The 104335-nt window shown below is 33.4% G+C and overlaps 10 protein-coding genes across 18 annotated transcripts; 6 read left to right on the top strand and 4 right to left on the bottom strand.

Moving 5' to 3' along the window:
• Window positions 1-4698: 4698 nt before the first annotated feature.
• LOC117913616 (sulfite exporter TauE/SafE family protein 3-like) lies at window positions 4699-9767 on the top strand. The gene is made up of 12 exons (XM_034828634.1): window positions 4699-5510; window positions 6536-6695; window positions 7224-7424; window positions 7507-7571; window positions 7799-7826; window positions 7937-8028; window positions 8098-8184; window positions 8292-8342; window positions 8542-8763; window positions 8946-9039; window positions 9196-9336; window positions 9443-9767. The coding sequence occupies exons 1-12, from the start codon at window positions 5301-5303 to the stop codon at window positions 9526-9528; spliced, it is 1437 nt and encodes a 478-aa protein (XP_034684525.1). The 5' UTR covers window positions 4699-5300; the 3' UTR covers window positions 9529-9767.
• Window positions 9768-12477: 2710 nt separating this feature from the next.
• Window positions 12478-20492, top strand: LOC117913516 (coiled-coil domain-containing protein 25). The gene is made up of 6 exons (XM_034828510.1): window positions 12478-12711; window positions 14521-14648; window positions 15018-15121; window positions 15229-15316; window positions 17555-17616; window positions 20036-20492. Exons 1-6 carry the CDS (start codon window positions 12599-12601, stop codon window positions 20186-20188), a joined length of 648 nt encoding a protein of 215 aa, XP_034684401.1. The 5' UTR covers window positions 12478-12598; the 3' UTR covers window positions 20189-20492.
• Window positions 20493-26745: 6253 nt separating this feature from the next.
• On the top strand, window positions 26746-32608 carry LOC117913419 (la protein 1). Its single transcript, XM_034828393.1, has 10 exons — window positions 26746-26892; window positions 27009-27087; window positions 27695-27837; window positions 28152-28301; window positions 28994-29142; window positions 29722-29823; window positions 29923-30349; window positions 31098-31245; window positions 32065-32143; window positions 32313-32608. The coding sequence occupies exons 1-10, from the start codon at window positions 26842-26844 to the stop codon at window positions 32410-32412; spliced, it is 1428 nt and encodes a 475-aa protein (XP_034684284.1). The 5' UTR covers window positions 26746-26841; the 3' UTR covers window positions 32413-32608.
• Window positions 32609-35162: 2554 nt separating this feature from the next.
• On the top strand, window positions 35163-62503 carry LOC117913096 (transcription factor MYB3R-1-like). 5 transcript variants are annotated; one of them, XM_034828011.1, is made up of 15 exons: window positions 35163-35308; window positions 40135-40284; window positions 40381-40475; window positions 42621-42833; window positions 43846-43900; window positions 44779-44836; window positions 47141-47283; window positions 47381-47484; window positions 50478-50606; window positions 50866-52735; window positions 53619-53923; window positions 54257-54371; window positions 54477-54623; window positions 60209-60352; window positions 62217-62503. In XM_034828011.1, exons 4-13 carry the CDS (start codon window positions 42757-42759, stop codon window positions 54579-54581), a joined length of 2961 nt encoding a protein of 986 aa, XP_034683902.1. In that variant the 5' UTR covers window positions 35163-35308; window positions 40135-40284; window positions 40381-40475; window positions 42621-42756; the 3' UTR covers window positions 54582-54623; window positions 60209-60352; window positions 62217-62503. The 5 variants fall into 5 exon arrangements, with proteins under 5 accessions (XP_034683902.1, XP_034683901.1, XP_034683903.1 ...); XM_034828010.1 differs by lacking the exon at window positions 35163-35308 and adding an exon at window positions 39009-39084; XM_034828012.1 differs by lacking the exons at window positions 35163-35308; window positions 40135-40284 and adding an exon at window positions 40586-40638 and having other exon boundaries at window positions 40294-40475.
• A 2339-nt stretch (window positions 62504-64842) lies between these two features.
• Window positions 64843-73649, top strand: LOC117912995 (transcription factor MYB3R-1-like). Its single transcript, XM_034827827.1, is given in 13 exon segments — window positions 64843-64973; window positions 65922-66136; window positions 66410-66464; window positions 67029-67086; window positions 67739-67833; window positions 67994-68097; window positions 68988-69116; window positions 69326-71015; window positions 71018-71167; window positions 71665-72005; window positions 72302-72416; window positions 72528-72746; window positions 73271-73649. Coding segments are annotated over 12 exon segments (3156 nt in total). The 5' UTR covers window positions 64843-64973; window positions 65922-66059; the 3' UTR covers window positions 73394-73649.
• A 1028-nt stretch (window positions 73650-74677) lies between these two features.
• On the bottom strand, window positions 74678-79721 carry LOC117913190 (aspartate aminotransferase, cytoplasmic). The gene is made up of 12 exons (XM_034828150.1): window positions 79504-79721; window positions 79042-79113; window positions 78874-78935; window positions 78709-78792; window positions 78135-78234; window positions 77936-78056; window positions 77424-77587; window positions 77174-77311; window positions 76736-76857; window positions 76063-76157; window positions 75667-75787; window positions 74678-75028 (listed from the first exon to the last, which is right to left on the bottom strand). Exons 1-12 carry the CDS (start codon window positions 79690-79692, stop codon window positions 74944-74946), a joined length of 1353 nt encoding a protein of 450 aa, XP_034684041.1. The 5' UTR covers window positions 79693-79721; the 3' UTR covers window positions 74678-74943.
• A 2423-nt stretch (window positions 79722-82144) lies between these two features.
• On the bottom strand, window positions 82145-85732 carry LOC117912008 (tetraspanin-19-like). Of its 5 annotated transcripts, none has more exons than XR_004650960.1 (6): window positions 85302-85732; window positions 84548-84647; window positions 84248-84328; window positions 83879-84072; window positions 83716-83778; window positions 82145-82919 (listed from the first exon to the last, which is right to left on the bottom strand). XR_004650960.1 is itself a non-coding variant. In XM_034826412.1 (6 exons), the coding sequence occupies exons 1-6, from the start codon at window positions 85463-85465 to the stop codon at window positions 82476-82478; spliced, it is 621 nt and encodes a 206-aa protein (XP_034682303.1). In that variant the 5' UTR covers window positions 85466-85692; the 3' UTR covers window positions 82145-82475. The 5 variants fall into 5 exon arrangements, 4 of the variants coding, with proteins under 4 accessions (XP_034682303.1, XP_034682304.1, XP_034682302.1 ...); XM_034826412.1 differs by lacking the exon at window positions 83879-84072 and having other exon boundaries at window positions 82145-82486; window positions 82760-82919; window positions 83716-83820; window positions 85302-85692; XM_034826413.1 differs by lacking the exon at window positions 83879-84072 and having other exon boundaries at window positions 83716-83820; window positions 84548-84661; window positions 85302-85691.
• Window positions 85733-86853: 1121 nt separating this feature from the next.
• LOC117912863 (eukaryotic translation initiation factor 3 subunit L) lies at window positions 86854-93782 on the bottom strand. Its single transcript, XM_034827626.1, has 7 exons — window positions 93114-93782; window positions 91379-91710; window positions 90093-90432; window positions 88306-88454; window positions 88108-88201; window positions 87413-87484; window positions 86854-87295 (listed from the first exon to the last, which is right to left on the bottom strand). The coding sequence occupies exons 1-7, from the start codon at window positions 93633-93635 to the stop codon at window positions 87251-87253; spliced, it is 1554 nt and encodes a 517-aa protein (XP_034683517.1). The 5' UTR covers window positions 93636-93782; the 3' UTR covers window positions 86854-87250.
• A 2199-nt stretch (window positions 93783-95981) lies between these two features.
• On the bottom strand, window positions 95982-98830 carry LOC117913658. The gene is made up of 4 exons (XM_034828696.1): window positions 98260-98830; window positions 97054-97134; window positions 96351-96724; window positions 95982-96268 (listed from the first exon to the last, which is right to left on the bottom strand). The coding sequence occupies exons 1-4, from the start codon at window positions 98636-98638 to the stop codon at window positions 96197-96199; spliced, it is 906 nt and encodes a 301-aa protein (XP_034684587.1). The 5' UTR covers window positions 98639-98830; the 3' UTR covers window positions 95982-96196.
• Window positions 98831-100037: 1207 nt separating this feature from the next.
• LOC117912140 (D-amino-acid transaminase, chloroplastic) lies at window positions 100038-102974 on the top strand. The gene is made up of 5 exons (XM_034826626.1): window positions 100038-100410; window positions 100876-100919; window positions 101190-101368; window positions 101768-102441; window positions 102626-102974. The coding sequence occupies exons 1-5, from the start codon at window positions 100236-100238 to the stop codon at window positions 102718-102720; spliced, it is 1167 nt and encodes a 388-aa protein (XP_034682517.1). The 5' UTR covers window positions 100038-100235; the 3' UTR covers window positions 102721-102974.
• The last annotated feature ends 1361 nt before the right edge of the window (window positions 102975-104335 follow it).

Here is a 104335-nt window from a genome sequence, read left to right as displayed (position 1 = left end):
CTTATCGTGAGAAGTCGCCTTGCTGCATTTGGGGAAGTAACATCTCACGTTTACAAGCAATTTAAAGGCTGCTTGAGAGTGTTTTTAAAAATAGCTAAAAACATTTCCAAAAGGTTTATTATCAAACGCATTTTGAATCACTTTTAAGTGATTTCTAAATAGACAATTGATGGAAGATAAAAATCAAATTTTTTATTATATAATACATTATCAAAGACACTATCAAAGCAATTTTTTTTTCACTTTATATCAAAACACTATTTGTTTTTTTAATTCACCGTTCAATGTAATTTGTTTTTAAACTTTAGTTTTTTTTTATAAAAAATTTGCTTAAATGTAAAAAATTAAAATATTTAACATTTTACTGAAATGTTAAAAACATTTTGTTTTTAAGTAACGAAAACACTAAACACAATTCCCAGCTTATTGATATTTAAAACACAAATAAAATAATAAAAAATAGAACAACTAAATACTTAATATTATTAAATTGTGTTTCGAGTTAAGTTAAATTAAGTAATATTCATGTTTAAGTAAAAAAAAAGTATCACCTTAAATTATGTTTGGTTAAAAAAAAAATACTAAAAAAATGTTAAATTGTTTTTTTATATTTGATTTCATTATAAATTATTTGAAAGAAAATGAAATATAATTAAAATTAATTAAAAAAATTATATATTTTGTACTTTAAATTATGTTTGGTTCCAAAAAATAATAAAAAATAATAATAATTTTTTCATATTTGATTTCATTATGTGTAAATTGAAAAAAAAAATCAAATATAATTAATTAATTATAAATTTATATATTTTAAAATTGTTTCACCCTCGGATAAAAGTGGAATTATTAACTTTAAAGTTATTTTTTATTTTTCTTAGCTTTCTATTTCCTTTTTTTTTCTTTTTTTTTAAACTTAGGTAAAAGTTAAAATTTTCTTCTTCTTTTTTTTCTTGTATTTAGGAAAGTAAAACTTAACTTAAAATAAATGCACTAGAATTTAAAAAGTCTTAAATCTATTAAGATTTTTAGATTTTATTAGATTCTTATTTTTTTTAATGAACTTTATACCTTGAAAAAACAAATTTATTTTATAGCAAAATATTACAATATTAGTAAGTAGTACAAGTGCCCTAATGGATTAGGCATGAATGATGAAATAAACGTGAGAAAGGAATGGGAAAAGGAAAAAACTGCACTCATCCAGATGAGCAGCCACAATCATTTACTTCAAAAGAATCAAAGCATCTTCCTTTTGCAGTGAAAGACGTGTGAAATTCATTGAGTTTGAATTTGAATAAATTTGAATTGAATTTGAATTTACCAATTCAAGGCAATGGGGGCAGTCGTCAAAAGTGGATTTTAAGACAACAAGTATACCCATTTTTGTTATTTGTGAGTGACAAATTTGATAGGGAATAGTAGCAAATCCGCCAAGTTGTGCGACCGGAAGGATGACGTGGCGCGATAAGTTCTCCACATGTATCTGACCTGTACTGTCACGTAGGGGCATGACCGTCTTTTTTTGAATGATTTGACGATGTTGCCTGTCTTCACTTTCAAAAACATAATTTTTTTTTTATATATACTTTTAAAAACATTCATGTCACCCTCCATCCATTTTAAAAACCATTAAACCTACCGATTCCGATCCTTCCCGAAACCTCAACCGTGTTCATCCTTACCTTTCTTATCCACTGAACAGATCTTATTTTTAGCCACGTGGCTACATCTTGGTCAACCATCATTTAAAAGAGACACTTTAATTAAAAAATAAAAATAGTGTCAAACTCATTCTCATAAAATAATCGATTTTTAAAAGAAAATTTTGTTTCCTTTCAAAAGTTTATTTTTAAATTTTTAAAATTTATTTTCTATTTAAAAAATAATTTTTAAGAATAATTATTAAATAAGGTCTAATCTTTTAAGTTAATTTTTAAATAATAAATAAATAATTCCAATTTATTCAAATCACGCATCCAAGTTGGCTGCTATTAATTTTAAGATCGGCCCACTATATTCCTCAATTACTCCATTTTATATTTTTCTATTTTTGAAAGAATCTTTACGGATCTTCAATAATTAATGAGAAGTCTCTTACTTGAAGTTTCATTCAAGAAAAGGCCGAGATTGACATTTCCGAGCTGGATATCACTGACCAGTGGGAGTAAGGATGATGGCAAAAGATAGGTTGGAGTTTTCAAAATGACTTGTAACTTCCTTATAAAAATCAAACATTCTTCCTACAGTAAATGATTGGGTTCGGATTTTGGAACTCCAGCCTTTAGTTATTTTGTCGACATCTTCATCAATACAATCTGGTGATAGTGGGGTGGAATCACAAATTGTGATAGAGTCGGCATCCCATTCCTCCCCCTCTCACTCTCTTCACGTCCTTAAAGTATGATATAAGTGGTAGGGTTGGCTTTTTTGAGTTAGAGTTGATACAATAAAAAGGGAAATGGAATTATTGCCTTTTAATGACTCTTTTTTACAAAGGAAATCATCAAATAATACTACATTTTCATGCTCTAACCTTTTCCTCTTCCCTTGCTTTTTGTTGGTCCTCACCGCGTGATTCCACTAACCCATCATAATCACCTTTTGAAGAAGTTTATGTTTGGGTATCAAAAAATTAAACCAAAAATGGAAGGAAAAGAAAATGGAGGGAAAGAAAAGTAAAAAATAAATTTAAAATTCATAAATTATTTTTATATATTTTTTAAAAATTTATTTTACTTGTTTTCTCTTATTACATAAAAATACAAAATATTTTAAAAATACATAAATTTTTAATTAGTAAAATGATGTCTACAATTGCAAAATAGCATTGATTGTATTTTTACAAATTTTGCATTCAAAATAAAATTAGATGTCATTCGTGGGTTTGGTAGTGGTTTAAATTTTTGTTTTATATATATATTTATAACATATGAATATTTTTATTTTTAAATATTAAAAAAGTTATAAATATTTCCTAAAATTATTGTCAAATGAAAGTGCGTTTGATAGTGGTTGTGAAAAGCGTTTTTACCTTTTGTAATATTTAAAAGATAAAATTTTTGAAATGTTAAAAATATTAAAAGTATTTCGTAAAATCACTATTAAACGAGTTATTAGAATGTGTTTAAGAGCTTATTTGATAGTAATTTTATGAAGCCCTTTTAACAATTTTAATACTTGAAATTTTTTATCATTTAAGTGTTATAAATACCATAAATATTTTATAAAATTACTATAAAATACATTATGAGAATGATTATTAAAAACATTTTTGGTTTTTCTAATACTTGAAAGATAAAAATTTTGAAATATTAAAAGCACTCCTTAAAATCACTACCAAATGGGACTTTAGAGTCTATTAAACAATTATTTTAAAAAATACTTTTAACCTTAAAAATGATTTAAAACAAAATTAAGTGTTTGAAAAATTTTATCAAATATTTTTAAAAATCACTTATAATATGAAAAAATTAGATTTTTTTTTTAAAAAAACCTTTATTATTAATTTCCCTAAAAACACTTTTAAAGAAAATGCTTATATTAAAAACATTTTAAGACAGAAAATCATTTTTAATCTTTTAATATTTATAAAATTTTATTATTTAAATATTAAAAATATTAAAAACGCTTTTTAAAATCACTTTTAAATACACTCTAAATTTATATATATAATAGAGTTTCAGGATTCAACAATCATGAATATTATTTTTTGGAGGGATGAAAGAAAATTTTGATTTAACATAATACTACAATTATTACTAAATGCAATTGTTGGCTTCAAAATCCATCTATTAAATGCAACTACCACTAATTATTATAGGCACTAAAATGGAAATGCTTTTGCTGTTTTCTCATCCATTTTTTTTGTTTTTGTTTTTGACAAGAAATCATTTCTAAGTATGGGGATTCCCACACATTTTCACAATATTTGAATAAGGGATTGGCAGTTAGCGTGGGTCCTGTAGTTTCTGTTTGGGACCATAGAAACGTGAATCCACTTTCCACGCCCTTCGAATCCAACATGCGTGACGACAATGATGATACGCCAGGCTCCACCACTTCAAAGGAATATATTTTTACCTTTATACTAAATTCATTCAATCATATTAATTATTTTTTTTATCCACGTGTTCTAGCAAATCGAGCGAGTAGATGAGTTTCGAACTACACGCACGAGTTTATAAGTTTACTATGAATTTTGAATTAAAAGCAGCCAAATTGGGCGGACAAAAAAAAAGTAGGGAGACCATTATGGTAATTTGGCAGGTGAGTCCACTTTGATAACGATGACGCCGGTCATATATTTACGGACCTGTACATCCATTTATAATATAGGTAGCCCTACGTATCTAATACTTCTATAATCTAATCCTAAATTCAACGCATATGTCGTACTGCCTCTCATTTTATTTCCCTCCTTATTTGTCGCTTTTTTCTTGTGATTTGGTAGCGCTCTTAGCCTTGCATCCAAACAGTACTTTACCCCTGGATGTCCAATCAGGGAATAATATCTCCACGAGTGTGTATCGTATTATCCATGTCAATATATGGTTAATTTATTTCGCTTGCTTAAAATTGACTAATTCTACCGCGCGTGGACCCTCATCTGATAAAAGCGCCCAATCGATCACGTGGGTGGATTTTGTTTGACTGTTCTCCTATAGGAATAACCCACCTAACACCATACGTAGAAAGGAAGCAAAGGTCCGACGTTGCTCATCGTGATACAGGTCAGACGGAGAGTGAAAGTACCCCGCAGTCACTACAATTAGCCAATAAATAAGCACCGTTATTAGCTTAATTTTCTCGGGAGGGGACGAACCAGCTTTCTGTGATCACGATTTCCTTCTCTTCGGCTCTTTTCCCCATATTTTCTCCTATTTTCTCTCGGTTTCCCTAGAAATTTTTGTCCGTCTTCTCCGCTTCCGCATTTTCGAAGTCGAAGACTCGCAAATCTTTTCATTGGATTCTGTTGTATTCGAGAAACGGATAAAAAGGCGGAGGGATTTGAGATTTTATTTCTTGTCCTCTTCTCAGCTTTCTTGGCAACCAAACAGAGCCGTGGTTCTGATTTTTGGATTATATGAAGGTAAGCCGTCGCTGACGGCTGAGCTAACTCTGGAGAGAGAAGGCTTACTTCAAGTTTCGATACAGAATTTGCTCCAGTTTTAGAAAGAAAGGAAGAGGTTTAGAGAGAGAGGTGGAGCGTGTTTGTTGTAGTTTTAGAGAGAGAAAGGCATTTGCAGTTTAGGAGAGAGGGATTCGTTGTTGAAAAGAGAGGGAGGAAATTTTGAATTCTGATGGCTGGATTTGGAACAAAATGGTTGATGTTGATGATCTTTTGCAGCTTTATGCTAGCTTCCGCGTTTGTTTCAGGCGAAAGAAGCTTTAAACACGAAGCTTCAACATTGAACGTAACCAAAGAGGCAGGATTCAACTCAAATTACCTTTCCAAAGTTGTAAATTTCTTATGGCAATCAGACCGATCTGGTTATCATCACGTTTGGCCGGTAAATTGAATATTCACTTCGATTCCTACTTTGCGAACTGTTTGATTGGATTCTTATAAATCTTGCTTGTTTATATACCCAAAAACATGATTGTCGCTAGTCCTATATTACCGTAAGTGAGATGCATGGAATCGATACTGGTGAGGCTCATCCCAAAATCCCCAATCTAGGAATATGATATTGTTGGCTATATCTATCATAATTTTTTTTAATTTATTATACTAGGATTTATATTGCAACTTGCATGAAATTGTCAATAAAAGCGTGTCCTCATCTTCTGCGATTTGGTCGTCTTCTTCAATTTGATACTAATTAATAACTGAGATTGTCTAAATTATTTTTCTTAATAATTGTTTAAGGTTGTAGTGGGTGGGAGATCTTGGCTTTCTTTGTTGGATGCTTTGGTCATTGTGAGGATGGAATTCAATTAAGTTTGACTTATCTTAATCAGTTAAAGTACTAAAAAATGTCACAATTTAGAGCCCGTTTCATGAGATTCTTTCTTATTTACTTGCTGTAGTATTTTTTTTAATTTCTATGCATGCGTTCAGATTGTAAGACCATGTTAATCTAAATATTTGTTTAGTTGGTAGTAGGTGGATTATTGGAGTTATCTGCTTCGCCGTTATATAGAATGGGACAAAATTGCTTTCTTATTCCCCTGATTGTTTGCTAAATTGAGGAAAAGAAAAGGAAAAAGATTGGAGCTATGCAGCATACTATTTTGTTGTGGCAAGTGTGCTTCACCAGATGACCTTGACAAAACTCAGTGGAATTTATTATCTCTTTGCTTGGGACCAAACCTATGGACATATAAAGTTTCAGTTTTCCCCTTACCTTTCTATTGTTCCTCTGTTCTCCCTGCCACAGATGAATATGAATTCCAGTTTTAAACTTCTAGTTTTATCTGCCTGTATAGAGTAGCTTGTTGGATTTTGTGATTTACATTGGTAAATAATTTTGTTCTAAATTCTAAAGCTGTTTTGGGAAACTTAAATGTGGTCATTGGAAATTTGACTTGACAGGAAATGGAATTTGGCTGGCAAATTGTTGTTGGTAGCATAATTGGATTCTTTGGAGCAGCATTTGGGAGTGTGGGTGGTGTTGGTGGTGGTGGCATTTTTGTTCCTATGCTTAGCCTAGTTATTGGGTTCGATCCAAAATCTGCAACAGCTTTATCAAAATGTAAGAAACAGACACATCCATGTGGTAGGAGTGCTGTAGAAGATCTAATTCATTCTAACCAAATTCAGAACATTGGGTCAGGGATAAGGGAGTGGTAAAAGGAAAGGATAAAAAGGAATATTTTTAAAATATCACCAATCCAGCCTGCTGTTTGAGTTGACTCAGTACTTGATTTCACATATTCCAAGCAGCGGGTTTGAGACCATTTTCACAAATTTTCTAGAGTATCTACTGACTCTTTTTGCAGAAAAAGAGAGAACTGATTTACTACCCTTACATGCCACCAGCTTTGTCAGCTGAGTTCGTGGCTTTTCAAGGATCTCAATTCTTTGAACCTTGCGCATGGAGCTTAGCAACCATCATTTCCCTGAGACCATTGTCCTTGATTTAGCTCTGAGAACTGTTTTATCTAATTAACAAATAGCTAGTGGAAGACAAGGGATATCCCTTTGCAAATCTCATTTATGTGGTTACTTGAAACTGCTCTATCATAATTGAGGAAGTCATACGTTTTGTTTGTTTGGGCAGGTATGATTATGGGTGCAGCAGGCTCAACTGTTTACTATAATCTTAAGTTAAGGCATCCTACACTTGATATGCCTATCATTGACTATGATTTGGCTCTGCTCTTCCAACCAATGCTCATGATGGGCATCAGCATTGGGGTTGCTTTTAATGTTTTATTTGCTGACTGGATGGTTACAGTTCTGCTAATTGTTCTCTTCTTAGGTAACTAGTTGAATTTCAATTCTGCTATATATATATATCTTAGACTCCAAGAGTGCCCTTGACTCATTATGACAGTTTGCAGGTACATCAACAAAGGCATTCTTAAAGGGTGTTGAAACATGGAAGAAAGAAACCATAATGAAAAGGGTAATTATAAAATTTACATGTTGTATGAATAGAATTGAGAGTTTGTTTGTGCACCACATGGAAATCAAATCATTCTTTTATTTTGGTTTTATTTGTATTTTTAGAATGAGTACCAAAAACCAGAACAAAGGAGCTCAATTTCCCATGCTTTTCAAGTGCTTTAAAATATTCTAACATGATTAAAATTTAATAATTTCCATCTGAATCTTACTTGTTTCTGGTTACAGGAGGCTGCTAAGCGTTTGGGAACAAATGGTGAGTTGGCCTACATTCCTCTATATTATTAGACATCAAAAGACCAGAGGATTCTTTTTACATTATTTTATCTCTCCAAAAGCATTGCTGAATCTTTTTCGTCCTATCAGGTAATGGTACAGAGGAAGTAGAGTACAAGCCTCTTCCTAGTGGCCCAAGTAATGGCACTCAAAATGCTACCAATAAATCTAAAGAACTTGAGGTGAGTATACTATGAAAAGCTCGTTTTAATTTCAGAGTTTCCAAAAACTGATTGATGTAACCATCCCAGGTCAATATTATTGAAAATGTTTACTGGAAGGAACTTGGGCTTCTTGTTTTCGTTTGGGTTGCTTTCCTCGCACTACAGATTGCCAAGGTTTCCCCACTCCTGAACATATTTTATTAAGAGAAGCTTATACTGTGAAATTTCTCCTTACATAAAGTTATTGATCCTGATTGAAAATCTTAACATGTTGGAAACAGAATAATACAGCTACTTGTTCGATGGCATATTGGGTATTGAACTTCATGCAGGTACCTTCTGTTGATTTGATCAAACACAAGTGGCTTCCACAATTTTTTTCCATGTGTGCATATATAAGAGTAGGACATGACGCTGCACATGGTTAAGACTTAAAATCAGAACACTGTCAAAATGAATTTTAAGCTCCACTAGAGCAATTTATTGAAATCTGAGTTTAAGCACCTTTGAGAGTTTATCCTTGTTTTGCAGATCCCTGTTTCTGTTGGAGTATCCCTGTATGAGGCAGTTAGCCTGTACAAGGGACGGAGAATAATTGCATCCAAAGGAGATGCTGGCACCAACTTTCGAGTACACCAACTGATTCTCTATTGCTTCTGTGGGGTACTTGCGGGCATAGTAGGAGGGCTGCTTGGTCTGGGTGGGGGATTTATTCTGGGTCCACTATTCTTGGAGCTGGGAGTCCCTCCTCAGGTGAGTTTATGCATTTCCTTAAAATAAAATAAAATGATTAATATCAGTTTTCATCTTTTGGACTTTGAAAATTTCTGTGGATATTAATTTACTGATTTGAAGAGGTGCAGAAATGGCATATTGTTGTGACCACCACTTATCTTCCAATTCAGTCTGTATTTAACTCAATAACTTTGGAACAGGTCTCAAGCGCCACTGCTACCTTTGCAATGACCTTCTCATCATCCATGTCTGTTGTAGAATATTACCTTCTGAAGCGTTTTCCAGTTCCTTATGGTATGTTACCCCACCACAATATTCCATAAACTATGTTTTTTTTTCTTTCTTACTTTCGATAAATTATCTAAACACCCTATCATAAAAAAGAGGAATAGGAATATAGTTCGTCTAAAATTCTTTATACTTACATATCTTTTGTAATTGATTTGGCAGCTGTATACTTGGTCTTGGTTGCAACTATTGCCGCCTTTATAGGACAACATGTTGTAAGAAGACTGATCAGTATATTGGGAAGGGCATCTCTAATCATCTTCATTCTAGCCTTCACAATCTTTATCAGTGCAATCTCACTAGGTAAGCATCTACACATCCATTGTTCGGTCCAACCCTTTACAACATTGTCTGTGCTGTTAGTGAATGTTTTTGTGTTCTTCAAATGGTTCTGCTTCTTTTTTCATAGGTGGAGTTGGCATATCAAATATGATAGGGAAAATTGAGCGGCATGAATACATGGGATTTGAGAACCTGTGTAGGTATGAAGTTTAGCATATAACCACTTTTTCTTTTCCACTTTCAAGATTCCTCGGTCAGCTGCAAGATCGACCTTATGCTTTCTACCAATTCTTGGGGTTGGGGGGTTGAATTGTAGGTAATTGTCTGTTTCAGTTCCTCGAAATCTCATTTATGCTTTCGAATTGTGAGAATCAAACTTGCCTTTTCTTTTCTGCTTTCTATCATTCTGTGTTAATTGGACTAGGTCGGTGACTCTCCATGATCCCATCCCATGACATTAGTGAAGAAGATGACCCTTTAGCTTCAATTAGGTCACTTTCTAGTTTGTGATTGGTTTTGAGAACTTGGGTCTCGTGGGGCAAAAGGTTCAGATCTGTGGACAGCCTCCAGATCTGATGTATAGGTTCCTTTCCAGCCATTATTTCACATGAAAACGAAGAGTTTGTAATCAGAACTGTTCAGGTACGGTCTCGTCGTCGGCCCCCATTCGCAGTCAACGACAAGAAACTAGTTAGAGGTTATAAGGGCCCATAAAGAAGTGTTTAGGTACGGTTGTTTACTGTAAGTGTTGACTGATCGATGAGAACCTAGCGAATATGAACAGAGACGAGAAGGTCCACACTTGGCATGAAAAAATAATGGCCTCGACCCGCCAAGTCTAAAAAATAAGGAAAAGAATTATCCTTTTAGGATAGAAAAACTCTTATATCCTGAAATTTATGGGGTTAAAGTTGATTTTGAAACATAAGACCACGGTAATATTCCATGACATGAAGAGTCTTGAAAATGCATAAAGATAAAAAAAATATTATCTTCACACGTTTTCCGTTACTTATATATATATTTTTAAAGTAAATAAATAATAATTCAAATAAAAATGAACAAAATAAATAAGTAAAATCTAAATTTAAAAGAACAAAAAAAAAAAGGAAAAAATAAAGAGGTGATTTCATAGAAGGTGGGATCGAGAAGAGGAGTTTTGAAGACTAACTTAAATTGATATACAAAACAAAGGTTGATGGTGAATGTGACAAGGTGAATTCCATTAACAGTACATTTTTGTTTGAAAATATTATTTTTTAATGTTAAACTATTTTTTTGAAAAATTCAATTTTATAAATGTTATAATTTTTTAAAAATAATTACATATTTTTCCTTTTTAAGTGCATGTCTCGTCTCATAAGTCAACTTAAATTAATCTAATATCTTAATTTAAATCATTAACTAAATTAAGTATATTTGATAAAATAATTTAATGGTGTGACTTAAAGTAAAAAAAAAAACAATTTTAAGAAATAAAAAAAAACAATTAATATATTCTTAAATTCACATTTTCATTTGTCTTAATTGTCTTTATTATTATTTTTTGTTACTTCACAACCTCCACTATTACTCAACCTCATTTATCCTAATTATAATTTGTAAAAATAAATATGTCAATTTGATGATTTAAAATAAATTTTAAGTTAATTTTGTAAATAATACCAAAATTAATAATTAGATAATAAGGTTTAAGATAATAACTTAAATATAATTTAACTTAAAATCAATTTAAGTCATAAAGTAATAAATATAAAGTTTTACTAAATAACCTGAATTTCAACTTTTTATACTTTATTTTATTTCTAATTTTAGTTATATGCATTAAGAAACCCTCAAATATGAATAAAAACATAAAAACCATTCCACATTATGCTTCATTACATTTCATAATGGCATCACAACTTGAGTTTGCTTTCGAGCATGCTTGATTCAAGCATTTGAAAATGTTAGTTACACAATCTTTTCAAAAGAAAAACTCTACCTCGTAATTAATTACTTCTTTTAAAAATCATAATCATATAACGAAACAAAAAAATTCAAGTCAAAATATTACATAAATAAAAGTATTTGACTTCTCTTAACAAAAAAAAAAAAAATGTTACACCATTGTCACCCTCCATTCCCTAATATTTTGACTTTGCCTCTAAATTCAAAATGACATGTACAAAGCTTGTTATCATCATTGTTTTGATTGATATATGACTTGAATTCAAATCCTTAATCATAAGGTACAAAATGAAATTATGAAGCATCATTATGCCAATCATGTGCATTACATAAAAAAAAGGCATATTAATATATTATGCAAGATTATCGAACATTGTTTTCCAAACCCAAAATTTATTCTCAATAATATCCTCTAAATAAAAAATGTGCAAGATTTCTTCTCATCATTGCTTGTCCATATTTAAGATAAGCAAAATTAATAAATTGTTTTCGATGATATATTTTAAAATTCATTACTTTTCTAGGTATAAAATAATATAGTAAAAGAGATAACCTCTCTATTTAGAAGATATGTGATAAAACTTAACACGTATTACTTAATGACTTAAATTAACTTTTAAGTTAAATTATTAATTTAAAATTTATTACTTAATTATTATCTTAGGTATTAAGATTGTTTGATAAAATCAATTTTAAATATATTTTAAATTATTATATTAATATATTTATCATCATAAATTAAAATTAGAGTAAAGGAGGTTGAGTAATAATAAAGGTCGTGAAATAATAAAAAAAGATTGTGAATGTAATTATAACAAATGAGAATACAAAGGTAAAATGAAGATATAATATAAGAATAAATTAATTATTTTTACTTATTATTTAAAAATTGATTTTGACTTTAAGTTATACAATTAAATCATTTTACTAAATATAATTTATTTAATGACTTAAATTAATTTGTTAAGTCACTTTAATAATATTTTAAATTATTAAGTTGAATTGCCAAACACCTAAAGTAAAAAAAAAAAAAAAAGTGAACTAAAAGCAAGTTGCTATTAACAAAATGTAAAGTTGGGGGGCTTTTACAAATATGAAAAACCTTCGGGAGCTAATCTAAAATACGCAAAAAAAAAAAAAAAAAAAAAAAACGCGTTTTGGCGAAAAAACGAGTAACCAAACAGGATAAATTCCCAGAAAAGGGATGAAGGCTTCGTTAACTTATCTACGAATCTCCAAACCCTAAAAGCGCTCTCTCTCTCATCCACAAACGCTAAAACTCAAACCTTTTGGGCAGTTTGGCGTTGAGGAGAGCCTAAGAAGCGAATCAACGATGGTTTTCTACTTCAAAGCCCGACCAGAGGCTGGTGATTACACCATTTTCATGGGTCTCGATAAGCACGAGAACGAAGAGTTGATCAAATATGGTTTCCCCGAAGACATCTGGTACGCTTTGCTGTTTCCTTTTCTTTTGGTGCTTCACTTTTGATTTTTTTTTTTAAATTTATAATTGAGGTTGGTTTCTGTTTGGTTGCGGAGATAATCGAGGAAAAGGCAAGTAAATTTGCATGTTCTGAGCTACGGAAGGGGGAATATGCGTGCGGTTAAGTGTTTTGATTGGTTTGTTTATTATCAATTTTGTGTGCGGATTTGTTTTCATTAAAAAAAAAAAATGAATGTAGCGTTTGTTTGATTTCCTAATCGAAGGAGAATCAATCCTCGAGGGGATTAGCTAGGGATGATTTTTACTTCAAATGCGTGATTATTAAATTTGGGTTCTTTAGGGTTTTGGTCGAAGGGATGATTCTAGAGCGTTATTTGATTGATGCATGCCTATCAAATTGAGGATATATTTTTTTATCTTATGAGAATAAGTGCCAATCAAGATCAATATGTTGATGAAACAAGTGAAATTGAAATGGGGATGTTGAGGTGGAACAGTGCCATGGCGAGGCTTAGGGTCCAGCTATAAGGATAGGCTTAGATGGCTTGGTGACATGTGTAGAGAATGATTGGATCAACAAGGACTTGATTTGGATCAAGATGAAGATGAACAGGAACAAGGCAAAGGCCAAAAGGATATTGGTTTAGTGATAAAATAAATGAGATTAATCTGTTTGTTAGGAAAGAAAAACTACTTGACCCAAGTTAAAGCAGATTGGGAAATGGTTTTCAATTCAAAATTCCATTAGAGGAGATTGCTCAGATGCATATGAGAGGGGCAGTGGTCATTCTTTTTACTCATGAAGTTTCGGATGAATGTTTTGAAAACCAGACTAGACCAGCTATCTGATCTGTCTGACTGTTGACTAGCATCAATGTGGTTTGGACCACTAATTGGATTGTTTGTGGAGTTAAACTGGTACTAGACTGGATGACTCAGCGGTCAAACCGCTGAATTGGCCATCCTGACTGGTTTTAAGAGAACTGGTTTGTTCATTTTTGTTAGATAAGGTGGTGGGATGATTTGAACCCAAGTTGGTTCATAACCACTAGGTTGGCTTGCGCCCTTTGATGATGGTATGACTTATATTATTAAAATAAAATTTTAAAATCCTTAAAAGAAATACACACACTTATCTATAAGATGATAAACACTGTTATATTTTCTTAGCTGTTAAATATACTATGTAATGAAATTAGAAATATTAATATATTCATAAAATTAAAATTATTAATGTATTTACATTTTATGTTTATCATAATTTGAAGATAAAAAATCAGATATCTTTTTAGTTTTTTAGTTGTTTATACATATATATATATATATAGATTTATCTATTTATATAATTTATGATATTATGTTGATGTCATGGTTTGATTGGTGAACCGTAACTTTTTTGATTCAGTGATTGGTAAGATTCTGAAAACATTGGTTGCTTGAGAGCATAAATTTTTCTTATATGCTTACTAGATCAGTGGGTTTTGAGTTTCTCGTTAGGAATACATGTAAGCAGGGAGCTTTTAGTTCAGGTGTCATATTGCTGATACATCTTACATTCTGTTATTGTGTGCCATTTGGCATGTTTAACCCATTTCCAAGTATGAGCACATGCTTAATTATTTCTTTATAATACTACTTTTTTTTTTAATTTAAATCTAAAGGTCTTTTTTCATAGGGTTCATTTACTATAGACCATGCTAATATTTGACTTTCTCTTAAGTTTGAATCATGCATGCTTAGTTTTTTTTTTTTTTTCAGTTCCATGTTTTCTTTCAGTCAAAGAGTGTTATGGAAGGGCTTATTTATTGCAGGTTTCATGTGGATAAGATGTCCTCAGCCCATGTTTATGTAAGATTGCACAAGGGTCAGACAATTGATGATATAAGTGAAGGTTTACTGGAGGATTGTGCTCAGCTTGTCAAAGCAAACTCCATCCAAGGCAAAATATGCTCAGACTTTTTTTTATTTTTTTTTATTACATTTTGTTTTCACGTATTTGTCTATTTAATCTATGTGGTCTAGCAAGTATTCTACCTCATCAGTATAAAATATGCCATTTTACTATATAATACGTCTTGTGGCTGTCTAGTAAAACTTAAATGCCAAGACTTCAGATAATAGAAATCATACCTTTTATGGCTCAACAGTTATTAAATCTATAAATAAATAGATCTGTGCTGAGTTGTACATATAGCTGTGACCCAGTCCTTTCATCCAAGGGTCCCACTTTTTTCTGCTAATTTTGAGTAAGATAATGATTCATCCAAATAGTTACTTATTTGGATGACATTATTTGCTTACATGGCAGGCAACAAGGTGAACAATGTTGACGTCGTATACACTCCATGGCACAATCTAAAGAAAAGTGCTTCTATGGATGTTGGCCAAGTTGGTTTTTACAATTCAAAAATGGTGAGCTTCTTTATTTTCTTCTGCTCTGTGCTTTGCAACTTTTATTTCTTTTTGGTAAGCATTCATATGAAAGATAGATGCTGATGTAGTTTTTGTGCTTAATTTAGGTACGCACTGTGAGAGTGGAGAAGCGAATAAATGAGATAGTTAATAGATTGAACAGGACAAAAGTAGAAAGGAAACCAGATTTAAAAGGTAATCTTGCAACCTCAGCTTTCTTTATAACATGTTAATTGAATTTCTCTTGAATCTTTAATTTGGTTTAGACTTCATATCAAACTCAGCCCTTTTCAACCTAGTGTCTATGGGTGTAATCAATGTTTTTAGAACTGGACCAATGATTGAACCATGGTCAAATTGGTGACATCATAAATATATAATTTATATATTGTTAAAATTAAAAATAATTATAAAAAATTAAAATATGTATAAATAATTAAAATATGTATAAATAATTAAAATATGTATCATTTAATCATTTTTATCGTCATTAATATTAATAGTTTAAATTATGATAAGAATACCACAAAAATTTATTAAATTATTAGTAATTTTAATTTTATTAAAAATGTAACTTTTAACCATTAAGATAAAACAATATTTTATTATTTAAATTTGTTTGGAGATAGCTATATATTTTACTTTCTTCAAAATTATTTGTTTTTTTATTTATATTATTTTTTATATTCATTATAGATAAATATATTTATTTTAAATTTTGCAATATGCATGTATACATTTTTTAAATGCATTTTTGTCAAAAAAATGTAGGCTTAGCATGGTGGCCCACTTGTCCATTTTCCTTAGCAAGGAACCAGGTTCAAATCTCATTGTCCCACTTCATTGCATTTTACCTTGAAAAAGCCAAAAGTCACTTCCCACATTGAAAATGTAGGAAGCCAACAGCACCCATAAATTACTCATTCATTACTGGCAGCACAGGCATAGGCTTGATGAAAAGGCTTGGGCCTGGGTGAATAGATGAGAAGATATTGGGTTTGGGCCATAAGCTGTTTTTCGTAAAAGAGGGAAGCCCATGAACCAGCTGGGCAGGCTCACCAATTCAGTGGTTGGACTGCTGGTTGAATTGGTTCAATGTTGGTTCAACTTATTTCCGGGCTACCATAGTGAACCAAACCAGACCAAGCTCTGGTCGATGCTTCAACTGGTCAAACCAGCTGGTCCAGCCTGGTTTTTAAAACATTGGGTGTAATACAAATATATACAACAACCAGTTCTCCAAAAAATTTGGAAAAAGAAATCATAAAAATTAACTAGGGCATAGTTATCATATAAAACAAGCTACCGCAACATCCATTACAGATAAGGTGGTCCAAAGTATGTTTGTTATTGCTTTTCAGGATTTTGCTAGTTTATTTAGAGTCAGAACTCTTTGGGATTGTGCATTCTTGCCATTATTTGGGTGTTCTGATTTGAGAGGAATGCTGGGATTTTGAATAATGGACAAGGATCTACTAGGGAGTCATTTGACCAAATCCTCTTCCTGACGTCTCTTGGGTATCCATGATGGGGCGTTTTAGGAATACTGTTTAGTTTGAGTTTATTTGAATGAGAGCTGTTTTCTCCACCCACCCAAGGAGTTAGCTCCTCATGTGTCCTCAGCTTTTGTTTCTACATGGAATGTAATTGGGGCTTGGATAATGCTGGTTTTATTCAAAAGATGTCTCATTATTCTTTTTATCCAATTTTCCTTTATTTTTTAATATATTTTCCAGCTTGATATAAAAAATGCCATTTGGTGGGAGGAATATCTCTCCCTCTCTTTTTTTCTATATACCTAGCTGCATCTAAGTTTTAAGTGTCCAATACAAACAAAACATTTTATAAGCAAGAGTACTGTTCAATGTTTCTGTAGTGGCAGCTGGTTCACTTACATTACTATTTTCAGCTTGTGTAGGATCATGTGTTTATAGGTGGTTATATATGAGAGCCTAGCAAGGAATTTATATGATTTGGCTATCAAATTTTCATCCACTGTCTTCAGCCATTTTAGCATTTTGTCAACTTCTGCTTCCCAAATTAACAACAAACAACAATTGAGAGACATGCAGTGTTTGAACCATAAATTGATTTTTTCCCCTTGGTGTATCAAGAATGTGTATTGTGCTGCCTGGGGAGCAATACGTTTTGGTATCATGTGGCTACTTTGAACCATGCATCTAAGTTTGAAGGGCATAGTTCCTTTGTTTTCAGATAGAATAAATTTCAAAAAACTATTGGGTTTCTTACAGAATTTAGTGTTTTGATTTTGTATTATCTTTCTTCCTTTTTTATCTATTGTACTTCTTTTTGTGCAGTTTTTCTTCTGATAGGCAAGCAAAGTATATTATTTCTGATGGTTTTCAATATTAATCTTCTCTAATTCTGCCTTGATGGTGTTACAAGTCACTGATGCATAATATTTAACTGCAGCTGAGCGAGAAGCAGTTAATGCAGCAGAAAGAGCTGAGAGAAAACTTCAGCTGAGAGATAAAGTAAGTCCCATATTTCCCTTTTGGCAGATTTGAGATTAGCAGGTTCAAGATGTAAATTCATATGCCTTATCCTTTGGCAGAAGTGTAAAACATGTTGGTTACATGTGATGTGCCTGTGGATTTATGTTAAATTTGGAGAAAGGCATTGCTATTGGCCCCAGTTGAGGTTTATAAAACTAAATTCTACCTGGTTAAACGAACTAATTTTGAACCATGTATTGGTAATCAACTGAAGAAAAGCTGTTTGTCAGTGATTTAGCATTGACTACTTGAGTGATGAACTTTGTTCCAGCATTCTCTTTTTTGCCTTTGGCCATATTTTTTGTTAAATCCTACTGTGTTGGTTTTTTTCTTTGATGTTTCAATCCTTGTTCTCTCTCTTTTTTTTCACCTGCCCCTATAGAGCCTTCAATTTCTCCATGCTGCTCATTCTCATTATAGCAAATATACCAAATTGTTAGCCAAACTTATAGATTTATCCTTGCATGGTGTGCTGGTGATGATGCCATAGTTAGATAAACCAGCCATTTTTTTTGTCCAGAAACAAACATATTTGTTGTTCTGAATTTGGAAGTATAAATGAAGATGATGATTCTTCCAAAATATACAAAATTTGATCAAAAGAAGAGATGAAGAGAACTTCTTCAAAAGAGTAAGGAGAACTATACATCACTAGAATACCACATGAAACCATACAAGGAGAAGCGGCTTGACAATCCTCTGGGGGTTAAGAAATCTCTTAGAAATTAATGTCGAAGCATTGCTCGTCTCTTTGCTAAACTATCAGCAACAATATTTTAGTTGAACAATGAGACTAAGAGAAAGAACAGTACAGGATGCTTGCAGCATTTAATATTTGACAAAGCCACACATCGTGCCTCAAAGGACCTTTTTTCTAATTTAGCCACCTAAGATAACGATATGACAAAAGTCCCCTTCCGCCTGTAGGTTAGAAAGGCCGAGAGCCCTGGCTTGTAGCAAATCTTCTGAAGGGGCTTAAATCTTTGCCTCAATGGCTAATCCTTTTCTTGCCTATTTTGAAAAAGCTTTAAACCACAATATATGGTCTTTGATCACCCCACCAGTCCCTAGTTGACTAAGGTTTCCCAAAGCACAACCATCAAAATTTAACTTGAATGAGCCTGTTAAAGGCAAAACCCAAATGGGGAGCAGCTTCCTTTTTAACCTCTTGATCTGCATACCAAATTCCAATCAAGTTAAATAACATTGAGAGGAGTACTCTCAAAAACTGTAGTAGTGGAGGCCCAGAAGGAGTAGAAATAGATTAGGTCTCATAGTCCCTGAAGTCCTCCGCTTGTCCTTAAAAATCCTTAAATTTCTTTCTTGTCACACTATCTAAAATTCCAAATCAGTGTAAGAAAAGCAATTTGCTAGAATGCTTTGCGTTGATAGTACTCCACAAACCAGCCCTTTTTACTCTATGATTTTGTCTGCTCTTTTGGGACTAGGAGAACTTCTGTAGCATAGTGGTTATAAGTTTCTACCCTTTTCCTATGGAATAATACTGGATATTTTATCCCAAACAAGTGTCATCGTGATATGTTCCCACTCAGTGCAAGATTCTATTCACCAAATTTAGTTTTTTTTTCTTGTTATGTCAACTTTGTTGGACCTAGCTCTATAATTCTTCAATCTGTAGAGTGTAAAACACAATTTATTGTTCCAGGATCTTGGCTGCTGTTGAAGTAGTTTTCCTGGTTCCTCCGCAATGATATCTCAAGCAAATTACCATGATTGGAACTAAAAAAAAAAGATCCATACCTTCTGAAATAGGGCAAAACTCTTATGATTTTGAGTAGATGCTCTGACGGGACCAGAACTGTGCCAACACAATTTGAGCGCTACCATGCAGCTTCTACTCAAATCCTGAATGGCTGAAAAAGGTTCAGGTTTTCTCAATATTAGTTACAACCCACCAAGCATTTAGAGTTTTCTTTTCCAGAGTTTAGTCTGAGATATCCCTAACTTTTTCAGTTACCTTTTCAGAATCCTCCCTCTTCTAGAATGCTTAAGGCACATGTATCAGTCTGTAGAATCTCTCTTATCTTATCCTCCATCCTTATTATATGTTTAGAGCAATGGTCCTCACTCTCAAAATGGGGAAGGCCGGAAGGGCATCCTAACTGCGAAGTTTTGGTGGATTCAACCCAGATTTCTGTGTCACCAATTTAATCTGTCGAAAAATGATCTTTAAGTTGACACAGGTTTATTCAGCAAGAATCATATACATATTTAATGCTGATTTCATTTTTCACCTTTCCTCCTTATATCTTTCTGAAACTCAAAACAGGATATCTTCACATGGTTTCTGATAATTCAAATATTATACTTATAATGAATTATGACTGCTTACTCATTCCTTCATTCTGATTTAAATGTGCTTAATTAATTGATGCAGAAACGTAGGGAAGAAATGGAAAGGCTTGAAAAAGAGAGACAAGCAGAGATAAGGAGCTACAAGGGTTTGATGGTCTCTGAAAAGATGACTTCTAACAAACAGATTGCATCAGCAAACAAGTCGTTGCAAGAACTGGAAGACGACTTCATGTAAACGCATGGTATGGTGTTGTTCCATTGGTTGCAAAAACTTTGCTGCCCAAACCAAAGTTGGAAATTTGGAATTTCTTCTCTTTATGATTCTTAATTGCTCCCCTTCAAATGAATCGCCTCAGTCCTAAAACTAGTTATTAATATCAAATGAGAAAAGATAAAAAAGAAAAAGGGATTTGCAACTAGTAACTATATGTACTGTAAGATAATAAATCTAAATTTTCATTGATGGCCTATTAATACTTTTTGTATTCTGATCTATAAAACAAAATGTGTTTGTTATTTTGGTTTGGTGATTGGTTTTAGCTTTTCAATTTGTTTGATTCTTTTTCTTTTTAGTGAGGCAGTTCCTATTGAGTTTGATTTGGTGTATGTAATTTCAAAGTGCCATTATCAATTTGATTAAATATGTTTATTTTACAAAGTTTTTTTGCTGTGAGAATGATATACAGTGTGCATGTCTGTTTCTTACTTTCTGCTACTTGAGAACAGTTTTTTTTTAGAATTCTGGTTTTGCTATTTGCAGAGAACAAATATATTGATATTGCTTTTGCTTTCAAATAATATATTCCAATTTAGAAAATGTAATAGATGTTTTTTGAATTTTTTGGTTGTGTTGCCTTGTTCTCAAATAAAAGATGTAGGGAAAATGATAATGGCCATAACTCACAATTTTGATATGAAGGTTACGAATAGCTGGAATAGTGTTTTTTGGTGGGGATTTTTGAAAACACAAGGAAACTAGGAATCACTAAAAATAATTAGTTTAATGCACTTTAGGAGTTAAATGAGTATTCAATTATTATTTATCTCATTAATGTTTATTTATATCATTTGCATAAAATATTTAATATCCACAAACGGCCTCCTATACTTGGCCACTGTTGATGCCTCCCCACAGCTTGATGTAAAAGCCACTTACAAGTTTGGAAAGGTGAAGACTTCTCGTGGATAATTCAAGTTGAGTTTCTTAAAATTGGGTTGAAGAATGTGAAAAGATTAAAAGAGTGTTCTGAAAAAGTTTTAAGTTGGGTTTCTCAACTATGGCCCCTTTATATATATAAAGTAAGAAGGAAAATGAAGATTCGGACCTTTTTTATTTTGAAAGAGATGAGAGGAAATGTGAGTGAATGACAAATGAGAACCTATTTTGAATGAAAATAATAAATGAAAATATGAGAAGAGGAATTCAAAATAAATGGACATGATGTATTTGGCCAAAACTTGAGTGGAGGTGAGTGAAATCCATCTTATGGCAATGTTTGGTTCTCATAAAAATTGTGAGAGGAAAAGTAAAAGCAAAAGAAAATAGTGAAGGAAAAATAAAAAATAAATTTGAAATTAATAAATTATTTAGTATTATTTTAGTTTTATTTTACTTATTTTAACTCTTTAATATAAATATTAAATAATTTGAAAAGATATGGATTTATAATTAATTTTAATTATATTTGATTTTTTTTTTTTTTACTACTTTTTATAAAATAATCAATCATGATAAAATTATTTTTATTACCATTTTTTTTTCTTCAATACTTTTGAAACCAAACATAACCTAATAACCTAAATATTTTGGGATTATATGAAATGGTTCCAAATTTACACTCAATAACATATTTTTCTCAAATCACTATTTTCTTTGTTAAAAGGGAAAACTAAAAGTTGATAAAAGGAGATAGCAAATATAAAAATTCAAACGTTTATGAAAAAAAAAATTAAAAGTTTGTTGTCCTTTGAAGCATTTTCAAACTAATACCAATTGAATAAATTGTGACCAATTCACAATATGGGATCATAATGAAATTGAAATTGAAATTGATTGTATAAATTGGGAAATAACGAAATTAACCACATTAAAATAACCTTCTAAAAAATGTTGCTTTGCTATCCAAAAAACGACCTAAATTCCAACTCAATCTTGTTATATTTGTCCAAGGAGTGTATTAAATTATATTATTTTACATTTCAATAGAACAATAATTTACTCTGTAATTAATATTTTAATATACTCCAATACCTCAATTATATTAAATTTTAAATTATGTAAAATAAAATATTTAAAATCTTTTGCATGAACTTATATAAACGACAAAATCATTAAATCATTGGAGGTCTCAATTTCTTTGCCTACCACAACTTCACACTAACTTTATTTCTAAGGGAATGAACAAACAACACATGAATGGTTTGTTCAAGAGTTCCAGTTTTTCTATCACAAATATTAAAATAATTATACTTAGATGTTTTCCTACCATCTTTTGAGGTTAAGTTTTTAGAATATTTTGTAATTATTTGAATGATTTATTTACAGAAATTAAGGAGATGTTTATGGTTTTTAAAATAATTTTCAATTATGTTTGGGAACAAAATTTTACTAAGGAACTAAAATATGAAAAAACATTTTTTAAACTTAATTTTCATATAATATACATGTTTATAATGCAAAAGTTGTCAAAATATTATCTATTTTTACTTTAAAAAAAACAATTAAAACATTTTAAAAAACAACATATTTTTAGAATAATTTTTTTTTTGGAAAATATGTTATGTAAGAAGCTTACCAAATGTGGTTAAACAATTTCACACATTCTAATCATCAAACAAAACTTTTAAGTATAATCTATGAAAATATTTTTTCAAAAAGAAAAAGAAAAAGAAAATAAAAGAAAATGCAAAACAAAAAAAGGGAGTAAAGTTTGTTTAGTAACTATTGTTGAAAAATAGTTTTTAAGAACAATTTTGGAAAATTGTTCTTTGATGTTTTGTAAAATAAAAGTCTATTTAAGAATATGAAATACTATTATATATATATATATATATATATATATATATATATATATATATTTGTATAATTATATTTTACAACAATTCTAAGTGAAAATAATTAAAATATATTATCTAAAAATACTTTGTTTTTTTTTTTTTTATGAAAAACAAAAAATTATTCTTAAAAATAGTAGTGAAACACCCTTAATTGATTATTTAATCATATTTCCAAAAAAAATAATGAAATAACTTTCAAGTTCACCCTTCAACCCCCATGATAAAACTAATAATATATTAGTAGTAATTGTTGTGATGTACGGCTAAAATAATGTTTTGGAAAACATATTGGAAAGTAATGTAAGAGTGCAGAACTTTCAAAATATCTGAGAAATTTCTCATCTGCTGTTTGTAAAAAAATAGTATTTCTTTCTTTTAACCCATGTTGAGGTTTATATTAAAATACTTTTAAAATTTATATTTAACTTTAAATACCTAAAAAAACTCTCCCAAAACTTGCTCACATCCTTTTGGTATAATTTAGACTCTTTGCTTTCTTTGAAATAGTAATTCTAATTATTTACTTCTGCTTTTTTTATTATTGAAACGAAAAGTTTAAATGCTATTCCAAACACGCCCTTAATACCAAGGAGAATTAATTACAATTGAAAATTACTTAACAATGAGATTAGAGAAAGAAAACTAAGGAATTCATCAAATTCCTTTCAAAATAATGGAACACTGCTTCTTTACGTTTACCATGGAAGCATTCAAGCTGGTTTTCCTTTTCCATGAAAACAAACATACCCACATGTCAAAAACCTGAATTTTCTGGCTTCCAAACAGGCCCATGCTGTGTACTTACAATGGCCATCATCTCAGTATCTGCCAAATCTTTCACATGATCGGTGGTTATATTGTAGTGTCCATCGATGAACGAGGGAGATGGGAGACAAGTAAAATTAGGAGTGTTTATGTCATGTTGGAAACATTTTTAAAATTTTCTCTAAAAAAAAATGGTTTTAAAAACAACTTTTAATGATTTTGAAAACAAAATTTTATTCATAAATTATATATGAAAAATAAATTTCTCATTTTATTCTTATTATACACATATATAATATAAAAATCTCTAAACTATCCTCCATGATTTTAGTTATTATTCTATGATATTTCATATTGAATAAGAAAAAAAGTTTCGGACGCAATATAAGTATGAATAATCATATAAATGCATTTTAAAACCGTCATAATCATTTTGGAATAAAAAGAAATAAGTTTTTACAAATGATTTTAAAACCTTATGTGAAAATTTTTGTTTGAAGTGAATATTTTTTTTTTAAATAAAAACTTTTACCACGATCTTTCTCATGATTGATTTTTCATAAAAACACCAGATTTTAGACAATTATATAAGAATGTATGTCAGGTTATAGTATTTAAAACTTTTCTATTAAATAAAAATGTTATATGGTTTATCAAAAATATTTCATTAAAATATATAATAGTATGAAAGAGTTTTAATATGATCATGTAATACCCTTTTTTTCGAATTATAAATTATAATTGTATTTCCATTATGATTTATTAAAATTTGTATTGTTTTCATTCTAGCAAAATTCCAAATCCTATGACTAAATTATATGATAAGCAAATCATTAAAATATATAATGGTGTGAAAGAGTTTTAATATTATAGTAATGTACCATTTCTTTTCTAATTCATGGGTAAATTATGTAATACCAAAAGAACATCATTTCATTAATACATATAATAGTGTCAAAGAGTTTTAATATTATAATAATATACTATTTTTTTGGAATTGCAAATTATAATTCTTTTTCCATTATGATTTATTAAAATTTGTATTGTTGTACAATCAAATAAACTTCAAGTTTTATGATAACAGAAATTATCAGGAGTCTCGATATAAGTGCGACAAAAAAATGAAACAAAATTAACATGAAATTGTACTGATAACAAAACAAAACTGACATGAAAATGATTGATCAATTAAGATTCAATTTAAAATTGTAACAAAACTAAAATAAAAATTACCAAATTACCAAATGAGTATTATGCAATAAATATGTGAGTAAACTCAAATATAATAGAGGGAATTCACCATGTTCAAATTCCATTGGTTGAGATGGGGCATATTAAAATTAAAATTGTCTTTTAGAAAATTTGGTTTAATATTAAAAAATTGCTTAAATTCCAACCTAATTTTGTTATATTTGCTTATAGAGTATTAAATTAGATTATTTTCCTTTAAGACATGCAAAAATTAGTATTTTAATATACTCCAATATCCCGAATATTATTTTTTAAAAATAAAATTGTATAAAAGAAAGTATTTAATTAAAAACATAAAAAATATTTAATTTAAAACATAATACTAAAAATCTTTTGATGTAAAAGTATCTTCAAATTAAAATCTTTTGCTTGAACTTATATAATAGCCCAAATCATTAAATCATGCGAATTTTCAATTTGTTTGCTTCATGGAAACTTTATTTATAGAAGAATGAACAATCCATGCATGGTCTGTTAAAGAGTTTCATTTTTTTCATGAGGAAATTAAGTTAAAATAATTAATTAATTATATTGAAATAGAATATATTTTTGACATTAATCAAGAATATTTAATTAATCATAAATGATTAATTACTTCTACCTTTTTGTTATTGAAATCAAAAGGTTAAAATACTACTCCAAACATGTCCTTAATATAAAAAAGAACTAATTACAATAAAAAACAACCTAACAACAAGATTAGAGAAAGAAAACTAAGGAATTCAACAAATTCCTTTCAAAATAATAGAACACTTATTATTTACTATGGAAGCATTTAAGTTTGGTTTTTCTTTTCCATGGAAACAAACATACCCATATGTTGAAATCCGATTTCTTGGCTCCAAATAATGGAGATGGAGTATTTTTTTAGAATAATTTTTAATTTTTTTTTAATTTAAAAATATTTTTTAATTAATTTAAAAAAAAATACATTTAGAAACTGGTTATGAAAAATATTTTTTTTTATATTTTTTCTTATTTGACGGTCATACATAAAATAACATTTTTAAACTATTCTTCCTATTTTTAACTATTACTCAATACTCTAAAAAATAAAAATTAATTGAAAATAGCATAAATTTATTTTTAAAAATAATCCTTCTCTATAATAAAATTTTGCTTTATACTTATGAAAATATTTTTTTGCATTTGCTATTTTTTTTTTTAAGAATTTATGTATTTAGACTTTTTGTGTGAAAGAGTTTCAGATTACAATAATATAAATTTTTTTGGTCTAATTATAAATTATAATTATATTCACATGATTTATTAAAATTCTTATAAATTTTTATTTTAAGAATTTTTTTAAAAATGAATTAATTATAAAGAATAAAATAATCAATAAATTTAATCATTCCCTTATTTTTATTTTAAAACAATATATTTTTTTAATATAAATATCGTTGAAGTACTTACATGTAATTTAGAAAAAAAGGATTATTTTTTAAAAATACAAGTAAGGATATTGTTATCAAAAGCAAAAAAAAGATAAATGATTAAATTTTTAAATTTGGTTTTTTAATTAGGTTATTTGATTAAAACTATTATTAAAAATTTAATTTTGAAAATTTAACTATTTATTTATTTAGCTTATTTTGATAAAAATATCTTATTATTTTATGGTAAAATAATTCAATTTTTTTTAAAAATTATATTAAAAATATTTAAAAATATTTATGTCAAAATAGGTTATTCTACGAATAAAAACATGGGCGAAAAGAAATCCACCCTTAAACCCTAGACTCAACCCTCGTTATCTCTGCCTTCCTTTCCGAATCTGCAGCTAGTCGATTTCAGTACAGTGGTCCTGATACAATGGGAACGGCGTCTTTTGATGAAGAAACAGTGAAGAAAGTCATTCGTCAGGTTCACGGCAGATGTGTTTTTTGCTTTTTTGATGATGTTGTGTCGAATCGTGTTAAAAATCTTTGCTTTGCATTTTTTTTTTGGTTGTAAATTTTAATTTTAATTTTCTGTAACAGGTGGAGTTCTACTTTAGCGATAGTAATCTTCCAAGAGACAATTTTCTCAAGAAAACCATAAGTGAGAGTGAAGATGGATGTATCCTTCCTTCAATATGAGCATTGCGTTTTAACTTACTATGTGTTTGGTTGCTGAGAAAACCGATGAAAAGGGAACGAAAATTGTTTTATGTTTTTTGTGATGCCTCTGATAAAACATGAAAGGTTTATCAACTTTATCTAACCTAAGCCAAAATGGGTTTGGTAAGATTGTTTGAAGGGAGGTTTCTATTTTTTGTGTGTATATATAATGAAAACTCTATGATTAAACAATTTGAAATTCTTTTTCTTTTCAACCAAACTGTATTCTGCTTTTGGATTTTTGGGTATTTAGTTAATTATCTTTGTGTAAAGCGTTTAGCAGTGGGAGAGAAGGATGTTCTGAAAAATCCCCGTTTAGCGTCATGGTTTGATTGATCCTAATCACCGGAGGTTTTAGTTTTTCAAGGTTCTACATTTTTTTTTTTTTTAATTTCGTTTCCTGCAAAATCTCAGAAGCCAAACTGAGCTTTACTGGACATTCAATCAACTATCTTTTCCATCTCCCTGTACACCCAAGCTCTCTATTGGTTTTGAACTGTGTATTTGATTATATTTCTGGTATGTTTAGTTTCTCTTGTCCTTTTTGTCCTTGACTGTGAATACAGTGGTTAGTTTGGCTTTGATTTGTTCATTTTCTCGGATGAGAAGTCATCTTAATTTGGGGGACGTTAAGCCCGAAGATGTTTCAGAAGACACCTTGAAGGCTGTGGCTGAAATTCTGAGAAATTCTACCACCCTTAAGGTTTCTGAAGACGGTGAGCTCTATGTTTTCCACTCATAGGTTCCTTTTTTTTAATCCAAAATAGAATTAATGGACGAATTTTCTGCTTGTCCAGTGGATATTTTTCCTTGAAGTTTTGAAGATTTATCAGCACTCTTAGTTGCTTTTATGCTTGTTCTTTTCATTTCCCCAAAATTTTTTCTATGTTCTCATCGATAAAATCTATGTATTATAAGGAACATAAACAATGATGTAAAAGAGAATGTGCCCCTATTTCTTATTCTGTTATGTTGGTGCTCGATATGTTTACACTTATTTTGATGTTTGTTTTTGGTGTTTCAGAAGACGGGAAAAAGATTGGCAGGGCTACTGAACTTTTAAAGCCAGAAGAGGTGGTAGAGCAAGTGAACATAAGGACAATTGCAGCATCACCCCTAGAATATGATGCAAAGCTTGAAGATGTGGAGGCTTACTTTGGTCAATTTGCCAAGGTTTGCTGCATGCATTGTTCTTTTTTAATAATAAACTAATTTTTCTGGGCATTATTTGTTTCTTACTTTTAGAATCTATATTTCGGCATCCATTAGTTTATTTTATTGGCTTGGGATCTCCCTTGAGATTTTGTATCGCTAGGTGACAGTATGGAGTTACTTTTTTTGATGGATAAATTAATTTGAGATGAAAATTGTAGCCTTCCTTGAATGATTGTCTATTGTAAAATCTCCACTAATGCAATCCTTAAATGAACGACTATGAACAGGGCTAGATCCCTTTTTTGCTTTATGTGCACTTGAATATTTGAAGGGGAAAAGACAAACATTTTCTATTCAACAAACTGAACAGTCTTTCCCCTGAGTTTCTCAATGTGAATCAGATATTTAACTGGTGTGTGAACCTGAGCAGAAGTGTTGAAATATTCTTATTATTTGGAGCATTTGTATTCATGGTTTCAGAAAGTTGGGATTTTAATGACTCACCCCAAAAGACAGTTGGAATTTTTTGTTTTCAAACTTGCATTTGAACCATCGGGATGAATAAATGTAATTGTAAAACCCAGCCTAATCTGTCTCCCGTATAAAAGAGAATAGGTGAAGATTGTGTGAACATTATTGCCAACTTTTATACTGACTTATTTTCTCTGAAATTCTATTTATGATACTCTGTGAATTTATCCATATTTCAGGTTAATAGTGTTAGGCTGCCCCGTCATGTTGCAGAGAAAAGGGTATTTTGTGGTACGGCCCTAATTGAATACTCAACTGAGGAAGATGCTGCGAAGGTTTTGCAGCAAAGCTTGGTTTATGCTGGTGTTGAATTGGAACTAAAACCAAAGTAAGTAGTACTTGTGGCTGCAGGTTGAAATAAATGTGATTCCAATGCAATATGGATGAAGAAAGCATACAGTTTGAATGGGGATGGCCAATTAGTTAGTATATTTGATTTATCCTTTTTCTTTTTTCTAATATCTATGAAGTTCTACATAGAGTGAATGAAAGGCTTATAACAAAAATAATGAGATTTTTCTGGTCATTTTATAATTCAAAATTATGTACGTGTATCAATAATTACTGTTTTTAATATTACATGCTAGGAAATATTCATAATTTTTTAATTTAAATATAAAACTAGTGCCATTTACCTTCAACTTGGACAGTGAAATTCAAACACATTTCTTGTCTAGATCATGAAATATATTATTTGATGGGAAGTTTGAGTTTTTTTGCCCCCCCCACAAAAGTGTCTTGAACTCAAGTTTGAGGTTGCGTGTTCTATAAAATTTTATTGACTTTCTTTTTTAATCTTTTATACCTATGTTATATAGTTGCTACAAAATTGGGTGACTTTTGTGAATGTGTGCATCTGAGGCTATTTGTTATATTTATGTGGCTTCTAATATGTATCCTAAATCAGGAAAGATTTTGATGCTGAAAGAGCACAACAAACTGAGGAATTTGAGAATTCTCGTGCCCTCTTGGGTTCAAATCGTAAAAACAATTCAAATGCTGAATCAACGTAAGTAGTTACCAGCACTACACAACTTCCTGTGGTTTTTTCATCTTCCAACTTCCAAGTTTTTATTAATGTGATTATCTTTACTCTTGATGAATTCAGCTATCCCAAAGGCTTAATCGTTTCCTTTACATTAAAGAGAGCTGGGGTTTCTACAGAACACAATGGCACTCATGAGCCAGCGAATGATAATGCGGATGTTGGCAAAACAAATAAAGATATAGATTCAAAAGAAAACGTCACTGGAGAAACTGAGGACAAGGCTTCAGAGAATGTTAATAATGATGAAGAAAACTCTGGGGAGGATATTGAGAAGGAAAGTGAAGAAAAAGTTGAGGAGAAAACTAGTTTGGAAAGTGAAGGAAAGGAAACCGAAGATGGACAGAAATCTTCTGAAGGTTGTGATTTGAAAGGTGAAGAAAAAGCAACAGGGGAACAAAAACCCACTGCTGCTACCTATAAAGACAACATGGATGTTGTCATGCGTGAGGATTTGAAGAGTGTCTTTCAAAAATTTGGCACCGTTAAGGTACCATGTTATAATTGCTCTTTATTTTGTTTGTTTGTTTGAGACTCTTATGACTTTGTTGCTTATTTTGGATGATTTTCATTAAATATAATGTTGGATATCTGCATTGTTTTTTTTTTGATCCATGAATATGTTTTTATCTCTTTCATTTTCTTTTTCAGTCCTTCTCATGGTTCAACCATGGTTTTCTTTCCTATATGTTTCCATGTGACTGGACCTTTGGCGAACACTTCTATTTCCTTATTGTATGCTGGATATTCTGTGTGGTTTGGACATGCAATAATGAATTGTATTGCTATCTCCTCCTAAAAAGCCTTTGTTCTTGTGATTTACCTTTTTCAATGAGTTTTCTGCTGTGGTCACTTGTGCATTATGTTTATTTGAGTAATCTTATTTTTTAGCATGACATCACAATGTTCAACACGCCTGCCTACTGCATCTTGTTTTTGCCATCTTCATTGTTTTTTTTGAAAAAAAAAAAAATCTTTTGTTAGGCCTTTTGGTAATAAACTTCTCTATTTCAACTGTAGACACTTTTCTCAACAAAAGTGCCTGATTGGAAGGAAGAATGGTTCCTTAGTAATGACATAAGGTTAACAGTGACTGATTGTGATAGTGTGCATGTGTATTTGTGTGTTTGAGCATTTCCCAAACTGAGGTTTGGTTTGAATTTTGAGTACTGTAAGTTGACACTGGGTTGAGGGAATCTTTCCAACATTTCTACTTTGTGTGTATTTCATATTTGCAGTTTGTTGATTTCAAGATAGGAGAAGAATCAGGATACATTCGATATGATGAACCTGAAGCAGCTCAGAAAGCACGTGCTGCTGCAGTGCTCTCTGAAGAAGGGGGTCTAACAGTAAAGAATTACATTGCTAATTTAGAACCCGTAACAGGTAAGCAGCAACCTCTTTTCCCCCGCCCCTAGCCCTTTTTTTTTCCAAATTTTTTGTTGCACTAGTTTTTGTTCAAACTCTTGCCTATGTTGCATGGTGAGTATTTTCCACCTTGCATTTTTCTAAGGTAAAGAGAAGATCAGTACTTTCCATTCTTAGTGGCAGGATTTGCTTATTCATTGGTTATGGAAAATACTCATCACAGAATAGAGGGTTCATGAATGCGACTGATTGACGTTTTATACAATGCAATTCTAAACACTACTATGTTGAGATAGGGATTTGGATAAAAGAGGATCATTTGTCCTTATGTTCATGTTGTAATTTGAAGGATGTGTCTTAAGTTGAGAATGGATTAAGAGTATATGGTTCTGGGAGTAACAAAACATTGACTGTCTGATTAGTGACTTATATAACGTTTAGAGAACACATCTAGTGCCATCAGGGAAGGCCTTGTCATTCCAGGGGAAGACTAGTGTCATTGTGTGAGTGCATCTGGTCGGTTCTGTATTCATGTTTTGACATATGTTGTCTATTCATTAATTTAATAGGCAAGTTTTCTTGATATTTAGCAAGTGAGGACAATGCTGATTGAAACCTTATTGGGTTTAGATGATACAAAAAACTTTTTGGTCGATGTTCAAACAGTGGGAAATCTTTATCTCAGTTTGGTGCTTGATAATGCCAATATTGAACAATGCATGTTGGCTTGTTAAAGAACTTAAAACCATGCAATACAAACTGTGTTGTTTTTCCCCTCGATAACTTCTTATGACCAGCAATCTTGAGTTTTATTGTTTTTTTGTCTTGTGCTATTAGGTGAGGCCGAAAGGGAGTATTGGAGCCTGCTCCGTGGTAATCAAGAAAAACATAGAGGATTTAAGGGCAATCGAGGAAGGTGGGTTTTTAGTACACTAGTTGTTGAATCCTTGCATCATTAGAATGTTAATTCATTGGAATTTCTCCTCTGCAAATTATGTTCTCAAAAATTCAGTGTCATATAGTTTTTACTTTGCTCAGCATTATTCACTTCTGATCTGAAATTTTTTCTTCCTTGTATTTCCCAGGGGAGGAAAACAGAATAGAGGCGGGAAATTTGGTCGCCCCAGAGACAACGATTATGCAACCGGCCGTCCAAATAAAACTCAGAAAGTTGGAGCAGCATGAGAGTGAGTAGCAAATCATCAAGAAGCAGTTTTGAGATCTCCTCTGTTGCAGCTATAAGTTAGTTGGTGTTTTTCAAACACAATAATTAATATGTTTGTTTCAATATTCTAAATATAACTTATTTAACTTTATTGCACTTTTTTTCTCTTCCATTTTTTATTTTCTAATTCCAGCCCGCTTTCAGTATTTAAGTTCATGAAACTTTCCGGTTGGTGGTTTCCCCATGTTTGTGATTAACAAACATGTCTTAATTTTTCTTGATGTGCAATTAGCTAATATGTAGAATGCGGTGCATCTTAAAAATCGCTTCAGCACTGATTTTTTCAATGGCTTAATGTCATAACATGCTCAAATGACCTCCCTTGAGCTTATATACGACAGTAGGAAGCTTATGAAACCTCTTGGAGTCATCTACATTGAGTGAGAGATTTTAGAGAAGGTTAGAAATGTCTGCACATCTCTTAAAAGTAAAGTGCAGTACAAGGGAAGAGTGTGGAGCCATGTAGAGTGGAACCTTTGTGCGTTTCAAATAGAGCTTCATAGATGCCTATAAATAGGAGGTGATCTCATTTGGCCAAGGCATCAAGTAGAGAGTTTCTTGGCATTGTAAAGTTGTCTTGTGCAATATAAAGTTATCTTTCTTTAAGCGTTCTCTTAGGTTTCATCCTATCTTCCATGTCGTGCGCTTTACTTAGCTTAGCAAGTTAAGTATAAGGGAAATGTTGACTCAGCATTGTCTCTTGAGGTGTTTTGAGTTGTCTAAGTGTTGTATGTGCGTTCCTTGATGGAGAGGTTCGTTTTATATTGAAAAATATTTTTTTTTAAAAATTGGAGTCACTACCTATTTTATTTTATTTTTTAAAAGAGAAAACAAAATAATAAAAAAAATCTTAAAAAATGATTTCTTATTTTGGAAAAGCATGTCTTTGAAAATCGAGTCCGGATCATTTTACTATTTGGGAAAGTACCATAGGGAAGCATCATTCTAAGTCCTAGAATAGAGACGATTGATTTACAAATCAATGGATACCAAAGATAATAAAAGTGATTGTCTAAAACTTGATAGAATGCTATTAAATTAATCAAACATACCGAAGAAAATCAATGGTATAGGAAAGAATGTGTGTACCATATGTGACATTAAGCCCAAATTATTATACTTTGGATTTCTGTTATTCATCATGAAAAGTTATTTTTTGAAGAGTGCTAAAAAAAGGGTTTAATATAAAATTTTTAAAAATATTGTTTTTTTTTATATTTAATTAAAATTTTACTATATCAATTTTTTTTTAAAAAAAAAATTGTAATTTTGGTGGTCAAATTTGGGGAGTTACTCAATAAATCTTTTGGTATAAAAGTTTATAAAATTAGGAAGTTACTTCAAAAGAGACCTTATTACTCTTAATTATTCCTTATTATTTAATAGCATAAAAGTCTAAGATTAAATAATAATTTAATGTTCAGATTTTCCTCATTTTAGTTTCCTTTTTATCCAAGATGAGAATACATTGTTGGGGTATGTGAAACAATATTTTTAAAATAGTTCTTAAAAACATTTTTTCGTTTTTTTTTAAACAATATTCTCAATAAAATTCTATTTAAAAATTTAAATAGAAAAAATAGATTTTTGCAAAGGTCTTTTTATATAGATTTTTAATTATTGCAGAACACTAAAAAAAATAATTGTAAACATCTCGAATTTATTCTAAAAAATTGTCTTGTTTAAAATAAATTATAAAAAAAATATATTTTTTGTTAAAAGTTTGTTTCTTGATTAGAAAATAGTCCAACAGTATCCAAACACATTCTTTATTCCTGGTATAGTTTTCACCTTCTTTTGTCTCAACCTCTCCTTTACCAAAAGTTCGAAAAAAACAAAAAGAGAAAGAAAGAAAAGAAAACAGTTTTCACATTTGCTTTTAAAATCACTTCAAAATATTTGGACCCAAAAAAAGGAAAATAATGTTTAATTGAAAAAGATTTACATATAGGATAGTCACATAGTTTTTTAAATTTATAAAAGTATTAAAGTAAGAATATTTTAATCATTATTTTTTTAAAAACCTAATTATTCTCTCTATTTTATTTTTTATTTTTTGTTTTTTGAAATAGAAAGTATGATAATTACATATTTTATATATTTGAAAATATTTTTAAAAATTGAAGGAAATAAAAAAATTTACTTTTAAAAGTTTTAAATTTTTGAAAAGACTTTTAAAGAATACGTGATAAATTTTTGTTTTTTTTTTATTTTATAAGATTTCTTATATTTTATATATAGAAGTTTATATTTTTAAAGATAAAAGTAGGAAATATATCTGAATGCTATCTAAATCACATTTAAAAAAAATATTTTTATTATATTACACTGTAGACCCCCATTAGGGGCACGGTTTTTTTTTCTCTCATTTTGTGCAGCTCATTTGCCAGCTGGAGGGCTCCTTGAAAGCCAAGTGCTGCCTCCTGGTTGGTGGCTATGGAATCAGCTTAGTGGAATTGATGGACCAATCAGAGATTGACACCTGGAGGGGAGCTGCAGAAGAGGTACATTTCTGTTATGAGGAGCGTATGAGAGAGAGAGGGAGGGGGCTGGCAGCGAAAAAGATCCGTGGTTGCCATTAGAGAGGTTCAGGGAGAGCTTTTGGGGAAGGGACCTTTTGTTGGGTTGTTTTAGGGGGAGGTTGCTTTTCAGAGGGGGGTTTTTAGGGGACGTTTTTTTTTTGCAGAGAGAGGTTCGGGGGGGAGTTTGAGAGAGAGGAGAGCTTGCTGGGGAGGATTCGTGGAGGTCTTTGAGCTTCAGGAAGGGTATTCATTTAGCTGGAGAGGGAGGTCAGCTGAAGAGGAGAGATGGCTTGCTGATTTCTGGACAACCTAGCTGGAGACAATTATTTTCCAGGTATGTTTATTGTGGATTTCTCATTCTCTTCAACCGGTAAGTTTTTCTTCTCTTGTTTTTGTTGATTCTTGGATGATTTTTGGTTGTTTGGGAGTAAGCATGCACATATCTCTCTGTTTAATGTTTTTTTGTTGAAGACCCGTTTAGCTCTGTTTCAGCTTCCCCATGAGATATCTATAACCATGTTTTGATTTTTGTTTGGTACTCATTTGATTTCACCCACTCTCATGTGAGCTCATTGCAATATATATGAAATGAGACTTGTATGAGTTGATTTTTATTCCCATTATTTGTACTATGTTCTTGTTGTCTACCCTGTTTCTGATACCGTACCTGGAGTGCATTTATCTTCTCATCTCTGCCTATGGAAGCAAAGAATTACAGAGGACAGATGCTCAGTTGGGAGAGAGTATGCCTGACCTTGCTTCAGCCAAGGTTTTAGATGTCTTGAATGGTCAGCAGTGAGAATTTTCTGTATTTGAGAATATCTTAGGTGCTTATGTTTCAGCCCAGATATACCTAAACAGGAGTGTCCTGTTGGACCCCAGTATATTGAAGATCAAGGCTTCCACATGAGATCCGGTGCCATAGATGCCCGACATTGATCCCGTATAGAAAGGCAAGAGTGCAGAGTCATGGTGGGGTGCCGTAACCTCAGATAGGCAAGTTAATCAAAGGAATCAGTCTGTTGGGGGAATTGGGTCTCATGATGGCTGAAGCACTCGTGCACAGGAACCTGAAAGAACATCATCTGCGGATGGCAGTGCACATGCAATGGTGCGGCACACCCCAAATCCTCCGATTGGATTCAGCATCTTGAAAGCTGGTTTGTACAAATCAGTTCTATTGTCAATTTACAGCCCTTCAACTACCAGAGACTGCCATGATAATCGCTCTCATGATCCATCCTAGTGCTTTAAAATATGGACGAATTCCTTTGGTTCTAGATGGAGTTTGATCTCATTTCCAAAAGCATTGATAAGGCAAAGAGCTTGTCTGAAGGGGGAGCGACAGCATTAGTAGATGGAGATTGTGTCTTGCAGAGAAGTTCACCTCTTTCTGTTAAGTCCAAACATCCTGGGATGCAGGGTAGAATTGTTACTGTTGGCAGTCAAAATACAATTCCTAGCCTAGGTATTACTGGTAAAGAGGTTATAGCTACAGACAAGCAGCCACTACTTGCAAATGTTAGCTCAGCTGATGCTCGGGTGTACATGACTGAAGTTGTCTTACTTGCTGAAGTTTATGGATTTGGTTTGTCTAGGACGTCAGAATCCTATGGTCTAAAGTTTCCAAGAAAAGCTGAGGTGATGGATGACTATAAACTGGATGCTGCAGAATCTTTGGATGGTTCTCAAAGCTTTCAGCAACCTCACTCATCATTATCAGAAACATATGAAAACAGTCTTGCATTGGATAGCTTGCAGTTGGCTGGTGGATTACCATTTCCTTATAAAGTTCTTGTTACAAGTACCATTGTCTTGGAAGGTACGTCAGTGGGAATGTGTCTGTGGTTTCTGCTCCTGAGAATGCATTGAGTGATCAGCCTGAGTCGCTGCAGCAACTTGGAATGGACCTTTCTTTTTGTTCCAATGCTGATCTACGACCCATTGATTGAAATCCTTGCCAAACTCACTGGAATTCACCTGGGCAGCTGCAAAGCAAGCAAAGCTATCCTCGAATGACGCCGGCGGCTTGCCGCCGGCGGCGAAACGCCTCCGCCATCACCGGAATCTTGAGGAACTTGCTTCTCAAAACTCTCTAGTGCTATTTGAGTATGTTGCTTTTAAGAGAGAGGACTACTCAGGCTATAATAATAAGGGAGGAGCTGGTTCAAGCTGTGATGAGCCCTTCCATTTGGGGGCTTGCAGTACTCCCAAATCCAGATTCCTTCACTGCTATGAAAATGTCCAGAATCATGTGCTGATCAAGACTCAATAACATCCTTAATTTGCAGCAATTCTGATCTCAACCTGTTAAAATGTTGAAGCTCTGCAATCTGGCCGTGATGGATATGTATCTGCTGACCTTTGAAACAAGGCTCAAATGCTTAATGCCCGTCAAGAAGCTGAGGTTGTTTTCCACTTGACTGTTTCTTCCTCAATCTTGATCCTGAAGACACCGAGAATCGTAGCAATCGTGCGTTATGGAGCAGCCACTTGATCGCTTACTTAAAGTGGTTAAATCAATATCGCCAAAAACATTGAGTGCTTCTGTCCAGGAAATTGGCTCAATCAACAGCATGATTGACCGGATAGCCAGAACAGCAAACTTTAATGAATCTAAAGCTGCTATTTCTTTGGACTTAGTGGCTAATACTAGATATCATTTGCAAGTACAGAATCTTCGTGGGAGCCCTCCATCAGAAAAGATAAAACAGCCTCAGAAAAACATGACCAGATTCTAGCCAGCAGGTAAGGACACGTATAGGAAATTGATTTCTGAAGCGTTTGAAGATGGAGGGGTCATCTCAAGCATCTTGTCAATGTATTTGCTGCACCACATGTCCTGCTGTAGAGATGCTTCAGTCAAATGATCAGAATTCCATCATCATTGCTAGGGGATGTCAATATGTCTCTTTAGGCTTGAGACTCTTTTTGATGAGGGAAAAAGGAGTTGTCAGAGACGTTTAGCTGGCCATAATAAAAGAAGGAGGAAGACGCAGCCACACCACTGACCACTTATTGCTCACCCGGTCACAGGATCTCACCACGAAAATGCAGGCCAAGTTTCTCCACGCATGTCTGCCACTGCTGCCACAACTAGTCCCAATAGCAATCTCTCTATATCAGCCGCTGTACCTTCATTTTCTGCAGCACCCATTTTTACATTTGGCACCTCTGTGGCTCCATTAACTTCAGTTTCTCCAGTTCTGACGACTTCAGGTGTAGAATCTACAGACAAAGAAGCCAACACCAAGCAGGAAACAACCTTTGGCAATCCAACCAATGTTCCTTTTGGTGGCACATCTCCTGAAACTGCGAACATAGGAAGTGGCATTTTTGGGTTTAGCGATTCATCCTCCTCTTCAACTGCTAATAACCAGTCTCTTGGTCCTACTCCTTTTGGTGCTGGCAGTGGATCTTTGCTTTCCTGCCCAGACATCATCATCTCCTGCTGGGACAGGGATTGCATCCTCTACTCAGAGCATGCCCATTCAGTTTGGTTTGTCCACCTCATCTCCATTTGTGATGACTGATGCTGCACCTCTCAACTCTCTATTTGGTTCTTCAACTCCTGCCAAACTGTTTGGATTGAGCAGTAGCGGACTGAGCTCTTCAGTTTCCTTGTCTGAGGCCAGCACTTCTCTTAGCTCCACTAGTGGCATTACCTCCAGTGTGTTTAGTTCCAATTGGCCAACCACTAAATCTCCCATATTTGGTTCAACATCAACTGGGTTTCCTTTTAGAGGACCCTCAGCTTCAGTTGCTGGTAGCAACAGTGCACCTATGGTTTTTGGTTCCTCTACCAGTGCCTCATCAGTTAATATGTTCTCATTCAATCCATCTGCTGGCACTGCCTCCTTGTCATCATTCCCCTCACCACAGCCAAGTTTCCTTCCGTCAGGATGTCGCAAGTGATCCTCTACATGGACAGCGTGGATACTCTGAAGCTAGCTCCAAGAGCCCGTCCACCTCCTATTTTTCTAGAAGGTCATGAAACAGGTTGGGATAGAGACATTTTTTTCTGGTATCCGAGACTCAAATCATCCCCATCTTGCACAAAGAATCCAGAGGAGGCGTAGAGGTTCCCATGCATGGCCACCTTTGACCCAGGTGCCACTTCCCATTGTACCATCTTTAACTTTTCAAAATATTTTTCTAAACCTCATTTCTTCAAATAATTCCTAGGATTCTAGTTTGTTTAAAAATAATTTTAACTCTTTCATTGTACATCCTTAGCATTTTTTTAGGTTCCCGAAAATCCGTTTTCCAATGAAATTCATTGCCATTTTCTTCGGCATACACTTTTCACGACTTCCATGATTTTGAAACGTTTTAAAACAAGCAAGACTTTAATTTTGTAATTCCAATGAATGGAATTTATGAAATTAATTCATGCTAAAATAGATCGGGCTTTGGTGGGGGCCCAACATCAAATAAAATTTCTTTAAAATAAAAATGAATTTTGAGTGGAGTGTCATGCGTGCCTTTGATGATTTTGTACTCGATTTAGTGACATGTGAGCTATGTTCATGCTCTTTATTTTGCACTAACCCTCTTTCTTGAAAGCACATAGTGGTTCGCTGCTCAGGTACACACTCATCCTCGCTCTGGTTAGTCTATGTGCATTTTCTGATACTCATATGTGCATGTTTGATTCGAGTATTCATTGATTTATTCATCCATTGCCATGTAAGCTTCATTTTATTAGTAGAGACCCGTCTTTAGGGACTTAGAGGGGTGCTACGGTCTTTACCGTACCTTCCCGATAAGTAACCTGACCCCCGAACCCGACCCGGTTTTTCACAGACCGCCTTTTCCAAAATAAGGAGTCACACTTAGGGTTTTTCTTTCTTATTTTGTTTACCCTTTAAAAATAAAACAAAAATAAGTGGCGACTCCAAGTCATTTTTGAATAATCAATAAAAAATCAATTTTTTAAATAAAAATCGAGCTCGCCATCGAGTGGGAAACGCATTGAGCACGAAATGCGGGGTCCACATACACCTTATTTAAATTTTTCCTATTTTTTAATTTCGTTTCATTAATTTAATTACAAATTTACATGTCATCCATTTCAAGTAAGTTCATAAAACCTTTGAAGAAAAAAAAATTAAAATATTTACTAAAATAAAGTTACAAATGCCCTTTCACTGGCTACAGGCATAGCCGGTGGTGGTCTACTCTCTACACGTTCAACTTGAGAAGAGAGGTGTAAATAGATGGCAAGTTTCAATTAACGATATCCAGGTGGGCGTGCATACGCCGTTGATAAACACCCAAGATGCTCGACATTTAAACTCAAGGCGACACGTATAAACTCCCTAGCGTTTGAAAGAATCCGACCGTTTCATTTCCCTATCTCAAATTCTGATCTTCAATTGAGGATTTTCCTTTTTCTTGTTGCAGTCTACAAATTCTACTGATTCTGTTTGTTCACCGTCGACCTCTTCTTTGGTTCTCTCTCTCAATTGATTCTGTTAGTTTTTTCATTTCAAGCTTGGGTAAGGATTTATTCTTTCTTTTTTTTTTTGTAATTTTTATTTTATTTTTTATTTTTATGTTTAATTTGATTGAAATTTGTGGCTTTGATGTTCATGTTTGATTTAATTAGGTATGAATTTGATAATGAATTTTGGAATGCTATTCATCATTTATGTGTTTCTGGTATGTAACCTTTCCCCAAATGATCAACTTTTGATCTTTTTGTAGTCGAATTTACAGAAATTAGGGTTCTTGAATTTTAGGTTTCGGATTTTTTGCAACCTAAAATTTTTTAAATTTTCCTATGCTTGCTCAATGAGAAAATGTGGGAAAAGGAAAGAATTTAGGGTTTTTATTTTATATTTCGATAGTTTGCAACCTGAAAAAACCAAAATTTTTGAGCATTTATGACTGCTTTGTCTCAGTTGAGTGATAATTTTTTTTTCTAAGGAGAAAACATGGAAGAATAAAATTTTCACAGGTTCTTTTTCTTCGATTTTCTTGGCGACTGAGATTAATGGTTGCTTTAAATTGGTAACAATTTATTAAGAATTTAATCATTCAATCTCAACAATTGCTTTAAATTGCTTCAAATTTTGACTGCTGCTTAATTAGAAAAATGTGATATTTTTGTGAACCAGTAACTGGATGCTGATATTGTTTGGTTGGGGTGTTCTTGTGTGGGTACTCAGAAAGGATGAGGAACAGGAGGGGAAAGGAGAGGAAATTGCTTAAAAATCTAATATTTCAGATTAACCAAATGCAAAATCAGCTTCTGTTTGAACACTGACAGAGAAATTGGAAAAGGAAAGAAATTAGTCTTTTAAATTTTGTATTTTCGTATTCCGGGGCCTAAAATATAAACTTTGAGGCTATTCAATTATTTCGGTGATGTTTGGATACACTTCCTAGGCCTATTCAACTATCTAGGTGATGTTTGGATACACTTCCAATTTTTTATTTTTAAAAATAGAAACTCTTTTATCAAATATAATAATTCTTATAAAAAAAGCAGAAATTTATTTTATGTTCTTAAACACAACTTTCAAAATTAAAAAAATTTTTGAAAATGAAATTTTTTTACTTCAATTTAAAAAATTTTAAATAGTGTTTTTACATATACAAGCTGTGTACCTAATTTTTATATGAATTCATACATTTTGTATCTGACTTCCTATTTTTAAAAACAAAGATAGGAAATGTATCCAGAGATTCCAAACATGCACTTAATTAGCTGATTTATATATATATATATATATATTTGGGAAAAAGATTACAAACTTTGAAATAGAATTGAATTTTTATTTTGTTCTGTTTTTTTTTCCTGCCTTTTCTCAGTAACCAAATGGAAGTTAGTTTAAATTTGTAAGACAGTGTGCTCATGAATTTACCATTGAATCCCATTTCTACAAGCTTTGGGTCTCAAATCCCACTGTATTTAATTCTAAATATTTGAAACTGCATCTTTTTATTCTTGTGAAATTTCTAGCAAACTAGTTTTAATATTTTAGTTCTCTACAGATAATTGGATTTGGTTGAATATCAGTATCCATTTGGTTGAATAGAACTGGATTTGATTTGTAATTCTAGGTCCAGGAATTCAGGAATCTCGTTTGCTGCATATTGTATTTGGCTGGATACTGAGATTCATTTGTTTGAATAGAACTGTAAACTGGGATTCATTTGTTTGAATTGAAGTGGATTTGAGTTGAAATTCTAAATCCGGGAATTCAAGACTCTAGGTTTTGTTAGTTATGTTTGTGAATTTGGGGGTCTGGAATTTAAGTTCAATTCCAGAGTTAGTGGGAAGCAAACGACCAAATAATGGAATTGGATTTGGAACCTCCAATTTTAATTCCAAGGCCCCAATTTCACACAACCAAATGCAGCTTTAGCCACTTATAGAAGCATTAAATTGATCATTTCGTTTAGTCTGAGCCTATTCTTTGATTCATGTGCTCACCAGTAATAGGCTTCAATTGAACTGGTGTACCTTGTTTTTCCCCTAAACCAAATCAGATGATATGTAATTCAGAAAAATCCATTTATCTTTATGGTTTTTGAATTTCTTTTTTGTCTTTGAGCTGTTTCATCTTTTCCTACTAATTTTCTGTATCATTCTTTTAAGATTCTGATTTTGTTCATCTCTGTTTGTTCTCTTTTAGCTAGTGACGACTTCATCCTGAAAAAGGAAGCTCCTCCTACTTTTAGGAGGTTATAACAGTTTAGGGAACATATTCTGGAGAGGATTTTTCATGTGTGGCAGTTGGAGCCCACAGCTTCATCATTCTGTCAAAAACTATGGAATGTGCTGAGGAAACAAATTCTTCATTCGTTGGGGTCAGTGATGGTTTTCAGAAAATGCAACCTCTTTCTGGGTAATTGTCCAGAACCACCCAAAGTCTAGCTCTTGTTATGTCCTCTCATCATTTTCATGTTCCTTTCTATGCTGCTATTCCTTTGAATGTTTTTTTTTATTACTGCTAAGATTTTTTTTCTTTCTAACTTTACATTTCCCTTTTTGCTAGACAAGTTTGTTTTGATCTTGAAACATGGGATTAATTATTCTAGTTTTTCACATCTCTCGGTAGACGATTTTGTACATGGCACTTGTTTGTAAAAACCTGTATGGTGGCTATGAATCTTGATGTAGTTGTGTAGGCGTTTGGTGCTTGCACTACCAACCTGCATTTCTTTACCAGTTCTTTTAGCTCTTTCAAAGTTAAAACACATATTCTTAATCACACTTGGCACCTTCTGCTAAAGTTCACATTTTTACATTGGGACTGCTGTATTGATCTCCTGCAATATAGGGTCTACGAGGTTCCATTTTGTGTACTTTCCATACGGTGTATAGGTTTACTTAGAATTTTGGAGGTTCCATTTGTTTAGTTCTTTGTTTTTAGGAGGATTTCTCATCCTTCTTTTGTACTTTTTAAATCCTTATTTAATATATATAGGGTCTATGAGGGCATTGAATGAATTTTCCAATTATTCACCGAGAGACAGCTTCTTCTAATGATTTTTTTTCTATTAATCTAGAACTAAACTGAAAAATTTCACCTCAAGTTGAAAGTATTCTACTTAATTTGTGCAGGTCATGTACCTCAAATTGAGTATGTGGCCCTTAATTTAGAAAAAAAATGATTTTTCCAAATGTAAAATTTCCTGAGTGAAGAATATCTAACATATCAGTTGTAAACACATGAGATTCTAGATTTTTTTATTGTTGAAAAATTAGGATTGTATGTTCAACTATATTCGTTTTGTCAGCCCCCACCCCCTTTCTCTCTCCTCCTCTGTCTCACTCCACACTTACATGCACAAATATCAGTAATTATTCATTCAATATTTGTAATCTGACTATAATGTTATGCTGCTCTTTCTCAGGAGGACCAGGGGTCCGATGAGACGTTCCACAACAGGAAAATGGACGGTTGAAGAGGTAAATGCTTACTCATCAAAATTAGGTATCTTTCCAATTTAGCGGTGTTACTCTCTTGTCCTAGAAATATGTACCATTATATTTATATGGAGTGCTGTCATGAGTTAACTTCATGATATGGTGTGTTGGAGAAGTTTATCGCATTAATTTTTCTTTTGATTTTCGACATGTCTCTAGGATCTATTCCTATTTTGTCTACTATTTGATCTAGTTTAAGGAAAGAGCATGGCAATCATGGCCACATAAAATTATCTACTTTATGAGATTCATGTCAACTCCAGTTGCATAGAGAATCTTGGTTTTATTCTATCTTCATATATTACATGAGGTTGCCCATGGCACAGTTTGGATTTTCCAGTGTCTTTTTCTTTTTCTTTTTTGGTGGGGTGGGGAGGTTGTTAAGAACTATATTCCACTCAAATTACTTTCTATATGAGTATTTCTTGTAGTTATAGAATGCCCTTTAAGGTATGATTTTATCTGAACACAGCATATATCTCTGTCAATTGATACTGAGTTTGCCTTCTCTATGTATGTCCTAATTTTTTTGTGGGTTGATATAATCAATAATTACATTCGTTCTCCTGCTTCGTTTTTTAATTTTTCAAGTTTTAAGCCCATCTGGACAAAGCAGGTTTTCTTGCTTTCAGGACTTGCTCCTTTGCTTCAGTAACTGGATTCAAAATGACTCTGTGTTTAAACATTTTTGCTACTGGATTTGTTAGTGATCTTGTATCTTAAAATTGTTGGTCCATTGTGTTTGGTGATGTTTACTTTGATTAGCATATAAATGCATGCTTGGATCAGTACCTAAACGTATACTTGTCGTATTTCTTTGGTTTGTATTTTTGTGGTTTCTTTTTCATTTTTGAATTCAGGATGACATGCTGCGTGAGGCTGTTCAGTGTTATAAAGGAAAGAATTGGAAAAAAATAGGTATGTCTGTGTTCTGATATTGCCTGTAGCATTCAACAAATCTTGCACCTTAACTATCACTCATTAGTCATGCTTCAGTCCATGTAGTGTTCTAGAATGGTATAATTACAAAATAGATATTAAGAAGTAAATAATTTCATTAACATTTATATTCTAATCAATGCTACCCATGTGTCTAATTGTACACCTGATTTTGATCAATACTTTGATTCATTCCAACATGCTTTGATACCTATTTTCCAATCAACCAACATTGAATCTATATCATTTTGCTTGTGATTTCTAACTAAAAGGAGGATATTTCTAAATCATTCAGCAGTTGCGTAGAGCTTCCAGATCACTGTATTATTTCCACATGAATTCTGTTTGATTGACAGTTCACAAGAGTTTGGCTAGTAGATTCTCAATAAAATGTTTTCGTTATTGCTTTGAGGTAATGCTGCTCCTCAAATAATTTTATGTTTGAGAAATTATCCCAATCCCCTTTGGCATATAAGTTATTTAAAAAATGTTTCAAATATTTGTTTGCCCATTTGTATGCTACTCACTTTCTATTATTCATGCGGGTCCTTTTCTGTTTCCTTGGCATGATTCTACTAGGTATATTTGGTAGATCATTGAGACACGCTTAAGGGTTTTTTTCCCCCATTCGGACATCTTTGTTGTTGGACCTTCTTAGGGGTGGATTAGCCTAAATAAAGTAGACTTGCCCCCTATACCCCCCACCCTGACTATTTGGGGTGGCAACATGAATCTTTCCCTCCCTTATGGTTTTGTCCTAGGATATTTTTGTTTAGTGTAGGCTGTTATTTCTTAATCTCATTGCATTAGCCCAAGTTGAATTTTTTGTTTTTTGATAGACAACAGAATCATGTATTAAGAACTGCCAAAAAAAGGGGGTTCACCCCACATATGCAGGAAGTATGCCCAGAACAGCCTAAAGAAAGCAACAAACAAAGACTAAGTTAGCCTACAAAAACTGAGCATAGCTAACCATAATAAAGAGCATCTAAGACATTCAAAATAGAGGGGTTCTCCATACTCCGTTGTCCCAATGTTTCAACCATCTTTTTGTCCTTGCTGCGCATAGAGATGCCACGATTGAGGAAATGTGGGATCAAGATTCGGGCCAAGGAGAGTGGAATCTTGTTTTTGAAAGGGACTTTAATGACTGGGAGTTGGACATGGTTGGTGATTTGCTCCATACTTTGAGGGGTCATAGGCCTTCACTGGGGGATGACTCTGTTAACTGGAGGCAAGGAAGAAATGGCTTTTTCAGGGTTAAAGATGCTTATAGGCTGTTGGATAAACCTAATGACATAGTGTTTCCCGCAAAGAAAATATGGGTGGATAGGGTGCCAACTAAAGTCTGTTTTTTTGCTTGGGAGGCCACTTGGGAGAAGGTGCTCACTCTGGATAGGCTTCAGATTAGAGGGGTGCAACTTCCAAATTGTTGTTTTTTGTGTGGCTGTGAAGAAGAGAATGTAAATCATATTCTTTTACACTGTATAGTGACTAGAGTCCTTTGGGATATTATTTTTGGGTTGATAGATATCAAGTGGGTCCTCCCAGAAACTGTAAAGGAGACTCTTATCTCCTGGAGGGGCTCATTTGTAGGGAAGAAAAGGAAAAAGATTTGGAAATCCATTCCGTTGTGTATTTTTTGGACGGTTTGGAAGGAGAGGAATAGATTAGCTTTTAGGGGGGGTGAGTTGAATATTCAGAGATTAAAGATTTCTTTTGTTTGTAACCTATGGAATTGGGCCAAAGTGTATTTAGATGAGGAGTCTTTCTCCCTTATAGGTTTTTTGGAGTGGATAGCTTCCACTTGAGGGGAGGTAGTTCTTTCTGGTCCTTTTCTTTTTTGGGCTGTAGCCAGCTTGTATACTCCCTATATGCTTTGTGGCGTTTAACCTTTTTAATGAAAATCTTGCTTACTTATCAAAAAAAATAGAGGGGTTCTCCAACTCCAGAGAATCCTGAGACCACTCTAAAAGCGGCCGTATGAAAAGATCCTTTAATCTTTGATCTGAAAGCTCTTCATCGAAAGTCCTTAGGTGGCATTTTTTCCGAATACACCAAAATAAGCAAACTGGAGCCAAGTGCCAAACTGTTCTTTTCTTCTTATCTGGCTCCTTCAAGTTGAATTTTATCACTTATTGATGCAGTCATTCATCTTCCTTGCACAACACCAAACAACTTAATCCAATTCTCTGCCATCTCATACTCAATATAGGTGCTCTGACTTGTCGTGCATTATACATAACACACATCATTTTACCTGTAAAGTTGTGTTGCTTGCAGTGGAATGTTTAAAGGATCGAACTGTGATACAGTGCCAACATAGGTGGCAGAAGGTTTTGAATCCAGAAATTGTCAAAGGTTCTTGGACAAAAGAGGTGAAGCATTATGGGTGTTTCTGGTTCCCATGTCAATTCCTTACATCAGTAATTGTTTGCCAACATTTCCTTTGACTTGAAGTATTTGAATATTCTTCTTGTGATTTATAACTTTACCTAACTTCTTCATGTAACATATGGACAGGAGGATGAAAAAATGATGAAATTGGTGAAAATATATGGACCAAAGAAATGGTCCAACATTGCCAAGCATTTACCTGGACGCATTGGAAAACAATGCCGGGAAAGGTATCATTAGAGAACTTATCTTTGGTTTTGGGTGGCTTCTGTTTATTTTATAGCTTCTTCAATTCAAAATTACTTTCTGAAAGGATTAAATGTGAAGTTAACAAATTTTAAGTTGGTTACATGTTTACTTGCCAGTAATAACATGGGAAGCTTCATTCTATACTTCATATAGTGTGTTAATTAAGGAACTTGTCTGACAACTGTAGCAAGTAATCCTGAGATAGTTTCTTCTTTGAGCTGTGGAAATGATTTGGTCTTCAAAACCAGGATGTTCAGTTCATGCACTTCAAATTCCAACAAGCACAGACTAGTCCTTGAGAAAGAAGCAACGGAGTATTAACTATCCTATAAATTGGAGGAAAACATACCATAGTTGTTGAAGTAGTGTCTGGGGAAGGAAGGATGCACTGCAAATGCATCATGGTAACCAACATAAATTCACAAGTTTTTATGTTGAAGAGATAGGAATAGGAACTTTATTGGAATTGAAATGTCAAAGACTTGGAATTCTGAAATGTCCCTATTCATAATTTTCTCATCTCATTCATGGACTGACAGTCTTGTACAATTTTAGTTTGAGATCACAGTTGGAGCCGGCAGCCAGGTTCGCTACAATCAGGTGAAGTAAGATGGTATAATAGCCAATTTGAACTTGGGAAGAGATGGGTTGGTTTCCCATTTTGTCTTTATGGTTCTATAGCTTAGAGTTTCTTTGAAGAAAGAGGAAGGAGGAGGAATGAGTGGAGAAGGAAAAACATGTGTGGCGAGAAGGTTCCTCTTACCTTATATACTTTTTCTAAGTAAAGAAACATGAGAGAGAAGGGTTACTTTCACACTTTGGAGGCTAAACATGTTCTAAGTTAAAGTAGTACTTATCTGATATATAAAATGACAAATCAACACCCCATCATAAGCTAGTGCAATGATACATAAATGCCTAGCTTGCTCAAAATAATTTGAAAATTAACACATGCTAATCCTTTAGTCAAATTGTTCATCAATATTCAACTTCTCCTATATAATGCTTCTACATGACAATATGCTTTGACTTGTCATGTTAAATGGGGTCGTGAGTAACATTGATAGCAGCCTTGTCAAAGTTAAGCCTTGTAGGTTCATTAGAGATAAACCAATACCACAAGTCATAAATCTAAATATGCATTAGCACTTGATTTGGGAACTATTAATATTTCCTTTTCAAGTTACAAGATTGCCTTGTACAAATGTCCAGTGTAAAGAAGTGAATCTCCCAAATGTGACAGCCCCTGCACAATCTGAATGTGAATAAGATTTTATCCTTGCAAATAAGAAATTGTTCCTTAGCACAAGTTTAAAATATCAAAGAATCCTGTAATTTGCCTTTAAGCAAGATTTTCTTTAGTCATGCATAAATTGATTAGTTTAGGACCTGGAGAGTGTAACAAATATCAGGTTGTGTGTGTGGGAGATAGATTATTTATCCCCCTGGACTTAATAACACAACATCGTCTTCTTTTATGACCTTTGAGTTTGTACATTTGTTGTATACACAGGTCCATGGCCTAACATTCTGCTCATCTCTAAAAGGTCAATGATATAATGCTTTTTTGTTTTGTTTTTGTTTCTGTTATTTTTTTGGGCTGTTGATGAAAATGGAGATACCTTTCATAGATTTAGCCATCTTGACCTTAAGTTAAGCAAATTTAGGTGGTGTTTAGATTTTTTATTTAATTCTAAATGGAACTTGAAACATTTTTTTGATAAATAAATAGAACTTAAAAACTAAATAGTGCTTAATAGTGTTAAGTATTAAGTTGTTTGTTTTTTTTAATATTTTCTTTCTATTAAGTATTAAGAAGTAAAGAAAAACAAACAGGTTATTTTTAGCATTTAGAAAAAGTCAAATATTTTGACTTTTTCTATTCAGTCAAAAATTTAAGAAATAAGTAATAAGTTAGTAAAAAAACAAATTATCTAAAATTTGAAAGCAAGTTGCTTTCAACAAAAAGTTAAAAAAACAAATAACACCTTAATCTCTCAATCCTTTTCTCAAATTCTCTAGCCACATTTACCTTTTACTTCTGCATCTTATATTAGCGTCATTCATTAGGAAATCATTTTTAATATATTCTCTTTTTTGCCTATTGAAAAAAAAAATCATTCATTAGGAAATCATCAAAAGGTAAAAATAAAAAAAAAAAATGGCAGAGGCCTCTGCTGCTGAGGTCTTGATGAACAAGCTATTGTCATATGGTTCCACTTGTGGCCACATTTTAGATCAGTTTATTAAACCTTTTGAACCATAATCTTCAAAGAGACTGCTTTAACCATTACAAGGCTTTGTTTAAGTTGCACTTCTTCATTTCTCTAAGGGGAAATGTGAAATCTGGAGAAAGCTCATGCAGACTTAATCCAAATTTCTATGTCGAAACATATTCTCCTTACTTTTTTTTTTATCAGAAATACAAGGCCACCTATTCCTGCCATTAATTTGTTTCTTTTTTTTTTTTTCCAATGGTAACCCCACAGTAAAATATAATTTTTTTATAAATGATTTCTAATGATATTGTGTTGAAAAATTATTAAAATAATAAAGATATACCAAATCGCACAACTGCCATCATGCAGTCACCAACATTACCTCATCACGTCCACAACATTGCATGTTGCCCAGTCCTAATTTTAACACAAACGTGCACATGTCCCTCAACACTACCATCTGGTGTTGCAACCCAACATATATATTGGGCATTGGAAAGAAAATTATAATTCTCTTCAGAGTTTAAAGATATCAGTACCTTTTGTTTATAAATCCAAATTGTCAGAGAATTGATTTTTTGTCTCTATTCTGTTATTAATTCTCCAACTATGCAAACGACCATTTTTTGTCTAGAGGGTGCAGCACTATTTATATGTTTGTATATTATTGTTTTATATTTCTTCTTCCTTTCATCGTATAGGGAAAAAATATCTGCTGCCTTTTCACCCATATTTAAATACACTTGTTTGCTTAGGTGGCATAACCATCTGAATCCGGCCATCAACAAGGAGGCATGGACTGAGGAAGAGGACTTGGCTTTAATGCATGCTCATCAGATACATGGGAACAAGTGGGCAGAATTAACAAAGTTTTTGCCTGGAAGGTACTATACATTTTTTTAAGGAAAGGCCATGATATCCCATCATTTCTCTTGGAATCAGAGTTTGCACAAATATTTTCTCCTTCCATACACATTTATTTTCAACTGTTTTGCGAATGTGTTCCTTCCTTCTCTTTTTGGCAGGTGTTTGTGCTTTCTTATACAAATTTTATCGAGAATTCTATGTGTACTTATTTTTACACTAAAACTTGTCGTTTACCCTTGTGAGTTTTTGAAATATTTGTGCTTGTGTCCCCATCAGGACAGATAATGCAATTAAAAATCATTGGAATTGCTCAGTGAAAAAGAAAATGGACAAATACATGGCATCAGGTCTACTTGCACAGTTCAAAAGCCTGCCTGATGTCAATCATCAAAACCACTCACTGCATTCATTGTCTTTGGGAGTGCAAGATAGCAATGGAAATGACAGTGGTGTAGAACATGGAAAAGAAACAGAGGAAATTACTGACTATGCTAAAACTTCAACTGCTATCGACTACTCTCAATCTGCAAATAGGACAGCTAATGCAGTTCCATCTACAAGAGAAGAATTCCAAATGAATGAGGAGTCAATCCAAGGGAAGGGGCAGCATATTAGTCTAGTATCAGATTCCAACCGATGTCACAACTCTGCTGAAGGTGTCAGTTTTTCCCTTCCAGAAATGCCTGACCAACCCAGATTCTCCAAGGTCCCTGGGAAAAATTTATCATATGATGCTGGAACATTTGAAAGTAGGGATTGGCAGTTTGTTTTGCAAGAATTAACTAATATTTCTTCACTTGATCTGGGCCAGGACTTGATCAAGGTATCAAAACATTGTATATGTGCTAGTGGAAACCATGAAATGCTACCTGTTTCAGTACTAAACGCTGTGGGGTTAACTTCTAGTGTAATGCAAAATGTGGAGGCTTGTTCTGATCAGCCTGTAAACATGCTGATTTCTAAATGTGATTGCTGCCCAGTCATTTTCCCTGAGGCAGAGAATCATGAATGTCTTTCCTTCAGAGATCATTTAGACTGCTCAGCTATCTGTAATTTGGATGGGTGTACAGATTCATTACATTATCAATCCTCTAACTCTCAAAGCTCTGAAATTTCAGAAACCTTAGCTTCACAATCAATTCATCCTCTGAGATCTGAACTGTTGGGAACTTCAAGCTGTCAAACTTCTCTGCCTGTTTCACTTCCTGATGATGATAGTACACCAATATTTGGTAGTGAACCCAATCATTTAAATGATGCTTCACTTGGAACTACAGAACAGGAGCCTGTTACATGTTCACAGGCTGGTTTTATCCATACCAATGACTCTGCTAGTTCCCCTTGTGATAATGGTACAGATAGCTTTGGTCCGCATATCCAATCAGACAACAAGGAATCTTCAAGATCAGTTCATTTGGATGCTTTTGTCTCAGGGCCATCAGATATCATGAAAAATTTTCTTTCCACAGATGAAAAACCAATCATGCATACTGAACAAATAGATTCAGGAGACATATTTAATGAGACTTGTTGTTTTCCAAGCTTGGATGTTCCTTTCTTCAGCTGCGACCTTATAGAATCTGATAGCAGTCACCAGCAAGAATATAGTCCTCTTGGTGTCCGGAAACTGATGATGTCTCCTATGGACTGCTTTTCTCCACTTGGGTTATGGGATTCACCATCTCAGGATGTCAGTCATGAAACTGATCTGAAGAATGCTGCCAAAACCTTTGCATCCTCACCACACATTTTGAAGAAGCGACACCATGAGTTGTTGACACCTTCATCACAAAAAAGATGTGAAAAAAAACTTGGGAATGCCATGAATCATGGGTTATATTGCACAAATAGCTTGACAAGAGATTTTTCTTGTTTAGATTTGATGCTTGGTGAGAAAGGTGACAAAGCATCTTTCGTTTCTCCAAAAAATATCCAGAAAAAGAACTCCAGATCTTGCATGGAAGACAAAGAAAATTTGAGTTGTGCACCTGAAAGAAAAAAAGAATGGAGAAATGATGCTGCACTTTCAAACCATGCAATTCCAGGGATGAACTTTGATCGAAGTTGTCCCTCACACAAGATAGAGAAAAGTTCCAATGTTCTTGCTGCTGAAGCTAAAGTTGATGCTGATGCTGCTGTCAAAGTTGTGAGTTCAATTTTTTTGGCATTAGTTTTGTATACATCAAATTGATGCTGACTCTATAGTTATTTACTTGCCTGAATTCTTTTATCAAATGATAATGTTTATGATTGGTAGAATTCCCTAATCACATTATGAAGAATTTCTCTTCATATGGGGGTCAAACTGTTTCCATTAAATCAGCCTTCATATTGGGTTTGTATGCAATTTATTCTGAATTGTTTTCTAACTACCTTGTTAACATTTTCTCTGCTCTAGTCAGTATCTTGGAATTTTTGACATATTAAATATTTAAATACACACACACACACACACACACACATATGTGTGTGTGTGTGCGTGTAGAACTGAATGAGTCCTTGAAAAGGACGTGGCTGAATGAATTTGTTGACTGTTTGGAGTCCAGCTCTCGTAGTGGAACCTTTCTTTCCCAGGGCCCTGTAAGCCTTTCTGTCCTGCTTTGATCCCTCTACCTATTGATCTAAACCCTGCTAAAAAATATGCTTCAAATGCCTCTTTGATTTTTCAAAAAGAAAGTAGTAGTCTTCCCTGGTTTCACAGTGCAGATACTCCTTTGAATCCTTATGTATTATGCATATGTGTGTGTGTGTGTGTGTATGTGTGGTAAGTACTTACCTATGTATCCATGGCAACAATACCAAATAGCAAGTGGATCGGTATTGCTGCCCATCCTGTCTGTATGATTCTCTAAATCAAATGTTTGCTTAAAAGGAATAAGGATATAAGGATCGATTTTACAAAAAAAAGAACAAGGATATAATGATCAGATGACTTTTAATATCATATTAATGTATGATTTGACTTTCACATTATAAATTGGAGGGGGGCATCTATTTTATGCCTGATGAGACATGGGTTATTTTCTCAGGTGAAACAATCTTCTGGAATCCTTGTTGAAGACAAGAATGACCTTTCATCATTCTCTCCTGATAGAGTTGTACATAAAATGAACAGAGTTCTATGTCCTAGTGCTAGAACTCCAGAAAGTCCAAATTCTAGACAGTTGGAGGAGATTGTTCATTCTGAATTCTTATCTGGAAATTCCTCAACTGCTCATGGAAAGAAGAATGGTAGTTGTTCAGGTTCAGTTACACCTGTCAAATCTGCTCCTTCATTAACTCCACTCAAGATCATGTCTGGAAGCTCTGGGAGTGATGCTGGTATTGACAGCATGTACGTTTGGAAAATCTTTTCCTTCTGCTATTTTTTCATTGTACTTGTTGAGTATATAGCATTCCTATCATGTGAGCGAGTTTTATTAAGTTAAACTGTAGGAGATGCTCTATTACATCAAGAACATTTCTTTTGTTGTGTATGAGGGCACCATTCTGTGAAATTGGACAATTTAATTTTAGTTCTATCCATATTTAGAAGTTGATTTCTCATATATTGTATGTCCAAACTTAGAATATCTGTTGATTAATTGTCTCTCTTCTCTTCTATTACTAAGACAATATCAGTTGCCCTTGATTATCTCTTATGATTTGCATGGCCAATTTCATCCAGGTTCTGTGAAACTCCTTACAAAAGAGGAAGTGAATCTCCTTCAGTACTGAATTCCCCATGGTTTATTAGCTCTTTCCTTCCTGGCCTAAGAACCGGCACAAACATAACAACTGAGGTATTAAATTTTTGGTAAAATTAATTAATCCTACATATGTTATTTGTTTTTTTTTTAATTCTTTCTTTTTATTCCATTTCAGTTGATGATTGAAATTTCTTGCAGGATATAAGGAATTTTATGAGCCCTGGCGGAGGAAGCTATGATGCCATTGGGCTGATGGGACACTTCAACGATGTAGCTGACTGCCCAAGAAGTTTCGGGGAGTGAGAGTCCTGAACGGATGTAAGAGGAAAGGCGAACATCTGGATGGTAACCAAAAGAACAAATATTGGCCCAAATAATTAGCAGTAGAAATTTTCTCATTGGGTTTCATATTTCTTGGTATGAATGCTTGCTTAAATTTTTGAAAGAACTCTTTTTGTTTTTCTTTTTCCTATAACTTAAATATCTGGCTCAGGTAGAGTACCAGAATTCAGTGATATTGCTACAGACATTCTAATGCATTTTAGAGTCCAGAGGTACTACTAATACATTTTATTCTGTTGGTCTAGTCTGTTTGTGCAACATAAGGCCAACCCAATAGTGGGCCATCATTCAGTTGCCAGACATAAGTGGTGATTAGAAGGACCCAAGCTCCAAGTAACTTACTGCTGTGGAAGCACTGCCATTCGTCTTCCCAAACATAGGTCCTGAAATTCACAAACAAAAGGCAGGAAACAGCATTCAATTCTTTTGTTAATTTTCTGATAGACAATAGATTGCAGGAAAGGCAAATAATTTAGTGTTAAATGTTTCGAAACAACGATTGAACCTTTTCCTGCTATTGAAAACAAAGAAGGATTTGAGGTTTTTGGGATTGAATAGAGTCGTTCAAAAAACTGTACAGTTGTTCCAACTGTTCCTTACCAAAGAAAGGTTAATTGGAAGCCAACTAAGCCTTTCTTTTTTTGTGAAAAGTTTAACCTAAGACCAATTATGAGTCTAAACTAAAACGTACAAAAGGTTAAAACCCATTGAACCCATCAAATAGAAAAGCTTAAACCTCTTGTAAAACATATATCAAAAACCTAAGAAGGCCTAAAAGGACTTAAAACTCATTAACACCATTAAATATTTGGAGTTTAAGCCTCAACAAACTCAATGCTATGCCTTAAGGCTGTAAGCCTCAACAGAGTGAGATGAGCTTAAATTACCTTGTATTGAGGCTATACAATGTTTAAATTCAGCTAATTAATTTTTCCCAACCTTGTAAAGAAAAAGAACCAAAACAAATTTCAACTAGCTATGTTTGCAATGCATGTGAATAAAAACTTGAGACAAATAGCTTGACATTGAAATATGCATTTTGGAATAGTTTGTGGTGATGTTATTAAGTAGTGTTGTCACACTAAATATTGATATAATATATGTGATTCTATAGTTATTATCCCTTCGAGGTAGTAACTTGGAAACATATTGTCATGAATTGGAGCCTTGTACTTCAAAAGGGAAAAGAAAGTTCATATATAAACAAGGATCAAAATTAAATTAAAAGGCACCTTACTGAGGAGATGCTAGTATGGTAAAGAAAATAGTATATAAGTAACACCTAAATTCTAAAGAATAAGAAACAAAGCAAGAAAAAGGAAATCAAACACTATACACTGTTGAAAAGATGGAGTTTTCCAAACTATCAATAGGTCAAGGAAATAAATAGTTCCACTCTCCAAAGATTATCAACCATACAGAAAGATTTATAGAAGATATGTTTGTGCTTCATATCTGAAAGCTTTAACTAGAATATATAAGCTTCCTCTCCTTTCATAAACCCTAGAAGACACTTAAAGAGGTTGTTTTCCACACTAAAGAAAACTCCTGTTGATGAAATTCTCATGCTAAATAAAAAAATAATCCTTTATTGAAATAGGAAAGCAACAAAACCTATAAAACATATGCAACCCAGCAGTGAATATAAAGATAATTCATTGAGAATTATTTTCACATGCAACATCAAATCACCACAACCCTTCCCTTTCTGATGAGTAGTCTAAATTGAAGAACTTCTCCTAGACAATTTCCTTGATAGCGAAATCAACCTTCATGGAGCTTCCAAGCGCCAGACTTCCATTGCTGGAAAAGAAAGAATCTTAGTGAAAGCAACTTGTAGAAGGTTTTAACTTAAGAAACTCCCACCTTTAGATAAATGTTAAACCAACCTATCCTTCATATGCCCTTACTAACTCGAAAACATTGAATACAAGAGATGAATGACCCCACAAACCTAAAATTCCTTTGTATCATGAAATCTCCTAAGAAACCTAGGATCTTGATGCCCCAATACTCCACCACCTGTTAATAACTCACTAACATCGTTTCTCTATATAAAGCAATTTTAAACAAATTGAGGAAAAATGATCTCTTAAAGATAATTCCCTATACTAAACATGAGAACAAAACTTAGTTCTCACCTCATTTACTTGGAGAGGTGTTAGTAGGAGCATAAAATCAAATCATCACTTCTAATTGCTTTACAAAAACCTAATCGAAAAGTCTTATTGGCCTATTGAAAATCTCAACCACTTCTCTCTCTCTCTCTCTCTCACACACACACACACACACACACTCTTAGATTGTGTTTGGATGATAAATATAAATGCAAGGTAAACCATTCAAACAATTATCCTTGGGTAGATATGTGGAAGAAGGCTTCCATATGCATAAATGGGTGGATCACTTTAATTTAGTCTTCCCTTTCATATCCCTATGTATTATTCATGTACTTTTGGGTCCCTATTAGGGTAAGCCTCTAGAATGGAGAGAAGTTGAAGAACCTTCTTGTGCCAAGTAACCAGGAAAAAAAAATGCAATTCCATTAGATGGAGTTGAGTGTGTAGGCTTGAATTATGAAACTCTCTATTAATGGATAGTTGTGACATCTTTTTGACTCATTATAGTATAATGCTATCAGAAGTATTTATAAGCTACACATTGATGGCTAAGATATCAACTTTATGGCTAAGAAGGAAATTATTATCCTTGGAAAACCATCTCTCAGGACTATTATTACTTTATTTGTCATGCTTATTATTTCTTTCCAAATTTGCTTTTCTAAGACTTAAATTTTTGGTGACAACTTATTAATTATGAAATGGACAACTTCTTCCCATCTTTCACATAGAAGGGCTTGTACCTTAGTCCTCACTGGGCTATCATTCTCTAGAATTTTTTTATTGCCATATCTATGAGCCATAGTCTTATCTTTTTACCTTGACTTTATTTTGAAGTTTTATTGCCTCTAAAAGTTAGAGCTCTTGTTTGGCTAGTGGCTAACATGAAGATTATGAGAATGATAATCTCAACTCTTGAACACTAATTTTGTGTTTAAGAATAGAGGACAAATGACCATATTTTTTTGTCCTCATTTCTATTGCATTGGACTTCTTGTAAATGTTCTTTTGTTTTGTTTGGTGTTTTATGGACTTTCCCTATGCCAAGAGATATGAATATGTTGTTTATTGACTTTTAAGAGGAGGCCTAATAGTAGGGTTTTATAGCAGAGGGCCACGTAATAATGGGCTTTTTTAGTTACTTTTTAGGTGATTCTACTCGAAAGGAATTTTCAGATCTTTGAGGATGAGATTATGGTTGATGATGACTTGTGGATTAATATTTGTTATCTTACTTATTTTTAGGTGGTTGTTTCCAAGATATTCTTTGGTGTTCCTATTGGTATTATCTTATTAGATTGAAAAATGATTGGCTTCTCTTCTAGAAGGAGAGTTATTATCAAGGTTTAATGAATATACATCATTAGTCTATCACTTCAATGCATAAGTTATAGCTGAACATGATATCAAAGCTTTGGTTAATTAGAGGTCTTGAATTCAAGTCTTTCCATTTATTTATTCCCCCTATCCATTTATTTGTAATCCATTGTAAGTGATTTGCCTCTTCACGTTTGGATAGGGTTGCATGTGAGATTGGTGTTACCATGGTAGACATTATTAATCCATTACCTAAGAGCTTAAATTTTAAGCAAAATTAGTAGCCTACCACAACCTATAGGTTTTCCTAAAGCTTAAATTTGACAATTGTTCTTAGGTAAACCATGGAAGATGGATTCTAGGAGCTTGTTCCTAGACCATAAAAGTAGTGTAGTTAGGATTTTCCTTGAGTTGTAATGGTTTATAAGATGGTATTTTTTTGGTGGAGAGGGACTTAGTGACATTTTTTGTTGTATGTCCCAAGATAGTAGATGACCTCAAAGATGAAATTATGGATATACCATATTTGTTGTTTCTTTTGGAAGATTGGCTTGCTTCCTTGCATAGAAATCTAGCTAAGACACTTCTTGTGTCCTCATAGGACTCAAACTAGGAAGCAAATAGTTTGGCTAATAGATAGGCACCTTGTATGAAGAGTTTTTAAGGGATTTCCTTCCTTCTATGTTTTGTTAGGTCTTTCTTGGGATTTAGTTGTTTGTTTCTACGAATTGCCTTTCCTAGTCTCCCCCATTTCCCCTGTTTGCAATTTTCTTGAAGAATATCTCTTTCATCTTTATGTTTTGTTTCCTCATTTAAAAGGTGTCATTTTTTAGAAATTGACTCATGGGAATCAAATGGAAGTATCTAAAAGAAAAATATTTGTTTATACATTTAAAATTGCTTGTATATCAAACCATAATAAATTGCTAGCATATGTCATAAACATAATTGGGTAGAAATTAATACTGAACATATATATCAAATTGAATTTAAAGCTAGTATTGTTTTATTTCAAAATTTTAATTAATAAAGCAATTAATAAATTTACCACATGCTCTCACATAAAAAGAACCTCATATAATTCTTATAAAATATGATGATAGTTTGTCTTCTAGATCCATTCTCAATATTACTCCTTTGTAGCCTGCACGTATCTAGGAGTCAGATTCTTTTTAACTCCAAGATTTAGGATACAGAGAATCAACTAAAAAGGATCCAAAATTTAGATATCGATGCAAAGATACAACATAGTAAAGGAAAAGGAAAAGGTTAATTTAAACGATATTTTCTCCTGCATCCTTTTTCCCTTTTATATATGTAATCAAGAACCCTAGTTGATCTAGAGCCAATCTTAGTCTGTTGACATTGTGATTTTCTGTGTGATTCTTTTATTGTCACGTTAAGCATCAGCAGCGTCCATGCATAAGCAGGTTGATCCTTAGGGTTGAGAATTTGGCACAAGAAGTACCTCTTCAGATTTTTATGGCACATGTCCTGATCTTCATAATGAATAACTTATTTTTTTGTCTTCAACACAACCTGGAAAATCAATTGCCTGATCTAGAAAAGCTATCTTGTTACTGTTTAATCATGGCTTGAGATTTCTATACTTGACTTTTGAGCTTAGGTTATTGAGCTAAATAATGTTCAAATTGCTGTTTTCATGATATTTCTACCTTACAATTTTGCCTATGGAATGCCAAACTTGGTTATCCTGGCTAATACAAAGTTTACTTGTCCAATGCTGTTAAAATGTTGAACACTTCTGATTTTCTAAGGAAAAAAGATTTAGAGTATTTTATTTGATTCTCTCATGTATCCTTGCTGCACAGGAAACACATTTCATTCTTCTTTTGTTGTTGGGACTTGGGACTAAGGAGAGGGTAGAGGTGGAAATTTTCAATTCAACTGTTTCTGGTGGCCCTGAATCAAGTTTTCCATTTGAGATCTTAGACTATATTTATTACTGGATGGTTCTGCGTATTGTTTGCATGTTTCTGTTTTTGTAACAAAGTGGTCATAAATGTAACAAAATATTGGTTTTGTCACTTTTAGAAGCATGGGTCTAATAATGATGAAAAAGGATTCGTGTAGAGTCTAATATTTGGAATAATGCTCCGCTGAGTTTATTTTATTCTGATTTTTTTTAAGGTTCTATGAAGATGGTAAGATCACTCCTTTCTATCGGAGCAATTCAAGATGGTGCAGCTTAACACATGCATTACGTTTCAGTTCTGTTGGAACAAGAGGGACTGGTTTTGGAGAATTACTTCCATACCTTAGAATCTGTAACTGGTAAGCACAAAATTCTGTATTTTTTAAATTGGAATTGCTTTTTGAGAAGTTTTGTTTACATTGCATGCTATTGAGTATTCTGTGTTTCCCCAGATAATACAGAATCTCATTATTGAGTAGTATGAGCTACAGACTGGGTTTTTTTCAGGATTGTTGGAGACGGTTAAGGAGGATTTTCTGAGTTTTTTCAGAATTTACTAACAATGGAGCCAATACAACTTTCATCACTCTTTATGAAAGTTTGGTAACGAGTCCATATAAGATCATAGCCAAGGTGTTGTCCCATCTCTTTATGAGAAGGTACTAGATGAGACCATTCATCTTTCTTAATGAGGCTTTGTTGAGGGTAGACAGATTTTAGATGTAGTCTTTTCTGCAAATGAAAAAATGGATGAGAAAAGAAGCTTAGGAGAGGAGGGGGTCGTCTTCAAGATTAACTTTGGAAAGGCATATGATTATGTGGATTGAGGTCTTCAAAACCATGGTTTAGAAAGAAGAGGTTTCAATCCAAAATGAAGGTCATGGATTTGTTAGTGCTTTAGTTAGTTTTTCTGTTTTAGTAGTGGAAGTGCCCAGAGGGTGGGTTAAGGCAACAAGAGGAAAAAGGTAATATAACCCACTTTCACCATTTCTTTTTGCTATTATGGCAGATTATTGAGTAGATTAATGCTTTATCTGAGGATAGTGACACTCCAATACACGCTTTATAGCATACAATAATATGCTTTGTCTGCCATTCTCTAATATAATTTGGAAATAGTTTACTTACTTGCAGTTTGAGGAGATTGAGTTTTGTAAGAGGGAGGGAGAGAGGGCACCAACAAGGAAACAAGATAGGTTATGTTTTTAAAGAACATTTCAATCATTCCTGTTACTGGGGATAGGGAAGGAACTAATCACAAAAAAGCAGTATTTCTCTCTCTTTCATTTGATAATTTAGAGATTAAAAATGTTGGAAGGAGTAGCAGAAATGGAGGAGATGGCCAGTTAAAGCTCTTGAGCTTGCCATGTTTTAATTGCAAATTTGTTGTCGACATGTTTAATTAAACTCGTCTCCCCTGTTCCCCTGTTTTTGTTTTTTCTCCCCAATTTTTTCAGAGAAAATTAAGATATGTACATGCACTTTTTCTCAATTCTTCTTTTGGGCATTTGAAAATGATGGCAACAATAGGAGCCTTCCAACATCTGTCATCTCTTCATTATTCATCTAGTCTTCATTAAGACCTTCGTACTTTCACGTATGTAATACTCACCCAGTCTTTTATTTTGCATCCATATCAAATTTATAAAGCTCGCTCGTTTTTCAGGTGTAGCATGCAGTTTTGATTACACTATCTGCATTGCTTTTCGGGTTTCTGTGTGTCATATGCTCATCCAATCTGTTGTTTTGTGTTCATATCAAATTTATATTGATTTTATATATATATATAAAATTATTTTATATCAAATTCAGTCTGTGTTTCACCCAACTGATACCTTCAACTCATCATTTTGTTTTTTTTTTTTTTTTTCATTTTCCTTTTAATGGTAGCCTTATTATTATTATGGAGAAAAGATTTAGGCTATGTTTGGTTTCAGAACAATAACTTTATAATACATAAACTTCTACCTAATTTTAATGGTATTTGTTTTTTTTTTTTTTCATAATGAAACTAAATATGAGATAATCATTTTTCTTAATATTTCTTTTATTTCCTTAGTACCTTTTGGAAATAAAATATAATCTCGAGTTAACATTGATATGAAGATATCTTTTCATTGAATTTGAATTTGATGAAAGTATAATGCATTGGTCATTTTTTTCATCTCATGCATTTTGAAGCATTATTTAAAATATTACTTACAAACAAGATATTGTATCCAGGTTGCAAATTCCACAAATTCATCAAGGCATAAGATGATTAAGGCTGCAAATTCTACAAAGAAAAGCCAAAAGGAAGGGTGTACAAAAGCTATGGATTGGGCACATCAACATGAGGCTCCAAATATATTTGTATTAGTTTTTCCTTTTGGACCAGCTTTGTTGAGTTGAGGAGACTATAATCTCTCACACTTTGGTTGCTATTTAATTTGATGTAATGCATTGTTGTAAACTCATATATTTCGTTGGGTTATTTGATTAAAATGGATGAAATGTTCTCGATTTGTAAACTTCTCTACTTTTTTTCTTAGAGATAGTATAAAGTTTGGCTTTGAAGTTAATTGAATGTGTAAATACTCTACTTTGTAATTTCTTTTCATAAAAAAAAAAAAAAAAAATCTATTTTTTTTTTCACCCAAAAAATACATCCTTTGGACAAGAATGCCCTTATCTTTTTCTTATAAAAATAATATTTTCTTTTAAAACAAATGTATAAATAATTGAAATGTTGAAGGGTATTTATATAAAAAAAACTGATCACTTTTCAGAGTTCTAAAATGGAAAAGATTAATTATACAAATTTGAATTTATTTTTTTTTCAAATGTAAATTCATTTTCTCTACATCATGTTCTCGGCGTGTAAATAGAAAGAGGTAAAATTAGCTTCTAAGAAGCTATGAATAACATTTGGCACAAGCTATTTGTCTGAAAACATTTCTTTTTCAAGGGGAAAAATATAATTTCCATATATTTTATAAAATGTAGAGAATTCAAAAGTCATAAAATAATTTTTTGGAATCAAAAGTCCTATTAAATACGTAATCATCAAACTTAACAAATTTATTTCAAAAAATCTAAAGATAATTTAAAAAAGAATCTATTTAGAAGGTAGAGTGGAACAGGATCTAAGAACCAAATCTATTTCAAAGTTACAACGGAACAAGATCTATGGAGATGTTGTAGGTAAACAATTCTGTTAATAGAACTTAATATAATAGTAAGATAATGCTATTTCTTATAAAATATTTGTTTAATTTATATATAAAAAAAAATTCTATATTTTTTAAAAAATTATAATATATTTTTATTTCTTTTAAATCACCACTTTAACTTCAACTTTTAGGTTATGCTTGGTTCCGAAAAATACTAAAAAAAATATATAAAAAAATATATATATATTTTTCTCATGTTTATTGTTGATAAAAAATATAAAAAAAATCAAATAAAATTAAAGTTAGTTAGAAACTTATATATATTTTAAAATTATTTAATCTTTATATTGATGAGTTAAAATAAATAAAATGAATTTAAAATAACAAATAAAAACAATTTATTGATTTTTAATTCATTTTTTATTTTCCTATATTTTATTCCCTTGTACTTTTCCTTTTATATTTTATTTCTCTTACATTTTCCTTCAAAATTTTCAAAAATTGAACACGAACTTAATTAAAATTAAAAGAATAAAATGTATAAACTATCTCAAATAGAATTCAATAAACACAAAGGAAAATTTCCTATTATAGTGAGAGTGTTTAGTATTTAATGAGTAGATTTTTAAATAAATATATTTACCATTTTGGATATTTTCTTATTAATTTAAGATCATATTTAATCCATCACAAATAAATAAATGATTAACAAATATTAGATGATGTTTGTTTTTTTAACTTTTTGTTAAAAGTAATTTTGTTTTATAATTTAGGTTGTTTGTTTTTCTACTTTTTCATGATTTATTATAAATTTTTGAATAAATAGAAAAAATAAAAATATGTAACTTTTTCTAAATAGAAAAAATAATATATTGGTTTTTTTTACTTTTTAATACTTAATAGAAATAAAATACTACAAAAACAAACAACCTAATATTTAACACTATTAAGCATTAAGATTCTATTTAGAATTAAGTAAAAAAAACAAACACCACCTTAGTATTTATCATTTCATAAATCAAATGTTGAAATATGTAAATTTAATATTAAGTCATGGTTATTTTGGTGGGTGTTTAGAATATTTGTCTTCTTTTTTTTTCTTATTTATTTATTTAATTTTATTTTTTTCTTCAAATTTCTTTCCATTTTTCTCTTGTACAAAACAACTCGTCCGTGTAAAAGGCATCTGCTAGTCATATAAAAAACTGTTAAAATCATATTATTCGTGAAATAAAATATTATTATCTTAATTTTTTAAGAATCAAAATAAAAAATTTATTTTATTTTGATGGATTTGTTTTACCATTCATTTTTTTTTTCTTTACTTTATTTTAAAATGATAAGAATAAAAAAGAAAAGTTACATGAAACCAAAAATAAAAGTTTTATTTTTATGGGATGGTTGGAAAATTCACGTTTTTTTATCTTCTCTTTTATTTTTTCATCTTCTATTTAATCAATTATTTCTACAAATAATATGTGAAAAAAAGTGACCGGATATATCCGGTCACCAGCCCGTTGGGGTTTTAAATATTTGAAAACCCCCAACAACGTCAAGAAAAGTATGGACGGCCGAAATTCCACGTGGCAGAGATCTCCACCATCCATTCATTGGAAACATGCTCGACCGATAAGCAAAGGGTTTGAACTTCAGTCTCCGCCCCTTTTATGTTTGAACAGAGCTCAGACCGTTTCACTTTCTCTCTCTCTCTCTCTCTTACTCTCAGTGCATCTGCAGATCTCTCTCCATTCTGGATCTGCAAATGTGTGCCGAATCGATTTCTTCCCTCATCGGATTCTCTACTTTTTTCCGTTTCAAGCTCATTTCGGTTAGTTCTTTAATTTATATATATTTTTTTATTTTTCTTTTTTGATTTAATTTGATGTAACTTGTGATTTGATATTTGATCTTTGTACAGGGCTTGGATATGAATAATTTGCGTAGAGGATTGTATTATCCAATCTGAAATCTATTTGTTTTTTATTTTCAACACCTACCTCACTTAACTTTTTCTTTTTAAATTCCTCACCGGTTAGTGTTTTTTATTTCTGTAGATTATCGGCTTAAAATTGTAGATTTTTTTGTAGGAATTTGTTGTGGATTACTGTTTTTTTTTCCTGTTTGGTTAGTTTATTTAGAATTTGTTGCTTTATTGTTTGGGATGTTCAGTGTACTATTTAAATCTGAGTTAGGTTTGATATTTGGGTTTTAATGTAATTCAAGATCATCTGTTGCGATTTGTTTAAATAGCTTGTGTAAGGAAACTACCTTGTAGTATGAGAAGTGTTGTTGCTGGGTTGTGGGTTCCATGTTGCTGTACTTGTGGGCTATTGGAAATTTCATTTGGTGGTAACTGGCATCAACATGCTTGGATTCAGAGTTTAGCTGGCTGAGTAGTATTATTTGTATTTATTTCATTTCTGTTGTTGTAGCTGGATGGTTGGGTCAAATTATAGCTTGGTTTCTCCAATTCTATTTAAGACTCCAGATGTTGCTTGGACGTATGCATTCTCAGTGCAAAGTAGTATTCAGGCTATTGATTGCTTGATTTTCTTTTTAAATTTTATTGTCAAACCCAGAACTAAGAAAAGAGAAGATTTTATGTTCTATGAAGTAGGAAGACTAGATTAGATAAATTGGGGAAATGCAATCTATCCCTTGAAAGTTTGATCTATGACTTGCTTTTTGTTGATGGTGCTCAGATGTTCTGTTTTATCACTCTTTTGTGCATTATACTCTGATTCTGATTTCTGTTTCATTTGCATTTCTCCTTTAGCCTGTGGTTTCATCCTGCAAAAGCATAGCTCCTGACACTTCCTAGGGAGGTTGATAATGATTTGGGAAACTTACTCTAGAGAAAATCGTTGTCGAGTGGGAATTGGGGTATGTAGCTTTATCTTTCTGTCAAGGAATTATGGAAAGTGACAGGACAATCACTCCTCCCACAGAAGGGGTCAGCGATGGTTTTCAGAAAATGCGACCTCCGCATGGGTAATCTTTTGAAATTTATCTGTAACCTGGCTCTTTGCATATATTCATATTTATTTTTCTTTGCTTGTGGTTAATGGTATTGTGCCACTTCAGCATACACCCCAATTATTAAAAGTCTATGTTGGTTGAGAATCTTGAAATAGTTGGTATTTGCTGTCTATTATTCTCTTTCAGCTAAAACTAATTTTTCCATCGGTGCTTCACACCTTCTAGTGCACTAAGACACAATACCAAAAACTGAATCCTGTGTAACATTGTGCTACTATTCTATAGGAGGACTAGTGGTCCTACAAGGCGTTCCACAAAGGGGCAATGGACAGCCGAAGAGGTAAATGTGTATTTTCATGAAATTTGAAAAATTTAGTTCTCTGTGGTTTAGCGTTGTTGCAGATTTATTTTATTAAACTGATGTTTATGATGATACCCTTCTATAACTTATCTTTTCTGATTTGAGAATGCTTTCTGACACAAATGTGTTTCAGTTAATTATTGAATTTTATTTTGGACTATGTTTTTTTCTCATGTATTATCTTTTTTTTTAAAGGCAAAAAAAATGTATACATCAGAAAATAACATAGAGAATCCAAAATGAGAATATAAATGTTATTTTCTCATGTATAAGATTTTAGTAATACATCATCATGCTTTGAGGTGCCTATTTGATTAAATTTGTTTTTTGAGAAATAAGACACACTTGGTCCTTTTTAGTCTTTCTTTTTTTGTTTGAAAAATTTTGCCTTAAAAAAACTGCATACTGTTGAATATATATTTCAACATTATTTGTTGCTTGATTTGCTAATTGAACTAATACTTTGTTTATTCTGATCTTCATGTAAACATACGCTTTACTTTGTTAGTTTGTACTCTTATTGGGTAGATTTTCTTTACTCAGGATGAGATTTTATGCAAGGCTGTTCAGCGTTATAAAGGAAAGAACTGGAAAAAAATAGGTATGTTGGTAAATCTCCTTTCAATATCTGGAAACTAATGATAAATTTCAATACAACCTAAAATTTATATATTTATATTCCTATATGTTAATATAACTTTTAGGGCTTTTCATTAAGTGGACAAATATAGTTTTACCTGTTCTTTTGTAAGCATTGAAATAGATCAAAACAAATTCAGGTCTTACCAAGCAATTAACAAAAGGAAAGGATCCTATGAGCTGCATGAATATATATATATATATATATATATATATAGTAGGCAATAAGAGTTCCATTTGCAAGCATGTATGGCTTGTGGAAGCTTGGAACAACAAACATTAAGGCTTGTTTTTATTTTTTTCAGTCTTATCTATCTAGGTGGTCGATCATGTCTTAGATTACGAGCCCAATCCACAACATTTTATATATATATATGTATATAGTAGGCAATAAGAGTTCCATTTGCAAGCACGTATGGCTTGTGGAAGCTTGGAACAACAAACATTAAGGCTTGTTTTCATTTTTTCAGTCTTATCTATCTAGGTGGTCGATCATGTCTTAGATTACGAGCCCAATCCACAACATTTTAAGCTTCTCCTATTATTGTATTGCCTAAAATTTGAAATGTATCTCTGTTGACGGATATTTCTAATAGTAAAACTTGTTTTTTTAGCGGAATGTTTCAAGGATCGGACAGATGTGCAATGCTTGCACAGGTGGCAGAAGGTCTTGAATCCAGAACTTGTCAAAGGTCCATGGTCAAAAGAGGTGAGTTATCATGGATTTTTGTCATTACCGTGTCAGTTACTTCCCTGAATTAGTTATAATTTTGCTACCATTTTCATTGACTTGGAAATAAGAAGTTTTTTTTTTTTTTTTTTTCCCAATTTATGATATGATCTAACTCGTTACTCTTCTACAAAAACAGGAGGATGAAGTAATAATTGAATTGGTTAACAAATATGGGGCAAAAAAATGGTCCACCATTGCACAACATTTACCTGGGCGTATTGGAAAGCAATGTCGGGAAAGGTATGATTGAGGAGCTCCTTCTGGTAGATTTATGGGGGTTTCCTGTCATTCTCCCATTCCATGCTGATGTCACTACTGCAATCTAAGAATATCTGTCAGTTGTCCTTTCTATGCATCACTTGATATCTTTGTATAAGCAAGGAGTCCACTCTAATTGATTGGTCAGGTAACGTAACTTAATACAACCTAATCTCCAACCACCCTGAGCTTAACCAACCGCCTAAACATGCTAGTTGGAGTGGCCATCTGCTAAGCCCAGCTCAAGTCTAAGTAAGAAAAGGGGGTTTGGCTTCAGGCTTCAGTCTTCCACTTGTTCTTGTGGTGGACCAACCTCCTACTGGGTACTTGGCTACTCACTTGTGAGGCATGATATCTGAAATGCTAATTAAATATTGCAAAAAACAGTTCTAATTTCTGTTGCAGTATCACAAAATGTTTGCCCCAGATGCAGCAAATTTACTAGCAATTTTACTGGTCAAAATAGTATTTAATTATATTCAAGCCACTCAAATGAATTTGAGATTAAGCAGTTTAAAAGTTGTCCACGAATTGTATGCTGCTTCTTCGGTTTTATCAATTGTTAACAATTTGTAGGAGGCTGTTTTTTCATCCATTCTGGTGGATGCTGTTGTAATTACCTGTCAGTTCTGTGTTCCATATACTTCATTGAATTATAGTCTTTCTTCAGAGCTTAAAAATCGCTGTGCCTTTGCTTGCTGTGTGTCTGGTGATTAGTATCAGGGGATTGATGTGTGGCGCTACTCCTTCACTAGTGTCACTTATGGTGTATTGCTATTATATACATTCATGATACATTTGATTGCTTTAGGTTTTTCTGCCTTCCGTTATTAAAAGCTATTGTATGCTGTGTTGCCTGTATTAATTTTTAGGTGGCACAATCACCTTAATCCAGCCATAAACAAGGAGGCATGGACTCAAGAAGAAGAGTTGGCATTGGTTCGTGCTCATCAGATATATGGAAACAAGTGGGCAGAGTTGACAAAATTCTTGCCAGGAAGGTATGTTCATCCATTATTGAAGGAGAGGAAATACTTTGCATCATTTTTATCTTCTGAAAATTATGTTGTTTATATTTTCTTATCTGCCTGGTCTGTTGTGCTTCTTATTTGTAATATTGTAAACTAAAATGGTCTTCACTCATATTCTTAAATTGAAACTTATCTATACCAACAGAGTTCTGAAACATCTGTGCTTGTGTGGCCATCAGGACAGACAATGCCATAAAGAACCACTGGAACAGTTCCGTAAAGAAGAAGTTGGACTCTTATATAGCATCAGGTTTACTTGCACAGTTCCAAGGCCTGCCTCTTGTTGGTCATCGAAACCAATCAATCCATTCATCTTCTTCAAGGATGCAACAGAGTAGTGGAGACGATAGTGGTGCCAAAGGTGGGATAGAAGCAGAGGAAATTTCAGAATGTAGTCAAGGTTCAACTGCGGTAGGTTGCTCCCAATCTGTGAGTGAAATGTCTAATTCTGTTTTACACACAAGAGAGGAATTTCAGATGACTGAAGAATCTGGTCAAGGAAAGGAACAAAGTTCCAGTCCAATATCATGTTCCAAACAATATTACGCGTCTATTGAAGAAGTCACTCTCTCAATTCCAGAAATCCCTTGTGAATTGGATTGCCCTTCCAACTACCTTGAGCCAAATTTCCCACATGATGCTAGAATTTCTGGAAGCGTGGAGCGTCAGTTTAATTCAAATGAGCAACCTGCTATTTCTTCTTTTGAACTGGGACAGGCATCATCAGGTTTATCATCACATTTTAATGGTGGCAATGAAAACCGGGACACAGTTTCCATCTCATTACAAACTTCTGTAGGGTTGAATGCTTCTTCTTCCATGGGAAATATGGGTGTGGATTCTGATATACCTGAACACTTACTGATATCTGAAGGCGATTGTTGTGGGTTCAGATTCCAAGAGGCAGGGACTGATGAATATTTTTCCTCTGAAAATCTTACAAGATGCACAAATACCATTGAATTGGAATGCACAGATCCATTAGTTTGCCAATCATCTGACTTTCAGATCTCTGAAACCTCAGGAACTTCAGCTTCACAGCCATATTACCCTTTAAGGTCTGAGATGTTGGAAGCTTCATGCTGTCAATCTCTTCTGTCTGTTCCTTCAGTTCATCCTGCCATTGACTGTACGTTTATATTTGGTACTGAAACCAATCAATTAAGTGATTGCTCGCTTCAAACTCAAGGACTTGACGATTTTATCTATACCAATGACTCCACCAATTCTATCTGTCACAATGGTACAGAAAACAAAGACCTTCAAGAGCAACCAGGCCCGGCAAAGGATTCTGTAAACTTAGTTCCTGTAGATTCTTTTCGGTCAGGACCATCAGATATAATGCATACTTGTCCTTCTAGAGAAGGAAAACAACTACCGCTTACTGAACAGCAGGATGAAGGCGCTCTATTTTATGAGCCTCCTCGCTTTCCTAGTTTGGACATTCCTTTTTTTAGTTGTGATCTTATACAGTCTGGTAGTGATATGCAGCAAGAATATAGTCCTCTTGGTATCCGTCAACTGATGATGTCTTCTATGAACTGCTTGACTCCATTTAGGCTGTGGGATTCACCATCTCGAGATGATAGTCCTGATGCTGTGCTGAAAAGTGCAGCCAAAACTTTCACAGGTACACCATCCATTTTGAAGAAACGACACCGTGATTTACTGTCACCTTCACCTTTGTCAGAAAGAAGAAGTGATAAAAAGCTTGAGAGTGACATAAATCAAGGGTTCTTTTGCACATCTAGTTTGACCAAGGAATTTTCTCGCCTAGATGTTATGTTTGATAATAGTGGGACTAACCAGAAAAGTAACTCTGGACCCTTTGATGAAGATAAAGAAATCTGGGTCATGTTTTTGTGGTGGGAAAAGAAGAGAGGAGAGATGGTCCTCCATCTTCACATAACAGAAATTCAGAGGTAGACTTTGATGGCAGAAATTCTCTGGACAACATCAGACAGGGAAATGTTGATGTTGATGCTAAGACTAAGTTTGATGCTGATGCTGATGTGCAAATTGTGAGTGTCTTTTCTTATTTTGTTTCTCTTTCAGCATTGTGTTTTTATAAATGAAGATGAGGGAACTGTTGAGAGAACTGTTGTTTATGATTTTCCTTCTTGAACTATTTGATCTATCATTATTTATGATGGGAAATTCTGTTACTATTTCGATCAAGTTAAGTTATATATGGGACCATACAGTAGATATTCACCTAGACTTAACTTTTGAACCACCAATCTGTGTTCAACAGCCTTGCCATTGTTTTTATTGTAGATTTTTCACAAGTCTATCTTTCTTTGTTTTTGTTTGATCTAATTGCTTTCCATAAAAATTTGAATTTCATGCATGTATATAACATTAATACTTTTTCTTTTTCCTTTCTGTTCTGACAATACTCCCAATCTTACATCTCTCCTTTACCGTTATCTGGGCAGTTGGTTATACAATACTCCTGATCTTACTGCTTTTGTTAGTCATTAACTCTTATTTTCCTTTGAAACTTTTCTCATATCAGCAGCCTTCTGGAGTCCTTGTTGAACAAAACATGAATCATCAGGTATTATTTTCTCCTGACCAAGTTGGATTTAAAACAGACAAAACCTTTGGTTCCAGTCGTAGAAATCGGGGAAATCAGTTCTCTAGAAGCTCGGAAGCTACATTGAAACAGCATGCTCCTTCAGAATCTTCATCTGGAAATCCATGTTTATCTGTTGTTGACTTACCTGCCGTTGTTGGAAAGAATCATGATGGTCATTTGGTTGCAGCCACATCCATGCCATCTAACACTTCATCAAACCCCCAGGACACTATGGTTGGCAATGCTGGCAATGATGATGATGTCGGAACCTTTAGTCTGTAAGATTCTGCTGCTTTTTCTTTCACTACTGTTCATCATATTTTTGTTCGATATATGATGCTGTTTGATTGGGTTCTGTTTTTTTTTTTTTTTTTTATCATTAGAGCTGTTGCACCATGTAAAGAAACTTTTTTTCTTTTTTCTTGTGATCCTCTATTTTTTTGAGAGGAGATTGGAGATGATTGTAGATCTGATTTCCAATTTAGCTCCGTTTTTCTCAAATCTATTAATGTTCAAGTGGTACAAGTAGATTTTTTTCTTATGATTTGCTTGGATGATGGTTTTTATTTTGCAGATTTGGTGAAACTCCTTTTAAAAGAAGTATTGAATCCCCTTCAGCATGGAAATCCCCTTGGTTTATCAACTCTTTTGTGCCTGGCCCAAGAGTTGATACAGAAATATCAGTTGAGGTATATTCCATGTCCTGGTATTAGTTTGTTGTCCAATTATATGTTACCTATTCTCTCTCTCTTCCCTCCTATTTCATTTCCTTCTTTATGCAATGGTTGAATTCCTTGCAGGATATAGAATATTTCATGAGCCCTGGGGATAGAAGCTATGATGCTATTGGGTTGATGAAACAGTTGAGCGAGCATACTGCAGAAACATTTGCTGATGCCAAGGAGGTTTTGAGAATTGGTGCTTCTGAAGTGATGTCAAAGGAAAGATGCTCTAGCAATAACAATCATGACCCAGATCATCAGCTGGAGAACCATTCCCATTTGGCTTCAGAAGTATTGGTATGGTTTGGCATAATCTTTTGAGGAGCATTCCCTTTTTTCTTCATTTTTATTAACACTCACATCTTTTTAGCTCTAATAGAGCTCAAAAATATAGTAATTGAGCTATTAAATGCTACAGATCCTTTCTCTAGTAACACATGCCATACCACCATCTTTCTGTGCTTATCACATTTGCAGTAGTCAAACAGGCTTAAGCCCTCCTTAAGCTTAAAAACATTAAGATTGGATTTTTTTTTTCCCTTTAGATTAAACTCAGAGCAATTTAATTGGGCTTTCAAAATCTTTTTCAAGTTTGACTTTGGTAGATTCTTAGCAAAGTTCACCAAACTGTGGCTTCGCTCGTAGACCTTGACCAACTGTTTCTTATTCTTCAATTTTCATGTTTTTTTATTTTCATTGTTCTTTCTTCCTTTCAGTAGGCCTATTTTCATGTATGAATTCACATTATTTTGCCACAGCCATCCAAAGCTTAATTTTGCCCCCCTTTTTTTGATGATTTATTTGTTTTGAAATCTTTGCAGACTGAGCGGGTACTCGACTTCAGTGACTGTGGCACACCTGGGAAGGAAACAACAAAGGGGAAATCTTCTGCTGCTCCTGGCTTTTCAAGTCCCTCTTCCTATCTGTTGAAGGGATGCAGGTAGCAGGTTCTTATGGCTAAAAGCCTTATCCTGCCACATTCCAAAGTGAAATTTAGAAGTTAAATATGTCGGTTTGTGTTTTTTCCTTCTCTGTTATTGTTATAATGTCTGAAGTTGTGATTTAATTAATTTATCGAAGATTGTTCAAGTGCATTCTAGTTTCCTTTCATTGTTTCCTCAATTTTTTATTTTTTTTTTGTGCTTGGACATAAGAACTGCTTTTTCCCTTCTCCAAAATAGAAGGAAACCATCATTATCTTAATGCATTTTGTTATCTGCAAATAATTTGTATTTCAAACAGCAGCTTCATAAATTTTTGAAGCAATCAGTAAAACCTTGGAATCACATCATTTTCAATCAATAAGATCCTTCCATAGTACTGATACTTTTTTTGTACTTATTATATACTTATATCTCATTGATTTGTATCACATATTTGGTTTTTTGCATCGTACATTAGTCTTATTATTTTTTAGGATCCAAATTTCATAATATATTTTAAACGGTCCAAATTCAAGGTACATCACATTTCTTTGTATCTTGATCATATTTATTTTCCATTGTTTTATATATTCGTGCCCTTGTTCGATGATCCAAATTTTCATGATACACTTTCAATGGTCCAGATTCAAACTTCAATACATCAATACCTTATAGTTTTTCCGGTATGCATAGTAAACAATATAATTGATCTTTACCACTTTCCTCTAGAAAATATTTGCGATCTCGAGCATTTTCATCTTCCCACTGAGGGCATATTCGTCATGTTCATCTTCTCAACATTTTCTCGGTTTCATCATTCAGGGTATTTTCCCAAATTTGGGCTACTAGGTGTTTTTATCAAGAAATTATGGAAAGCAGGAGCTGAAATACCTGAAGGGAAATGTATGCAGAAGGAGCATCAGAGGAAATTTAAAAAAAAAAAATACAACACTTTTTAAAATTATTTATTAAAATATCACAATTTGGAAACTATTTTCAAATTTACAATAAAAATAAATAAAAAGAAACCGAGGTAGTTTCAGTTGAACTTTCATGTTTAAATTGAAGTTGTTTTTTTTTTTTTTTTGAAAGATAATTTTCAATTGATGTTACAAAAAATGTCTTAGATTTAAAAATAGTTTTAAAACACCATATATTTTAAAAAAATTACTGCTTTTTTTTTCCCCAAAAATCCAGCATCGGATACAAATCCCATTTTCCAGGGTGTTGCCCAAATCCTCCATCTCTTCACTGCTATGTTTTGCATTACAACCTAATGAAGTATACTCAAAGAAAGGAACCAGATTGCATGTAGAATATCTCCCACCAATTTCAATAAACACAACTTGTTGCCAAAGTAAAGGTCAATTTGGATTTGAACATCAACACTAAAAAAATTGGTGGCTTGGAAATTTTTTGGTACAAGCATCTTCCTCCGTATGGTCGAGCATTTCATTCTCGACCTTATTTATTGGGGAAGTAATTATTATCATAAAACCAGTAAAACAGGATGAATTAACTAATGTGAACTATGGAATGGGATTAGTACAAAAAGATTGCCCATCTCCTGATTAGATAGCACGGGTGACGGCGGCATGTATAGCATCTGCAAGATGAGGGACTGTCTTGGAGCTCAGACCTGCCATGCTGATCCTCCTGCATGATAAGTTGATGTATTAAGTTAAAAGTATGAATTTTAAGAGCCAGTATTTGTTTTCGTATCAGAATTACTTGAAGACATCATTCATATTATTATCCTCCAATGCTCCTAAAGTTGAATTATATAAAACCTTTGGGATTCAAACCTGAGGCTATGTTTTCTTGAGAAAGCTAGTGGGAAAGAAAATAGAGAAAAAATTCTTGAAGAATACACTTTCTCTGAGCTTTTCTCACCTTTATTTAAGAAAAATAGGAAGGAGAAAATCTTTTAACATTTTCCATGATTTTCCTTACTATTTTTTTTTTATTTTTTATTTTTTTTGCACCTTTTTTTCATAAGATCTAAACATAAGAAAATTGTTTTCCTTAATATTTTTTTATTTCTCTTAGTACTTTCCAAGAAACAAACATTATAAGATTCATAACTATTGGGATTGTTGACATTCACCTACTAGAACAACAATGCCAAGAATATAATACAAATATTTATTTTACAATCATGAATTCTTAGCAGAAATAAAAGGGCTCCCCAGCTTCATTTGATTGCTAGAGAGATTAGAGGTAATTTTGTTTTTCCTTTTCAAAAGAAAATTGAACCTTCTTGTATATAATCAAGTGAAGGATTGATGTCTTACCCATCAGATGTCATGTAGACGTGGTACTCTTTGGTCATGAAGGCCACTTGAGCGGTGTTCAATCCTGTGAAAGTAAACATTCCAATCTGCTTGAGAATGTGATTCCAGTCACCTGGTGTGCCTGCCAAACACCAAAGGAAGATGCATTCTGGCATGAGAATTCAGTTCAAGAAGATAAATGTTATGCACCCTATTTGAACTTATGCACTTCTATTGCTTTCCATGCAAGAGGATTTGACCAATGTTGCTCAGAGGCACAAGCTAATGGCTTTCAAGATCCATCAGTAGAAAAAATGCTAGTCAAAATATTAATTCACACATAACCAGGACAACAGAAAAAGGAGAAAAAAGATAAGGAACTGTCAAGTATATAAAAGAGACTAGAGATTGGTTTACCTCTGGCCCGTAAAGCATCAAAGAGTTGCTGGCGCATGCTGATAATACGATCTGCCATTGCCTTCAACTCAACAGTCCATTCATTGTACATATCCCTGCAGTCAAAGTACAAACAAATATAAGGGGACATATTATAAACTTGTATATTTGAGAAGCTATCATATCATCCTTGTGCAGTTGAATGCATTTGTATCAATCCACAAAATAATAATAATCATTGTACATATCACTACAGTCAAAGCACAAACAAATTTAAGGGGACGTAATCTAAACGTGTATATTTGAGAAGCTATCACATCGTCCTTGTGCGGTTGAATGCATTTGCATCAAAGTCCATAAAATGATAATAAATGAAATGAGATGTCTTGTACTTGAGTCAACTTCTGGTGTCATCCAATGATATTACTAGAAGCCATATTATCAGCTATGTTTTACAATTTTATATAATTAAGAAACTATTTTATCTTGTGGAATTACCGACTTTCACCAACTTTTGATTTGGTCGATTGGATGATGTCTATCTGTCTTATATGAAGAGGAAGAATAAGAAGGGAAAATGAAAAAAGAGCAGGATTCTGCCAATTCTACTTGCACCAATATCAGCTTCAAATATCAAGTGGTTTTTGCCAAATTACACAAGCAAATCCTTAACAGGTTTTGAATAATTTAATACCTGTTTTTCAGGATGATTGCAACTATAGATGCACCATGAATGGGTGGGTTTGAAAACATAGGCCTGATCACAAGTTTAACCTGGCTCTCAACCCTGCTTGCCACATCCGCCGTCTTGCAAACCTATAATGTAAAAATGGATATTGATAAGGGGCAAAACTTTGAGTAGCAGCCAAATTTCTATAAGATTTACTAACTCAAAAGATGAGAATGCAAAATCACTAAAGGAAAGAGGATATTTTCTCTTAGCAAGAAGAAGGATCTTCAAAAATTCATTTAAAAATAATCTCTATCCAGACAGCAGGCTTCAACAATAAAAGGGGAATCTATACTGTGCAGGTGCAAATATGGATTCGGCAATAAGGAACAAAAACAACTTTGAAAATTTAAAGAGCATAATTTAGTGAAAAAACTTCAAAGTTGGTCTTAGGTCTCTTACAATGCTCAGTGCACCAACACGTTCCCCGTAGAGCCCCATGTTCTTGGCATAACTCTGAGCAGCAAGGCTTTCACCACCATCAGCAACAAACATGCGAACAGACTGCGCATCTGCATCCAGACTCCCACTTGCAAAACCCTAGAATGACAAGAATGCATCCACTTAATTCAATACGATGGAATGATGTTGAACAAAGAATAGTCATCATCTTCCTAGTGAATTGAGAAACTCAAATTGATTTTGGATCTACCTGGTAAGCACTGTCAAAGAAAGGTAACAACCCTTTCAATCTTATCAATTGCCTTATCTGCTCCCATTGCTGAAGGGTTGGGTCGACACCAGTGGGGTTGTGAGCGCATGCATGAAGAAGCACAATTGCTCCAGAAGGGGCAAGACTAAGGTCTTCCAACAAGCCTGTTACACACAGGAAAAGAGTGATCATGAATAAGAAGCACAGAAAAGTAGTAAAACTTGCCAGATCTATCCTCTACTCCTGAGAGGAAGAGGTCACAAACACTTAGGTGCATAACAAGACACAAAACATAAAAATAAATAAATAAATTTTAGGCCACTAGATGAAATGGGGCGATATTGGAATTTGAGGCACAAAATTAATCACAGAGTAAATGTTGCTAATTAATCAGGGCTCTGATACAAAATAATGGATAAAGTCACACACACACATGGTTCTCTACACGGAAGTGAAATCTGCAGGATTACCCTAAAAGAATACTTGATAGTTAATAGAGGATAGTTTCAAACCTTGGAAGTTCAGCCCACGTGTTGCTGGATCATAATAGCGGTAAGTCTTCACAGATAACCCTGCTAATGTGAAAATTTTTCCATGGTTTCCCCAAGTTGGTTGTGGAATGTATATGGTTCGCTGCAATTGGCCACAAGGTCAAAGTGTTTTCATGTGATAAATTATGGCCAGAAAAAGGAATAAGCAAAAGCACTTTACTTGGTGATGATGTCTCGCCAAAAACTCAGCTCCAACTCTCAATGAGCCGGTACCAGACAAACACTGGACAGTAGTAACCCTCTTCTCCAGAATAGCAGGGCTATCCCCCAAGCAAGCAAAGTAAACAAACAGAAAAAATCAGCCATAAATTAAAAACACAAGGTACAACAACGAAGTTAGACAAGATGCCTTTGACTCATTAAAAATATTATGTAAACTCATAAGCATTTAGTGGTGAGAGGTACGGGCAGACTTTATGGAAGGCAGTATCAGAAATGCATCATTTGGTTAGTTAACAAGAATTGGAAGGACCATTCAATAGAGTTTAACATCCTAAGAAAGGTCCACAATGGTTGAGTATGAAAGGAGGCCACTCAATCTAGATCAATCTGCCCATACACTGCCAAGAAGAAGGGTGATAAATGACAGAAAGCTTTCTTGAATCGTATTCCATGAGGATTATTTAAAACTCCAAATTAACTTTTAGTTAACAAATGATAGGAACTGTGCCACTTTTATACACTCTCCTGAATGGACTACTCTATGAATTCCAAAAAATATTGAGTTCTTGTACCTGTCAGCGCCAAACATGAGCTTAGCACTCAATTTATTGAATTCTGCCAGCCCAACAATAGGAAGATATTCTTTGACCCGGGACCTGAATGCCATGGAAATTGAAGCTAAATACTCCAATTCTTCCACAAAGTTACCATCACAATGAAAATGATAGAATCCTCACCTGTCATTAACAAGCAGCTGCTCTGCCCGTCTCACTACATTCAGAACAAGAGGTTTTCCTTCCTGAATAAGGAAACCGCATCATTATTTCTGGATTAGAGATGACCATTGCAGCCGTAATTGCAGCGAAATGACATGTCAACTAGCCAGTTTGAAAAGGGAAACCTACCTCTGTTCGATAAGCACCAACGCCCAAGTTCAGCTTCACTGGGCTAGGATCTTTGTTGTAGGCCACAGTCACCTGTTTGTTTCAGATTCAATGACACAAATTTAATTAAGCAATCCTTATTTCATTCATGACTCGTTTATTAGCTGCTTGATTGCCGGGAAAACACAATAAAATCAAAGTAACATAAAAGTTGAAGATTTTAGAGTTTCCATTATATTGGAGCATAACCAAGTGAACACCAACCATTAAACTCAATTTCAGTTGATTTTCTCACATTTTAAAACAAAATCGTATTGAAATTTTAATAATTTTTTGCTTTTCTACAGTTAACAGAGTTCAGAAACCAAAACCATCCATAAGAAGGTAACACATGTAAAAACTCATTTTCCTTTTCTCATCAGAACTTTCTCAGCAACCAAACAGAGAAACAAGCAAATTTTGAGCTTGAGTGAGAGAAAGTACCCCTAGAATGGGATCTTCAGGAGCCTGAACGACGTGAGCAAAAACAGAGCCACCGAAATCGGAGCCCGAGGTTGCAGAAGCAGAGATCGTGTGGTTAGGGTCCATGGCGGACGATGGGGACGAGCCCTCCAGGTGCCGGGCCAGAGCACTCAACCTCCGATCGGCGGGTGAAGAGAATTGCTGGTACATTATTAATCTTCGTATGCGTTCCCAAACTAAACTACGACTTCTTCGGGTATTGAAGACTAGTTGTCGGTCACGTTACGTTTTATAAAAGAGGTACAAAGAAATGACGCGGCGAGCGAAAAGAGATGGTTATCTGCTGACGTAGATGCTGACTTGTGACGGGGCCCAATTCTTAACCGAGACGTTCAAGATAGGCTTTCCAGAAGCACGTTGATCTAGGTGAGGGTTTTGTGAAATCTTGACACGTGGAAAACCATCAGCTTGGCACGTGGTTCAGATACATTTATTGGAAATTAAAATATATATATATATATATATATATATATATATATATATAAATGACTTCATTTGTAAATACGTGTCAATTAGATAATATTTAGATGAGAAAGAACTGATCTTAACCCCTCCATCCCCGAAAAGTGAAAATAATATATTTTATATTTATGTGATATAAATGAAAATAAAGCAACTTAAGTGGTGGATAAAATTATTATTCAAATTATTTTTTTATTTTTAAAATTAATTTAAATAATATTTTCAAAATGGGATTTCAATACAAATAAGAAATTATATTTTCAAAACATGATTTCTAAATTTATATATGCCATTCAGCCTTTTAAAAAAAAAGTTACATGATAAAAAAGGGTTATTTTAAACTTATGAGACGGTGCATATTTAACTGATCACGAGGAACACTTTAAACTTAAACTCAAAGTTCTAGTATAAAAGATTTTGTTAAAATATTAAAAAACACTATCAATCAAATCATATCATATATACATTTTCTAATTCATTAATTTAATTTTAAATTCAATTACATTATTTTGTAACTTAGTCGTATTTCTTTCTAAATTCAAATCATGTTATAATATATATTTGCACCCTCATTAATCAGGCTTAATTTCTTCGTACACTTTTACTACTTCAGGTTACATCATTTATTGGTATATTGAGTCAACGTCCATTGCTAACACAAGAAGATGAATGATGAACACTTAAATTTTTCTGAATTCCTTGTTCCATAGTTGCCGGTGGCAGTGAGCAGGCAAAATATATGAGAGATGGAGGCAAGGAGGAGAGTGGATTGTCCTTCTAAGAGAAGGAAGGACGGTCGTGGTAGTTGTCGAATGACTCCAACCAATTGTGGAAGGAAGGGTTGTTTACAGCATGTAGGGACAAGAGGTATGCTGGTGGTGGTGGGTGGTGGGTGGTGGGGGTAGATAGATCATGAATGATCCGTCTGTTGTCCTTTTTTCTCAAGTACATCCTCAATGTATGACCTCTTTTGCTTTCTAACTTTTGGATTTTTTGAAATGGTTTCAAACATTTTGCTGTTTTAATATATGCTAATATGGCAGTTTATAAATGAATTCACTTAAACCCTCTTTTTGCATCCATCCTTTTAATAATTTTTTTAAGATATAAATGTTATTGGTAAAATCCCTAAAGTACCCTTTAGCAAAAAAATTCTCGATTCTTTTTCCTTCGTCCTCTAATCTCTTCATAACCTTAATTAAATTTAATAAGAAAGTTGTACTTTTTAGATAATCTAAGTAATCATATCTAATGATGTTGTAAGTCCATAAGCGTTGTATTTATACATTATTTTTACATTTCTTATCGCATTTTTTTGGACTGGGAGAAGGGGCAATCATGGATCTTCCTCAAAGTTTCAAGGTCGAATATTTTATAATTATTTAGCCTTATACCTCTTAACACTCTTAAAGGTCATATACTTTTAGACACTCTTAAGGTCGGACATAATGGAAATGTCCAACGCTAAAGGGTTGGACATTGTTGAGATGTCCTACACTAGAGGACTGGACATCATAGGTTTCAATTTTTTTTTTCTCCATTTATAAAGAAATAGGTTGAGAGAAAAATGAAGAAGAAGATGAGTTGAGGGAGAGAATAATGAAAAAGGTGTTGTGGAAATTTTTAAAACTATAAGATGAATGTATTAATAAGTTTTTAATTTTTAGATGGATGTGTAAATAAAAGAGATGCAAAAAGAGTTTATGAAAATGCATTTATAATTTACCCTAGATATTTCTTTAATTTTTATTTTTTTTAAAAGGGGAGCTTCTCCTTTTAATTAAACTAAAAATTTATTTTTAAAATATTAATTTAAACTACCTATTAATCACTAATATCTATTAATTTCTAAAAAAATGTTAAAGTTTGTATTATTCTAAATTTTATTTTAAGAATTTAAATTATTGTAATAAATTTTTTATCTTTCTAATGCTTGAATCTATATCAATTGTAATTACTAGTACATTTGGTCAAGATATGAGAAAATAGATGGGAAAATAAACAAATAAATTAAATTTAGAAATGGATGTGGATGAACATATTGTAAAAAAATTATTAATGATAAAGAAGAGAAAAATCAGAAATATAAAAATAATAAATAAAATATTAATAGTAAAAAGATTCAATAATGAAAAACGGGTGGAAGGGAAAAAAAAATGTATATAAAAGATTCCTTTTGATTGTTTAGAAACATTTTAAATCCGTGAAATCCCATCGGGATCTAAAAATATCAGCATGTAGGTGCTTACACGACTTGTGATATCCCACATCGGTTATGAAAGAGTGCTTACATAGCATATGATATCCCACATCGACTAGGGGAATCTTTGTGAGAGGGAGAGGGTGCTTACTTAGCATGAAGCAGGAGACTATCCTACTATATATCCATCCACAAAGAGAGAGAGCTCCACCCAAATGCCCCAAAAGATCAACCATAGCTCAGCTGCACCCCCAGCCAAGATGGGTGATTATCAGGGTTGAGCTGCAATCATCCAAAGGATTCAGTACACATTTCTCCATCAGCATCTGGGCTTTTTTTTTAGGCATATGAAATGAAGCATTGATTCCCAAAGAGTTAACCTTGATTAATGAATGTATTTGAGAGGAAAATTTTCTGTATATTTTTTCATGTGAATTTTGAACTAGAACTGGTTTCTTCTCTGAAAAAGTCCTGTGAACACATCCTTAATATATGACAGACAGCCCTGTGAACTCCCATCCTTAAGATATGGCAGAGAGATCTGTGAAAGCCTACCATTGAGAAATTCACTTGAGCAACCTGGGATAGGCGAGTTGGGCGGTACTAGAAAGGAATGTGTGAAATTACGGCGTTCTTGTTGATCTGGACTGTTGCAGTGAGCTCCTGGATGAGTTCCTATTGCCCATATCAGAATAGCAAGCACAACTGCATTGATCTGGAAATGGGGTGCAATCCATTTAGATTCAAAGTATCTCCCCAAAGAAAACAGTTTGGAATTCCCAAGTATGCAGAGATGCAAGAAAACAAACAAATCCCCATAATTATGGTGTTGAAATACTTCCATGGAATCATATCCCCAAAGAAAGCAGTTTGGAACTCCTAATTATGCAGAGATGCAAGAAAACAAACAAATCCCCATACTTATAGTGTTGAAATCCATCTCTTAATTATGGTGTTGAAATTCTTCCATGGAATCATATCCCCAAAGAAAGCAGTTTGGAACTCCTAAGTATGCAGAAATGCAAGAAAACAAACAAATCCCCATAATTATGATGTTGGAATTCTTCTCTTCATATCAAGAAAAATTGGTTAAAATGACTTGTGTGCAGTTTTGTCCAAATCTTTAAGAAAATTTTGGAAAACAGAACTTTTAATGTCATTTGAACAATGAAAATCATCCCACAACACAAATTTCTGCAGGAAAAGCAGCCTTTTTCTGAAAAATAGGGGGGAAATGGCACCATCTGTGGCTACTGAAATCATTTCCAAACAAAAGATTCACTTTGGGCTGGCCTGACTGGCTGCAACCTAGCGTCTCACCTATAACAATTCTGCATACACCAAATCTTGACCTTCTAATGGAATTGTTTTTTGATTGAATCGGAATTGAAACAAGAGTATACAGATGTTGATTTTTCCAACACAACAAGTTCATAATTTGAAGAGGTATGATGGCTGCATAAGTATAGATGTAAAAAAAATAGCCTTATTCTGAAAACAGAGAGGATTACCTGCCCAACCAGAACCACAACTGAAACCGACCGGCACATTATCAGATGGAAGTTGAGAAAATTCTGGAAATTTTTATAGTGCTCATCAATGTACTTGGAAATTTGCTATCACAATAAAAAGCCAAAAACAAGAGGTATATTATGAGAGAGTAGAAGCTCAAACCTGTAAAATTTGAATGCAATTCTAAAGAATGACTTGCAATGACCACCAAGAAACCATGTCAAGACCCATCAAATGGGTTCCATTTAGTAACAATTCCACCATCTAAAGAACTTTCCTCAAGATTTAGTAAGACTTGTTATACCAATTTGTATCCACCATATGGCGGGTTTTGGATTTTGATCCCAGTTTTTCTGCTGCTGACAAGGGGAAAACTTATTGAAAACTAATGCAACTGGGATCCATATTCTGATCAACTAAGCCAAAATTTTCTTCAATTTTGACAGTTAGTATGCGATAGAAATCTAGCATGAAGTCTTTCTTCATCGATGTTACTACTAATACATATGCCTAACAGGGCAGAAGACTCACCCAAGCCCAGTCTATCTTGAACAAAATCGCAACAATCACCCCAGCTTGGAGGAGAAGAATGGAGCACATGGAAACAATATACTTTAAAACGAGGTCAAGGACAACCAATATTATTCAAGAATGAAATACACAACATTTCAACAACACAAAAAAAAACAAAAAACAAAAAAAAACACCACCTCTGACTCCATTTGTCTATGGAAATCATCTCCACCTTTGAAAGCAAATTCTTTTTGCTTTGGCCAAATTTAATGCTAGGCAGCAATAAGATGCAGAATTTAAGCTAATTGGAAAGGATACTATGCAAAGACTAGAACTGCTGTCGCAGTTCGCAACCACATGGCCATAAAGTGTGGTCAAGCAGACGGCAATCCCGATGGCTAAACATATGTAGATGAACCTGTCCAAAATAAGCTATATGGTGTGAATGTCTCAGAATTTCAATGAAATTCAAGTTAAATGTCAATGTTCATGCTTAAATGTCACTGAAACTGATTCAATCTTTGCCCATCATAACTTTCTAGTTTTGAATTTCTTTCTCACATACAGATTGAATCTTTTCCATTATTTTTTTGTCTGTAAATGGTCTTGCATCCATGAATTGAAGATCCATGTGAGGTTCATTATGGTGCTCTAAATCTATTTCAGTACAGTAAATTTCTAGCTGTAGAAATCAACCCCATTAATAAAGGGTATCTGTTCTTTTCTCCTTTTTTTGCCCCAAAAAAAAAAAAAAGGAAAGCAGCCATAGCTTTTCATTATCTTAGTGGAAGCTTTCTTGGGAAATAAAATGGAAGTGGTGAACCACCAAGTCATTCATGAACAAAATGTTATTTTTGGTACAGAACCACTTGACCAGGAAAAAAAGGAAGTAAATAAAAAAGAAAAAGAAAAAGAAAGAAAGCAACCCACCTTTGAGTAAGGGGAAGAACTCAGAAATTCTAAAAAAAAAAATTGAAAAAGATTCTCTGGGAAGAAACCCAGACAGAGGAATGGTAAAAGCTAAACAACAAGAACTAGGGTGGGTGGGGGGCAAGGAGAGAAAGAAATCTACCATGGTCGAGGAAGAGGAGTGACGATAAGCATCTGAGAGAAGCCATCATTCCACTTCTTGAGCAGCCAGAGGCAGTATATAATCATTCCAATCCCACACAAATTCACAATTATATTCACAACTCTCTTTGATTGGTGTAAGAAGCACCCGGCACACCTAACCATTACTGGCTCTGCAGTCTGCTCCGACTCCTCTACTCTGAATTGAGCTATTACTAGTAGGTATATTCAAACCTATCCCTCCACCTCGACCTCCACTCTTGATGATTTGTTTGAACATGAATGGTGGTGGAACTTGCATGTGGCGAAGTGAGAAAATGACTCAAAGTTCTTGGGAGATGGCTTGTGTGGCTACATTGCGTTTGCTTGATTCCGCGTGTGCAAGAAAATTTGAAGCCTGAAAAGCTTTACCTCACCAACCATTCAAATGTAGTATAGGATGAGATCTTTTGGCCACGTGCCCAACCATACCCATGCAGGAAACTTTCAATTTTTTCTTCCTTTTAAAGCTTTCTTCTTTTTTTTTTTTTTGGTTGGGGGGGGGGATACCATTATTTAATGTCATACTGTCCTGCAATAATGCAATGGGTCTGTACAAATAGGTGGGACATAATGCAATGGGTTTGAAGAATTAATCATCCTACTTACCGGGTCCGGGTCCTGGGGTTCTGACCTCATGACCAGTAAACCGAGTTGGGAGTGGTTGGTGAAGGTGTCTTGCCTTGGCCTCTGAGGGCAAATGACTACTTCATGGAAACCCCCTTGTCTCGTAGCTTTCAAAAATTTTATAGCATTATTATCATACATCATACAATGCCCACATGGCCCAAGTAGGCATCATCTATCAACCCCACGAGTCCAACATATAAATAATTGCATCTGGGAAGTTCCTTTTAATGTATGGCCAATAAATTATCAAGATAACACAATAATTGCCATCTATTTCTTTTATAGATGACATTTTACTTTAGAGTTATCCATCAAATCGCAGTATGCATTTAAATACTATCATTTTGTACTTTAATCTCATTAATTTGTACCTTAATCTTATTTTCTGTCCTAATCACAAAGTTCTATACCTTGATCCCTATCTATTTATACTTTCATCTCATTTTCTTTTTGTCCCATGATCCCATTGTTTGTATCTTCATCCAACGATCTAAATTAATTTTTTCATTCATTTTCAATGATGGAGATTCATCGTTCAATGGATACCTGTCCAGTTTCTTACTTTTTCCCTCTACTTTATTTGAGATTTGAAATCTCCATTACTGCAATTCCATCATTCGTTTGACAAGTCATAGGAATAATAATAATCATGAGATAGACACAAACCTTATATCAGTTGTATTGTTCATGAATAATAAAAATCCCACCAACCAAGGGTAGCTGGTAGGTGAGGCAGTTAAGAAAGATGAGATTAGTCCTGTTGATTTGGAAGGATTTGAGGCAAGAATATATTTGATTCACTTGGATTAAGGTAACTGCTGTTTTCAAACTCATAACAGTGAACTGAGATATGTGGGATCATCTTCAAACAAAAGACAAGGTACTTTTGGATGGGTACAAAGGAAAATTGGTAATTAATTTATCCCCATGTTTCACATGTTCAGATTTCAGAGGCCTTACATAAACCTAATAAGTAATATAACAAAATAACTTCAACTAAAAGGTATTTCAATACCAGAAGAGCATACTGGCAATATTTCTAAAATGGACCTCCTGATGGGACCACAACCTTCCTTCTTTTCTCCAAGAAAAATGCAATAGCAGAATAAGGCATGTGAAAAACAACATTTCAGTGACTCAAAATTGACATAAATAAGAAAAAAAAATTCCCTCCAAGTATCCGTAAGAACCAACAAGAGAAAGGAGGTGAACCCTAAAAGGAGATGGGCAACTCAGTCAGCTTTATCCTGTCCATATCATTCTTCAAAAGAGAAATGCAACTCAGTCAAGCTTTACCCTGTCCATATCGTTCATCAATCCTTCAAGCTGAAAAGAAATAAATAGATAAATCACCACAAATATGTATAAAATAACCATATCACAAAGTACGCTTTTAAAAAATTTTAAAATCACTAAAAAAACAAAGTTGAGAGGAGGGGCTACCTTAACAACTTGACGCATGAAGTAGTCCCCATATCGCTTGGTTGGTTTGGATTCAACAACATGAATCATATCCTGTATTAACAGAAAAAGGGTGCATTAACAGCTCCATAGAAGATGGAAGCTTCTGCAAAGAAAGTCCTATCTCCTAAAACTGTGTACCTTCTGGTATTCTAGTAACTAACTTATTTGCAATGAAAACTGTATCTAATTTAAATTATTCAGTCAGCACTAACATCATGTTCTCAAAATAGTGATACGCATGATGAAAATTAAACTTGCCAGCTGGTGAACAGCTGTAATTAAAGTTTTCAACTAATCTTTACAACAAAGCAATCTCCAAATCCTTGTCCATTATTGTCAGAAAATTCCAAATCCCATTAACAAGTTCTCCAAGCTGTCTTGAATTCTATCGTATTAGATTCTACCATATGATGATTCAAGTGCACTATCCTGCAATGACTTCAAATTTTTTTTCTCTATTTTCCTTTTTGGATTTTCTAAGCATGCAATTACCAATCCATGTCCATCATGGATAGATAATCCCATAAATATGTACTCCAAGTTCTCTGCAATTCTACCATATGATAGATAGGAGAATATCTAAATTATGCCAAAGAATCTTGAATGAATCCCCATGCAGGAGTCAAAACAAGTCCCTTCATAAAACAAATAATTATGCAGAATTTAGAACATACATCATCAATGTAGAAATCAACATCAGCATTGGAGCCAATTTTTCCATCGGAATCAACGGCATGTGTTTTGTGTTTATATGTCATCAAAATTGTCCTGCAAGGTACAGATCACAAGAAACAAGTCAAAGGATTGTAATTAGTAATATTATATGAGTATTATAGAGGACAAAATCAAAAGCAAAATCCTCAAGATTCAACCTTAGTGTGGGGTCATCCACTTCCATGTACGTCGCAAGCTTCCCAAGAGAGATGGTTGAATATACTTTCAAGAAGGTACGGACACCTGATAATAACTGTTGCTGCTTCACTTCATAAAGGAACAGCTTCAACTGAAGTCTATAAGCTTCCTGCACCAATAGATGCCATTTGACAAATCATATAGATATCGAGAGAGAGAGAGAGAGACACGATTGTCCAGTAAATCACATGGGAAATAAAGCAGTTGAACCGCCCAAAAAAGTATGCTCATGTGCATGTTTAAAGAAACAGCAGAACTAAGAGCCAACTAATCATGTCAAATGCCCCTGTTAGGATAAATCTATGATTTGAGGCCTTGAGGCCTTAGCACAATCGGCAAGGAGTTGGGTGGGGATGTGGCGGTTTCAAGTTCCATTCCCAACAGGAAAAAAAAGTTACCTATTAAAAAATGAAAATCAAAATAATAATATATTTGTGATCTGAGTTAACCTAGAAGGCACAGTTAACCTGGAAGGTACAATGATGGAGAGATGTGAGTGTCATTTTGAATGGAAATGTAATTTTTCTTTTTCTTTTTTTTTTCTTTTGATAGACAAATATATAATTATATTAAAATGTGAAATGTACTAGGTCATGCCCTGTATCGGTTCCAACAATACCAATAGCCATGTTTTTTGGTTGATACCATAACACTCACATCTTTTGTCTTTTATTTTATCCTTTCATTATTTTTCCCCCTCTTTCATCTTTTACAGTTTTACTTAAATTGTTAAACATCAAGTCTTGTTCTTTGCACTAAGCTCCTCTTAGTCCAAATGATAAGTTAGTAATCTATTAAGTGAAATTAGATACAGAAACTTAAATGTGACTGCTTGGAAAATCCAGATAACTTACTCAAACAGCAGTTTTCTCTCTTATGGTAAAAAATCAGTTAAATCCTATTTTTGCCCTTTTGAGCCTACTTCAGGGGGGTGCTTCCCCTCTAAACAGGTCTGGAACTCTTCTGCACTCACAAGAAAGTGGATTTCTTTGCTTGGAAGACTGTTCAGGAAAGGATTTTCACAATGGGCCAACTCAAGGAAAGGGCGGCAGTTAGAGAACCAGTGTATTTTATGCAAGAACAATGAAGAATCAGCAAAACAAATTCTAACTCACTGTGATAAAACTAGAATATTATGAAATCTATTACCCTATGTTTTTGGCATCTCATGAGTTCTTTCCTAGTCAGTGAAGTATGTCTTACTTGGTTGGCATAGGAGTTTTGCAGGGAAGCAGCACAATAAGGTGTGGACAGCACCTTCTGTTTGTTCCAGGCTATTTGGCAAAAATGTAAAATGTAGATCTTTTGAAGACAACAATGCTTAAAAGAATCTATTCTGTATTCTCTTATTCTTTGGTCTAGGAAATCTTTGAGAGTGGGTTTTCTTTCCTAGTTATATTTTTATTATTTTCCTAGGACCCTGCTCATGAATTGTTAGCTCTTTAGTCCTTCAGCATCTCAGCACCTGGGTTTCCTTTGTTAGATTTTTATTGTTCTCTTAGCACTTTGTTAGTGTAGTGTTGGCTCTTTGGTCTATTAGTGTCCTTTAGCACCCTATGTATAGTTCCACCATCCTCCCCCCTTCCCACTCCTCTTTTTTTTTGGCATTTATTAATATATATTTTTTTTAATATTAATATTTTTTATTTGCCCATTAATAAAAAAAAAGCTAGTTTGTCAACACAGACCAATTGATTGATGTAATCGAACTTATTGCCAGCACAAATGTAAAATGGGAAGCATATACCTGGTTGTAATTTACAAGAGGCTCCTCGTAAACAGGAGCTGAGGGGGTAATGAACTTGGGACATGCATATGAGAAGAGCTCATCATAGAGAGCAAATGCTTCATCATCATATCTCTGCATTCTATTCATCTTCTCACCGTACTTCTCCTTCAACTGAGACTGTACAGTCTCCTCAACAAGCTGCTCTTGGGGGCAAAGTGAGAGACAAATTGCCAATAAGGCATACATCTGCTCATTCTTCTTTAGTATTTGCTCATACTGTGGAGATTTTTGATGAAATTGCTTGGTCTTGTAAATGTATAGAAGAATCTTGTTGAACTCCCGAATGGCTTCCACATACCTTTAAAAGGCCAAGAAACCTGTTAGGCTAAGTAAACAAGAGAAAACACACACCCACACACACAGAAATTAAGAGTGGTGCATTGATCTGTGTAATAGGGTTCAGTACCTTTTGGCAGTTTCTCATTTAAATTAAATTTAGTTGTCTATTAAAAAAAGTAATGCACTTATAGAGATAAATACAAAATGGTGTTTTTATTTTTCATTTAGGCATATTTGTTTATTTGCAGAGGGCACCATGGAATTTTAATTCATACTCAATTCGCTTGTCATAACAAGATCACAGGTACTCCAGTGCTTCCCTCAAAACAAGTTCCTAGCTGGGGTTGCACTCAAACAAATAACAACTATCACATGCTTCACAGAAATTTAAAAGTAAGAACATAATTATCAGCATATCAATAGATGTATCATGTAGTTTCTGCCTTACATGTTCCACTTAGTTTGCATTTTTCTCCTACATGCTAGCAGGTTAAGGTGTTCAAGCTTCACAAAGAGAAGAGTCATTTCTAAGGTACAATCTCCAGGGGCTATCAACCCAACTAGCAAGAATTTTTTAAAAACTTAAAACAAATTTCAAGATATTGAACAGTAAGCATTTCCTAACTTCTTGGTAAACTGCTAGAGGTCACGAAATTTCTTCAATTTGTTGCATCACAAGGCAATGTTCTAGATAAAACTTTAAATTCGTTGAGACTGGTGGTTATCGATAACTTATCCCATCAAATTCATATTGTTATCTAGTTAAAATTCAGACGCTTGAACACCTAATAGAATTTTATCTATTGAGTAATTATAGGCAAAGTATCATTAACTATTTGACCCTAAAGAATTTGAAGGTATATTCTTCACTCGAAAATATGAAAATCAACATCCAGAAATCCTTAACCAATCAAAGAAGCAAAACCAACTAAAAGACCATTAGACATGGTAGAGGACTAACATACCTCCGCAACATAAGATTGGCAAACCCAAAATGATAAATGGTTGTAATGTGGCTTCCAATAACACTGGTGTAAACACCTTGTTGACTAATGTCAATGGGGAGTAAGCACTTCAGACCCGTATGATAATCACCCAAAAGACAATGAACTCGAAGCAAGCCCACCATGCTGAAATATCCCAGCACCTTCAAGACATTACTTCCACCATTGTAATCATATCCATCGGTAGCAGTGAACTGTTCAAGTCCTTCCTTCTCCTGCTCCAAGATCTGAATGATCATGGACTTCTCAACAAGTGCTTGCAAGAAGTTGAGCACACCATACACATTCCAAGCCTGCAATTTAAAACAAAAAAACCGCAAAAAATAAATAAATAAATAGCGACGGTTATCAAAATTTCCTGTTCTGATGTTAGGACTGAAGGCATTTTTATATGCAACTGAAGAAATAACATTAATGCATGATGCATGTGTAAAGCAACAGTTGGGTTCCATCAACCAGCACTAGCAACAATTAGTGGGTTTCTTTCCACCGTCACCACATTCTCAAAGAGCATTACTTGATATAAAACAAAAATTGGCTGTCCAATACATCCAGATGAGCAGCTAAAACTATTAAAGACCATACATAAAAAATTATGGTCATATGGGAAAAGAAATTTTGCAGAACCAATTGGCATGAGTCATAGCACATCCTTACCAAAAGAAAGCACAAAAAAACCAGAAATATCTATTCCCTCTATTGATAATGAAAATTTATAATTAAATAAATAAATAAAACCACAGAATGATAATCAAAAAAATCTTCACCCAGGGGCAGAAAGAAATATAGGAGAGAGAGTTTATCACCAACCACTAATTAAAGCCAACAGTTTGAATAAGATACAACCTAAAAGGTTATCTTATCATCATAATGACCCAATTACCAACACATTTTTTAATCTTTCCTTCTTTTTATTTTGGAAAATCAAAACAACATAAAAGATTATTGTTTGGAACATTACTTTCTCTCCTTTCCATGAATTTTCCCTATTGGAGCCAATCATTACCAGATCAAATTGCCTCAAACAACAGAATTTCATGCTGCATTGAATACATTAGACTTGAGGTTTTTATTTTTTTAGAAAACCAAAAACATAAAACATAAAGCCAAAAATGAGTTCCTTTGTTTCCTGAATTGTCACACTAACCAACATGACAGTAACCCATTTAATTCAATTAATACCAGATCAAGTGCCTCGTAGGAGCAATCACCTGAATGTAATACAAAAGTCAAAATTTTCATTTCTTTTGTCGAGTTTACATTTTTATTAAAGTCAAAAACCACATAATACATCATCTTAACATTATATATTCGCATATTTTCAAATATTTTCTTAGCAACCAAACAGAGCATGGAGGACTAAGTTCTGTTTTCATCACTCCCAGACAACAAAATATCCAAAATTCAGGATTTAATTATCTTCTCTTTTCCCAAGCTTTCTCACTAATCAATTAAGTTCAACTGTACCCAATCAAACTGCTTCCCCTTTTGTACAGTAAAATAAAATAGGATATAAAGCCTGAGGTTGCAAATTAATTCCTTTTTCTTTTGATCTCCTCTATTCTCACGGAAACCAACCAAAGTCTAATTTTTTTTTATTTTCAAAACAAAACACAACTAAAAAAAGAAAAAAGAAACACGTAATTCAGATTTTCTCAGCAAACAACGAGAATGTTGATCAAAATCCAATAAGTACCTGATCATACTGCCTCAAAAGGGCAATCTCTTGCTCTGTCTTGTTCTTCATCTTGGCCCTGTACTGGCAAAAGCTCTGAAACTGGTACACAAACTCATCAACCATGTCCCAGAGCCACTGGTTTGGCAACTGCATGTTGACCACTCCATGTAACACCACCTGAAACAAAGAGCAGTAATTGTCCCACGAATCGATCCGCTGCTTGGCGGTGGGGGAGAGGCGGGCATAGAGATGGCGGTACCACATCTCTCGGTAGAGGAGGCAGAAAACATGGTCGTTGTCGACGTGGTGAGCGACGGCGTCGACGGAGGGCCAAGGGGTCTCCTTGAAGAGGCGGTCAGAGAGGGTTTGGAAGGAGGACTCGTACATCTGGTGGATTTCGTAGACGTTCTTCTCACGAATGTGGCGGTAGAGGTGGACCACGAAGGTCCTGACGGAGTCGGGAACGTAGTTGGGGTCGTAGCCCAAAGGGTCGACTTGGGATTGAGATTGGACGTCCTCATGGTCGTAGGAGGAAGCCATGGTTGCCTGGACAGCGTTAAGGAGATTAGGGTTTCGGAATTTGGAACCCTAATCCCTGATTGGGAGAGGTGTGGTTTTGGTGGGTAGAACAGCCACACAGCTCGAATCGTGAGACTAGGGTTTTGGAATAGCAGAGAAAAAAGAGTGAGTTACCCTAGAAGAGAACAAGGATACATTGGTAATTGTGCTTTCTGCCATGGGTAAAGTTGGTGATTTATCCCAATTTTGGCCTCCTCCGTGGAAAAGAAATTAATATTTTTAGTTTCCATATTTAACTTCATACTTATTATTACATTTATTTAATTTTAAGTTTAATTATATTTAATTTATTAATTTAAAACAAATTATCTAATTCTTATTTTTTAAGTATTAAGATTATTTGATAAAATTAATTTAAAATATTTATTATAATTAAACTAAATGAGGTTAAATAACAATGAAGGTGATAAAATAACAAAAAGATCTTAGAAATAATTAAGATAAACGAAGTAAAAAAAGTAAAATAAATATGTGGACTTAAAAATAAATTAATTGGTTTTACTTATTACTTAAAGTTATTTTTTACTTTAAATCATATAATTAAATCATTTTACCAAATATACTTAATTTATTTAATAATTTAAATTAAGTTATATACCAAAACACCCATTAAAACAAACAAAATTCCCTTAAAATTAATATTAATAGTCTAAAAATATACTTTCCAACATGTTTTCAATCTCTGTTCTTATAGATTTAGACATCACAAATATATATATATATATATATATATATATATATATATATATATTTCACTTTTTTCAAAACTTCTTCCTTCTAAAACGCTTGTAAATTATTTATAATAATATTTTTCAAAATTTATATAAATCATAATTCCTAAAATATCTTAATGTGGTACAAATATAATATTATGATATGGATTAAAAACATGTATAAAAATACATAGGAATTATTTGTCTTTAGGTTTATTGTTGAGAAGAAAAAAAAATTAAGAGAAAAAAAAATGAGATATATGTCAAAGACAATAAAGAAAGATATTTTGTAACAACATCGACTTCCCTTGATTAATATAGTATGGTATGACTAATAGAATTTTCGAAAAGGTATATTCAAAATGTCCAGGCATATTAAATTTTTTCAAGTAGATTCATTAATATGATTAATATTTTAAAATTGATGTATAAAATGATTGGATGAATGTAAATATAAATCCTCTAATAATTTTTAAATTTTTGCTTTTTAATATCTTTTATCTTTGGAAAGGTTCTTGCTATAGTAATTGGTAGTGTCATGTATACAAGGTAGTATGGCTTTATACCAAGATTTCATTTGTTTATATCATGTATGAGTCTTATTGCTTTATATATTGGGTGGATTTATTTACTCTTGAGAGCAATGTACTCCTTAATGCTTGAGATGGAGGTTGTTTGATTTTATGTACCTCTGATAGCCGAGGAAGTTGTTAGATCAAGTAGATTTATCGATCTTGAGAGATAGGTACTCCTAAGTACCTAATAATGAAGATTGACAGATTTTAGGTATGCCTTGAACACATGATTTAAATTCTAAATTTTGTTGTTTAATTGATTTATTCAATTAGAATTTTATAGTTTGAACATCAAAAAATTTTAAAAATTTATATGAATCCGATTAATTTATTCAATTAGAAAAATCTAATTTAAATATTAAAAATTTTAAGTTGTATTTAGTTTATGAAAAGTACTAAAAAAAGAGAAGAAAAAGATTTTTTTTTTTCATATGTGATTATACTATAAAAAATATTAAAAAAATCAAATACAATTGTAATTAGTTAAAAACTTTTGTATTTTTAAGTTATTTAATTTTTATATAAAAAAATTAACATAAATAAAATGAGTTTGAAAAGTATATAAAAATAATTTATTTATATTTTCTCTTTCTATTTTCTTTGCAATATTTTGTATTAGCCAAACATAACCTTAAATTTTTATATGAATCCTACTGAAAATGCAGTTTGTAAACATGAAAACTCGTGGAATGTTGGGCTTGGGCCCTCGTGGTTAAAGTTCGAACTACACCTAGCAAGGCTCAGGTAATCCTTTGAGCCAACTTGGATTTTTACTACCTGAGGCGACTTGGATTTGTAATTTTAGGCCTACACTTATCACATATTTTTGTAAGAATTGGGTATGGATTATGGATTATGGGTGATGCTTTAGGCAGTGTCTACTTGATAACGATTTTATCACATTCAATAATTGGATGGTAAAAAATAAATTGGCGGTGCATGTCAGAATCCGATCTAAAATGGTCAGATTCTAGCCACATTAAATAACGGTCACAGGCCCACCATCTGTAGAAGCATTAAGTGTAAAATACGCAAGCTCAGCAAGAGAGAGAGCAATTTCCTTTAATGTAGCTAAAAAAGTGGTACATGTTTCGCTCTGTAAATTTTTTACAAGTCATAAGATTTACCTACGAGGGTAGAGATGCAGCAGACCAGCAATTCAACAGAGGCTTACCAACCCCTCGTTTTATCAGCCTTGTCTTGCAACTCTTCGTTTGTGTGTGTGTGACACCAGTTAGACCATGGAAGAATCATTGATGCCTTCAGCATTCCAGGATGGAATTCCATCCTCTGTCGATGCCAAAACCTGGAAAAAAAAAAGGTTCATAACACTTGATAAAAAGCTGTCACACTCGTCTGTAGGAGTTAGTAGGGGTTGGATAAACAACTTCCTGGTAGCTGTCGGGTTCATCTTCTTCATCAGAGGATAGGAGGGATGACCCCATCCATGCCTTAAAGCCTTCATTAACACGCCTTTCCACATCTGGGTTCACTTCCAAGGGGCTGGCTTCCAACATTTCCAGGCCAAGATTTCTACCAGCAAAGTCACCTTCATCTAGGATTACGGCAGCTCTCCTTCTTAAGAAGAAAGCAGTTCCCCCATATAGTAAGACTAGCCCCCATGTCCCAACCTCATAGCACCAAAACAAGGTTATGGAGCAGCTGCTCCCAAGCGTGAGGAGACTGGAACCAAGAAACAGTGCAAGAAGACCAAAGATGATAGCAAACACAATGTTAAGAATGGATAGACAACGCACACCTCCTGTAAATTACAAAAAAGAGAGTTCAACACACTAGATAAGTAATCCATGCAAATGGATACCTATTCCTTAATGAAAAATTAAAATTTTTTAAAAATTAAGAAAAAGAAGGATGTATACAAAGTTTGAGATTTAAGAACAATTAGTATGGATTAATTAAGGTATGCATTATATATCTTTGAAGAACCAATGCAAAGGCATTAAACCAAATATTTGGTATGGAATAGATAAGGCATTATCCCAATCGTTTGGCATAGAATAAAAGTATCGCTTATTAGCAGCCAAATTTTGGTCAAAAATCAAGTCAGAATGATTCAGGAAAAACACATACCCCTTTTTGAAGCACAGTAGTTATTTTCAACCACCTTTAAACAGCCATGTCTTGTTGGAGCAGAATAAGCAACAGTCATTCCTGGAGTATGAGTAAAACCACAAACAAATGGAAAATCACAAAGCATATCCAGTTATTCCATGAATAACGGTGATTACATAAAGTTCAAGTAAAATAATTGGAACTAGCATGAGAATGAAATTTCAATGAAATAATAACATCTATAAGAACAACGTTTTATTAAAAATTTAGCACCAGAATAAGCAAAGTGTCAAAATATGACACCAAGGATAAAACCTGATATCACAGGCAAAGGAGATGTTTCAACTTTTCTTTTTGGCAAACAAAAGGCTAGCTGTAAGATTAAATACTACGTTCATATGCAAAGTGAAATTCGAATGATTCCTTTAATTCCTATGAATACATTGTGTTACTTAAGCCCAATAAAAACAGAAAAACAACAAATTCAACTTCTAGATTCATATGCAGAACTCTACTCCAATTAACATGGGAAGGGCATACCTCCTACATGAAATGTAAATCAAGTTTTAACTGCACCTAATGAGAATCTTGTACTTTCAGCAAGTCGTCCTCGATAACTAAGACCAAAGCTGTGCTTTAATCCATTCTTGTTGCTTTTTACCTCAAATGCTAGTCCTTAAATGTTTAAAATCTAGGTTAAAGATATGACACCACCAAGCATGTCTTCTGATTTGGGAGGTTACATTGTGTTGCAGTATTTATTTGAAAATTACAGGAGTCAGAATGTTAGCTTATTTTCCTTCACTACATTTTCTTAGCATCCAAAGAGAGCTAAAGTAATAATTTACATTCTCTAAGCAGCCAACAGATTTCTATAAAAAATAAATAAATAAATAAATAAATAAAAATAAAAAGCAAGGCAGTAATAAACACAACAATCCTTCAAATTTTCAATTTCTTTCCCGTTCAGGGGACTCTGTCGGTTGTCAGTAGCCAAACACAACTAGAAGAAAAATAACACCAATTTTCTTCATCATCCGAGAAATGAGCAATAAATCACAGTTGAACATTCCAATTTCTCTCCTATCCCAACATTTTCCCAGCAACCAAACAGAAATAAAACAAAAGGTCAAAAGTGCGAATACAACAGTCTTTCAAATTAGCAGTCCCACTTTCTCAGCAGCCAAACACAACAAAAACAAAAATAACACAAAATTTTCCAACCTGCCAAGAGGTAAACAGACGAGGCGAAGAAAATCAACATGGAGGGAATGAACACAACCATCCAGTAATAATCCGCAGTTTCTTGATCCGTAAGATAAAAAGCACCGGGAAAAAGATCCGAATCGCCTCCTTTGGCAGCACTGACGGAGAGCTGCTGAAGCCGTGGATCGCCGCAGAACGGCCGCTTTGCGCTATTTCCAGGAAACACAATGTTCAAACTAATGACCGTAGAGAGAACAATAGCAAAGGTTACGATGGCCAAACTGCAAATTAAGAGTGGTCTTTGAAGGTGAATCCAAGCTTTGTCTTCTTCGCGGAGCGCATCGTACTCGTGCTTCGGCATGAAGGCTTGCCGGAGCGCATCGCCGATGATCGCCATGGATGTGCTTCAACGGATTTTCCCTGGTTTCTGAAACCCTAGCTCATGGCCTTGTACATTGGTTTTGATTTTTTTTTTTTCTCTCTTTTTCGGTTAGTGGTGATTTGACTTGCGCACCGGAACATGAGCCTTAGGGATTAACCTAACTTCCAATATAAGTAATGAATTTTAATTTCAATTTTCAACAATAATATGAGTCGCGGCTCGTCCTTGATGGGAAGAGTCATGAAAATCCTATCATTCTCCGTCAAATTCCGTTAATCTTCGAGTTTGTTATATAAGGGCATATTTGTAAAAGTACAAAATGAGAATGAAAAGTGTATTCCATTGTGCCATCATTGTTGTGCATAAACTATTTATTAAAATTTTTGCATGATATTACCTTATATTTAAGGTAGGAAGTAGGAAATCTCCTTACCCGTTAGTTAGCTAAAAAAAGTTGAGGTTAATTTGAATGTGACATTGGTAGATATGTCCTTTATAATAATCTTGACAGACATTCAACATTTGATTGGATGAACAATTACTTTCAAAATATTTACTTCTAACGGTATAACCATTGCTTAACATTTTTCAGGATTTTTAGAATAAAAAATCATCAGAATCAAATGGATAAGTGTGAGGAGGCTTTTCGTCAACATAGAATGTAGTTATCTTTCCCTTTCATGATGTTTTATCAAGAATTTGAACATAAATTGAATTTATATTAATGGTCTTTTTGGTGAGAATTTAGCATGTGCGCAATGAATAATATAAGTAAATATTGAAAGAAGGAGAATAACTATATTGATTATAGATTAGTTGATTTTCATTTTAGTAGTTAGGTAGCTAAAGTCACATTTTAAAGTATGAATGATTACAATGTTATTGGATCACCTAATTCGTTTGATATTATAAGATCGTTAACTTTTTTGAAACTTCAAGAATTTGATGTATTGTATAAACATTATAAAGTAATAAAAGCTTAGTAATGACTAATTTTGCCTTAAAAATAGGTGAAGAGGAGGAGGATTACAAGTTTTGAAGGATCAACTATCAAAGGGGTTGGAGCTAGGTTTGTTCTCCAAAGTCCAAATGGGGTCATATTATAAAGAACTATCAAATTTAGGTGGCGTGCCTTCAATAATGAAGTAGAATATGAATTTCTCACTACAGGGGTTGGAGATGGCTAGTGGTTTACTAGTGAAACGGCTCTACTTGCAATTGGTAAAATTCATGGTTGATTATAAAAGTTAACAAAATGAAGGCATTCTTAGGTTGATAGACAATTCCCCTGGGTTCTACTCTCACTTGTTAAACCAATAGAACTATCTGAAGAGATGAAAACTGTAAGAATTTTTTACAGTACCGAGTTGAAAGTTTTGCAAGCTAAAGTCTCATTCAATTTAGATCCGACGGCTAGGAAGCATAACAGGGAGTGCAACAACGTGGAAGTCGTCCAATACGCCTACGGTATTCAAATCTAACAGTGCAAAAACATCACAGCCAGAGTCATGAGTGCTCGGGTTTCAACTTTCAACCTTTGAATATCGGTGTTCGAACAAGAAGACAAAACTTTGATCCCAGTCTTTCATCGGAGCTCTCTCTGTTTGCGTCAATGGCTTTTCTCTCAACTCCCCCTTTTGCTTCCACTGCTTATCCGGCCAAATTCAGTCATCATTCACTCGATTCACCAGTCTTTACTCCAACATTTTCAGTTTTAGGACTTGGGTTTCGAAGTATCTCCCATGGGGTGGTGGTTAGAAACTCTAATCAAGCTGAACCTTTGGTTGGTGAGTTTTCACGTCGTTTTGATTTTTTTTTTTTGGTGGGTTTATTAAAATTCGGTGGTAATTGACTTGTTTGGGTTCTAATAACTCATAGTTTTTGGTTGAAATTTGAAATTTGGATTGTGTATAGTGTTTACCTCTGTTTGCCTGCTGAGAAAATGTTCAGAAAGAAAATAAACCGAGATTTCGGATCTTCTATTTTTCATTGGTCGGAGCCCAGAAGAAAAAAATGTAGTAAAAGACCTTCCACCCCAACTGATGCAACTATTTGGCTTGGTTAGGGTAATTGTTCTTCCATTTTTCCTCTTTGGAAATTAAATGGCGTAAATATTAGAGTCAAAATTCGTGTTTCTTTTTTTCTTTTCTCACGTTTTCTCAGCAACCAAATGAGGTCCAGTGAGTATGATGAATATTTTGATCTTTTTTTTTTTTTTGGTGGTTTCTAAGACTAATAACTTTTTGTGGCAGATTCCCCTCAAATAGCTGATGTTCCACTGTTGTCTTGTTTGGAGGTTTATTTTCTCTACCTCTCTCTTAAATTGGTTTCTGTATGTCACATGGGTGTTTGAACTTTCCAAGAAAGTTAAAACAATTGAACTTCATTAAATGCTTTTATATGTTGGTCTACATGATATATCATGTTGAAAGCATATTTTGAGAACTTAGCAGAAATGTATATGGTTGGCACATCATTGATACCCAGGAAATCATTTATTTTTTCTGTGTTGTGGGAACATATTCTGCATTGATTTTCTTGATAATGCAATGATATGTTTGTGAAGGCCATTGAAAGGCTAAAAACAAGCCAAGAAAACCAAAAAAGCAAGCAGCAATACCTGGCCATGTATTCTAGCATTTTTGGTGGAATCACAACAGATAAAGCAGCCATGGTGATTCCTATGGATGACCACATGGTCCATCGAGGTCACGGAGTCTTTGATACTGCAGCAATAATGGATGGGTTAGTGATTCAGGCCTCATGACAAGTAGCACCCTTCCTGTTTTATTATTTTCTTATATATCAGCTGCATCTTTTGAATAGTATATATGTAATTGATATCCATGTCAGGGTTCTGAAATGTTTTTTATGTCAATCTACTTTGTGATTACTTCATTAGATGCAATCTTCTTTGAAACTGAATTTATTTTAATAGTGCTGCAAAATCCCTGGCTGCTCCTCCATGAGAAACTATATGTACTAGTTCATGATGAAGCATACTAGGGATCAATACCTTAAGAATTCTAAGTGGCTAATACAGCCCAGCTTTCAGCAAATATCTTCTTTTGATTCCCTCCAGAAGTTATAAACCTTTAGCTCAATCAGTAATTTAAGCTCCTTTCTGTTTTTTCTGTGTCCCAGATATCTCTATGAGTTGGACCAGCACCTAGACCGTTTTCTAAGGTCAGCATCCATGGCCAAAATCAATCTCCCTTTTGATAGAGAAAGCATAAGAAGAATACTCATACAGACAGTAAGTGCTTCCAAATGTAGAAAGGGTTCACTAAGGTACTGGCTTTCAGCAGGACCTGGTGATTTCCAACTATCTCCATCAGGCTGCCAACAATCAGCTCTTTATGCAATTGTAATACAAGATCTATCTCCTTTTGATCAGAAAGGCATTAAGGTGGTAACTTCATCAGTCCCCATAAAAATCCCTCAATTGGCTACCATGAAGAGTGTGAATTACCTGCCAAATGTGCTTTCAAAGATGGAAGCTGAAGAAAATGGTAGCTATGCAGCAATTTGGCTAGACGATGACGGGTTTATTGCTGAAGGACCTAACATGAATGTGGCTTTTGTTACAAAGGAAAAAGAACTTGTGATGCCCCACTTCGATAAAATTCTTAGTGGGTGCACAGCTAAGAGAGTTTTGGCTCTTGCTGAGGGGTTAATGAGGGAGGGGAAGCTTCAGGGAATTAGAGTGGGAAATTTGAGTGTGGAGGAAGGGAAGAAAGCAGATGAGATGATGCTTATTGGCAGTGGAGTTCTCGTTCGGCCTGTATTGCAGTGGGATGAACATGTTATCGGTGATGGTAAGAACTAATACTCTCCATATTCTGTCCACACTGGGAAATGCTCGGTTTTAGGTCAATATATGACACTGAATAAACTTCCAACTTTGATAAAACTGAACAGACATGATACTTTGTGGAAATATTGTTGATTATCACATATTCACATGACATTGATTAGTTTTCAATAATCGTTTCTTTGTAGGTAAAGAAGGTCCTGTGACTTTGGCTCTCTTGAATCTTATTCTGGATGACATGAAGTCTGGTCCCCCTACCGTTCGAGTACCTGTTCCTTATTAACCAAACTTGATTCCATCATGTTGGTGCTGTATGATGGCGGGTCCTTGAACATCAGAATGCTATGGTCCCAAATTTTCTGCTGGTTTTTGAAGCCAGGTTTGGGAATTCCTTCCAACAAAACCGTCTGCTTGTAAATTGAACTGATCCCTTTGATGAATGATAATTGACTGAAGTCCTTGAATTTGTCCTCTTATCCATGATGTGTAAAATAAGAAGTGATAAATTCAACATATATACAACTTGTTTTGGTGTCATTATCATGTCGATGCATCAAAAGGGAAAGAATCCTAAATTTTGTTTTCTCCATCTGCCTCCTTGACAACCAAAGGGATTCTTAGGAGTATATATTGAAAGTTCAGGCAGAACTTTATTTTTCCTGAACTTCCATGCTTCATCCTATATATGAATTCAAATGTTTTTCTGACCTTACCATCTTTTAGGGGTTGTATACATAAACAAAACGATACATTTAAAATGAGAATTCATATAGAATGCAATGAAGTACCAGAAATTAGGCTCTAATTAGCTGTATTGTCTGTACAGTTCTGCATCGACCCTAATTTACTATATAATACAACTTGATGTGATGATTTAGCTTTAAATTACTAAGTATTGGATTAGAGAAACCCGACAACCGATCTATATCAAAATTAGATAGATTATTTCTAATGTTTTGTGAAGCATCTAGGCTTACATATGCTTTTAGGTGTTACCTAAGCCATTGCCTTGCAAAAAGTGATGCCTATTTGTTTTCTTATGCCAAACAAATATATTCCAAGCCCATTAAAGAATGCCATAGTGGGTTAGAAGAAGAATATTTAGGCTTATTTTTGGATTCTTCTTCTGTAAAACACAGTCAGCGAGGAAAGAAAAGGCCTTACAAAATTTAGAAGCTTTGTTTTCCCTCTTTTTAGTATGAAAAGTCTTCAGAAACTTTTGACTCTTCAGTCAATGTTATTCTTCATTGAAGGCTATTCTATACCTAATAGACTGCCCACCTAATTCAGTTTTCTAACTTTTCTTTGCTCATGAGGAAAAAGCATGACCTTGAGCTAACATGAGAATTTCTTCAATGCATCCATAAAAGAAAACAAAAGTGTGTATCCAAACACCTCCCTGTAGAACTTTGTCAGAGCATCTATGAAAGAAACAAAAATGTGCATCCAAACACCTATGGGGAAAATTTGTTAGTCTTAACTCCTAAGGCTATGTTTGGTTTTAGAAAGTTTGAAGGAAAATGTGTGAGAAAGAAAATGAAGAGGAAAAGTAGAAGAAAATAAAATATAAAATAAAATAAAAATATATATTTAAAATTAATAAAGTATTTTTATATACCATTTCAATTTTAGTGCACACATTTTTCATCTTCTATGTATAAATTTAATTATTTGATTTTTTTTCTTATTTTCTACAGTAAAATCAAACACGAGAAAAATGTTTTTCTTAACATTCTTTCTTTTCCTTTACTTTCTGGGAACTAAACATAAGGGATTTTCAATTTTATTGTGTTATGTCATGTTTGTTTCTAGAAAATTACTAAAGGAAATTTTTTTTTTTAAAGAAAATGATTTTTCTCATATTTATTTTTACTATGAAAAATATGAAAGAAAATTAA

This window comes from Vitis riparia, chromosome 4, assembly GCF_004353265.1.
Source record: "Vitis riparia cultivar Riparia Gloire de Montpellier isolate 1030 chromosome 4, EGFV_Vit.rip_1.0, whole genome shotgun sequence".
In the NCBI taxonomy this organism is placed as follows: domain Eukaryota; kingdom Viridiplantae; phylum Streptophyta; class Magnoliopsida; order Vitales; family Vitaceae; genus Vitis; species Vitis riparia.
The sequence above is the reverse complement of the archived record's forward strand: the minus strand, read 5'-3'. Positions and strand labels throughout refer to the sequence as shown.

Bases quoted from the DNA above. Each gene is read 5' to 3' on its own strand.
- LOC117913616 (XM_034828634.1), top strand. From the start codon at position 5,301: ATGGCTGGATTTGGAACAAAATGGTTGATGTTGATGATCTTTTGCAGC. The intron at 7,572-7,798 runs GTAATTATAAAA...TTCTGGTTACAG, and splicing joins AAGAAACCATAATGAAAAGG to GAGGCTGCTAAGCGTTTGGG. The intron at 9,337-9,442 runs GTAAGCATCTAC...CTTTTTTCATAG, and splicing joins TATCAGTGCAATCTCACTAG to GTGGAGTTGGCATATCAAAT.
- LOC117913516 (XM_034828510.1), top strand. From the start codon at position 12,599: ATGGTTTTCTACTTCAAAGCCCGACCAGAGGCTGGTGATTACACCATT. The intron at 15,317-17,554 runs GTAATCTTGCAA...ATTTAACTGCAG, and splicing joins AAGGAAACCAGATTTAAAAG to CTGAGCGAGAAGCAGTTAAT. The intron at 17,617-20,035 runs GTAAGTCCCATA...TAATTGATGCAG, and splicing joins AACTTCAGCTGAGAGATAAA to AAACGTAGGGAAGAAATGGA.
- LOC117913419 (XM_034828393.1), top strand. From the start codon at position 26,842: ATGGGAACGGCGTCTTTTGATGAAGAAACAGTGAAGAAAGTCATTCGT. The intron at 29,143-29,721 runs GTAAGTAGTACT...ATCCTAAATCAG, and splicing joins GAATTGGAACTAAAACCAAA to GAAAGATTTTGATGCTGAAA. The intron at 29,824-29,922 runs GTAAGTAGTTAC...TGATGAATTCAG, and splicing joins AATTCAAATGCTGAATCAAC to CTATCCCAAAGGCTTAATCG.
- LOC117913096 (XM_034828011.1), top strand. From the start codon at position 42,757: ATGGAATGTGCTGAGGAAACAAATTCTTCATTCGTTGGGGTCAGTGAT. The intron at 53,924-54,256 runs GTACGTTTGGAA...AATTTCATCCAG, and splicing joins GATGCTGGTATTGACAGCAT to GTTCTGTGAAACTCCTTACA. The intron at 54,372-54,476 runs GTATTAAATTTT...AATTTCTTGCAG, and splicing joins GCACAAACATAACAACTGAG to GATATAAGGAATTTTATGAG.
- LOC117913190 (XM_034828150.1), bottom strand. From the start codon at position 79,692: ATGTACCAGCAATTCTCTTCACCCGCCGATCGGAGGTTGAGTGCTCTG. The intron at 78,235-78,708 runs GTACAAGAACTC...CTTGGGGGATAG, and splicing joins CTCATGTTTGGCGCTGACAG to CCCTGCTATTCTGGAGAAGA. The intron at 77,312-77,423 runs GTAGATCCAAAA...TTGTCATTCTAG, and splicing joins TCTTTGACAGTGCTTACCAG to GGTTTTGCAAGTGGGAGTCT.
- LOC117912008 (XM_034826410.1), bottom strand. From the start codon at position 85,465: ATGGTTAGGTGTGCCGGGTGCTTCTTACACCAATCAAAGAGAGTTGTG. The intron at 84,648-85,301 runs GTAGATTTCTTT...TATTTTGGACAG, and splicing joins ACTCCTCTTCCTCGACCATG to GTTCATCTACATATGTTTAG. The intron at 84,329-84,547 runs GTATCCTTTCCA...CTCGTTTTAAAG, and splicing joins GCAGTTCTAGTCTTTGCATA to TATATTGTTTCCATGTGCTC.
- LOC117912863 (XM_034827626.1), bottom strand. From the start codon at position 93,635: ATGGCTTCCTCCTACGACCATGAGGACGTCCAATCTCAATCCCAAGTC. The intron at 91,711-93,113 runs GTACTTATTGGA...TTTAAATTGCAG, and splicing joins TTTTGAGGCAGTATGATCAG to GCTTGGAATGTGTATGGTGT. The intron at 90,433-91,378 runs GTATGTTAGTCC...GGCCTTTTAAAG, and splicing joins GCCAATCTTATGTTGCGGAG to GTATGTGGAAGCCATTCGGG.
- LOC117913658 (XM_034828696.1), bottom strand. From the start codon at position 98,638: ATGGCGATCATCGGCGATGCGCTCCGGCAAGCCTTCATGCCGAAGCAC. The intron at 97,135-98,259 runs GTTGGAAAATTT...CTCATACTCCAG, and splicing joins GTCTGTTTACCTCTTGGCAG to GAATGACTGTTGCTTATTCT. The intron at 96,269-96,350 runs GTTGTTTATCCA...TTTTTTTTCCAG, and splicing joins AACCCGACAGCTACCAGGAA to GTTTTGGCATCGACAGAGGA.
- LOC117912140 (XM_034826626.1), top strand. From the start codon at position 100,236: ATGGCTTTTCTCTCAACTCCCCCTTTTGCTTCCACTGCTTATCCGGCC. The intron at 101,369-101,767 runs GTTAGTGATTCA...TCTGTGTCCCAG, and splicing joins ACTGCAGCAATAATGGATGG to ATATCTCTATGAGTTGGACC. The intron at 102,442-102,625 runs GTAAGAACTAAT...GTTTCTTTGTAG, and splicing joins TGAACATGTTATCGGTGATG to GTAAAGAAGGTCCTGTGACT.